Source organism: Temnothorax longispinosus, chromosome 7 (assembly GCF_030848805.1).
Source record: "Temnothorax longispinosus isolate EJ_2023e chromosome 7, Tlon_JGU_v1, whole genome shotgun sequence".
NCBI classification, from domain to species: domain Eukaryota; kingdom Metazoa; phylum Arthropoda; class Insecta; order Hymenoptera; family Formicidae; genus Temnothorax; species Temnothorax longispinosus.
Window position 1 is genome coordinate 11,873,870 of NC_092364.1, and position 115,169 is coordinate 11,989,038.

At 40.0% G+C, this 115,169-nt stretch overlaps 3 protein-coding genes, 1 long non-coding RNA gene and 3 pseudogenes across 4 annotated transcripts; 3 read left to right on the forward strand and 4 right to left on the reverse strand.

The window, feature by feature from the left end:
• The first annotated feature begins 30,582 nt into the window (after positions 1–30,582).
• On the forward strand, positions 30,583–33,768 carry LOC139816960 (uncharacterized). The gene has a single exon (XM_071784789.1). It carries the CDS (start codon positions 30,583–30,585, stop codon positions 33,766–33,768), a length of 3,186 nt encoding a protein of 1,061 aa, XP_071640890.1.
• Positions 33,769–34,840: 1,072 nt separating this feature from the next.
• On the reverse strand, positions 34,841–36,371 carry LOC139816961 (18S rRNA (guanine-N(7))-methyltransferase-like; annotated as a pseudogene).
• Positions 36,372–36,634: 263 nt separating this feature from the next.
• LOC139816962 (18S rRNA (guanine-N(7))-methyltransferase-like) lies at positions 36,635–40,885 on the reverse strand (annotated as a pseudogene).
• Positions 40,886–43,790: 2,905 nt separating this feature from the next.
• On the reverse strand, positions 43,791–46,589 carry LOC139816963 (uncharacterized). The gene is made up of 2 exons (XM_071784790.1): positions 45,544–46,589; positions 43,791–45,486 (listed from the first exon to the last, which is right to left on the reverse strand). Exons 1-2 carry the CDS (start codon positions 46,587–46,589, stop codon positions 43,791–43,793), a joined length of 2,742 nt encoding a protein of 913 aa, XP_071640891.1.
• A 9,065-nt stretch (positions 46,590–55,654) lies between these two features.
• On the forward strand, positions 55,655–77,938 carry LOC139816964 (ATP-dependent RNA helicase TDRD9-like; annotated as a pseudogene).
• A 4,159-nt stretch (positions 77,939–82,097) lies between these two features.
• On the forward strand, positions 82,098–106,872 carry LOC139816628 (uncharacterized). Its single transcript, XR_011733051.1, has 3 exons — positions 82,098–82,798; positions 83,000–83,041; positions 106,446–106,872. It is a non-coding gene; the product is annotated as an uncharacterized lncRNA (long non-coding RNA).
• Positions 98,703–100,181, reverse strand: LOC139816808 (uncharacterized). Its single transcript, XM_071784553.1, has 2 exons — positions 99,637–100,181; positions 98,703–99,365 (listed from the first exon to the last, which is right to left on the reverse strand). The coding sequence occupies exons 1-2, from the start codon at positions 100,069–100,071 to the stop codon at positions 98,703–98,705; spliced, it is 1,098 nt and encodes a 365-aa protein (XP_071640654.1). The 5' UTR covers positions 100,072–100,181.
• Positions 106,873–115,169: the final 8,297 nt, after the last annotated feature.

Genomic DNA, 115,169 nt, shown 5'->3' on the forward strand with positions numbered 1-115,169 from the left:
AAACCAAATGAATGACAAAATAAAATCAATATTTTATATAAGTTGTGACGTGACAAATGTCGCGTCTCGCGCCTCAGACGGGAGCTCGGCCGAGGGAGGCGTCAGGGATGGTGCTTCCGCCCGGGGCGGGCGGAGAGCGAGCGCCTTAGGTTAGGAATAAAATCTTTTAGCGAACTTACAGGTGGCGAGTGCGGAGCAGAGGGCCGGAAACACGGGAAATGTAACGGCGTATGCCGCACCGGGGGACTTGCGGGTGGACAGCCGGAAACTTCCGAGGACAGGCGGCCGGCGGGCGCGTCACGCTGGGGCCCACAGCCGGAGCAACAAGGGGCCTGTCAAGGCACGCGTAGCCCTCACGATCGCCCGGCAGCCGTACACGGAGGACCCGGAATGGGGGACGCCTCGACGAAGGTGTCCCCGCCGAGGAACGGGAACCAAAACCGGTATCCCGCCACCGGTCGACGAGCCTGGGCCCGGACAGCCTGGCCGTCGAGAAACCGGGCGATGAGTCGCGGCCTGGACAGCCGGTCTCATGAAGGCGAACCGAAACTACCGCCGGCGGACGAAGAGCGGCCGCGGAGGGCGCCCTCGGAAGGCGCGACGATCGCCTAGAGGGACCGGTGGCGTGCCAGGGCGCAGCACCTACTAGGGCTAGTAACATCGGCGCGCGGGTCCGCGCGGGCCCCGCGTGATCCCGCCAGGCCGGAGACCCGCCACTGTCGTGCGAGCCACCAACGGAGCACTATCCAGCCCTGTGAACCATCGACGAGCTGCCGGAACGAGCGTTCTTGTAAGGCCACTGCTCAGCCCTCGTCAAGTAAGACTGTCGCGATATCGAGATCCTCCCGGGGGTCGCGTCGTGCCGCGTGAAATGGTGATTCGCTGTAGTGTCGTGCGTTGAATGTCGCGGAGATCGAAGGAAATACCGCGGGAGGGATCGGACCGGGAGAAATAGTCGCCATTGCCCGTCTCGGGGGATTCGAGAGCATGGTCGCCGACAGTCAGCGTGCGGGTTAAGATTGTCGTGTTCGTTCGTCTTATTGTGCCGGACCGTAACGAGACGAGGGGAAGAGGCTGCACGGATTCGCGTCGGGAAATCCGTCCGCGTGGTGAGAGCCGCGGGTAGCGCCGGGAGCTCTCAACCGACATCGCGTGATTGCGACGTGGCGCGGGGCGCCTATGAGTTCGGCGTTTTCGGGACTCGCGTGATCGGGAGATCCGCGGTCATTCGGGACCGGCGGAATCGGGAGATTCGCGGTCGTTCGGGACTCGCGTAACCGGGAGGTTCGCGGTCATTTGGGGACTCGCGTGATCGGGCGATCCGCGGTCACTTCGGGGAGTTGCTCTCGCGCGTGCGAGAGCTTCACCATTATCGTTCCGGTTAGGTTGTGTTAAGTGTACGTAAGTTCGCGTTAATGGTAAGTACGCATTAATTGTAAGTGGATGTTCGTGCGTGTCGTCGGGGTTAACTTGTGAGGAAAGTCGAGCGTAGATTGAATCGCTTCGTGGCGTATAATTTGTCGCGGGTAATTGTAAACGAATTGTGTAGTTGTAAGAGAATAAATTCGAGCGTTTCGGCGCGAGTGAAGGCCCGGGTATTTTGCGTTCGATAGTCAGGGCCGAATTCGTGCGATTTATGCGAAAAATCTTCCGGGTGCGAAACGGATAGGAATTGCCGAGCAATTCGGCGACGGAATGAGTATCGCGCTCGTGGGGTGACACGGGACGCTACCTCGGATTCTACTAGTTCGCCGTGGAAAACGACTCCATCATTACTCCTGTTAACCGCTTGTTTAAATATATTTGTTTGCTATTGTTATTCGAGTGTTAATTGCGCTACGCCCTTTCTCCCTTTCCAGCCGCGATAAATCCAAGAAACTCACGCCTGAGAGAATTGCGATTTCGTATATCGTGGTGTGAGGAATCGCACCTGGCGCCCAACATATCAAGACTCAGTCGAGCCTCCATCTGGGTTTCGGAGGAAATTATCGCGATTCGGGAATGATCACAGACAACGTTAGACCTCATTAGTAAGGAAAAGCGACGGCGCGCTCCGGCCCGGCTGGCGAGACCGGACGGACATCGTCGTTGTCGTCACAAAATAAAGTTAATAATTTCTCGCAAATTAAATTCAGCGAATTGAAATGAAACAAACTTAACCATTTAATTGTGTAGATTAAATTGACAAAAGAACCCCTAAAACTAAAACATTTTATAAAACACACGCACGCGCACACACAGGTAAATAAATTTAGTTTTTAGTTGGCGCTAAAATTGTTACAATATTGTTTAAAGAATTATAAGTACATTCAAGATAAAAGTATCTTCATTTTACAATTTTATTAAATAACGCACGCAACAGATATGTTTTTAAATAAGAGATGTAAAAATAAATAAATTTTTGAAAAAATTATTTGTTGCGGTTAAATACACATAAATGTTCTTATTATAAAACTTTGCACACATGTAGGAGGGAGGGGGGTAAAAAGATGAATGGAAATAAAAATAATACTGCTTAGGTTTTTTCGAGATTTTTGGAGATACAAAGATTACGTCCACCACTGTTACTTAGGTTTACTTTACTGTTACTTTAGGTTACTTAGGTTGTTACTTAGGTTTTTTCGAGGTATACTTTGTTTTTTTTTTAGGTGAAGATACTACTGTTTAGGTTTTTTCGAGATTTTTCAAGATACAAAGATTACGCGTCTACCACTTGTTACTTAGATTTTTTTAAGGTATAATACTACCACTGTTTTTTTTCGAGGTAACAACATATACACTACTATGCGTGTACTTGGCGCCTTTCTTTACCTTTTTTTTTAAAAAAGGTAATTTTGTACAGATATCACGCCTTTTTGTAGTATTACGCATTGTATAAACAGTATGTACAGGGTGTTATTTCAAGGTATAATACTACCACTTTGTTTTTTTCGAGGTAACAACATAATACATATGTACTACTATGCGTGTACTTGGCGCATTTTTTTACCTTTTTTTGAAAAAGGTAATTTTGTACGGATATCACGCCTTTTTGTAGTGTTACGCATCTTAATCTTAACAGAAAAAAATTACACTTTATAAAGAAATGTGTCTGAAAAGTTGTAAATATATATATATATACACATTGCCGGACATTGCTTTTATGTAAAATATGCATGTATATTACGTTGCTTGTATAAATTATTTCTTACCAACTTTTTCCAAAAATAATATATAAATACCTTTAGCACCTGTAGGCCATCGTTTATTTTCTATAATTTTTCCATCATCAAATTCAATCCAAAATGTCCTTTCTCTACACATACTTGTATAATGACCATCTTCAATAGATGTACCCTGATGAAATATAGTATTCATTACTTTATACTGCTGTTTAGCTATCGATATCTTAGTTGTTGATATGCCAGTTAAATTAAATGTTTGTGGTATTTTCACTAATTTATTATCCTGTGACGAGAAAAAAATTAAATGAATGATAACTATTTCTTTCGTCAACGTTAATTCATTTCTAAATACTAGATTTTCTGCACAAAATTGGCATGTTTTTCCATATAACGGACCCCAATTTAAAAATGTATCCTTCAATAAATTATTAAGATTATAACTTTTCTTCTTCAAATTATTAATAGAAATTGGAACAACTATGTTATCAGTAATATTATCTTTTGTCGTATAACCACATGAGTTGCTAATGCACTTAGTAGTACGAGTAACTTGATGCCCGACCAAATTTCTTATGTAATTATATTTTGTGCAAATGGCAATAAGAATTTCAAGAGCGTCTCGTTTTGCTGGTTTTTCATCACCACGACTCGTAAAACGCTCTCCTAAATCTGTCCGTATCGCATCATCATTCAAATTAGGTAATCGTTTGTCATATTTATGCGCTAATATATTTAAATCATCTTTATCAACTTTAAGCAACACTTTCCTAATAATACTTGACTGCAAGAAACATTGTATTACTGAATTTGCGTAGCATGAAACTCCATCTTCATTTTGCAAAACAGGTATCGGCTCAACAGTACTTTTTCCAACTTGTTGATCTGACTCTTGACCGGCATTGATTATTTTCGACAATGTCCACGGAACATCTTTTACTTTTCAAAAACGTTTTTTCGAAATAGGAATCGTTTGTGCTTGCGGTAGAAATGTTCGTATTAGTCGATTATATTCGCTAATAGCTCTTTCACTTACTTTTACAGCTGAAGGATCAAAGTTAATTAAATGCAATCCATCCAAAGACGGTAGTCGGGATAACGCAACATATGACTGAGCACAACTAAATATAGAATTACCTATATCCATAACAGCGTTTTGCAAGGTTAATCCTTGACTTTTATGAATGGTTATGCCATAACTGAGAGTTATGGGAAATTGTTTTCTGATAACATATGCTTTCTCCATTACTTTAAACTTGACACTTACTCTTTCAATACAATACTCCAAACCAGACAGTAAAAGAAGTTTAATCTTTTCTACACAATCGGTAGATATATCCCGCACAACAGAAATAACTGTAGCAATTGTACCATTTACCAGGCCCAAAGTGACATCAATATTGCGTCTTATCATAACTTTCGCTCCAATTTTAATTGTAATTTGTTTCAAAAGCCCAGCTGTATTGGTATCATCGTCTTCATTATCCGTCAATCGCTTTTGTACCTTTCGTTTAATATAATTATCACAGTCAAGCGTATCTTGAGCAATTAATAATATTTCTTTCGAAGCAATACGACTTAGCATTGCAGTGTTAAGAACATCGCACAAATAACGAGTAGGCAGTAAACAAACAGTGTTAGGCGGCAAATTATCAAGATAATTACACAATTCGTATAATCTTTCATCGAAAGACTGACCTTTCAATAATATTCTTTTTTTCTCGAGAATCTCAGAATCAGAAGTTGTCAATAAACCAATACGAACTCTCGAGAGTAATTCACGATAAGCTGTATCTCCTTGCTGACGCATATTGATCGTCAATTCATCATATTGAAATTTTTGCCACAACCATTCCTCAGGAGTAGTCCCCACACTGCCAATATATTTATTAAATTCTGCTTTTGATAGTGGAACAAAGATAAAATTTTCACGTACAGGAGGATTGAAGCAGATCTCCAAATAAAAAAACATGCTTTCCACCAAAGAAATCGTCATCCATGGTATCAAATATTTGACATAGTCGTAAATGTATATACATGAAAGTTAAATTAGATATCATTGGATATTTCATCTATTATAATAAGACTAACATCTTTAAGATCTGCTCGTAAAACTTTCAAAACGTGATCAGATAATAGTGTATACTTAGGAAACTGATCACCATGTTCAACAGGTAACTGCCATTGCCTGTGATTTGTTAAAGCATCGATATTAAACGCCGCTATACCAGTAGGTGCTGTTACAGCAGTATCTTTGTGGAGATTTTGTTTTATCCAGCATTTAATTGTTTTAATTAAGAAACTTTTACCAGTACCTCCTTCTCCGCTAACGTATAATAGTAATTGTTTAAATTGTTCGTCATCCGGCGATATCTTTACGGCGTTGATGACTCTGTCAAATATTCTTCTTTGATCTGCGTTCAGATTTGAAATCATTTCAGATACATTGATTTCCTGATTTAATTTGTCACTAAGATCTTAAAATCTTGCATCACTTCACCAGCCTCAATATTTTGAACACCTATTGGATTATCGGGATCATCTTGAGACTCATGCTGTTTTTCCAAATTATCTAAATATTGTTCAACTAATTGCTTCGCAGTTTCAAATGCTTTTTGCACTTCCTCTAATTTTTCATGATATTGCAATGCTTCCGTAAGATATAACTTTTCCTTGTGAAATGCTTCTGTATATGTATCACATCCGTCTTTAAGATCTTCTATTTTCCGCCACGGTTTAAACATGAGCAGTAATGAAAAGAAATAATTTTCCGGCTGCGTATTGACATTATATTTATAGTGATTAATAAGACACTCACGCTGTCGCCGTTTTAGATAATAACCATTCTCCATCGTGTAGTATTCAATATTTTTACCTCGTGGTTTATTTTTCAAAATATCATACCACTGTACAAACTCATATAAAAACATAGATTCCAATTCTTTCGGTCTCCGTGGATAATGTTCATCTATTATAGATGGACAAAATATATTTGTAGAATCTCCGTCAAGAGCTTCAATTTCCTTATAAATTTTAACTTTTCTACGTCGTATCTGATTAACATCTAACCATTTTATAGTCGTTTTTGAATCAGTCCCCCATAAAGGAATACCACACATTCCATCACAAGCTTCAAGAGATCCACATTCCCTATTACTCGTGGCTCGCAAAGTAAAATTCCAAAGTTCTTGACGCAATGATTTCTTTGTCTTATTTTTACTATCAAGGACAGCATCAGATATTTCACATTTTCCTGGTTTATTTACGTACTTAGTAATATACCAAGTAAGCAACGTGGATGTTTCACTTACGTATTGTATATCGACATTTCCTTTAATACCGTAAGAAAAACAGGATGATAATCATTTATATTGATCTCATCATGTTTTCGAGGAACATGATAAAGCCTACTTCTATGTTTCAATCGTTTCCTACCTGCTATCGAACTTATGACATCTTTCAAAATCAACGTTTCCGTGACAGGACGAGGAAACCCGAAACGACACACACGAATCGTTTTGCGTCCTACTTTTTTAGAACGAAGACAATAATCGTTATGTTTGTGTCGTTGATGCGTATTGACTCGCCTGTATAACAATGGTGAAATATTTGGATCTGGCATTTCACAAGTTATGTGTTGCAAAATAAATTGAGAAATTTCTTCAACAGAAGATTTCCCGATAATTAGCGCACCTTTAATCCAAATTAATAAATAAAAATGTTGTATACCTCTACCTTGGTATTCTCGTCGCCAGAAATAATGCGCCACTTTTCCGATCGGATTATCTTTGGAACAAATAAAATCAAGGAACGCTTTGAATTTGTTATCAAGAAACCTTGACGTTGACACGGGATCCTTAGCAACGAGTACACTAATGGGCGTCGAATCGTCAGGCCATCCATTTACTTCACGAAGATATGCAGCTAAGTCAGGCATCAGCCATTCAGCAGGACTCCATGTTACGAACCATGTCGCAGGTCCGTATTCTTGCGTCATACATCTTAAATTACTCCTCGGTATACGCCAGTATTGTTCCGTATTTCTTATAGTGGCGAATATTGTACTCAAGTCAGATTCTAATACATCTGTCTGTAGTGCTTCTAAATATTCTGAAGCTAGTATAACGCTTAGTTGTACATAGTTTGCTATAAATACCACGATTTATTTGACGAAAAGTGTACAGATTATACAGAAAAAATACGAATTGTATATTTAATCTGAATTGTGGATGTTTGGACATCAAACAACATTTATCAAATTCATGGTCGTGAAGTTTAACCCGTCTAGCTTGGTGTCGTCCATCAATACCAAGAGGAAATAAATCTGGAAAACACAATAGATCTAAAGATCTCTCACGATTGTCCAAGGGCAAATCGGCTATTTTTAACATTTGATATAAGGCGGTATCAGTTTTACATAATTTTTTTTCATATAAAGGATAAATAGTATATTGCTCGTAATCGTAATAATCATTACTTTCGTCAAGAACCTGAGTTAACATTGCCTTACGCTCATTATTTAAAGTAGCGTCTACGTTGTTTTCTTGCGTTGGACTTTTTGGGCTCGATTCGCGTTCGTCATCCAAATTAGATTCAGTAGCATTTTCTGTCTCCTGTACTTCAAAATCTGGATCGATTAATAATGACGTTTGTAAAGAAAACTCCTTACAAGTATTTGGCAATACAATATGAGAATATAAAGGATTGTGTTCTTTTAACCACACTAAGGCGTCAAAAACCTTGTTAACGTCTACCATGTCTTCCCAAATCATTTTTGATTTTGTCGGAATACCTCTAACACGTACAAAGTACAGTTCGTGATTGATATTAATTGGATCAGTATCAGGACATATTTTGTTCAATGTTTCTTGTAAAGGTAACGGCAAATGAAACGTTCTACCTTTTACTTTTTGTACCATCTGTCTGTGAGGCAATTTCTTGTTACTAACAGGTTTCATTGTAACGACAGTTTGAAAAGCTTTAGCTCTTTGTATGAGAATTTTTTCAAACTGGTTAAGACATGATATTACTTCAGGTGGATCATGTACAATACGATCATTTAAAACGCAATACGCAGGCATTAATCCGTCACGGAATTTTTTTTCACAGTAATGACATATGTATTGCGGAGTAATATTATGTTTTTCTAAATGCGCCATTAAATCTCTCCAAATTGGAATATTTATTCGTGCTTTAAGCTTATTAAATTCAGAGACACTTCTTCTATATAAAAGTCTCTTACATGATGCACAAACATATCGAGGTGTGTCCATGGAGCGTTTAGTAAAAGCCTTAAATGCGTTTTTAAAGCGAGACATGATTTCATCTTCACTCAAAGTAGTACGATTCTGCTGATGTTTGTACATATATGCTTTTTGTTGTGCCGAAATTATAATTTCGTTTAACGTGTCTAAATCAACAAAAGTTAAAGCCTTCTCCAGATTTAACATTTTGTCGTATAAACTTGTCATTTGATAAATTAAACGTTTAATATATCTCACCATTGGAAAATGAGGTGATAATAATAAAACAGGAAGAAATAGAGCTTTGCAAAGAGTTGCATCAATGTAACAGGCATGTGTGTGACCCTTTCTATTAGAATTCTTTATCGTACATATATGAATATCTGTTAACAATTGTGGTATTTTCTTTAAAGTGCAAGCAAATATCGTTTTGAGAAATTTTTTATAACGATCGATTAGAATCTTCATCAACGGATCATCATAAATTTTACACAAAGCATTGCATAACTATGATTTTTTGACTCGTGCTTGTTGCAAAGGTAATATATTCGTAGTTTTACCTTTCTCGTTAATTACCAACAGTTGTGATGAAAAATGTTATGATATGTGTCGATAAAATAATTTTCGGATGAAGCTGTATGTCCCGATGTGCCACATAATGCACGTATTTTATCGTTATTTATAGAGCATTCAGCGGCAAGAGTCAAACACACGTCTGATTTCTTTTTAAGTGAAGCTAATATTTTAGAGATCTTGCTGACAAAACTGTCTCGAATACGCATACACCAACGTAAGATTCTTTCGGCTTCTAATCGTCTTTCAGTAGGATTTTTAATATTAAGTTTGTTTTCAATGTCTTCAATTGCCACAGGAATAAGAAATTGTATGTAATTTCGTGACCAAAACTTTGCATATTTTCTAGTAATATTTTTGGCAATATCGTGATTTTTGTTTGCAGGTACGTATTTAGAATTTTTTCTCTCATAATATCGCTTATTATAAAGCCACTTACAATCCAAATATTTTCTTTGTCTATCTCGTTTTTGCTGAGAATGTAGAAGATAATATTTTCTTTGTCTATTTCGTTTTTGCTGAGAATGTAGAAGATAATATTTTCTTTGTCTATCTCGTTTTTGCTGAGAATGTAGAAGATAATATTTTCTTTGTCTATTTCGTTTTTGCTGAGAATGTAGAAGATAATATTTTCTTTGTCTATCTCGTTTTTGCTGAGAATGTAGAAGATAATATTTTCTTTGTCTATCTTGTTCTTGCTGAGAATGTAGAAGATAATATTTTCTTTGTCTATCTCGTTTTTGCTGAGAATGTAGAAGATAATATTTTCTTTGTCTATCTCGTCCTTGTTGAGAATGTATAAGATATTTTCGCTTATTAAGGCGATTATTTGCTAAGTTGTCTTTATACTGACGTCGTCTTTGAGCACGATTGTCTTCTGAATTCTGATATCGACTCCGTTTTTTAGCACAATCATTTTCTAACGAATCTTGTTCCTCTCGACAACGTTTCTCAGCACGATTAATTTTAGTATTATTAACACAATTGTTTTCTGAATTCTGATATCGACGCCGTTTTTTAGCACGATCATTTTCTGACGAGTCCTGTTCCTCTCGACAACGTTTCTCAGCGCAATTATTTCCAGTATTACTAATGTTTTCACAGGAATCTTTCTGAGATAAATGTCTATTTCTACGTAGAGCAGTCGCTTTAGCTTCTCTATCTCTTATTACCGTTAATGGAAGCACTGTCTGAGCATCACTTTGTGGATCTTGAGGAAAATGTTCAATTGTATTCGATTCGAAAATCTTCAACAAATGTGAACGCATTACTCTATGATCATATCTAACTTCGTCAGGTTTAATATTAAACAATAATGAAATCGCAAAAGCTATAGCAAAAACTCCGCAATCATTACAGTTTGGTTGATATTGTACAGTAGGAAATTCGACAGGATTATTTTCAAAGTCGTACGTTGGAAATAATTCTCTCAAAAATATCTCGTGATGTTCGTGCAATTCTTGTTTATTTTGTGAATCATAGATATATATTTTTGTTGTATCGTAATAACTACATACCCAATGTCCATTTCTATCTCTAAGTTTTGGATCTCCACAATTGAACGGAACTGACGAACTGTGCAATATTTGTATATGTTTTCTATCTTCTGGTATACGTTGAATAAATTGAGGCAATTGGATTCGCCATGTTCCGACAGGTTCATAATCTGAACAACTTCGCAAAAGTGTATGGAAATGATCCATATGAGCGTCCGTAATCCATTTGCCTCGAATAATTATATTTTTTTCTTTACGTTTTAAAATTACTTTCTTTTTTAAATTCTGTTTGGATCGCTTTATAATAGCGCAATTGTTTAAATCCTGCTGCTCTGCACGAAATTCTGTAGCATAATTACTTTCAAAATTACTAATGTTTTCACAGGAATCTTTCTGAGATAAATGTCTATTTATACGTAGAGCAGTCGCTTTAGCTTCTCTATCTCTTATTACTGCTAATGGAAGCACTGTCTGAGCATCACTTTGTGGATCTTGAGGAAAATGTTCAATTGTATTCGATTCGAAAATCTTCAACAAATGTGAACGCATTACTCTATGATCATATCTAACTTCGTCAGGTTTAATATTAAACAATAATGAAATCGCAAAAACTATAGCAAAAACTCCGCAATCATTACAGTTTGATTAATATTGTACAGTAGAAAATTCGACAGGATTATTCTCAAAGTCGTACGTTGGAAATAATTCTCTCAAGAATATCTCGTGATGTTCGTGCAATTCTTGTTTATTTTGTGAATCATAGATATATATTTTTGTTGTATCGTAATAACTACATACCCAATGTCCGTTTCTATCTCTAAGTTTTGGATCTCCACAATTGAACGGAACTGACGAACTGTGCAATATTTGTATATGTTTTCTATCTTCTGATATACGTTGAATAAATTGAGGCAATTGGATTCGCCATGTTCCGACAGGTTCATAATCTGAACAACTTCGCAAAAGTGTATGGAAATGATCCATATGAGCGTCCGTAATCCATTTGCCTCGAATAATTATATTTTTTTCTTTACGTTTTAAAATTACTTTCTTTTTTAAATTCTGTTTGGATCGCTTTATAATAGCGCGATTGTTTAAATCCTGCTGCTCTGCACGAGATTTTGTAGCATAATTAGTTTCAGAATGTGTCTTTGCACTTTTAGCAATTGCTTCAGTTTCTGTCGCTTTTATTATCGCTAATGGAAGTACTCTTTGAGAAATAGCACATTGTGAATCTTGAGCACGATTATTTGGTAAATTCTGTTTGCATCGTTGCTGCTTTGTAGCGCGATTTTCTAAATTCTGTTTCTCTGCACGACGTTTTATAGCATAATTACTTTTAAAATGTCTTTTTATACGTACAGCAGTCGCTTTAGCCTCTCTAGCTCTTATCACTGCTAATGGAAGTACCTTTTGAGGATTAGCACATTGCAAATCCTGAGGAAAATGTTGAATAACATTATTTTCCAAAATTTGTATTAAATGTGAACGCATAAACTTATGTTCATACTTTACTTTGTCAGGTTTAATATTGAATAACAATGAAGTAGCAAAAGCTATAGCAAAAACACCACAATCGCTACTGTTCGGTTGACGTTGCACAGTAGGAAATTTGACGGGATGTTTTTTAAAGTCATGTGCTGGAAATAATTTTTCCAAGAATCGCTCATGATCTTTACACAATGTTTTATTATGTAAGGAATCATATACAAATATATTTTTTGTATCATAATAACAACACACCCAATGTGACGAACTACACAATATTTGAATGTGTTTTTTATCTTGTGATACAGGTTGAATCATATTAGGCAATTGTATTCCGACAGGTCTATAATCTGAACAACTTTGTAAAAGTCTATAGAAATGATCCAAATGTACGTCCGTAAGCCATTCGCTTTGGGTAATTATATCTTTGTCCGCAAACTTTAAAATAATTTAAAATATTTTGAGTCTTTAGAGACATTGTATAAAATAGGCGCACAACAGATTTCTTAAACCGCTAAGCAATTAATTTTTATAGGCGCAGAGCAGCCGATTTTCACAGAACAGCCGATGTTTGTAGGCGCAGAGCAGCCGATTTTTATGGGCGCAAAGCAGCCGATTTTTAAAGGCGCAAAGCAGCCGACTTTTAAAGGCGCAGAGCAGCCGATTTTTATGGGCGCAGGGGCAGCCAACTTTTAAAGGCGCAAAGCAGCCGATGTTAGTAGGCGCAGAGCAGCCGATTATTATAGGCGCAAAGCAGCCGACTTTTAAAGGCGCAAAGCAGCCGATGTTTGTAGGCGCAGAGCAGCCGATGTTTGTAGGCGCAGAGCAGCCGATTTTTATAGGCGCAAAGCAGCCGATTTTTATCAGCGCAAAGCACCCGACCTTTAAAGGCGCAAAGCAGCCGATGTTTGTAGGCGCAGAGCAGCCGATGTTTGTAGGCGCAGAGCAGCCGATGTTTGTAGGCGCAGAGCAGCCGATTTTTATAGGCGCAAAGCAGCCGATTTTTATCAGCGCAAAGCAGCCGACTTTTAAAGGCGCAAAGCAGCCGATGTTTGTAGGCGCAGAGCAGCCGATGTTTGTAGGCGCAGAGCAGCCGATTTTTATAGGCGCAAAGCAGCCGACTTTTAAGGGCGCAGAGCAGCCAACTTTTAAAAAAAGGGGAAAAAATAAAAAGGGGAAAAAAGAGGGGAGAGAGAGAGAGAGAGAGAGAAAGAGAGAGAAGAGAGAGAAAGAGACAGACACAAAGAGAGAGAGAGAGAGAGAGAGAGAGAGACTTACCTGTAGAAAATAAAAGGCAATCTAAAACAAATAGAAATAATATAACATTAAACTCCTTACATCATTTTTAAATAAAAATTTGATTGATAATGGAGACAAAAAGGTAGTTACATTAAAATTTTTTAATATTATTTTAATTTTAATACAAGAATAATAATTACAGAATAAAGTTACTTTAAAAACGTTTGATAACTATTTAAATCAATAAATATGTTATATCTTCAGTTAACCTTTCATTGATATTAATAACATATATTTCTTTTAATATGTATGTAATAAAAAGTTTGCTTTTTTAATTATACCAGATGTCAAATAATAAGCACACCATTTATCGTAAACAGGTAGAGCTGGTTAAATACACGAATCAATGTGTCTTATCTGCGCGATTTGATGAGAAGGAATAGTCCACCTTTTACATTGCTGCGCGCGCGATAAAATATATTCGGAGGAGCGCTTTATAATAAACAACTGCTATGCAGAAATGTAACTCATATATATCTCTCAATGCCTCACCATGCACCTAAGCAACGTAAACGTTAGGTTACTCCTTGTCGAATCATATGGACACAGTGTAATTCGCCTATCCTTATTAATAAATTTCTCATTAATATATTGTTAGCCGGGTATCGGCTAAGGGGATCGAGTTCCGGCTCGCGAGCGAGAAAGGAGTGAATCAACACGTCCGATTTCCAATTTATATCTTTATTGAATAAATGGGCTTGTTCTACACGAGTTGTCTCTTCTTGTTGAGTTCCCGCCTTGCGGTTTGTTTTCAGGAAATCGTAGGTGTTTCGACGCGACTGCTAGCTGTTCTTCGACCGACTGCCCGGCATGCCAATTCGGCGGTCTTTTATAGTCTTGCGACCGAGTCTTGTTGCTAACTCGGGACTTCCGAGTTATAGCGCGGAATTCTCGTTGCCGACGCCTCGCGATGGCCTTCGCGTCAGCGATTTCGGTCGCTCCGGAATCCGCGCTCCGGGTTCCGGTGTCGACTTGCATCGGATGATCGCTCGTCCGATGCAATCGTCAGGAGTTTCGGCGGAAGTCATATTCGACTTCTGTCGCTACCTATCGAATTACCTAATCGTTGCGCGCTCGCAACATCCCTCCCCCCGCGGAAAAAGAAAAACGTAGTTTTTCGTTTATTTATGTGCGTTTTTCTTTCCCTTGAGGGGTTACAATCTAAGTTTTTTATATTTCTTACGTTATTGTTGGTATTACAAAAAAAAATTTTTTAGTGGTCCCTTTTTCTCTTTATTACATAAATGGCTATGATTATGATGTTTATTATTATTACAATTATGGTCGTGGAGCCTATAGGGTATATAATATGTTTATTCGCAAATATGCTTGGTTGGTTATTTTCCACTTCTTTTTTTTTATCTCTTCTAGACTCATACTTAATTTTACTAATTCTGTCGGGTCTTTGATTATCTGTTCTAAATGTATTTCTTTATCAGAATCTACTTTATTGTTTATTGTTATGCTTTTTTCTACTGAGCCTGTTGCATTAAACTCTGGTAAATATATTTTTACGTTTTTATTATATACTCGGTTTTGCGTCTCTAAATACATATCCGGTGTGTTTAGTTTGCAACTGTCGCGTAATGTAATTTTTCCGGTTCTTTCTATTTTTACTTTATTTTCTGGTAAATCTTTACATTGAATTATTATATCGGTTGTTTTTGGAGTGGAAAATAACCATGTCTGCGATTCAGGCTCTGCAACCTGGGCTCGAGGAACTCGATCCCCTTAGCCGATACCCGGCTAACAATTTGGTCTTTTGTTATACCTTTCCAATCGTGTTGCAATCGGATTCGGTCTAAAGTGCGTGTGACTCCTTGGTGCCCTCCGATAGGCGAGTCGTGATACTCGTATAGTATCTGTTTCTTTTCCTCCTCCGAGTATTCTCGGGGCGCATCTTCTTCTTCTTGCTGTATCGTATGCACAGCTGACGCCTCTGTTATCGGGTTACGGCTCAATGCGTCGGCGTTTAGGTTGCTCTTCCCTGCCTTGTGTATGATTTCGTAATCATACTCCTCTAATTTAAGCCTCCATCTAATTAATCTTGAACCGGGGTCGGTAACATTGAATAACCAGATCAATGGTTTGTGATCGGTTATTATTTTAAATCTAACGCCATAAAGATAGGGGCGAAAATGCTTGACTGCCCACACGATGGCTAGCAGTTCTTTCTCCGTCGTATTATAATTCTGTTCCGCTTTGCATAATACGCGGCTGGCGTATGCTATCGGTCGGTCTTGGCCGACTACTCCCTGTGAGAGGATAGCTCCTATAGCGAAATTTGACGCGTCTGTCGTCACGATAAATTCCTTATTAAAGTCGGGATAATTTAACACCGGCGCGGTTGTTAATTTTTCCTTTAATAATTCAAACGCGTTTTGCTGCTCTATTGACCAAATAAATTTTTCCCCTTTCCTAGTGAGCTTGGTCAGTGGCTTGGCTAGTTTCGAAAAATTTTCGATGAATTTTCGGTAGTACCCGGCTAGGCCTATGAACGACTGAATGTCTTTCAGTTTTTTAGGAGTCGGAAACTCCTTGACAGCTATTAATTTCGACGGGTCCGGCGAGATTCCTTTTTCCGAAATCACGTGACCCAGGTACACGACTTCTTTACGTAGAAATGCACATTTGCTCGGTTTCAACTTTAAGTTGTATTTTCGAAGCCTGAGTAGCACGTCTATTATTCTTCTGATATGTTCCGTTAGCGTCGCCCCGTATATGACGATGTCGTCGATATACACGAAACATCTCAGCCCTAGCAGGCCGGCCAGCACCGCGTACATTAGCCGCTGAAATGCTGCCGGTGCGTTTTTCAGACCAAAAGGCATGCGATTAAATTCAAAGTGCCCATCCGGAGTGGAGAAGGCTGTTTTGCTTTTGTGGTCTTTATGCATGGGGATTTGGTGATACCCCGAAGCCAAATCTAAAACGGTAAAGTATTTCGCGTTACCTAATTGGTCTAAAATGTCGGTTATGTTCGGCATGGGGAAGGAATCTCCCATGGTGAGATCATTCATTTTCCGAAAATCAATAACCACGCGAAATTGCACTTTTCCGGATGCGTCCGGTTTTTTTAAGAACGACTATTATTGGTGCGTTCCAGTGACTCGTGCTCGGGCTGATTATGCCGTCTTCGAGCATCTTTTCTATTTGCTTCTTCACTTCGGCCTTATGCTTCTCGGGTAACCGATAAGGTTTCACATTCACGGGCGCGCTACCTGGCCGGATATTTATCTCGTGCTCTATTGCGGTAGTCGCGCTTAAATGGTCGCCGTCTATATAGAACACATCAAAGTAATCATCGCAAATTTGTTCTACGGCTGCTCGCTCTTCGGCGTTCAAGTGATCGAGCTGTACTTGCTCGCGTACTTTCTTTTGTCGTTCGGCGATGGTCTCGCGCTCGTCGCTCGAGCGTAACGAGAGAACGTCCGCGGTGTCGGGCGGCGGCAGGTCTTCTAAAGTTACATGTGGAGTGAGTATCTCCACGGGCTTGTCCGTCACATTCAATACGCTAATCGGACATTTAAATTCGACGGGCTGCACTAGGCAATGCCCGATAAAGACCCCTGGGGCGGGTTCGCCGCTCCGCACAATGCCGACACGATTATGATCGGTGACGGCTTCCACGATTGTTTCGCTATGTGGCGGAAGTTTTACCTTGCGAAAAGGTCGGAGCTTAAAGGAAGCTGAGCCGATTTTTAATCGCTTTTTCGAATTTGAAATATCTGCTTTGTGTTTTGAGAGGAAGTCGTTTCCTAAAATGCCTTCGTACTCAATGGGAAAATTGTCTTTCACCACGTACATCGTGTGGCGAATTTTTTTATCTCCGAGATCCACAGTGGCTTTTATCTTCCCTATCGTGTGAATCTGGTGTCCGGTTACGCCGACTAGCGCTAACCGTTCTTCCTTCACCATCGCTTTCGCTTTCAAATTTCCCACTTTTATTAACGTGAGTGTTGCGCCTGAATCTAATAACAGGTCTATTTCTCCTTTCTCTGCCTCCTGTACGGGCAGCGTCACTAAGTCTAGCGGGCCTTCCTCGTGCTTCTTGCTTATCTGTGCAACACGATATGTCTCGGCGGTGCGCGCCTTATTCCTTTTAGGCTTCTCATCCTCCTCGCTGCTGCTGCGAGAGGATGTTTCCTCGCTAGATTCTTGTGTCCTTGTCTTTCTGACAGTACTCACGGGCGTTTTCTTAACTGCTTCCGTTTTCGTTCGGCGCGGTCGCTCTGGTTTTGGTCGCCCGTTTAACGACCAGCATTCGTCGCGCTTATGCCCTGCCTTTTTACAATATGAACACTCTATCGTGTTAATGCCGCTAGGCTTCTCGGGTTTCGGCAACGCGTACCTGTTTGCTTGATGGCTCGTACGGCAATCTCGCGCGTAATGACCGTTCTTTCCGCACTTGTGACATTGTCCTACGGTATTTTCCCGCGCCTCGCGTATTCGCGGCGGGGTATTTATTTTTTGCCGTTGCCTGTGCGCTACGCGGGGAGGGGCCTCTAACCTTTTCCTCCGCGCTGGCGCCGGTTATCGCTTCTTGCAAGCTTTGGTATCGCTGTGCTCTTACTAATAGCTTTATATCATCGTGCAATCCGATTTGAAAATTATGCAGCGCTTGAGTTTTAATGTTTTCGAGGATGGCCTTCTGCTGTTCCTGCGTGTGGCCTTTACCCTCTTCCATTGCTTCATACAATTCGCGCGCTAATTTCTCGACGCGCCTACCAAATTCTTGTGCGCCTTCGCCGGGCTTTTGCGCTAGCGAATTAAATTCCAGCTGCAAGTGCGTCGTGCAGCGTTTTCCTAAATATTCGGTCTCGAGTTCGCGCTTTAATTGATCAAAATCGCGGATATCGCGCGTGTCGAAATCTGTCATAGCCTTTCCTTTAAATTTCGTACAAAGAATAGCTTCGAGTAGCATTGACTCGTTGGTCGGTTGTATATTTTTCATAGCATACGTGCTAGCGTTTATGAACTCTCGGACGCGTTCTCGCGAATCTCCATTGATCTCGGGTATCATTGCTCGCGCTTCTTTAAGGCTGAGGTACCCGGTAACTAGACCCGGTTGGTTCCGGACGTCGCTACGCGTTCGTCCGTATGTGATATCCAGCGGGCCCTGGCTGTGTACGCGACGGTCTCGCGTGTCGGAATCGTATGTGGCGGATTCCATCCGGCCTACGCGATTCTGCAATTCGCGAAAAGCGCGAAGGAGTTCGGCTGATCGGTCAAATTCCGTAGCCTCGATGCGGTCCATGCGTTCTTGCGTGTCGCGCATTAGATTAATTAAATCGGTAATTACAGCGTCCTGGGCTCTCAACTCGGATCGCGTCGGCTCTGGGGCCTGAGATCGCCTGGCGGGCGGTCCATTTTGCGCCGTTTCGGTGACGGCTTGTTCGGACACTCTAGATGGGTCCGGATTTTCCTCGCGGTTCTCTCGGCTTGGAGTCGCGTTTTCTCGTCTGACTCATTTTGAGAGCTTTAGGCGTATAGTCCTCCTCGTTAGGGTCAATTACGTCGGTGTCGTATGAGGTGAGGGAAAATTCTCCTCGTTGTGACACGTGGCTCGGCGTGACGTTGGAGACGTCTGTCAGTGAGTCAGTCGGAGTCGGTCGCTCTGTATTATTATCGCGGTGTTCGCGTTCGCCTGTTACGCTTACGTCTACTTCGTCGAACGGAAACTCGCGTTCTATGACAACGTTCGGAGATAGTACGGGCGTCTCTTCCTCGGCAAAACGCGAATCTAAATTTTGTCGGACTTGATCTAATCCGTCTTGCTCAGCGGGCCGGTCTAACCCTTCGCTTTCAGCGGGCCGGTTTACCCCTTCGCTTTCAGCGGGCCGGTTTAACCCTTCGCTTTCGGATCGCGTCGCACTCACCGGGTTAACTAGATTACGCGAAGCGCGGTGCGCGGACTCGCTATGGACGAACGACGTTTGTCGGACGGGCGTCTGTTGGTTCGGGTCGTCCGACATCTACTTAGCGCTCGCGGATATAATAATTTTCGCACTTACAATATCGCCGCGAATCGCATGTTGCTGCCTGTCTGCATCGCCTGGTCGTCGGGCCGCTTCGCTGCTTGGCTGCGTCCCTGTCGTCGCTGCGTCCCTGTTGCGCTGCTATGCTGCTTCGCTGTGTCCCTGCGTCGTCGCTCGGGCCGGTGATGCCGTGCGGTAGGTCGTGGCCGTCTCAGGTGTCACTTCTGCACTCGCGGCTGCTACCGTCTCTTAGCTCGCGTCTTATCTGACTTTTCCTTTCCGGGATGCGTTGCCTCCCTTATTAATTGAACTTGGTTTGTTTCAGACGTGAGATGGCGATGTGGGCTGGTCCTTCCTCGCAAGATGGCTGAAACGATCCCACCGCTGCCACCAAATTGTTAGCCGGGTATCGGCTAAGGGGATCGAGTTCCGCTCGCGAGCGAGAAAGGAGTGAATCAACACGTCCGATTTCCAATTTATATCTTTATTGAATAAATGGGCTTGTTCTACACGAGTTGTCTCTTCTTGTTGAGTTCCCGCCTTGCGGTTTGTTTTCAGGAAATCGTAGGTGTTTCGACGCGACTGCTAGCTGTTCTTCGACCGACTGCCCGGCATGCCAATTCGGCGGTCTTTTATAGTCTTGCGACCGAGTCTTGTTGCTAACTCGGGACTTCCGAGTTAGCGCGGAATTCTCGTTGCCGACGCCTCGCGATGGCCTTCGCGTCAGCGATTTCGGTCGCTGCGGAATCCGCGCTCCGGGTTCCGGTGTCGACTTGCATCGGATGATCGCTCGTCCGATGCAATCGTCAGGAGTTTCGGCGGAAGTCATATTCGACTTCTGTCGCTACCTATCGAATTACCTAATCGTTGCGCGCTCGCAACAATATGAAGATTTTTATGTTAATAATGTATGTATTCATATAATACAGTGTGTCATTTAAATCAATGCAGACAAATATCTTGAAAAACATGGAAGATTATAGATGTCGTTTTTAAGAAATTTTAAAAGCGACTAATTTTTTAAATAAAACTTGATTTTTTTCTTGAGATAAAAGTTGTACATCTTGTGAAGACGTTATCAAAACACTATAATAAAGCTCTCTTTCATTAAGAATTTCCTGATTTTGTCATTTTTAATTTTTGATATTTTAAATTTTGTGTGTGTGTGTGTGTGTCATAATATTTTTATATAAAATATAAATCTCATAAAGTATTCACTTTTCAAGAACTTTACTTTGATATTTTTATACGTAGAATCTACAAAATGCAATCAACCTCTAAAAATAATTTTTTTATTGATTCTTTTTATTATTCTACGTGTAAAAGTATTAAAATAAAGTCATTGAAAAGTGAATATTTTACGAGATATCTCATAATTATATTAAATGACAAAATTTAAAATAGGAAATTCCTAACGAAAGAGAGGTTCGTTATAGTATTTTGAAAACGTCTCCACGAGATGTACAACTTTAATCTCAAGGAAAAAATCAAGTTCTATTTAAGAAATTAGTCGTTTTTGAAATTTCTTGAAAACCACAATATCTATGACATGGCTCACATCGGAATCATGTGTCCTCCTTTAGACCATACAACTTTTGTCTGAAACATTTTTCCGTATCTACCATATAAAACCAATTTGCTATCTCTATTTTAACTGGTACTTTACTCTTGTACGTATGGGATATTCACGTTCGGGTCAGCCAAAGGGGATAAACACGAAAATCTCATTATGCATATTTCGGGAACCCATAAATTGAGGAACATTTTGAGACTAAAATCATTTGCTATCTCTATTTTAACTGGTACTTTACTCTTGTACGTATAGGGTGTTCACGTTTGGGTCGGCCAAAGGGGTTGAACATGAAAATCTTATTGTACATATTTTGAGAGCACATAAATTGAGGAACATTTTAAGACTAAAACCAATTCGCTATCTCTATTTTAACTGGTACTTTATTCTTGTATGTACGGAGTGCTCACGTTTGGGTCGGCCAAAGGGGATGAATACGAAATATTCATTGCGCATATTTTGGGAGCACATAAATTGCGGAACATTTTAAGACTAAAACTAATTTGCTATCTGTATTTTAACTGGTACTTTACTCTTGTACGTATGGGGTGTTCACGTTTGGGTTGGCCAAAGGGGTTGAACATGGAAATTTCATTGCGCATATTTTGGGAACACATAAATTAAGGAACATTTTAAGACTAAAATCAATTTGCTATCTGTATTTTAACTGGTACTTTACTCTTGTACGTATGGAATGTTCACGTTTGGGTCGACCAAAGGGGATAAACACGAAAATCTTATTATGCATATTTCGGGAGCACATAAATTGAGGAACATTTTAAGACTAAAACCAATTCGCTATCTCTATTTTAACTGATACTTTATTCTTATATCAGTAGTATACAGGATGAGGCAATAACTATTACCACCTTAAATATATTCTAATCTATAAGGCCCAGAGAAAAATTAATGTAACTGAAAAAATAACTAAAATTGTACGGTACGAAGGGGGCTATCTATAGCGACAATAATTTTTGTCCAGGTGGAGACGCTTCGGAGATATCAAGGTCATCTTAATTTTTTTAAATTGATTTGGTATATTTTTTTCCATAATATGATAAAAGAGCTGAAAACAAGTTCAGAACTCATGATACAAGATCATTGAACAAGATAAAGTAAAGAAAAACCGATTAAAAAATACATTTTTGTATTGAATAAAATTTATGTTTAAAGAAGATGTTTGAAATGATGGCCATTATTATACATGCAACACTGGATTCTTTCGATCACTGATTGGCTTGCTCTTGCTTTTAATAACGCCGGGAGTTATTGATCCACAGGCTGTAATAATCCGTTGTTGCATGTCTTGAAGTGTAGTTGGTTTTTCCTTGTAGACCATGTCCTTTAGGGTTCTCCATAAAAAGAAATCCAGTGGTGTTAAGTCTGGCGAACAAGCTGGCCACACTATACGACCCTATATCTAATCCAGTGATTGGTAAATTTTTCATTGAGTTTATTTTTCACAATCAAGACATGCAACAACGGATTATTACAGCCTATGCATCAATAACTCTTGACGTTATTAAAAGAGCAAGCTAATCAGTGATCGAAAGAATCCAGTGTTGCATCGATAATGATGGCCATCACTTCGAACATCTTTTTTAAATGTAAATTTCATTCAATACAAAAATGTATTTTTTAATCGTTTTTTCTTCATTTTAAATTATTGTTCAATGATCTTGTATCATGAGTTCTGAACTTGTTTTCAGCTCCTCTATCATATTACCAAATCAACCTAGACAAAAATTATTATCGCTATAGATAGCCTCCTTCGTACCGTACAATTTTGGTTACATTAATAATTTTTCTCTGGGCCTTATAAATTCAAATATATTTAAGGTGGTAATAGTTATTGCTTCACTCTGTATAGATCTTTATTTGCGTATATCTTTTATAAACTATTATAGACTAATTTTGAGGCATTTAAAATTATATGTAATTTTAATGAGTAGGAGTGCTAGCTTATGTTAGGTCAGCACTCCCACTTTCAATTGCGATTTCCCGCGAAACCGCTTGAACACAAAAATCGTGAAGCACATAATTAACACAAAGAGCACTTAATTTCTACATGTGTTATTTCAGTTGTTTGTGGAGGAGAGGTGTTAACTTAACAGACATAATAGCTTTCCATATCACCCATGAAGTACTATTGTTGACACGTTTTTTTTTTAAGTAGGCCTAATACACTGATGACTGAAATGACCCTTTAACTAATTGAACAGAAACAGAATTCAATAAATGAGTGATGAATCTTTACCGCGTCTTATGCGGCTTGCTAGGTGCAATATGCAGATCGATGTTTCCGCTTTCGCTTGTAAATCAACCTGAATTTTCTTCATTTTAATAATTACTTAATTCTACTTTTGTTCAATTAGTTAAATATTATTTCAGTTATCAATGGATTAGACCTACTGAAGATACATTTAAAAAAAAACATGTAAACAATAATATCTTATGGATGACATAGAAAGCTACTGTTTATAAATTAAACGCGCCTGAGCCTCAAGCGGGTTGTAGACTGCGCACAGGATGGCGAGGTAAAGGGAAAATGATTAATAAAACTGTTATAATAACATGTATTTTTCAAAATACATACCTCAAGACACGCAAACACACAGTTGCATTGAATGCCAAACACAACCTATAAAATATATAAATATTTATATATATATATATATATATATATATATAAAACTATACGCCAAAAGGGATAACAAATACCCTCTACTTACTTCTTTGCTTTATTATTATGTGTTTTATCGATCGATTCACTGCAGTCAATTAGATCGTGTCACTGACACATAAAGTCTAAACTGCAACCATAAAACTGAAGAAATCATGATAATCGCACAAACTATCACAGTCGGTAATCCCAGGTCGATAATCGCGTATCGATAACAATACGTGTTTGCAATTTTAATGATGTGATCCATGGTACGAAATGCATGCGCAATGCGGAATTGGCAGAACGTTCGAAAATTGGTTCGATCTTTTTTACGTTTATTCCGCCGATTTTCTTTATACAGCGGAATACGTGGAAACGCAATTTGTGCGTGCCAATAATATACATTATTTTGATAGATACAATAAACTAATCTACGAAAAGGGTTTTGTGATTGGCTAGCGTCAATTGCGCTTCCGCGAATTTTACTCCATGGAACATTAGAATAAATTAGAAAATACATTTCAGCAAAGCGGAATGTCTGCGATTGAACGGACTTTGTTCCAACAATTCTGCATTGCTCATACGTTCCGTACCATGAGATCACACCATAAGGCCGATTTATGAAGGCCGTAACTGTTGATTTAAGCCGTAATTAAACCCTAAAAAATTAATTAATCACAATCGATTATTCTTCTCACATTCGACTATCATTGGTCAATTTCTTAGGGTTTACGGCTTAAACCAACGGTTACGGCCTTTATAAATCTGCCTTTAAAAACAAAAAACGATCTATTAGCGCTACATGAGCGTGGGTCCGCTCGGCCTCGAATCGGCCATTACTGGTAGCGCGGTAGCCACCAATTCGACGCAGTTCGACGTCAGTACACGATCGCGAGAGTTTTTCGAGTGGTGGTGTGTGTGATACCGCAATCGTATCGCGTATCCGATTGTATTTTCGTTCAACGTGCGCGGACCAGTTCGTCCGTATTGTCCGCTGAAAAGCAGCAGGAGCTAATAAAAGAAAAGAAGAAGAAGAAGAGGATTTCCGATTGCGCGCGGTCGACGCTGCCAAGCTGATTCAGCGTCGCAAGCACAACCTCGACGTCGAGACCCAGTTGCTGCAACCACCAAGCGCCACGGCTAACGCTGCGAATTTGGAAAAGAAATTCGACCGACTTAGTATGAATGTTGTAAGTATACACATTTAATTTAATCTCAAAGTCTCGGGTACTCGCAACTCGTCGCGTCGCGCAAAAATATTCCGGGTACTCGCAACTTATCGCGTTGCGTAAATAAATAAAAAATAAATAAATATATAAACTTGAGCGGATAAAAATAAATAATAATAATATAATATTGGATTCTATAGGATGAAGAATCATCTTCCGACGTAGACGTCGAAATGGATAAGGATAAGGACGCGACTGAAATGACGCGACTAAAGAAAGAAAATGCAGAATTGCGGCGACAACTCGCCGCAATTCAGTCGCCATCACTGCCGATGCTACCCATAATACCGTCACAGCCGGGACATTCACAGCCAGGACCTTCACAGCCGGGACCTTCACAACCGGGACCTTCACAGCCGGGACCTTCACCACCAGCAACGCCAGCACCGGCACCACCAGCAACGCCAGCACCGGCACCACCAGCAACGCCAGCACCGGCACAACCAGCAACACCAGCACCAGGACAACCAGCAATGCCGGCACCGGCACCACCAGCGATTCCTCCACAAAGACGTAAGTACAAAACTAAATCTATTAAAATACAGTTATGGTTTGCTCACTCCAAGAGCGATTATTGACGTCACTTCGGCAAAGCTCGATTTGCCGATGTGACGTCAATAATCGCTCTCTGAGCGAACAAACCCGGCCCTGTCAAAAACGCTATTTTTTATAAAATAAATTTCTGTTTGTTACAGCAAGGCGATGGCAAAGAGCCGGAAGAAACCGCTACAACCCAAACAACCCAAGAGGAAGAGGAAGAGGAGGAAGGGGAAGAGGAGGAAGGGGTGGAGGAATGAAGATGTACACACAAAACGTGTATTTATAAATGCAGTAACAGAAATCTACGAGACGAACGTGCTATCTATATGTTATAAAATAGCTGCTGAAAACGCATGTTTTAATCTTTTCTATTGTAGCGTGATTTGCATTATGCTAAGACAAGCCTTTTTTATTACATTTTGTATTAATATAAATTTTGCGAGCATTTTTTTCCGGAAAAATCAGAATTAAAAGTCTGTACTTTAATTAATTCTTTAATTTTTTTTTATATTATATTATATTGAGACACGTATATACGTTAATACAGATTATGTGTATAATTTTATTTTAATTTACTTCTTATATTACGTCTTATATTACTTAATTTACTTCTTATATTACTTATATTACTTACTTTTTACTTATGTAATTATATAAAAAATAAATATATATAACTTACTTGTCTTGTTACAATTTCTCCTGCACCGCAATAAAGAAACGTATATGTAAATATAATAAGAACATTTAATGCCAAGCAACATGCTTATAGGACACTCGTGCCATTTATCTCTTGATCAGTAATCATCTGAATAATATATCTCGCTAATTAGTAAAACACAAATTGATATAAGTTGAACATATAATAGTTCATAAACTCACACAAGTTATATTGCATAAATATACATTTCAAACATAAAGAAACGAGTAAGAATTAAAATAACAATTTTAGCCGAATAAATATATTACAATTTCTCTCTACAACTAATTTTGCATGTGAATATCTTAATGGGGACAAAAAAAATGATTTGAAAATATTCTTTATCAATTCTTGTACAGACTGCGGAGAGAGTATTACAAGATACATATGGTGCAACAATAAAAGTAAAGTTTTATGTAAATGCACCTATCGGATTCTACAAATATGGTGCTAAAATATTTTATTTCTTAGCCAAACATATGGATGGAGATATCATCAACAATAACGTATAACGTAAAATACCAGTGGTTGGATCATGAAGAATTAGAAAAAGTATTACCTACTGGAGTACAAGAGAGTATTTTACAATTTATGTTTACGTAAAGAATAATAATAATAATATAAAATATTGAACTCATTCTTTGATCTCTTATTATTAATATTGTCTATTATTACCGTAATATTAACATTATAGTTAGAGAAATATCTTATATATATAAATGTAGATGTCCTGACTGACTCACTCATCAACGCCCAGCTCAAACCCCTGAACCTAGAGACTTGAAATTTGGAGGGTGTATTCCTTTTATGACGTAAGCATCCACTAAGAAAGGATTTTTAGAAATTCCACCCCTAAGGGGGTGAAAAAGGGTAAAATGTGTTTTTTTTCACTGACTGACTGACTGACTCATCAACGTCTAGCCCAAACCTCTGAACCGAATTTTCACCAAAAGTATATGAAATAGGGGTAGAATTTTCCGGGGAGTGCCACTATGTGTATAGTTTTTTGTTATCGATTTTCTGGAAACCGATTTTTTTAATTTTTCTTATTTTTTGAAAAATAATTGATCAAATCTCAACAAATTATAGATCAAATAGGGGTAGAATTTCCGAGGAGTATTATGAAGTGTATAATTTTTCGTTACCGATCTTTTGGAAGCCGGTATCGAAATTTTTTAAAATAATTTTTTCCAAAAATATATGAAATAGGGGTAGAATTTTCAGGGGAGTCTGGAAACCGGGGTGAAAAGGGTTAAAATGTGTTTTCATGGATTCGTTAATATCTTTTAGGCTTGATGAGATAATTTTTATCAAATATATTCGTAAAGAAAAAGATAAAAATTAAAGAAAAGAAAAGAAAACATACTAAATCGATCGATAATAATGCGTACGCGATTTGCGGTGACGTCATGCATGTTGAACATAGTACACTAATATTTTTTTAAATGTAAGATTTCAAACTTCACTATAAAATTGTCAAAACCGTTATAGTGCGAATGGTTTAACATTACGAGGTTATAGAATATATTCGTAAAGAAAAAGATAAAAATTAAAGAAAAGAAAAGAAATTGTTCCAAATAAGGGAAAGAGAGAGAGAGAGAGACAGAGAGAGAGAGAGAGAGAGAGAGAGAGAGAGAGAGAGAGAGAGAGAGAGAGAGGAAAATAAGGTATTTATAAAATAAAAAATATTATTTCAGTATGTTTAATTTATTTATATTTTATAAAATGCCTATATTATTGTTTTGTGAATATATTATTGTTTTTATGAATGTGTCAAACATTTTATATGTTGTTTCACAATTTTGCAGTTTGTAATTGATTAAAGAAGCGTGAGAAAGAGAGAGAAGAAGGGCGTATATTAAAAAAAAAAAATATCTCACATTTTTCGACATTACATCGTGTTCGCAGTTATTCAGAGAGAGAGAGAGAGAGAGAGAGAGAGAGAGAGAGAGAGAGAGAGAGAGAGAGAGAGAGAGAGAGAGAGACAGAGAGAGAAAGAGAGAGAGAGAAAATAAGGTATTTATAAAATAAAAAATATTATTTCAGTATGTTTAATTTATTTATATTTTATAAAATGCCTATATTATTGTTTTAGTATGTTTTAATTGCTTAATGTTTACATATTTTTTTTAAATCGGATTTATAAATTTATGTTTCTTTCGTATTGAAAGAGAGAGAGAGAGAGAGAGAGAGAGAGAGAGAGATAGGAATGTGACTAAGTAAGGATACAATCATGAATGTGTCAAACATTTATATGTTGTTTCACAATTTTGCAGTTTGTAATTGCTTAATGTTTACATATTTTTTTAAATCAGATTTATAAATTTATGTTTCTTTCGTATTGAAGAGAGAAAGAGAGAGAGAGAGAGAGAGAGAGAGAGAGAGAATAGGAATGTGACTAAGTAAGGATACAATCATGAATGTGTCAAACATTTTATATGTTGTTTCACAATTTTGCAGTTTGTAATTAAAAAAAAATATCTCACATTTTTCGACATTACATCGTGTTCGCAGTTATTCAGAGAGAGAGAGAGATAGAGAGAGAGAAAGTGTGTGTGTATATTACAAAGTATCTTTCACGTTTATTTCATGTTTGCAGTTATTCAGGTAATAGAATTGTTTTTGCTTTAGTTATATAGTTTCACAATACTGCTTATATTATCAATCTGAGCAGTTATTCAAGTAATAAGATCGTTTTTTGCTTGAATTGTACAGTTGGATCGTTTTTGCTTTAATTGTACAGTTTAATACTAATTATAAACTGTTATTTGATCTATTTAAAGCAGTAAAAACGCATTAAATACTGCTTATTTTATTATTTTTTATGGAAATTGGAAGAGGATGCAAAACGGCTTTAAGGATTTTTTTATTAAAATCTAATACAGTTTATTATTTTTTAAGTCGGTATGGCATATGAGTTTTTAAATGTTAATGGAGAGATGGTGCCTCACACTATTGTCCCGATCACAGGGGATGGAGCTTGCCTGTTCCGATCTCTCTCATATCTTATGTATTACAATCAGTTAATGGCTAGCGATGTGCGTGAACTAATCGTGAAACATGTGGTGGATAATTGGGAGGAATTTTCCATTATGTCTCACGACAGCAAGGGGGACAATTATACCAGCTCTGCTGAATATCTCGCTCACATGTCTCAACCATTTACTTATGGTGGTTTATGCGAGTTGGTGGCGGCTGGTGAATTATTTGGGTTTGTTTTCGAGGTTTACCGCAATGGTGAGCTCTATAAAAGTTTTGGTGTTGAAGGTCACCCTGTTAAGAGGCTGCGCTTTACGCAGGACCTTTCTAAAGGACATTTCGATGCATACGTGCCACGTAAAAATGAAGAATTGACCACTACACCACTCTTTTTCAGTATGATCATGCCTCAAATATTTCACAACCATCATCTCTTTTTGGTAGCAAAAAGGCTTCTGGCAAACGTCGTGCTAGATATACTAACGTTAAAAGGAAGAAGCAACTTCAAGATGCGGCAAGAAAATATGCGCATAATAACCCTGAGGTGAACAGAGCAGCGGTAACTAGGTACTCAAAAAATAAGCCGGAGGTGCATAGAGCAGCGGTGGCAAGATACCAAAAAAATAACCCTGAGGTGCACAGAGCGATAGAGTTTCGATATGAATTAAGCAATTCTGGAAAACGATTAGAAAGGCGAGCACTTCCGTGGAAGGTAAAAGCTTATTCAGGCATGGCATATGATCCTGATGTGGATTATGAGGCAGACAGCATTATAGCTCTGGGTACCATGAGCCAGAAGTGTAAGTACTGCAATGCCCTTAAGTGGAAGGAGGAGGCTCCTGGCATGTGTTGTAATGATGGAAAGGTGCAGCTTTCACCTTTTCAACCTCTGCCCGAGCCTCTCTACAGTTTGGTAATGGGTAGCCACTCTGAGCACGTCCACTTTATGAATCGTGTTCGGAAATATAATGGCTGCTTCAACATGACATCATTCGGAGCCAAGCAGGTTCAACAAGACGGCTTCATACCGACCTTTAAAGTTCAGGGGCAGGTATATCACTTGGTAGGAAGCCTGCTGCCAGCATCTGAGCAAGAAGCCCAATTTCTACAAATTTATTTCGTGGGTGAGGACGAAAGGGAAGTGCGCTTGAGATGCAACAATTTTCCAGATGTCAAACAGAAATTAGTTAAAGAATTGCAGAGGATGCTACATGAAGTCAATAGTTACATAAAAGACCTAAAAACTACTATAGAAAAAGTACCTACAATTTGCAAAAATTTCGAAGTTATTATTCATGCAGATAGGAAGCCCATTGATGCTCATGGAGGACGGTATAATGCACCAACAGCAAATGAGGTAGCTTTGGTGATTGTGGGACAGCAATTTGAGCAGCGAGATATTGTGTTGCACAGCCATGACAACACACTAAAGCGTATCAGCGAGATTCATCGAATCATACGACGCCTTGCAGTATCCGCTTTTGTTCTGCCGTGGCGAAGATGGGTACTCTATTGCCCTGTCTCAGCGCGATCCTCAGACCAAGTTGCCCCTAAAGAATACAGTATCCGCAGCGAGCTTTTACTCATACCGTATTATGGTCAGGGAAGGGGAAGTTAATCACTTGGTGTACTTCCGTTCACTTTTCAGTCAATTTTTGGTTGATATGTATGCTAAAATAGAGACTGAAAGGTTGAATTATATTAGGAATAACCAGGTGCAGTTGAGGGCAGATAGTTACATTCATTTGAGAGACGCCATGGGAAAGCAAGATGCTGACGTTGCTCAGATGGGTCAAATGGTGGTGCTTCCGTCATCATTCACTGGAGGACCACGCTATATGCATGAGCGAACTCAGGACGCTATGACATACGTCCGTTTTTATGGTCGTCCTGATCTGTTTATTACTTTTACTTGTAATCCAAAGTGGAAGGATATCACAGATGTACTGCTTCCTGGCCAAAAATCTCACGATCGACACGATATTATAGCTAGGGTATTTCATCTCAAGGTGAAGAAAATGATGGCTCTTTTAAAAAAGGGTGATTTGTTTGGAAAAGTGACGTGTTTCATGTACTCTGTGGAATGGCAAAAACGAGGTTTGCCTCATATTCACATCTTGCTGTGGCTAGAGCAGCGCATCTTTAATAATATGATCGACAAAGTCATATGTGCTGAAATACCTGATCCCGTGAAAGACTCTCTTCTTTATAATATTGTCAAGGCCAATATGATTCATGGGCCCTGCGGGGGCTTAAACCGTAATTCGCCATGTATGAAAGGAGGCAATTGCAGCAAGAGGTATCCCAGGCAACTTCTAAAGGACACTCAGACAGGAAACGATGGATATCCGCAGTATCGGAGAAGGTCTCAAGCTGATGGTGGATTTACCGTAAAAATCAATGAAATAGAGCTGGACAATCGTTGGGTGGTGCCCTATAATCCTGTTTTGTTACGTACTTTCAATGCTCATATTAATGTGGAATTATGTAATTCAGTTAAATCTATAAAGTATATTTGTAAGTACGTGAATAAGGGCAGTGATCAAGCGACTTTTGCCTTAGAGAATAAGAGGGATGAGGTAAAATTGTACGAGAGTGGACGGTATATTAGCAGCTCAGAGGCAGTTTGGAGAATCTTGGCGTTTCCTATTCATGAGAGGTATCCTGCTGTCTTTCATCTAGCTGTACACCTCGAGAATGGTCAGCGTGTATACTTTAATTCCAAAAACTTAGTTGAGAGGATTAGTAATCCACTTCAGACAACACTCTTGGCTTTCTTCGAGCTGTGCAAAACCGACGATTTTGCAAAAACTCTTTTGTACTGTGAGGTTCCTTTTTATTTTGTGTTTAAAAATAACAAGTTTGAGAGAAGAAAGCGGGGAATGAATGTCGATGGCTGGCCAGGAATAAAGAAGGACAATGTGCTGGGAAGAGTGTATACCATCCATCCAAATAACACAGAGTGTTATTATCTTCGCATGTTACTGTATGAGATTCGAGGTCCAACATCATTTTTAGAATTGAAAACTGTAAATGGTGTTGTCTGTTCAACATTCCAGTCTGCATGCAAGGCATTAGGTTTGCTGGAAGATGACAAACACTGGGACAATACATTGGAGGAAGCTGCTTTGTGTGATTCTTCCTTCAAGCTGCGGGAGCTTTTTACAGTGATGTTGGTATTCTGTCAACTTAATGAGCCTATGAGTCTTTGGGAAAAGTATAAAGACAGCTTTTCAGAAGATATTACACGACAAGTGGAAAGAGAGTTGCAAAGCAGTGCGCAGCAGATAATGGACGAGGTGTATAACAGATGTTTGGTGATGATTGAAGACGCAGTATTGGCTTTGGGAGGACAGGAGTTACAACAATATGGTCTGTCTCAGCCAAAAAGGTTAGGAGAAGTTTTGAGAAATCGGGATTATCTGAGAGAAACAAATTATGATGTAAACATCTTAGCACAAGTGGTGTCGAATAACGAGGGTTTACTAACAGATGAACAGTTCGCTGTCTATCGGCAGGTCCTTAGCAGTATTGAATTAAGTGCTGGTCAGGTCTTTTTTCTAGATGCTCCAGGTGGTACTGGAAAAACTTTTCTCATTAATTTACTTTTGGCAAAAGTAAGAAGTGATTGTGGCATTGCCTTGGCTGTTGCATCCTCTGGCATTGCTGCTACGCTGTTAGAGGGAGGCAAGACTGCTCACGCTGCTTTTAAGCTGCCCCTCAATCTAAACTATGTAGAAACACCCTTGTGCAATATTTCAAAACAAAGCAACATGGCCCAAGTGTTGCGGGACTGTAAGCTCATTGTTTGGGATGAGAGCACCATGGCACATAAAGGGGGTTTTGAAGCATTGAGTACAACCTTAAAAGATATTAGGGGTAACGATGGAGTGATGGGGGGAGTCACTGTGTTGCTGGCTGGAGACTTCCGACAGACTTTGCCTGTAGTGCAAAGGGGAACTCGAGCTGATGAGGTTAAAGCATGCATTAAGGCATCATATTTATGGTCTCTTATCTGTAAACTCTCTCTCAAAAAGAATATGAGGGTATATTTGAAAGGTGATGTCTCCGCGGGGCAATTCTCGAAAATTCTACTTGAAATAGGAGATGGAAAATATCCCGAGTCTGAGGGAAAGGTGATTATTCCAAAAGATTTAGGCTTAGTAGTGACAACCTTAGCTAACCTTATTGACAAAATATACCCTGATATTGTTGATATCAAAAAGAAATCTATGGACTGGTTGTGTGAGCGTGCAATTTTGACTCCTAAGAACGATAAAGCTGGTGTAATTAATGACATTCTACTTAAATCATTAGACGAGATAGAAATGGAGTACAGATCTGTAGACTCGGTGGTACAAACAGATGACGCTGTCAATTACCCCGTGGAGTTCCTAAATAGTTTGAACCCTCCTGGTTTACCCACTCACAAGCTTCGACTTAAAGTGGGGGCTCCAGTGATGTTGCTGCGAAACCTCAATCCACCAAAACTTTGTAATGGAACCAGGTTGCGAGTAAAGGCACTCTATAGGAATGTTATCGAGGCCACAGTGTTCACCGGCTGTGCTCGGGGAGATACAGTGTTTATACCACGCATACCACTCATACCATCAGAGTACCCTTTCGAGTTTAAAAGGCTGCAATTTCCTATCAAGGTTTGTTTTGCGATGACCATTAATAAGTCACAGGGACAGTCGTTGAAAGTAGCAGGGATTGATTTAAGTGAGGACTGTTTCTCACATGGGCAGTTTTACGTGGCCTGCTCAAGGGTAAGCTCACCTAGCAGTCTGGTGATTCTAGCACCTGAGGGGAAAACTACTAATGTGGTCTATAAAGAGGTCCTTAAGTAGGAAAAAAAGTTGTTAACAAAATTATATAAGAATAACAGATGTTAATCCCACATTGAATATATTGAAAAGATAAGTCAATGGTTTATTAAATGACCGGAAATAAGTTAGCGCAAGAAGTTGTTAATTATTTAAAATTAAAATTAACGAGTGCCAGACTAGAGTCAAGCTCAACAGGGTCTTCTTTCCCCGCTAATTTTTCCAAGCCCGTTCCCTTGGCAGTGGTTTCGATAGATAGTAGATAGGGACAGTGGGAATCTCATTAATCCATATATTTATAACTATATACTCTAAATATAATACATAAACAAAAATTATATAATTATTAATAGTCATGTTTACATAAATTTTAATTTTAAATAATTAACAACTTCTTGCGCTAGGCAAGAATCATATAATATGAGAAGTAGTATAATAGGGCTTAAGGCGAAGGTCTACTATAAAAAAACCTAACGCGCCAATAGGTGGAACCTCAAGGGTGGTGTGGAAGTCCACCATTTTAATATAATAATGTAAAACCAAACTGTTTGTCTGTCTGTCCGCAAAATATTAATGGACCGAATCTGAAAGAATTGTATATGAAATAAGGAGAGAATTTTCCGGGGATTGCTATAATGTGGTTAATTTATCGTTATCGATCTTTTTGGAAAACGGTAATTAATGGGTGAGTTTAGGGAGAGGAGAATAGATTTAGATGCCGCGCTTTAAATCAGATTTAAATTAAAAATTATTTATATATAAGATACATAGATATTTTTATATTTTTTGAATTATATCTTATATAATATATAATTAATATACAAAATAGATATATATCTATAAATAGATCTATATATAAATAATTTTTAATTGTAAGCTTAAATGTTTAATCCATGAACACAAAAAATATCACATTATACAAAAAATATCGTATACAAAGAAGTTTTATAAATTAAACAAATAAAAAATTGTATGAGAGCTAATAATATAGTGAGTCAGCGGGGGGATTAGCTTTGAGGCCCGCGCGAAGCGCGGGCCGAAAAGCTGATTGGCGGGGGAATAGCTTTGAGGCCCGCGCGAAGCGCGGGCCGAAAAGCTAGTTTAAAATAATTGCAAATACAAAATAATAGATATAACGGACGAGAGGATCAAACCTTCTTGAATTAGCGACGGTTTGTCTATCTTCGTTTTCTACGCCTAGTGCCTTTGGAAGCGGAGCAGCTCCTCCGGTCATTAAAACTAAGAACATTTTCTTTGCTTTTGCGCTATTCGGAAAATCGACAACCACACCGCCATAAAAGCCAGCTTTTGTGGCTTGTGCCGTGATTAATTCATCAACCTGTTCACCGTTCTTTGGAGATAGAATTGTAACACTGCTCTTGCGCTTCTTGACAGGCATGCATACAACGTTGAGAAGAAACGATATAAACGTTTTGTAGGATTGTGCGAAGTTTTGCTTGCATAGCACAACCACTGAAGCGCAGAAATACTGACAGCCCCATCAAACGTACCAGCTTTAAATGGCAATCCTTGACCTATATCTCCCAAAATTAAGTCACCATCTAATTCTCTTTCAACAGCTACGTCTAAAAATAATGTGTTAATATGATTATATATCTATATATATATATATATATATATATATATATGTAGGTCTAGAGGTATGTTCCGGGACTGTTTACGTTTTTTGAAATGTACAGTCCTGGAATATAACGCATATATATGTAATCAGATTCAAAAATTGTCCCGAAACGTGCCGTAGGACATGAATTTTTTCCAGGACAGTCCTGGAAACTGCCAAATGTCCTGGAATATACCGATGTAAAAAAATAAAAGTCCCGGAACATACTTCCGGACCTACATATATATATGCATATGTTACATATGCTGTAAAAAAATATTCTTAAAATATAACTGTATCGCACCATAATTAAAATACCAAGCATAGCTGAAGAGATGTCCACACCTATCTATACGTGTCCCTGATCTTCCAATACACTGCCACTGAGCCCTGACCCACAACCGATATCCAAAAGCAAGCAGCTCTGATCTTCAAGTAGCACAAGAAGTTCTATAGCACGTTCACACATCTGTACTTGGATTTCTGTTATACGAGAGCTGCAAAAACATGGATTTTATTATGAAGATATAGTAAATATCTAGGTAATTCGTATAAAAATTTCATATAGACATACCCATCTCTCTACAACTAATTTTGCATGTGAATATCTTAATGGGGACAAAAAAATGATTTGAAAATATTCTTTATCAATTCTTTTACAGACTGCGGAGAGAGTATTACAAGATACATGTGGTGCAACAATAAAAGTGAAGTTTTATGGAAATGCACCTATCGAATCCTACAAATACAAATATCCTAAGAAGCTTTGCGAGCAAGGAAGTTATGGTGCTAAAATATTTTATTTCTTAGCCAAACATATGGATGGAGATATCAACAATAACGTAAAATACCAGTGGTTGGATCATGAAGAATTAGAAAAAGTATTACCTACTGGAGTACAACAGAGTATTTCACAATTTATGTTTATATAAAATAAAATATAAAATATTGAACTCATTCTTTGATCTCTTATTAATATTGTCTATTATTACCGTAATATTAACATTATAAAGGACTCCTAATATCCTTTTTAAAGGAAAATATTCCGACGATTATTAAAATTTCATGTTTGATATTCTTTAACAAAAAAATTTTTTGTTACAAAAGAAAATATTTTATGCATATATTATTTTTAAGTAGTAGATTGATTTTGTAGAAACAGACAAAAATTAATTAGATCAATTTTATCAATTTTTTTATTTATAATATAAAAAAAAATTAATAAAATAGTGTTTTTTATATTATATATTAACGAAGTATATCTTACAATTAGAATCTCTCGGGTCTCTTTCGTCCAGTGTATTTGGAGTCATCTCTAACTTCTTTTCCTTGCCGGCGCCGCCTTTCTTTCTTCTCTAAAATCCAGTCCCTACTTTTCTTCAATGATTTACCCTTGACTTTCTCTATGTATTCCCTATGTACAAAAAAATTATCACAATTTTTGGAAGGTGAAATAGAGAAATATTTAAAATAATTGCAAATTACAAAATAATAGATATAACGGACAACGAGAGGATCAAACCTTCTTGAATTAGCGACGGTTTGTCTATCTTCGTTCTCTACGCCTAGTGCTTTTGGAAGCGGAGCAGCTCCGGTCATTAAAACCAAGACCATTTTCTTTGCTTTTGCGCTATTCGGAAAATCGACAACTATACCGCCATAAAAGCCAGCTTTTGTGACTTGTGCCGTGATTAATTCAACAACCTGTTCACCGTTCTCTGGATAGAATTGTAACACTGCTCTTGCGCTTCTTGACAGACATGCATACAACGTTGATAAGAAACGATATAAACGTTTTGTAGGATTGTGCAAAGTTTTGCTTGCATAGCACAACCACAAGCGCAGAAATACTGACAGCCCCATCAAACGTACCAGCTTTAAATGGCAATCATTGACCTATATCTCCCAAAATTAAGTCACTATCTAATTCTCTTTCATCAACAGCTACGTCTAAAAATAAAATAATGTATTAATATGATATTATGGCTACGGTCAACGTGACACTACAAATGCTTCGAAGCATTCCTCTTCTCTTTTCTTTCAATGAAGAAAGAAGGAGAAGAAGAACGCTCCAGAGCATTTGTATCACGTTGACCGTAGCCTATATATCAAGATATATATATATCTTTCAGCAACGTGCACAACTTCATTTGAGGTTATAATTGGGTACAACATTCATCGCACGATACTTTTATAATTGCAAATCGGAAACGTACCTCGAGTTCAGCTCTTCTGCGATCAACGAAGTCGGGATCGAACGTGTCAGTCGTCACTTTCTGCCAAGCGTAGAGAACCTTCTTTTCCGGCAGCGATGGTAACACGATGTAGGGATACGAAATCTCCAGATAAGCACGAAGCAATTCAATTCAGTATATCGCCGGCACGATTACGGTGTTACTGCCGTTTCGCGTACGCGCGTATGCGCGCGTTGTCGCACCTTACCTCGCGACGCGTAATAAAGAGTCACACGGTCGGTCTCGCTCCGCGCGTACTACCGTGTCTCTCGATCGATCGAGATAGGTTAACTGATCAGATGATGAACTGACTTACAGGACAGCGCTCTAAACGAACGCACTGTCTGCACTGCACTGCACTGCGATACTAACGCCGCTAGCCGCCAGTGTCGAAAAAGTGAAAGTAACGTTTCTGATTATGACGTCATCATATAAAACGTCGGCGTTAGAAGTAGAAGAAGAAGAAGTATCTTAAAAAAAAATTTTTCACATTTGGACTTTGCGTCGCAATATCTCCGCTCGTAGGGCACGGAGCGGAATATTATAAGAGAAACCCCCCCCTAATTGGACCCCAAGCTATCGATCAAGCCTACTTAGAACTTGATCCGTTCACTCGTTATCGAGATCTCAACATCTCGAGTACTCGCAACCCGTCGCGTCGCGTAAAAGAGTCACAGTCGGTCTCGCTCCGCGTGTACTTGGCGCGAGACACTACCGTGTCTCTTGATTTAGAAATTTTTTGTTGCTGCCAAAAAATGGTTCTAAAGGGTGAAATCATCCTTCATATGTAGAGCGGCTTTTTGTTTTTCTCGATATATTTCGGAAAGTATTCAAGATATCAAAAAATGTTTCAAATAAAAGTTTTATGGTAAAAACATCTTTATTCAACCACATTAATAAAATTTAAAAAAAAAAGTTTTTTTAATTTTTAATCAAAATTTTGTTTAAAAAATTATTTTTAAAAAATATTATTAATGTTGTCGAATAGAGGAGATTTTACTGTAAAACTTTTATAAGAAACATTTTTTGATATCTCAAATATTTTTCTAGATATATCGAGAAAAGCAAAAACCGCTCTACTATGAGCAGTGGTTTCACCCCTTAAAACCGTTTTTGGGCAGCTACAAAAAATATCTAAATTCTTCTTTTTACTCCCCCTACATATGTGGAAAGTTATATTAAAATCAGAATTTTCCACTTCGCGAGGTTTCCTTGTAAGTATTCTTCCCCCTTTCAATACGGCAAGGTCCGAAAAACTCCGAATAACGCTACTCCAATCTAATAGCGCTCTGGCCGACCGCGATGGCTGCTCAGTATCCGGCTAGAGGGTCGTAGTTCAATGACCAGGCAACTCTATGAGACGTTGACAGTGGTTAGGCGAAACATGAATAAAGAATCTGCGGAAAATAGGTATCAGAAATTGTATTTACACAACATGAAAGAATAGATTCCCAAAAGATCGGATAGAATCCGCGAGATATGGCGGACGCGCGGATAGCCGAGCTTCGAAATATGGCTCGAAAAAGGTAAATACGGGCTCGTAACATAGGCCCCGGGACACGCCGAAGACAAGATAGATCTTCTTCTTAAGACTACTCGCGAGAGCTGCCCCGCGCACACGGGCGTGGGCCCTTTGGCTGTTAACCGCGCGACAAGTTGCTAAATACACGAGCTCCAACGGTCATCCGCAACATCCCCCGCGAATCGGACGGATCTCAACGCAAAGAATTTCAATATGACTAGCCGAACGCATAGGCTCTTATTACTTTTCGCGAAAGATACACGCAAAGACTCTGAAGTTGGTCCGCAACCAATAAACGCAGAATCCTAAATACTATTCGCGATAGACACACCCGAAGACTCTACGTCTTAGCCGCAAAATGTAACAAAACTCTAAATGCGAGTCGCGAAAGGTAAACGCAAAACTCGAAATAGTATTCGCAAAATATAAAAGCATAACCCTAAATATTATTCGCAAAATAGAAACGCATATCTCTAAATATTATTCGAAAAATAGAAATGTTATCCGCAAAATAGAATATTATTCGCCCAAATAGAAGCGTAAACTCGAAATATTATCCGCAAAATAGAAACGCAAAACTCTAAATATTATTCGCAAAATAGAAATATTATCCGCAAAATAGAATATTATTTGCCCAAATAGAAACGCAAACTCGAAATATTATAACCGCAAAATAAAAACGCAAAACTCGAAATATTATAGCCGCAAAATAGAAACGCAAAACTCGAAATATTAGATGATTGCATAAGTTCGTGCCCGATTTTCATAGTTGGCATTAAGTTATTGCGTGGCTAAGTTCAGATGGTTTCGTTTGGTAATTGTTGCCTGCACTGAATAGGTGACAGTGTCTAGTTTCACTTTAGCGTCAGGCATTGTTCAGATAAGTCTATTTGTGCATAAGAGAAATTATTAAATATCGAGAATGAAAAGGTGCATTTGCGGCATGTAATGCTATACAAATTTCGAAAACGCGTGAGTGTTGGGACTGTACAAAAAAACATTCAGATCGTTTATTTGGACCGTGCTCCTGCTCTCCGGACAGTCAAAAAGTGGTTTGGCAGATTTCTGAGATTTCGAAATGGTGATTTTAAAATCTGCCAAACCACTTTTTGACTGTCCGGTCCTTGCCGAACTTATTAACAATCGGACGCGTAAAAGAGTTACCGTAATACGCAACAAGTATTTTTCCCTCAGATAGCACGCATTTAGACGACAGTTGAGTCGAGAAGAAAAGAACTCCCACAGCGTTTGTACGGGCAGCGACGGGCGGGATATGTCAGACTCGAATTTTACTCCCCGATAATTCCGAAGGATTCACGACAATAATCCCGAAGGATTCACGGCAATGACGCGTAGATCTCCATCGGATCATACGCGCCTCTCTCACAATTACGTCTCGGTACGCGACCCTCCGCCCTCGCTGCCACCTGTTACCTCGTCGGGATTGCTGGCCGCTCACGTTCCGCGAGTTCTCGGTCCCGTGGTCTCGACAGGGCTTGTAGGGCCGCCGCCCTCGCTCACAATCGGCCCTGGGTCCTCGCCGGACGCCCGCTCTCGCTCGCCGGACGCCCGCTCTCGCTCGCTATCGGCCCCACAGTGGCGATCCCTCTCGCGCTTTTGGTCCTCGGCGCCTAGTTCGGTGGTGCGTTTATGCCCCGTCGGGTGGCGCCAGTTTGCCGAAACTAGGGCCGTACGGCCGCTTTCTCCTGAAAACATCACTAAACGGCCAGCAATGCCCGCGCAAGATAAATCGGTCCACTCCATCGCGAAGATGGAGTCCGGGGCTCCGTACGAGCCACAGGCTCATGTGATGGGCCCACGGGGCCACGTCACAAGGTATATCTAATGCCTATACAACGTACGTATAAGTATATGAAATACTTATACATCGATGTTATTGACCGAGGTTGTTGTGTATCATGTCTGGAGGACAAATTAGGTAAAAGTTAAATATGCCACATATTATATTTTTATCGTTTATAATTTGTAACTAAAATGTCCATGAGAATTGTTTAAACAATGATTTAACTAATAATGTTCAGGAAATTTGTATAACGCTGTTTGGATCCGTACTCCGAACGGCGCGCCTGCGAGAGCGGCAACCCGTTCTGCGCTCTCAACACCGCCAAACCGGGCGTACGCGGCACCACGCCACTCGCACGCCTCGAGCGCAAGTAACACCTGTCGCCGCGGGGCGGCTGTCATTACTCGCATTTAAAGTTCGAACGGAAACGTTCATAAGGGCGAGCCTGCCTATAAGGAGAGAATTCTTTTTTCGCATCGACACTCCTGCGGGTGTTACATAGACCTGAGTAGAGACTCCAAGTAGACTAGAGGCACCAACCTGGAGCGAGCGGAATACGCTTTCCGTTCTTCGGAACGAAGTGCGATCGACCAGCACCTGCGGTCGAGCCAGGGAGAGTCCGTCCCTCCCACCCGCCGAACAGGACACGTTCAGTCCGTGGTGGTAGTAGCGAAGGGCCATTCTGCCCGAGGCTCCGGCAGAGGACGACGACGACCACGACCACGACCACGGAGGCGAGCCAAGAGGCCCTCCCCACCAAAACGACCAGAGACTGCAAGACCAGTGCCTCCACCAGATCCGCAGTGGCATTTAACGAGAATGAGCTGAGCCTAGCACCGGGCAATCCTCGGGCACAAAGGCCCTTACCACCGGGTGCCTGGAAGATCGTGGGCACCCAAACGGAAAAGAGGAAGAAGAAACACAGAAGCAGCGAACCGAAGACCAGCGAGCAGGCCCTGCCCTCCCCTGTGATCCCGGAGTTGCCCCTCGATCGGGCCCCCACAACTTCGGGAAAATTAGCAGACGATAACAACAACGATAAATTAATTGCATTTAAGCAAGCGGCAAGGAAGCTCTTGCTTTTGACTTTTAATGTACATATAGACGAAATAAACTTCAACTTTTACCAAAGTTTCGAGAGTCAGATTTACTCGCCTTAGACTTCGAATTCCCTGCTGTCTCGAAACAACGCAAATATCAGTAATCTCAAACAGCAGAGAAGAAACTTTGAAAAACATTTTAGTTTATCTTGAAGTAAAAAGTCATCAAAAAAGAAAAATATAAATAAAATACAATTACCTTCAGTGATTACAAGTGATTGCTGGTTACAGTTAAAAAAACGAGAAGAGGATAAAAAGCGATTATTGGTAAAGACAGTTAAAGACAGAAAAAGAAAACAGAATTAGCGATAAAACGAAAAGAAAATTTAAGAATAAAAACAGTGAGAAAAGAGAAAAAGGCAATAAAAAAAAAGAAAAAACAACAAGAGAAGAAAAAAAAAAGGATAAAATGATTGCTAAAAAATTACAAACTGCTAATAAAACAAGAGTCTTAAAAGTAAAAACTCTAATAGATGAATTATTTTAAACAATGTTAATTTTTTGATATTTTTATTTTACAATTTTATTTGAAATTTTATTTTATTTTTATTTTATTTTACAATTTTATTTAATATTTAATTTACAATTCTAATTTAAAAAAATTAAGTTACTATTGATGGCGTATGAACCTTTATAAAATACATAAATTTTTTAAATTCTCGATATTAGTTGATAGAAGTTATGTATGATATGTGTTTTGAATAGGCCTCGTGGCCTCCACGCAGTTGATCGAGCGGCTGCTTCCTCAGGATTGGGCATGGTCGAGAAAGAAAGGGATTCACTTCTCTGCGTTGAATATTTATTATAAAGTCACTCGGGCGGTACAATAAAAGCGCGGTCTATCGCTCAACTTAACGGCACGTGCGATTCGTACGACGATCACGATGATTCTCTGCGGTAGTGGTGGCGGCAGTGGTGGGAGACGCCGCTGCTGCGAGCACGGCCGTAACTAGGCGGAATACTACGAGAGCGCCCGCGAATAGCAGGCACGACAACGCGGGGTAATCGTGGATCGGTAAAGCAGGAGCGGACCCGGTTACACATCATACATCGCCGCCCCCCTTGAAAGGACGTACTTTCAAAACAAAAGAACAAAACGTGAAAAATAGTCTTTTACATCAGAATGGTTACATGACACTCCTTCGAATTGGAGTCGCATAGTACAAAAATTAGTATAACTAAGTTTGGAATCTAAGATGACTAGGTCAAACATAAAATAAAATAGCATTCGCACTTATGATTAAATAGACGTTTGTGATATAGGAGTGGCAACCAAAGGGCTTCGCAAAAATCTTAACGCTAATTATGACTGAACGCGAAGTTTGACGTCCACGCGAGACGAGTATACTTAAGTGTCTATGGGTAACACCGCGAGCTTAGAGAGAGGTCTTGTGAAGTCACCTTTCGCTGTTCGGACGGTGGCAACCCTCGTGACGCCGTCGGCTCCGGTGTGAACATTCTAAACTCGCCCCAACAGTCACTGCAAAGGAGCTAGGCCTTGCTGTTTTATGAGCACTAATTGCTCGGGCTTTAACTGTACGCCCTTCTATTTGGTTCGTTCTTGCAAAGAATTAAGGTACTCAGCGCTCTATCTACGCCAAAAATGTTGTCTTATTTGTTCTACTCTTTGCCAGCGCGTAAGCCGATTTTCGTTAATGTCTTGTAAGTCGTGGCAAGGGAAACTATTCAAGGTTGTACCGACAAGGAAATGACCGGGACTGAGATACGCGAAATCATTTGGATCGGCGCTCAGTTGCGTGAGTGGTCACGAGTTCAGGTTTGCTTCCACCTCGCAGTGTACCGTCTGCATTTCTTCGAATGTTAAATGCGCTTGGCCTATAATTCGAGCCATGTGATACTTGGCCGGCTTTACTGCGGCTTCCCATAGACCGCCGAAGTGCGGCGCGTTAGGCGGGATAAAGGACCAAGAAGTTTCCTGCTCGCGAACAAACTGGTTTATATCGTCTCGAACCTGACTATCGTTAATTAAGTCGTAGAACTCTTTGATCTGCTTATGCGCCCCTACAAACGTGGTCCCATTGTCGGAATATATGCAAGCGGGTTTGCCTCTTCGGAACATGAAACGCCGGAGTGCGCTAAGGAAGCTTTCCGATGTGAGATCGCTTACTAATTCGATATGTACGGCTTTCGTGGAGAAACACACAAAGATAGCGATGTACGCCTTGTGAAAGCGGGCATTATGTCGCTTGCCCTCCTTTACCATGATGGGTCCGGCATAGTCGACACCACAATGCGAGAATGGCCTTGAAACGGTAACGCGAGTAGAAGGTAACGAGCCCATTATGGCTTCTGACTGGCTCGGTTTAGCTCTGAAGCGTGTTACGCAGTTTCGGATAATTTTTCGCGCGGTTGAGCGCAGCGACAAAGGCCAGAATCTCTGCCTGACTGCGGCCATAATTGCCTGAGTCCCGGCATGCATGTTACGCACGTGTTCTCGTCTTATCGTACGTTTTGTAAGCTCGTGATCGCGAGGTAGTAATATGGGGTGGCACGCGTCGAATTTTAACTCAGAATTCTTTAATCTATCCCCCACCCGGATTAGCCCGGTTTCGTCTATGAAGGGAGACAGGGAAAGTATCTTGCTGGACGCGCTAACCGAGTTCCCTTTGGTCAACGCTCTGTACTCGTCGGGAAATGAGCTTCTTTGCACTGCTTTGCACACGACGCCCAACGCGTGCGACATCTCGTTGTGAGAAACGGATTCGGTGGCCGGAGTCGGCCGATGCGCCTTGTTGAACCTGAGACAATACGCTATGATGCGGCATATCTTGCCCAAGTTTGAATGCTTTTTGATTAATCCGTCGACGATCGAAGGACTGATGATGACGACGGCTGCCGCTGCTTCTCGTGTTTCGGGAAGATCATCTCCTAGGCGAGTGATGTCCTTACTTGGCCAGCGGTCTTCGTATTGCAGAAAGGTAGGTCCATGCCACCATAAACTTGCTTCCACGAGTTCGTGCGGATGTATTCCGCGTGATAGTATGTCGGCGGGATTGTCTGTGGACGGAACGTGCCTCCAATCTTCTATCTTGGTTAAACGTTGTATCTTACTAACTCGGTTGGCAACGAATACCTCCCACCTCCGGGAAAGCGAAGTTATCCAGTATAGTGTGATGGTAGCGTCAGACCAGAAAAACTTCTTGAATTGCGTTATGTCGATCGATGTGCTGACCTTGTCCATCAATTCGGCCAATAACGGTGCCGCTTGTAGCTCCAGCCTTGCCAGCGATATGGCCTTGAGCGGGGCCACGCGGGATTTCGAGCAAAGCAACTCGGTGCGGTAGCTGGTGCCGAGTTTTGTCCGAAGGTATATACAGGCTCCGTATGCCTTTTGGCTGACATCGCAGAATCCATGTATTTGTATTAGCTGGGGATCCGTGGCAAGCTTGACGCACCGCGGAACTCGTACTTGTTTCAAGACCGACAATTGTTCCTTCAGCCTTGACCAACGCGCGTGGATGTCTTGTGGCACTGACTCGTCCCAATGGCTGCCTTACTTCCACAGGTCTTGCAGGATGAGTTTCGCGACTACGATGACAGGTCCGAGACGACCGAGGGGGTCGAATAACCTGGCAACGCCGGATAATATTGTGCGTTTGGAGACAGTACTGTGGCTCTCCCGAGTATCGTGAGAAACTTGAAATGCGTCTCTGATGTGATCCCATTGCATTCCGAGAATGCGTGAGTTTGCATCGCTGCAAATTTCTACTGGCTCGTGGTTCTGATTCTTGACGTCCTTTAATAATTCCGGGCAATTGGATGCCCACTTGTTCAATTCGAACGCTCCTAATCGCAGTATTTCCACCACTTGATGGCGAACTATTTCTAGATCCTTCTTTGTGTCGGCCCCGGTCGCGACGTCGTCCACGTAGCAACCTTCCTTGAGGTGGATTGATCTCACCGGAAATCTCGATGCGTTTTTCTCGGCTAGATTGTTCAGGCATTCCGTGGCTAGATATGCGGCAGCTGCGGTGCCGTAGGTGAACACCAGGGATTCGTATGCCTTGACGTTGTGATTGGGCTTGCTCCGCCACAATATTCGTTGAAGATGTGTCTGCGATGGGTCAACCAGAATCTGCCGATACATCTTAATTATATCGGCCACGCAGACGTATAGAAAGAAGCGGAAGCGAATCAGGAGGGAAATCAACTCTGGCTGGACGACTGGTCCCACTCTGAGCGCGTCGTTTAGAGATACTCCAGTAGTAGTTTTGCAGGATGCATCGAATACCACACGTATTTTGAGTGACTGCCCAGCCATTTTAACCACACTGTGGTGAGGCAGGTAGACGGCCGGCGGGTCATCATCAGGTTGCTCGTCTACCAATTTCATGTGGCCGAGTGCGACGTACTCTTGCATAAAGCGCACGTAGTGCTCCTGTAGGTTGGGATCACGCTTGAAACGCCTCTCCATGGCTAGCAGTCGCTTCATCGCGATGTCCCTAGACTGTCCGATTTTAGCTAGATAGTAGATAGGGACAGAATATGTCGTTTGTTTAACGTGCGGCACCTGCTCGTAGAACCTCATCCACACGGCCCCCATGGGCGCGGGATTGGGATACGCCCAATCAGCGCGTACCGACCGAGGTCGATACTACCAGTGCGCCGCAGGATTGCAGGATCCCGCGGCAACCCACTGGTCGGGGCGAGCGACTATCCACGCTCTACCAGCTAAGCAGGCTGGCACCCGAGCTGTTGGGACGCAAGCTCACCCGTCGGACACCTAAGTTCGTGAACTCGGGTATCCTAGCCAGCATTTGGCTTAACCACTGCCACCACGATGGTCCTACCCGCGACTGGCGGGAGCAAGCTCCCTGGGCGACCGGCCCCCGTGGTACCAGTTTAGATCACTGGTCGGATCTTCGCAGCCGAAGCCACTCCCAGTTGGGTCTCCTGCAGACCCGGCCCTGGTAAGCCGCATTCACACATCTCACGCATTCCCATTCATTCTTCGCTGAAACACACATGCCGCAAACCTGCTCAGACTCTCGTATCTTTCCTTTTGCTCCAGTACCTCGCTCACATCCGCTCTACCATCCTCACTCATCCCGACTCCACATTCGTTCAAGCTCCTAATGTCCTCATACATTTCACACTCAACCATCACATGCTTCCAATCCTCGCACTCAGCACCACACGCACAACTTTCAGTCTCAGACAATCCCCTTTTATGCAAGAACTCATTCAAACTGCCGTGAACCGTCAAGATATAGCCGAGCCATAGGCTCGGCTCAAATCCCAGACAAACCTCGGCAAACCTCACATCCCGTATAAAGCCATGTGTCACTCGTCCCTTCGCACTGTTATCCCATTCATTCTGCCATCTTTCATACAACCTAGCATTCAACAGCTCCAAGCTCTTATCCAAATCTCTCGTTCTTACTTCCCCTTCACTCATAATACCTCTTTCACCCAATCTCCAGCCATTCTTAATTCTCACAGTCATACCTCTTTTCACGCACTCCAGGTCCCACGGTAGACCACCCATCAATACCTGCATGGCCTCCGTGGAGACCGTTCTACAGACATTCAAACAGGCGCTCATCGCCACTCTTTGGCATCTGTTGATCGCCACTCGCGCATATCTGTACTCCATGGCTTCATACCACACGCTCGCACCATACATAACTAACATAACACACGCAGCAAACAAACCCTTATAAATCACACGCCATGCTCTCTTTTGCAATCCCCATTCGCTCCTCATCACACGTCTCAAGTTTCCCACTACGCTCACACACTTCTGTCTCATACGCTCCAGGTGCGGCTTAAAACTCATTCGCTCACCCATCCACACACCCAGATATCTCACACACTTCACATACCTCACATGCTTCCCATTCACACTAACGCTCGGGTGTCTCGTTTCCGACATATTCCCTTTCAGGAGCATCATAACCGTCTTGCTCTCTGAAACTTTCACACCGACACTCGTACCCCATTCGCTCACTAAGTAGATAGGGACAGTGGGAATCTCGTTAATCCATTCATGCGCGTCACTAATTAGATGACGAGGCATTTGGCTACTCTTAAGAGAGTCATAGTTACGACCACACCGGGGAGTCTGGGGGGGCGGTTAGCCCCCCCAGAGTCCACCCCGTGGTCGGAGTGCGACTGAACGTTATCGTATGCCTCGCTGGAGTATTTGCTACTACCACCAAGATCTGCACCGACGGCGGCTCCAGGCAGGCTCGCGCCCAGACCCTTCTGCGCACACCGCCGCGACCCTCCTACTCGTCAGGGCTTCGTGGCGGCGCCGACGACGACAACGACGACGACGACGAAAGAGGAGCGCGAACTCCCCTCCGCGCGCGCGCGCGGCGGCGGCGGCCGCCCCACTTGCCGCTGACGGCAGAGTATAGGCTCGACGCTTCAGCGCCATCCATTTTCAGGGCTAGTTGCTTCGGCAGGTGAGTTGTTACACACTCCTTAGCGGATTCCGACTTCCATGGCCACCGTCCTGCTTCAGTACTTCTACTGCCAAGGCACCCCACTAACAGATAATGCGAGACATGAGCTTCATAGCGCTAACCCACACTAGGCCCTCTATGCCGCTCACTCGGCTATGCGAAACCTCTGCCCCTACGAGTCCGACACCATCTGGTAGGGCACCGGTAGCCTCCCGGCGGGGCTCCCTACCCCCGTAGTACTCGTGTCGAACGATCTTAGCTCACGTTTGACGAGTCGCCGTCGCTAGTGCCATGCCACCAGCTACCACGTAATCGCACGAGTCACCCCGTACTGTTAACGCGTCGCTCATCGGTTGCCCGGGGATCCGGGATTCGGCAGCAGTCGACGCGCCTTAGGAATATACGGTACGTGTTGCGCCATATACCCCGCTCGTATTGGGCACCTCCCACGCACGAGCACGCCGCGCTCGCCTCGCGAAATGCTACCCTGTTCAGTACTGCCGGCTGCATCCGTTACCCAGCTGATAGGACCTGGGATTGGGCAGCAGCCCAGCAGTTTTATGGGTAAAGGGCACAGGGTGCACCGTTTACCCGCGCTTGCTTGAATTTCTTCTGTTGACATTCAGAGCACTGGCCATCACGTGCTCCTTCACCGGAAGCTTCACAACGTATCTACCGGACTGATTTTGCGACGTGTTGTCCGCGAAGTGTTTCTTGCAGATGGCCTCCTCGACGGTGTAATTGGCTGTATTGTTGGAGATGTCCTCTTGTTGCCAAAAACGTGTTAATTCTTCGTGCAATTGTAGATTGGTTACTGCGGCATGGCAGGCTAGTATTTTCATATCTTGTTTCGACGGGTTACCTAACCCGCCTGCTAGGATCCATCCCAGACGCGTCTTTTGCAGCGTCGGATGCGCTTGGGATGATTTGACTTATCCCACGCACAACAGGTCCCAAAACAACTCTGCGCCAATCAGAGCGTCGATCTCGGATGACTCGTGAAAGCGAGGGTCGGCTAAAGGTAGATTGCGCGGGAGATTAAATTCGCCGCGATTGAGAGTGAACGACGGGAGCTTGTCCGTGACTTGATCCGTCACGATGCATTCAACGTCGAAGGAATACGAATTTATGCGCGATGACATTTTCAGACGAACAATCTGAGTTACTTTGTGCTAACGCCGTTTATCCCCGAGATTGAAACGTTTAATAAACGCGGCTTTAGACCGAGAGCAGATACGAAGCTTTTAGAGACAAAGTTAGCCTGAGAACCGCAATCCAGCAACACACGACAAAGTTTTCGCGCGCCCGCATCATTGTAGACGTACACGGCAGCCGTGGATAGCATGACGTACTTGCCGTCCGAAAGATGCGACGCGTGCGCCACTAGCGCAGTCGGCGTTGTCGCTGAGCTCGGCTTTGGATTGTTTTCCTGATCGCCATCGAGCTTCTCGGGAGTCGACGATTCATGCAATAGCGTGTTGTGTTTCGCCTTACAGACTTGACAATTGCCTGATGGGCACTTGTTCGCGATGTGAGTTGTAGAACGTAAACAATTATAGCAAACCTTTAATTTGCGAATTTCGGAATTTCTACGAGGAACAGGGAGAGCTAAAAAGTCCTTGCAACTATATATAGAATGCTCCCCGCTGCAGTAAGTGCACTTGAATTTTGCCGTCGCGACACACGCCGCTCGCTGCTTTCCGTTTGTTGAACGGGCGTTGCCGTTCTTCGTATGGATAGCATCTGACTTGCCGGTAGCTTCGAAGACTTGGCAACGATGAGTGATAAAACTAGCAAGCTGTTTGAAGGTCGGAAGTTCCTGCCCGGTCAAAGAATTTTGCCATTCTCGCAATGTTAAGGAGTCGAGTTTAGAGCTTACTACGTGCACGAGTAGACCGTCGTGGATCGGACGCCCTAATGCCTGCAAGGCATGTATGTGTTTTGACGCGCCGTCGGCAAATTGCCTTAATTCGCAAGCATTTTCCTTATTCATAGACGGCAGCTCCGTGATGGCTTTAATATGCGTGTGCACGATGACACGCTTGTTATTGTAACGCTCTCTCAAAAGATTCCACGCGATTTCGTAGTTGCGGTCTGACATCTCGAGGGTATTAATCACGTCGCTCGCCTCGCCGGAAACGGCCGCTCGCAAATATTGTAATCTCTGGACATTGTTTATTGACGCGTTTGAGTGTATGATTGAATTAAATACGTCGAAGAAAGGGAACCACTCGTCGTACTTGCCGGAGAATTTTGGAAGATCGAGCTTGGGCAGACGCACGTAGGTTGCAGCTTCCGGTGCTTCAGAAGCCATGGAAATTGCCGGCGACGGCGCCGCAGCATGGCGCGGTGCGGTACGATGTGAGCTTAGGATTTCCCGCATTTTACCGGTGAGATTAAAAAACGCCTCCTCGAATCCAGCCCGATCGTTAATTTCACCATCGTCTATGAATTCTAGTTGCGATTGTACCGAATTGTACTCTGACCAGCTATTCTCTAACCTTGCCCGACGCTCCTCAAGCTGCGCCGTTACCGACGGAGTGACGGCATCAATATTATCGACGTACGTTCTGATCCGCGTACAGAATTCCTTGATAATGGCGCGCTGCTTCCGTAACGCGGCCGGATCCAGTTCGGTAGCCATCTTGAAATTATGGCGCGAAAGATTTCTCGAGAATAATTCTATGAAACACGAGAATTAAAACCGACGCGAACGCTGGGTTGCCACTCTTACCTGATAACGCGAATGAGCACTAATCCTTTCGGCGATGCTCTGGCGTGGTCCTCCTGGCACCCTGGCGGATGTTGCTAGGCTGCGGACTCTCTCGATGCGTCGTGGTACTGTGGGGCGTGGCGAACGGACGACGTTCGGCTGCGAAGAATCCGGTTCTGTCTGGTAGAACGGGCGGGAATGTGCGGCGTCAGGCTGCGTTGGCGCCTCTCGTGCCGTTGCGTGCCCTTGCGTTGTGCCCTCGACAGGCGTGCTCGTGCTCGTCCTGAGAAGGACGCAAGCTGCGACTGGTATCTCGCTGGTGGGCCTTCTTGGCGAGCCCCCGTGGCGGGCTTCGTGCCTGCGATACTTCGACGGCGTGTTCGCGGTCTGGCGACAGGCTTGTCGTGCTTCTGGGCTGGGATCGTCGTGTCCACGCACCGAGGTCGGGATGTAGCTTGCGACCGGGTGCTTGATCACCACCTCAAAATGGCGGATGTCTTGGATATCTGGCTCAAAGGACCAATGTTTTGAATAGGCTTCGTGGCCTCCACGCAGTTGATCGAGCGGCTGCTTCCTCAGCATCGGGCGTGGTCGAGAAAGAAAGGGATTCACTTCTCTGCGTTGAATATTTATTATAAAGTCACTCGGGCGGTACAATAAAAGCGCGGTCTATCGCTTGACTTAACGGCACGTGCGATTCGTACGACGATCACGATGATTCTCTGCGGTAGTGGTGGCGGCAGTGGTGGGAGACGCCGCTGCTGCGAGCACGGCCGTAACTAGGCGGAATACTACGAGAGCGCCCGCGAATAGCAGGCACGACAACGCGGGGTAATCGTGGATCGGTAAAGCAGGAGCGGACCCGGTTACACATCATACATAATGCTATATGTTGTCACGTTTTTTTACACTCCCGGACCGCTCCGGGACGTGCGACGGATCAAAAGGAGGGGGAGGAAAGGATGTCAGGTCCCTCCGACTGTCCTCTCGTACCGCTCGACAATTATCCTCAAAAATATTGTGTTGGGCGCCAGACGCGGAATTCGCGTCTACTAAAGTACGCTAGACTCACCAAAATTTCTAACCGCGACACAAGACAGAATTAATACGGCGTACGAGAGGTCGGCCAGCTCGACCTAATAGCTATGGGCGGGGTCGATGAAGGGCAGCGCAATATTCGGCGGGGTGACACGTAAATTACGAACTCAAGCGGTTAACAAATGAATGGTAACATTTATTGTATAATAGCTTTCAGGTGAGCTAAATCAGCCAATAATAACAGAAAATAACTTTTGAACATTACTAAGTCATGGTAATTAAGCAAATTACCATGTACCAGTAAATAATTAAACTGACAAATAATAGAGAATCGGCAAAAGATACGGCCGTACGCGAAATCATCGGAGTAAACGCGAGATAATTGAGTCACTAAGGAGTAAAACCAAACATGAAATATCGCGAGGTAAAGATGCGTCACGCTCGGAGCGCGGAAACGCAACGTCCCGAACAGCGCAGGGATTCTGTCGCCAGATTATCTTAATATAACGCAGGTAATTAGGATCGAGCGCAACAAGGGTGCGCCGAGGCATTCGTCATGACACGGAATATTATAACTAACGCGAAATACGGGGTACCGCGAGTAATAAAGAGGACGCAATAAGGGAGTAACGCAAGTAATGTCTAAACGCAAGTAATATTTAAACGCAAGTATTATCCTAACGCGAGTAATAGCTTAACGTAAATTATCCGACGACGCGAGCAGTATTCTACCGCGATTAAGGGGAGAAAACTAAGTAGAAGCACGAAAATAAGCGATTTTTTGAACAATTTTTTTAGAGGTAATAAAATAATCGCATCAATTTCAACTTTTGGCATACTTTAATTATAGGTGTGAAGCACTGAAAAAAATTTTTTTACGAAAGAAAATGGCGGCGTTACAGGCTTCACAATTTGGCGTCTTTTGCGCGAGGTGTAAAAAAGCTGCCATCGTCACGTTTTTTGTAGCGGTCTGAAACAAAAAACCAAAAAATTTTTCGATTACTTATGAGTTTAGGCGAAGGATATACCTATAAGATTATAAAAAAGTGTAAAATTAAAAATTTGGTAAGCATTTAAGCAAAAAATTTCAAATTTGAATTGACCAATCACAATCGAATTTGAGGAGAATAATCGACTGTGATTGGTTAAATCTTACGACTCACAATTTTACGATTCGCATTGTAGACCTAGCCTAGAAGTATTTAAGATGATCTGTAAATAATAACAATTAATTAGGAACAATCCTTAGTGCGCAGTGTGCACTAGTGCAAGTGCCCGAATTCGCTATAAGTCACAAATCGAAAACGCTATTAAGGGGATGCTGGAGCCGTCTGTTTTACCGGCATTTTTTGTCGGCACGTAGCGTCGTATTAATTTGACAGAATTAAAAATCCTTCTCCAGAATTGCAGTACATACATTAATGATTCGGGGGAACTCCGATTTTATATAGAAAACGAGAAAAAATTACGGAAGTACAGATTTCCTTGTCCTACTTTTATCCCAATATGGCGTCTCGAGTTGCGGCGAGCTGTCAGCTCGTCACAAGATGTATTTCATATAAGAGATATACCATTGGTACGAACGCGAAAACAAGTTCCCCCGAATTGCACAACAAGAAAAACATCAATAAACCCTCTAAATCAAGATTTGGAAGCGTAATATAAAAGTATAATGTCGATGTGCATCGTGCGTATGTGTGGTACAATGTAGCGTGCTATCCTTGTCTATATCTTTGTCTATACAAGGACAGATATAGTCGGTGAGCACTTCTTTATCGACGCTGATCGAGTTCGGCTACGGCTCCAGCATCCCCTTAAGGTGGAAGCACATAAAATTGCAGGAGCCATAAGCAGAAGGTAGAAGCTATATGCGCATGCACTATGGTATCTGTAGAGCTCTATAGATACCATAGCGCATGCGCATATGGCTTCTGCCTTCTGCTTATGGCTCATGTATTTTTATGTGCTTCCACCTTTAGATTGGACAATTAAATGGTATTCGTGTTTACCGCCAGATGGCTTTGCATTCTTCGGTAAAAGATCCCTCTGCCGACTGGATTGAACAGTGCCCAACAGTGCCCTTTTCGAACATCGGGGAACACGTGAGGTGAGGAACTGACTACTAACTACTGAGAAATCATATCAGATCATATCTACTAAAGCAGAAGAAGAGGAAAATCAGTTTCACAGGTGTTTATTTTCTATAAACCAGACCTCTTTCTAATAGGACATGGACTGTGGCTGCGGCATCCACTTGACGCCTTGACACTACAAATGCTTCGAAGCATTTCTCTTCTCCTTCTTTCTGAAGGAAAAAGAAGAGAAGAACGCTTCAATGCATTTGTAGCTTGTAGCGTCAAATACTCAAGTGGATCGGACCGCAACCTGTATTGTAAACTTATTACATTTCGTATTCAATTGTTATGGCTCCTGGCCACAGGACGCGGAAACGCTTGCCGCGCGGTAAGAAGCGACGCGGTAGCCAATCAACGTGTCGCTTTTTCGTAAGAACCAAAAGTTTATTGGCTACTGCGTCGCTTCTTGCAGCGCGGCAAGCGTTTCCGCATCCTGGGGGCAGGAGCCATTACTTGGCCGGTTAGTGAGCACAAAGAAGCAGGATATATTACACGTGACGTTATATACGACGATAGCGTGACTCAATAGCAATTGCGACTTGCATAGGAAGAAGTTGTAATAGTAGTAACTAGTAAGTAGAATCTTATTAAATATGTAGCATTTAGCGAGCCTCAGTCAGACAATTGTGGCCTGTTCTTTTCAGCTCAACTTCTTCCCAGTGAGAAATGACCCATTGAATCGACGTTTAATCAACGTCAAAATCATGACGTCGATTTGATGGGTCTTTCTTGCTGAGCTTGCATGGTTCATTTCTTTATCTCTTTTTCTCTCCAACATGAAAAGAAAAAGATGAAAAATGAACTACGTAAAAATTAGGATGTCTTGTTTTGCGATAATATAGTTTCAAGTTTCAACTGAAAAAAACAGGCTTTGTAATTTACTTTTCATGTGCGTACGTTTTTTCGGTGACTTTCGGTAACCTATTTTTTAAGCATTTTTATAAATCTGAAAAAATTTACAAAATTTTTTGTCTACTTTGTGGTTGACAATTTTCTAATCATTTCGTTAACCATCATTTATTTGGTATTTTCTGACTGGTTTCAAGTTTTGTGGTTACAAATAGATATTTTATTTTGGCTCGAATGCCATAGATCCACGTATGCACACGGAGATTAAAATTATCGAGACTCAACGAGTTCATTTTTTGCACAACGAAACAAGACCACGAATTCAATTTAATATATTTTTGAACGATATTGTTTTAATTTTACACAAGTAATTTATTATATAAATTTACAAATATTTAATTTAATATTATTGTAAAATTTTTTATGCAATTTGCAGATTACGAAAGATTGAAATTGATTTTTAACCATGGATTCTTCAAGTTGGAGAGACGTTACATCTACACAGTCTGTTTGTGAAGAAACTTTTGTCAAGGATTACACAGAAGCAGAAGCTGAGGAATATTTAAAGGTACAAGCATTATATCATTTAATCATACAAATTTTTTTGCACATTTGAAAGATAAATATTATTCTGCAAATATGACGTGTCATCTATTATGTTCTACATTTCTTTCAGTTTATGGATAATAGAAAAAAAAAGAGAATGAAAAGGAGTCTTGCAAGTCAAATGTGGCGTTCCAAGAATTAGACGTTACGCAAGAACTCGATGGGGACGATCGGGCTAAAGTCTATGGAGAATGCAGTTTTGCTGATAGTCCACAATCTAATAATGATGATTATCTGTTTTGGCCATGAAGGATAAAATACTATCGATAATCGAGACAAATTCTGTAGTCATCATCCAAGGACCAACTGGTTGTGGAAAAAGTATTAGGATTCCACAATTTATTTTCGATGCTAATATCGAAAAGAGACTGAAATGCAATATTATAGGTATTTTTTAAATTAGTTTTACTATTACACGTAACGTAATAAAAATTATATAAAACTTATAATATTGTTACAGTTGTGCAACCAAGACGAATCGCCGCGATAAGCCTCGCCGAAAGAGTGTCTTAACAAAAATTGGCGTCTTGGTAACCTCGTGGGCTACAAAGTGGGTATGCAACAGGAAGTCTCATCTGCAACCCGTTTAACTTATTGCACCACCGAAATTCTCCTGCAAGATTTGATTCGCCATAAGCATTTGTTGGACTATACGCACATTATATTGGACGAAATTCATGAACGCGATCAAAATTTGGATTTTCTTTTACTTGTGGTTAAAAGATTATTACAAACAAATTCCAGACAAGTTAAAGTTATTCTCATGTCGGCAACAATCGACGTAACGAAATTCGCGAGGTACTTTCTACAAAAGTAGAAAATAATTTAATTCCAGTGCCAGTTATCAATATACCCGAAAAAGAAATTTTCAAATTCGTACGTATTATTTGGACGAGATACCAGATGTAGGAAATGTGAGTAGAGATTATGTGAAGAATATTTAGAGAGTACGTACTTGAAATTTTATGCTTTTCTGTATGTGTATTAATTTTATAGATACCACAAGTATATGCCATGGAACCGACAATTACGCAAAGAATGCGAGAGATTTGCTCGCTTATTATTAATACTCTAGATGAAATTGATAGAAATGATAACGAAGAAGACTCAACGCCGCCTCAAAGACATGCCGTTCTCGTATTTTTACCAGGAATTTATGAAATTGAGGAATTATATAATTACTTGTCGGTTTTCCATGAAAAATTATGGGACCTAACAATTTGCATTCATTGATTTCTGATGATGATGAACAGCATTGCATTTTCGAAAAACCACCGCAAGGTTACAGACGCATTATACTCTCTACAAATATTGCTGAAAGCAGTATTACGGTGCCTGATGTAAAATATGGTAAGTACAAAATTTTTTTAAATTACATATCATTATAATTTTCGAGAAAAATAAACGACAGTTTAATTACAGACATATTTAAAATATTTAAAAAATTTTACATAAATATTTCATAATAATAATTAATGATGAGTGAAAAAACAATGGTTAATTAAATACGTATAATTTATAGTGATAGACTTTTGTCTCGTAAAACTGCTGACATTAAATCCTGCAACTCATTATCAAAGTTTGGAACTTTGTTGGGCGAGTAAAACAAATTGTATTCAACGAGCTGGTCGCACGGGTCGCGTAATGGATGGCAGAGTATACAGATTAGTACCAAAAGCATTTTATAAGGCAAGTACTTAGTTTATATAAGAATAATATTATGTTATTATTGTGATGTATGTGGCCGCTTGCCACTTACGCTGGGGCGTCGCGTGCCCTTCGTAGAGGATATGCCGTAGCGTGAGAGGGATCGTCGAGTGATCTGAGAGACAGATGTATGTAATAAATAGGTCGTTTATTCTATGTCCTATAATACAGATGTAGGTGTGTCAGTGTGCTGAAGAAGGCCCTGAGAAGGGCCGTTGAGGCGGCCCTGAAAAGGGCCGTTTGGGTTCTTCTTGTGTGGTGGCCCTGAGAAGGGCCGGTTGGTTTCTTCTCCTCCTAGTCGCGGAGTCGCTCACGCCAGATGATGCTCGGCTGCGTCTTGGTTCTCCGGAAGGAGCTGAACTTCCGCCAAGCCGGCGGTGTCCCCGGTAGAGTGAGGGACTGCTCCGGTTCCTCAGTCTGTGTAGACTCCGATGATAGTGCCGGTGGCTCCTCGGTCTGCGTTCCTTGTGAGGAGGTGATCTCCCACTCCGGGTCGGTCTGTACCTCCTGAGTGTCGCGTGGAGGCTGGTGTTGTACGCCTCGGTGAACACGCGCAGGAGGGATGGTCTGCGTCTCCTGGTGTACCCGCTCGGAGGGTGACGGTGGCAGAGGCGACAGGAGTGGAGGCACCGTCCACGATAGTCGCGGAGACGTGTAGCGCCGAACTCTTACGTCCCACGTTGAGATGAGCGCACGTGGAGGACGAGTCAGTCGCACCGGCGAGAGCTGGAGCTGGACGAGCTTCCACGGTTGGCCTGGACGGTAGTCCAGGGGCCGCTGAGGTTGTGGCGGTAGCGGCAGGCGAAGTGGCGCAGCTCGTCTCGGTGGTGGCCGTAGCTTCGGCGGCGGCAAGGTGACGGCGAGATCGGTTACCAAAAGTACTTCTCCTGGTCCTGGCTATGAGCCAGAGAGCAGTCGAAAGCTGTCTAGGCCGTCGCCGTGTGGCCTTTTATTCTTCCCTGTCGGGAAATGAAACGCGAGAAAGTCTGCCACCTATCGGCGGCACTTTCGTATAGCTTCGCGGGCCGTAGTCTGGCCCACGCGCTCGGCGCGTGATCGGTGGGCGCGCGCGCGTGCCGCGCGTACCCTTTGATTGTGCGGTCGGAAGACCGCCACAATGTATAAAACAAAATTTTTATTTAGAATTTAAAATCACGTTTAACAGCATCCAATATTTAATAAGTAATATAAATTTAATGGATTATTATTATTTTATATTTTTGTAATTATATAATACTTTTTTTTCAAAGATCTACAAATAATGCGCGTACAATTTTTTTTTAGTCCGTAATATATAGTTTGTATATATTATTACACGCGCATAAATATCAATTGTAGATGTTTAAAAAAAAAAACTATCGTACAGTTATAAGAATATAAAATTATAATAATCCATTAGATTTATATTATTAATTATTTATTATATTTTTCCATGTAATATTTAATAATTTTATCTTCTCGTAAAATTTACAGAATATTTTACGAGAAAACAATAAGCCAGAAATGTTCCGTGCCCCACTCGCCAATGTCGTTCTCCGCGCAAAACTTTTTGACGTCGACGAGCCACATGTCCTTATTTTACATCTCCTCGATCCACCTACTTCCGATAATTTGGCAAATACCATCTTAAGTTTAAAAAGAGGTCGGAGCTTTGGTAGACGATGTCTGTTATCAACCGTTTAATGGAAGGTTAACCGATCTCGGCAAGATAATGGCACATCTTTCGTTCGACATTCGAATTACGAAATTAATCATGTTGGGCCGTGTTTATGGGGTTTTGCGAGACGCTATTATTCTGGGGGCCAGCATGGCCGTTAAAGATGTCTTTTCTATGGAGCAATGCCATTCTACCGTTTCCTCTTATACGAATCGAAAAAAATGGGCTGGCAATTCTGATAGCGACTGCATTGCCACTTTAAATGTTTACAAAACGTGGAAAGATGAAAAAGCTAAAAGTCGATTAAACACTCGTGAAGCTGAGAGACAATGGGGCCGGAAAAATGGAATTGAGATAAAAGCCTTGTGCATATTAGATACTGTGGTGGACGAGATTACCATGAAATTGACGAGATTGGGAACAGTGCTGCGATTTCGAGCCCCGGCACGCACGCGAATTTCCCCCTCCACTACGCACACAAATGACGCTCGGTCTATCGGTGTGTCGGCAGCGCTCGGCCGTTCCGAGCGAGAGGGAGAATATCACTCCCTCCTTGTCGCTCTCACACAGCTCGCGCGATCGACGAATGTTTTTACGCTGGAAATGCTTTCTCGGGGCCGGTATTCATAATTAGATCTTATTTCAAGACCGTTTTAAGTAATATCTTAAGATGCTAATACGGCTCTGTGATTGGTTAATGACATCTTAAGATTGTACTTAAGATGGTCTTAAATACAAGAACCGACTATGAATACCGGCCTTATCTCGGAAAAAAATTGTAGTAAAAAATTATATAAAAGTATATTTTCGTTAACAAATATATTTATAGAAATACTATATTTTTATATATTATTTATTTATATGTCCAATAACGTGATCGATATATATGTATACATATACATATACGTGTTCCAAAGGATATTGAACTAAATAAGAAAGTTATATACATATGTATTGTATAATTTATAACTTCTTTATTTGTTTCAATATCCTCAATTGTATACCATTCAAATAAATTCTAGTAAGGAATAATTTTCTCATATAAAAATTGTACTACAGTTAAACGCATTGTAATAGAAGGAGCCCACTATTGAGAAATTTAAGGAAGCATTTTAAAGCTCACAATTTAATAAGTAGGATAGGTAGTTACCTCTATTAAGCTGGACCTCCCACCAGCGCAAATCAAGTTCGCACTAGGTCAAAAATTTAGTGTTATTTAGGTGCTAATTAAGTGCCCTAGTCCGAATTTTGGTGCTCGAACTGTTTAGCAGGAAATCGCGTAAAAAATGGGGGGGGGTCCAGCTTGCCATTAAGCTGGACCCCCCCATATCAAAAAATGGTCCTATAGAGAAGACAAGTATACTATAATTTAGTGCTAATTAAGTGCTCTAAAATAACGATAAAATATTGACAGATGTATAATATTTATTTAAATATACCACTATATATTGAACACAGTACCGTCACGGTCGACACAAACACCTAAAAAATTTGCTGCATATTTGTTACTAATGATTATAGTATTAAAATTATATTATTAATTATAGTATTAATATTAAAATAATTCTCAGACATTGTACTTTAAAAGAATATCACGATTCGAATTTAGTGCTAGCTGCATAGTCTTGAAATTAATTAATTAATCGCGAAGCGCGCGCTCTATTGATTAATTAATTAATTTCAACACTATATGCAACTAGCACTAAATTCGAATCGTGATATTCTTTTAAAGTACAATGTCTGAGAATTATTTTAATATTAATACTATAATTAATAATATAATTTTAATACTATAATCATTAGTAACGAATATGCAGCAAATTTTTTAGGTGTTTGTGTCGACCGCGACGGTACTGTGTTCAATATATAGTGGTATATTTAAATAATATTATACATCTGTCAATATTTTATCGTTATTTTAGAGCACTTAATTAGCACTAAATTATAGTATACTTGTCTTCTCTATAGGACCATTTTTTGATATGGGGGGGTCCAGCAAATGGCAATGGCAATGACCCCCCCATTTTTTACGCGATTTCCTGCTAAACAGTTCGAGCACCAAAATTCGGACTAGGGCATTTAATTAGCACCTAAATGGCACTAAATTTTTGACCTAGTGCGAACTTGATTTGCGCTGGTGGGAGGTCCAGCTTAATAGAGGTAACTACCTATCCTACTTATTAAATTGTGAGCTTTAAAATGCTTCTTTAAATTTCTCAATAGTGGGCTCCTTCTATTACAATGCGTTTAACTGTAGTACAATTTTTATATGAGAAAATTATTCCTTATTAGAATTTATTTGAATGGTATACAATTGAGGATATTGAAACAAATAAAGAAGTTATAAATTATACAATACATATGTATATAACTTTCTTATTTAGTTTAATATCCTCTGGAACACGTATATGTATATGTATACATATATATCACGTTATTGGACATATAAATAAATAATATATAAAAATATAGTATTTCTATAAATATATTTGTTAACGAAAATATACTTTTATATAATTTTTTACTACAATTTTTTTCCGAGATACCGAGAAAGCATTTCCAGCGTAAAAACATTCGTCGATCGCGCGAGCTGTGTGAGAGCGACAAGGAGGGAGTGATATTCTCCCTCTCGCTCGGAACGGCCGAGCGCTGCCGACACACCGATAGACCGAGCGTCATTTGTGTGCGTAGTGGAGGGGGAAATTCGCGTGCGTGCCGGGGCTCGAAATCGCAGCACTGATTGGGAATTAAAGAAAGTACAGGAGTTAATAAAGTCATTTGGCAAGGTATATTGAATTATTCAACGTTCAAGTTTTTTAAAATTTTTCATTAAATATTAAATTATTTGATTATTACTTTTCTTATTTTCCAATTTTTTTTATTTATTTTTTTCATTTACTTGTAGATGCAGATCGCAATTTCGTTCTTCAAGTCATACTTGCTGGAGCTTTCTATCCCCATTATTTTGTCAACCGTTTGCAAAATGAAGAAACTTATAAAGAGGATATTCAAAGACTCTCAACAGTTTAGATCCCATGAAGACAGTTTATTTAAGAGGTTGGCCACTCGAACAACCGGGATATTTATATGCTAGGAAATTGCAAGAGATTTTTTCCAAACATCTGAAAATTTCAGAAAATCAAATAATAATATCTTTTAATGCATCCCGTATTTGCGTGCAATTTCACGAGAAAGAAACGGCCATTGACGACAGTCTTCAAAATATTGGAATCTGTTTATCAGGTGATTATATTAATATATTTGTTTTATATAAATAACATGAAACTACGATGTAAAATAAATTCATTACTTGGTGCATGTGTAAACACAAATAAATATAATTATGCAAAACTATGTATAATATAGACATTTGGATTACGTAAAACAAAAATAGTTTAGTATTATTCTAATATAAAACATTTGTTCATCAGGCCTGATGGGGAAATATAACTGACGCAGTGAGATATAATGCAACTAACAATTTATTCCAATGGGATTACAAAGAGAAGGATCGACTACTCGCGACGTTCCAACCGTATGTGTCTCGCGTGACAACTTATTCGAGACTGACTTCGACATACCACGATTCCGTGACAAGGTTACAGGCGTCAACAGCCCAAAGATACGCGTCGATACATATCGCGCTACCGGCTCGATAACATTTACTTCGCGTCTCTAACACCTCCCCTCGAAGTCATAAGTCGAGCCGCGTTATTCGTGTGATTCGATCATTCCGAGCCCGTCCTGGCAGGTGATATGCTTATATCCGGACAGTCCCTTTGTTAAAATGTCCGCGAGCATCTCATTCGTTGACATGTATTGCAGTTCGATTTCGCCAGACGCACAGTGATCTCTGACGAAATGATGGCGTAAATCGATGTGCTTGGTCCTAGAATGAGGCACGTCATCACTGCAAATCAAACGCTGTGCTCCTTGATTGTCATTGAACAACGCAATTCGATCACACGGTAATGGAATCGCGCTCATTACGCCCTTGAGGTAGATTGCTTCCTTCGTTGCTTCCGATATCGCCATGTACTCCGCCTCAACACTTGATAAAGCCACGGTGCGTTGTTTCCTAGCTTCCCAGCACACTGCCGCTCCTGCGAGTATGAACGCATACCCAGAATACGATCACCTGTCGACCATGTTGGCACCCCAGTCCGCGTCGACCACTCCATATAACGGTATGCCTGATTTTTTGTACATAATGCCAAGATTCATGGTACCCCTTAAATATTGGAGGATCCTCTTGGCTGCCACCCAATGCTCCGTCGAATAATTGGTATTAAATTGGCTCATGAAATTTACTGCATACGCGATATCAGGTCTGGTAGTCACTGCCAGATACATAAGTGCTCCAATGAGACGTTGATATGGGTACTGCCTCATTATTCTTCCGTTTACGTTCGTTGGTTTCATCAACTGCATGTTCGTGTCGATAGGAGTTTTCGCAGGCTTACAATCCTGCATGCCGAAGCGTTCCAGGATAGCTTCTGTGTATTTTTGTTGGCTCAAAATGACACTATAATTTTCCTCGCTCTGCCGGAATTTGATTCCAAGGCACTGATTTACGCGTCCGAGATCTTTCATTTCAAAGGATTCGGATAACGATTTTTTTACTTCATTAAGCCAGTTTGTATCGTTCGTAGCGATCAAGATATCGTCAACGTAGATTACAATCATCATAAACCGACCATTCTTCCTTGATGATGTAAAAATGCATTGGTCTTGGCTGGTTTGTTTCATGCCCAGCTGTTTTAGCTTCGATACGAGACGCCGGTACCATTGTCGCCCCGACTGCTTCAATCCGTAGAGGGCCTTCTTCAGTAGGCATACGTTATCCTGATTTTGTACCATCGCATCCAGCCAACGTTTCGCAGTTCGTATCACGTCGTTTTTGCGATTTATTTCTGTGCTCGAACCGACACGTTTTCCGGCTTTAATTTTTAACAGTACTTCTCGTAATTGTTCAGGTATCTCCATATATACTTCTTCTTCCAACTCGCCGTTGAGGTATGCCGTCACTACATCCATTTGGTGGATTTGTAATCCCAGCTCCGCTGATGTGGCTGCTAGAAGTCGAATGGATGATGATCTTGCCACCGGAGAATAAGTCTCGTGAAAGTCCTCCCCTGGTCGTTGTGAGCAGCCCTTCGCCACAAGGCGTACCTTCCTTTTTGTGATTGGCCCGATTTCTTTAGTTTGAAAAACAAATCTGCTTCCAATTACCTTTCGATTTCGTGGTCTGGGCACAATTTCCCAAGTGCCGTTTCGGATTTGTGCTAAATATTCGTCTTCTAATGCCACTCTCCAGTCCTCAGCACATCCACTTTCGTCCGCTTCCCGCCACGTCACCGGATCTTGTGTTGATAACATATTACACTCCAGAAATGCATCGTCGTCGCCTAGATTTTCCCCGGGTAGACCCTCGTCATTGGATGATTCGCTGTCCTCTTCATCGTCTCTTCATCGTTGTTCGCCGCCGGCTGGTATATTTTCCTCGGTCTTCCTACCGATCCGGAACGTAACAACCTTGGTCGTCCTCTTCTACGCTTCGGCGGTTGTAAACGCAGATAGGTATCACATTCTGTCCTTCGTTTACGCGCTCCAGGCACTTCCGGATGGTGTCTTTCTGTTTTGCTATCAATTCCGTCTTCCGTTGTCTCTCGGTCCCGTTCGTGTGTTCCCGGTTCCTCTCGGCCCTTTATTTCAATTTCAGTTTTGGTACTCAACATGTCTTCCTCCCCCTCTTCGAGGAACTCCTGGTACTCGCGATCAAACGCCGATTTCTCCAAAAATTGCACGTCGCGACTTACGATTACCTTCCGCAATTTTGGTATCCACACACGATACGCCTTTGATTCGTCTGAGTACCCTACAAAAATACCTTCTATTGATCTCGAATCAAATTTACCACGTTGAGTGTTTTTATCTAACGCGAACACTTTCGAACCAAATGTTTTAAAATATGTTACTGTGGGAGTCTTTTCTTTCCATAATTTGTAAGGTATTTGTCCGTTTAATGATTTAGTTATGCACCGATTTCTTATATAACATGCCGTGTTTACTGCCTCGGCCCAAAATGTCGGAGGAACACCTGCTTGGCGCATCATACATCTCGCCATTTCAACTAACGGTCTATTTTTTCTTTCCGCTACACCGTTCTGCTGAGGAGTATGCGGTGCCGATAACCGCCTCGTAATGCCGTTTTCGTTTAAAAATTGATCGAATTCCTTATTACAATACTCCTTACCGTTGTCTGATTGTAGCGCCTTAATCTTTCGGCCGGTTGATGTCTCTGCCGTTGCCTTGAACAATTTAAATACGCTTAACACGTCACTCTTGTTTTTGATAAAGTATATTTTGCACCACCGTGATTTATCGTCAATAAATGTTACAAAATATTTTGCACCGGAAAATGACGCACTTCGCATCGGGCCACACACATCGGAATGCACAATATCCAATAAATGCTTCGTTCGGTTTCCTTCACTTTGCGAAAATGGAAGACAAGTTTGTTTTTCGCGAACGCACACTTTACATTTCGACATTGTCTCGTTGCCTTTTAAATTTAATCCGTAAACTGCACCGCTTTTCGCCATATTTTTTAAATCGCGTTCATTTAAATGTCCGAGCCTCTGATGCCACGCATCTATCTCGCTCCTCGCGTGGCTTACTACCAGCACTGTGTTTCCGTCGTTCACCGGCTCACGTCCTTTTCGAGCGTAATATAAGTTTCCTATTCTATCCGCGCGAAAGATCACTCTACCGTCTTTGTCCATCACTGTCGCATATTTCTCACGGAAAATCACCTCATAGCCGCGATCCGTAATCTTCGATACCGACAACAGATTAGTACGTAAGTCTGATACGTATACACCTTTTCGAAATTTATGTTTGTTTCCACCTTGCCATTACTCATAGGCATTCTTACGTTTCCCGCACCGGTAATTCGCGTTGACTCATTATTTGCTAAGTTCAAGCTTTTGCTCTCGCTTTCGATTTTCTCAAATCTGTCTCTTTCAGCGCACATATGTGCTGTACAGCCACTGTCCAAACACCAATCCATGCCATTTTCACCTTCACAATTAAACATCACAATCTCGATTGTGTTTAACATCGCTACATCATCACTCACATGAGCCGTACCCGTCGACGTATTATCATCGTCCTCTACCTGTCGCGCACTCATTTGTGGATACAACGGTAACCTTGCCCTATAGTTCCTCGCAATATGGCCCATTCTATCACAACGAAAACATTTCGGTCCTTGTCTCGCACTTGTTTCGCCTTCGGTTTTGACATTCCTTGAGTCTCCGCGAGTATCTTGAGGCACGCGCGGATAACGTGACCTCTTCGCATACATAGCATTTTGCTCCGAATTTTCGTTTGCCCTTCGCGATTCGAATTCCTCTAGAATCTTCACTCTCAACGTTTCTGGATCTGGCAATTCATCTCGTGTCTCGATGGCACACCGAAAATTTTGAAAAGATTCTGGCAAACTGTACAACAATAAATTGCCAGTACCTCTTTGTTTATTACCAAATTAATCTCTTTCAATTTTTCCACCGCTTCAAAAAATTCCGTTAAATGTGTACGTGGATTGTCGCCTTCCTTCAGTCTTGATAGGATAATTCTCTTCAAGAGCGTCGCTTTTCGCGCTGGTCCTTTGGATTGGAACGTTGATTCAATTTTCAGCCAGATTTCTCTTGACGGCGTGCACCCACGAATTAAATTCAACTCCGAAGGACTAATTGACAATATGATGTCGGCCTCTGCTTTGGCGTCCTTATCAATCCATGCTCGAATTGCCTCGTCTCCGCTCGACGGTTTCACTATCGTTCCGCTCACGTAGCCTCAAACATCGTTTTTCACTAGTATCGCCTTCATCTGTAACTTCCACGTATCATAATTGTCCGCGTTTAGCGGCTCAATTCTTACGATTGACGACATTTCTCTGGTTTTTCACTCGCGGACTTTATATTGTTCATCTGCCTGGGCCCATAACCTGATGGGGAAATATAACTGACGCAGTGAGATATAATGCAACTAACAATTTATTCCAATGGGATTACAAAGAGAAGGATCGACTACGCGACGTTCCAACCGTATGTGTCTCGCGTGACAACTTATTCGAGACTGACTTCGACATACACGATTCCGTGACAAGGTTACAGGCGTCAACAGCCCAAAGATACGCGTCGATACATATCGCGCTACCGGCTCGATAACATTTACTTCGCGTCTCTAACAAGGCCATTATGATGAAACGTTGCAATATCCCGATTGAAATAAAGTTGCTGAATGCAGAAGAAGCAAATGAGAGGGCGAAACATTACAATGACCATAAATTCGAAAGGAATTTGTTCTTTCGTAGAAATGTTGGGATGATTGAGAGCAACGATTCTAAAACCAGACCAACATTGCCAGGACTCGATGTAACTTTGATACCTTTATTTATAGAAACTGTAAGTTTTTTTTACTTTATCGATTAGTAAAGAATAATTTTTATATAAAGTTAAAAGAAATTTTTTACATAGATCTTTCATTTTTGTCATTGAAAAAAAATTTATATAATATGTTGCGAGCGCGCAACGATTAGGTAATTCGATAGGTAGCGACAGAAGTCGAATATGACTTCCGCCGAAACTCCTGACGATTGCATCGGACGAGCGATCATCCGATGCAAGTCGACACCGGAACCCGGAGCGCGGATTCCGGAGCGACCGAAATCGCTGACGCGAAGGCCATCGCGAGGCGTCGGCAACGAGAATTCCGCGCTAACTCGGAAGCCCCGAGTTAGCAACAAGACTCGGTCGCAAGACTATAAAAGACCGCCGAATTGGCATGCCAGGCAGTCGGTCGAAGAACAGCTAGCAGTCGCGTCGAAACACCTACGATTTCCTGAAAACGAACCGCAAGGCGGGAACTCAACAAGAAGAGACAACTCGTGTAGAACAAGCCCATTTATTCAATAAAGATATAAATTGGAAATCGGACGTGTTGATTCACTCCTTTCTCGCTCGCAAGCGGAACTCGATCCCCTTAGCCGATACCCGGCTAACAATTTGGTGGCAGCGGTGGGATTACGTTTCAGCCATTTTGCGAGGAAGGACCAGCCCACATCGCCATCTCACGTCTGAAACAAACCAAGTTCAATTAATAAGGGAGGCAACGCATCCCGGAAAGGAAAAGTCAGATAAGACGCGAGCTAAGAGACGGTAGCAGCCGCGAGTGCAGAAGTGACACCTGAGACGGCCACGACCTACCGCACGGCATCACCGGCCCGAGCGACGACGCAGGGACACAGCGAAGCAGCATAGCAGCGCAACAGGGACGCAGCGACGACAGGGACGCAGCCAAGCAGCGAAGCGGCCCGACGACCAGGCGATGCAGACAGGCAGCAACATGCGATTCGCGGCGATATTGTAAGTGCGAAAATTATTATATCCGCGAGCGCTAAGTAGATGTCGGACGACCCGAACCAACAGACGCCCGTCCGACAAACGTCGTTCGTCCATAGCGAGTCCGCGCACCGCGCTTCGCGTAATCTAGTTAACCCGGTGAGTGCGACGCGATCCGAAAGCGAAGGGTTAAACCGGCCCGCTGAAAGCGAAGGGGTAAACCGGCCCGCTGAAAGCGAAGGGTTAGACCGGCCCGCTGAGCAAGACGGATTAGATCAAGTCCGACAAAATTTAGATTCGCGTTTTGCCGAGGAAGAGACGCCCGTACTATCTCCGAACGTTGTCATAGAACGCGAGTTTCCGTTCGACGAAGTAGACGTAAGCGTAACAGGCGAACGCGAACACCGCGATAATAATACAGAGCGACCGACTCCGACTGACTCACTGACAGACGTCTCCAACGTCACGCCGAGCCACGTGTCACAACGAGGAGAATTTTCCCTCACCTCATACGACACTGACGTATTTGACCCTAACGAGGAGGACTATACGCCTAAAGCTCTCAAAATGAGTCAGACGAGAAACGCGACTCCGAGCCGAGAGAACCGCGAGGAAAATCCGGACCCATCTAGAGTGTCCGAACAGGCCGCCACCGAAATGGCGCAAAATGGGCCGCCCGCCAGGCGACCTCAGGCCCCAGAGCCGACGCGATCCGAGTTGAGAGCCCAGGACGTTGTAATTACCGATTTAATTAATCTAATGCGCGACATGCAAGAACGCATGGACCGCATCGAGGCTACGGAATTTGACCGATCAGCCGAACTCCTTCGCGCTTTTCGCGAATTGCAGAACCGCGTAGGCCGGATGGAATCCGCCACATACGATTCCGACACGCGAGACCGTCGCGTACACAGCCAAGGCCCGCTGGATATCACATACGGACGAACGCGTAGCGACGTCCGGAACCAACCGGGTCTAGTCACCGGGTACCTCAGCCTTAAGGAAGCGCGAGCAATGATACCCGAGATCAATGGAGATTCGCGAGAACGCGTCCGAGAGTTCATAAACGCTAGCACGTATGCTATGAAAAACATACAGCCGACCAACGAGTCAATGCTACTCGAAGCTATTCTTTGTACGAAATTTAAAGGGAAGGTTATGACAGATTTCGACACGCGCGATATCCGCGATTTTGATCAATTAAAGCGCGAACTCGAGACAGAATATTTAGGAAAACGCTGCACGACGCACTTGCAGCTGGAATTTAATTCGTTAGCGCAAAAGCCCGGCGAAAGCGCACAAGACTTCGGTAGGCGCGTCGAGAAATTAGCCCGCGAGCTTTATGAAGCAATGGAAGAGGATAAAGGCCACACGCAGGAACAGCAGAAGGCCATCCTCGAAAACATTAAAACTCAAGCGCTGCATAATTTTCAAATCGGATTGCACGATGATATAAAGCTATTAGTAAGAGCACAGCGATACCAAAGCTTGCAAGAAGCGATAACCGGCGCCAGCGCGGAGGAAAAGGTTAGAGGCCCCTCCCCGCGTAGCGCACAGGCAACGGCAAAAAATAAATACCCCGCCGCGAATACGCGAGGCGCGGGAAATACCGTAGGACAATGTCACAAGTGCGGAAAGAACGGTCATTACGCGCGAGATTGCCGTACGAGCCATTAAGCAAACAGGTACGCGTTGCCGAAACCCGAGAAGCCTAGCGGCATTAACACGATAGAGTGTTCATATTGTAAAAAGGCAGGGCATAAGCGCGACGAATGCTGGTCGTTAAACGGGCGACCAAAACCCGAGTGACCGCGCCGAACGAAAACGGAAGCAGTTAAGAAAACGCCCGTGAGTACTGTCAGAAAGACAAGGACACAAGAATCTAGCGAGGAAACATCCTCTCGCAGCAGCAGCGAGGAGGATGAGAAGCCTAAAAGGAATAAGGCGCGCGCCGCCGAGACATATCGTGTTGCACAGATAAGCAAGAAGCACGAGGAAGGCCCGCTAGACTTAGTGACGCTGCCCGTACAGGAGGCAGAGAAAGGAGAAATGGACCTGTTATTAGATTCAGGCGCAACACTCACGTTAATAAAAGTGGGAAATTTGAAAGCGAAAGCGATGGTGAAGGAAGAACGGTTAGCGCTAGTCGGCGTAACCGGACACCAGATTCACACGATAGGGAAGATAAAAGCCACTGTGGATCTCGGAGATAAAAAAATTCGCCACACGATGTACGTGGTGAAAGACAATTTTCCCATTGAGTACGAAGGCATTTTAGGAAACGACTTCCTCTCAAAACACAAAGCAGATATTTCAAATTCGAAAAAGCGATTAAAAATCGGCTCAGCTTCCTTTAAGCTCCGACCTTTTCGCAAGGTAAAACTTCCGCCACATAGCGAAACAATCGTGGAAGCCGTCACCGATCATAATCGTGTCGGCATTGTGCGGAGCGGCGAACCCGCCCCAGGGGTCTTTATCGGGCATTGCCTAGTGCAGCCCGTCGAATTTAAATGTCCGATTAGCGTATTGAATGTGACGGACAAGCCCGTGGAGATACTCACTCCACATGTAACTTTAGAAGACCTGCCGCCGCCCGACACCGCGGACGTTCTCTCGTTACGCTCGAGCGACGAGCGCGAGACCATCGCCGAACGACAAAAGAAAGTACGCGAGCAAGTACAGCTCGATCACTTGAACGCCGAAGAGCGAGCAGCCGTAGAACAAATTTGCGATGATTACTTTGATGTGTTCTATATAGACGGCGACCATTTAAGCGCGACTACCGCAATAGAGCACGAGATAAATATCCGGCCAGGTAGCGCGCCCGTGAATGTGAAACCATATCGGTTACCCGAGAAGCATAAGGCCGAAGTGAAAAAGCAAATAGAAAAGATGCTCGAAGACGGCATAATCAGCCCGAGCACGAGTCACTGGAACGCACCGATAATAGTCGTTCTTAAAAAACCGGACGCATCCGGAAAAGTGCAATTTCGCGTGGTTATTGATTTTCGGAAAATGAATGATCTCACCATGGGAGATTCTTTCCCCATGCCGAACATAACCGACATATTAGACCAATTAGGTAACGCGAAATATTTTACCGTTTTAGATTTGGCCTCGGGGTATCACCAAATCCCCATGCATAAAGACCACAAAGGCAAAACAGCCTTCTCCACTCCGGATGGGCACTTTGAATTAAATCGCATGCCTTTTGGTCTGAAAAACGCACCGGCAGCATTTCAGCGGCTAATGTACGCGGTGCTGGCCGGCCTGCTAGGGCTGAGATGTTTCGTGTATATCGACGACATCGTCATATACGGGGCGACGCTAACGGAACATATCAGAAGAATAATAGCCGTGCTACTCAGGCTCCGAAAATACAATCTAAAGTTAAAACCGAGTAAATGCGCGTTCCTACGAAAGGAAGTCGTATATCTGGGTCACGTGATTTCGGAAAAAGGAATCTCACCGGACCCGTCGAAACTAATAGCTGTCAAGGGTTTCCGACTCCTAAAAAACTGAAAGACATTCAGTCGTTCATAGGCCTAGCCGGGTACTACCGAAAATTCATCGAAAATTTTTCGAAACTAGCCAAGCCACTGACCAAGCTCACTAGGAAAGGAGAAAAATTTATTTGGTCAATAGAGCAGCAAAACGCGTTTGAATTATTAAAGGAAAAATTAACAACCGCGCCGGTGTTAAATTATCCCGACTTCAATAAAGAATTTATAGTGACGACAGACGCGTCAGATTTCGCAATAGGAGCTATCCTCTCACAGGGAGTAGTCGGCCAAGACCGACCGATAGCGTACGCCAGCCGCGTATTAGGCAAAGCGGAACAGAATTATAATACGACGGAGAAAGAACTGCTAGCCATCGTGTGGGCAGTCAAGCATTTTCGCCCCTATCTTTATGGCGTTAGATTTAAATAATAACCGATCACAAACCATTGATCTGGTTATTCAATGTTACCGACCCCGGTTCAAGATTAATTAGATGGAGGCTTAAATTAGAGGAGTATGATTACGAAATCATACACAAGGCAGGCAAGAGTAACCTGAACGCCGACGCATTGAGTAGAAACCCGATAACAGAAGCGTCAGCTGTGCATGTGACACAGCAAGAAGAAGAAGATACACCTCGAGAATACTCGGAGGAGGAAAAGAAACAGATATTATATGAGTATCACGACTCGCCTATCGGAGGGCACCAAGGAGTCGTACGAACGTTAGACCGAATCCGACTACAACACGATTGGAAAGGTATAACGAGGGATGTCGAAAATTACATAGGCAGATGCGAACACTGCCAAAAAAACAAGCTAAGTAGAAAAACGAAGATGCCAATGGTAATCACAGACACGCCGGAACGACCGTTTGAAAAATGCGCCCTCGACATCGTCGGTCCGCTTACGGTCACAAATCAAGGAAACAAATATATTCTGACGTTTCAGGATAATTTAACGAAATTTAGTAAGGCGATACCGATCGAAAACCAAGAAGCCAGGACAATCGCCAAAGTATTCGTAACAAAAATCGTGTTAGAACACGGAATTCCAGAAAAGATTCTCACAGATCAGGGCACGAACTTTACAAGCGAAATATTCAAAAATACGTGCAAATTATTAAAAATTGAGAAGATTCAAACAACGGCGTACCACCCTGAGAGTAACGGCGCACTAGAGAGATCGCATCGCACTCTCGCCGAATACCTGAGACATTATATAAATCAAGACCAAACCGACTGGGACGAATGGCTCCCTTACGCGATGTTTACATATAATACGACGCCACACTCTACTACCGGGTTCACGCCATTTGAATTAGTTTACGGGCACCGACCTGACCTACCAACGGCCTTAACAAAACCGCCGAAATTGACATATTCATATGAAGATTATGCAAAAGAACTACGAGAACGGATCCGTGCAGCGAATCAAATCGCGAAAGAAAACACGAAAGATGAAAAAGCAAAATCAAAATTACAATACGATAAAAAAAGCAAAAAGGCAACCTTCAAAGTAGGCGATAAAGTACTACTTTATGACGAAACAATACGACGAGGCCGCTCAAAGAAGCTCGACTCGCAATGGGTAGGACCGTATGTAATTTTGGAAAAGCACAACGACGTAAATTACACAATCAAAATTAAACGGAAGACGCTACGTGTTCACGCGAACCGATTGAAAGCGTTAGTCGAAGAATAAAAAAGCACACGGGTAAAAGCAAAAAAAAAAAAAAAAAAAAGAGAGAGAAATTTAACAAGTACTCACCTAGTGGTTAAAATTCGTCGAAAACCACGGGTGACCTCCCGCGCTCTCGTGTTCACATTCACAAATACCCGCAGGGGGGACACTTCCTCCCGAATCGCCTCGATATATGAAGGAGGCGGAAGGGCGCGGGAAACCTGAGCCACCCGCATGTCCTGCTGAATCGCATCCTCATAGGGCGGAGGCGGCGAGTCAGGCGATTCAGGCTCTGCAACCTGGGCTCGAGGAGCTCGAGCTACTTCCAGCCAATACGTGCGTAGGCACGCATCGCACGTCGAAGGCGCGAAATATCTATCGCATCTAAAGCACCTCATTTTTTTTTTTTATTATATGCACTTCACAATTCAAACATTAAGTACCACTCGAAAGGCAGCAGTGGACTAACGCGAAACGCGCTACTTGAAAGAAACGACTCTCGCTGACGGATTAAGTCAGCAGAAAGTAAAAGATAAGTAGAATATCTCCAAGAACTTATTCACATTACAGGCTAAATATCATCCTACACCTCGCAAATGAAACAAAATCAGAGCAACTACCGTACGAGATGATAACGTTCACTGCCGAGCCCGGCATATATTACGAAAAAATCGAACAATTATTAGTATTAAACGCTATTTTGAATGACCTCACGACAGACATAAACGACATTACAGACTACCTGACTCACGCAAATCACAATATTTTATTAACGCGCGCACTCCCGATCGAAAAAATAATCATAGAACTAAGAGAAGCGACCGCACACATAGACAGGAGATTGAATTTTCCATTCAAAATACAAGCCGAAAACTGGAATTCTATCCAAAAGTACCTAAATGTAAACGCGTATTAGGATAACTCGAACATATACACTATTCTTTTGTGCCCATTGATAGCGTACCCAACATACGAAATTATAAGAATCACACCTGTACCAATACACAATGACCATAATGTTTTCACACTCCTAGAACCTTCTCACACCCTATTAGGAATAAATCGAGAAAATCAAAATTATATAATTCTAAAAGAAAGCGATTTAAATGAATGTACGCGAGATAATACCAAATTCACTTGCGCCCAAAATCTCCCTGTCTATTTTATAACTCCGAATGCGCCGACCGAAGTACAACTCTATGTAAAAACGTCTAGATATATGGAAAGCCGAAAACAGCGTCACATAATTTCAAATGTAACACTCGGGATTGCAGTATCCGAACCGCAGACATGGTTATTTTCCACTCCAAAAACAACCGATATAATAATTCAATGTAAAGATTTACCAGAAAATAAAGTAAAAATAGAAAGAACCGGAAAAATTACATTACGCGACAGTTGCAAACTAAACACACCGGATATGTATTTAGAGACGCAAAACCGAGTATATAATAAAAACGTAAAAATATATTTACCAGAGTTTAATGCAACAGGCTCAGTAGAAAAAAGCATAACAATAAACAATAAAGTAGATTCTGATAAAGAAATACATTTAGAACAGATAATCAAAGACCCGACAGAATTAGTAAAATTAAGTATGAGTCTAGAAGAGATAAAAAAAAAGAAGTGGAAAATAACCAACCAAGCATATTTGCGAATAAACATATTATATACCCTATAGGCTCCACGACCATAATTGTAATAATAATAAGCATCATAATCATAGCCATTTATGTAATAAAGAGAAAAAGGGACCACTAAAAAATTTTTTTTTTGTAATACCAACAATAACGTAAGAAATATAAAAAAAACTTAGATTGTAACCCCTCAAGGGAAAGAAAAACGCACATAAATAAACGAAAAACTACGTTTTTCTTTTTCCGCGGGGGGAGGGATGTTGCGAGCGCGCAACGATTAGGTAATTCGATAGGTAGCGACAGAAGTCGAATATGACTTCCGCCGAAACTCCTGACGATTGCATCGGACGAGCGATCATCCGATGCAAGTCGACACCGGAACCCGGAGCGCGGATTCCGGAGCGACCGAAATCGCTGACGCGAAGGCCATCGCGAGGCGTCGGCAACGAGAATTCCGCGCTAACTCGGAAGCCCCGAGTTAGCAACAAGACTCGGTCGCAAGACTATAAAAGACCGCCGAATTGGCATGCCAGGCAGTCGGTCGAAGAACAGCTAGCAGTCGCGTCGAAACACCTACGATTTCCTGAAAACGAACCGCAAGGCGGGAACTCAACAAGAAGAGACAACTCGTGTAGAACAAGCCCATTTATTCAATAAAGATATAAATTGGAAATCGGACGTGTTGATTCACTCCTTTCTCGCTCGCAAGCGGAACTCGATCCCCTTAGCCGATACCCGGCTAACAAATAATTAAAATAAATTGAATTATTGTCTGCATTGTATCTTACTGTCTGCTACAATAATTATTACTATAGATGCATTGCTCATCCAATTACTAGCATAATAAAATTTTTATCTATTCTCTATTAATTAAATATTTATTTCTTTGTAATTTTATATAGATCTACACACAAACACATATATTGATATACATATACACGTAATATTTTTAGATTGTTAGTCCTGGACATTTCTGGGCAACTCTTGACGACGATGCCACTCGTAACAATTTGCAAAAAATAGAAAAGTCTCAACAAATTTTCTGTGAAAAAATTTCTCTCAAATTCACAAATATCGAACGTAATCGCTGCCCCTATGAAAAGATTAAATTTTCGACTTTTCATCGTGCCATAATTAAAAATTTCATCTCAGAAGATGAAGAAGTGGTCGACATTTTCTTTATTGATCACGGTCGTTTTTTCTACAGCACGTATAAGCGATCTAAGAGAAATTAATAATTCTACAATCTTAAAGATTCCTCCTTTAGCATTTTCTTGCAATTTGGCTTTTGTGCGACCTTTAGATCAAAGTAATGTTCATCAATGGTCGAAAGAATCGATGGATTTTTTTAAAAAACAAATCGAAGATAACGAAAAGATATTTGGAGAAATTTATTCGGTTGTTGATAGCGTTATCAACTTGGAGTTGATTGTGGTTAATAAGGAAAGAGAGGGATTTAATGTTAATGAGGGTTTGATTGAAGAAGGATATGCTGTAAAGAGGGAAGAAACCTATTTTTCGAAGCATAATCATGAATTAAGGACAGGTTCAGATATGATTAACAAAATGTCAACAGAGGAGAAACAGTTTTACGAAGAGCAACAATATGACAAATATTGTTTGTTAAAAGTGCGTAGAGTAGTTGAACTTTGTATGAAGATTTATGGTAACCATTTGTTGAAAAATCAATTAATTTTATATTTTTATAGTATCCCGAACCACCTAGAGAAGAGGATTGCAACTCTAGCGCAAAACTCCAAAGTCCACATTCTCCCTTAGAAATGGAGTTGATCCAGTTGACGTTGGGTGAAAAATCAAGAAAGTCAATCAATCGAGACGTCTTTTGGTCGCTCAGAACGTCACTAAATCCTTTACAGATTGTCTAACGTTAAGAAGTACCACTTTTCTGCCAAATATTCCTGGACTTGCGGCATTGCTCGCGCTAATTTTTGCACCGTGTGTGGAATTCAGATGTAATTCTCGCCAAACTTATTATACGGGAGCTTTATGCGGTTTGGGCCCGATAGGTATTGGCGATAACCGGGCTATATTTCCCAATCACAATATGGAAATTTCATTTGACGTAGATATCACGATGGATGATGTGAAAGAGGTATATCATCTTTATAAATAATAAACTGATAATTTCGCAATACTTGTCGTGAAATGTATATTACATAAGATTGCTCATTTTCTGCTTCCCATCAATCTCCATTATTTTTATAGATGCGTTATATAATTATAATGTTTTTTTATTATTATTGCTTCATTTTTTACTCTTCTCAGCTTTATGAATAATAACATTGATCATTAATTTTTCTAGATAAATAAACTGCGTCACTGGATGAATACCGGGATGCAAAGCAATTCCACTGAAGAGAATATTATAATGTGTCAAAATCAAATCAAAGACATTTTGCTGAACGTGAGAGACAAACAAAGACAATTACGAGATCCAAAAAACAACGAAATCGATCCTCACAGCAATAAGTGGAATCACTATAACAGACTATATATTTTGCCGTCCGTTCAAAAATCCTTCGGGTGACTTCGGCTGCCGTCGTTGATTGTCGTACGATTTACCGCGCACCCCAGGCCGACCATCACCATCATTCGGGTGACTTCGGCTACCGTCGCTGGTCGTCGTACGATTTACCGCGCACCCCAGGCCGACCATCACCATCATTCGGGTGACTTCGGCTGCCGTCGCTAGTTGTCGTACGATTTACCGCGCACCCCAGGCCGACCATCACCATCATTCGGGTGACTTCGGCTGCCGTCACTAGTTGTCGTACGATTTACCGCGTACTGCGCGGCCGCGGGCCGACTATTTTCATGTCGGTACGCCGCGCCGGTGTCACGTCAATGTCAAAAACTTGAATACGTAATATTTGTATACACGTTTGGGAGTACGCGAGAGAGTAAACGCGTCGTGAACGCGATTGCATGGAGCTGGAAGCGTCGTAAAGGGAAAGACATTGGCCGCGTCAACTGAAATTCGCTACGATCGGAAAAACACCGCTCGGACGCCCTCGGCAATCTTCGTCAGTCGTCATCTCAGTCGGTCGCGCGCCAACTTGGCGTTTGATCGTGAGTAATACGCGTTCAGAAATATGTTGCATTCAAGAACAGAGTTGGACAAGTGTGTCGCGATGGTGTGAAACTTGGCAGAGTTAATGACAAAACAGAGCACGATGACGGAAATTCATTCGCGATTCGATGACTGCACAGATTAGAAACGTCGGGTTAGTCAAGTAGCTTGTGCTTAATGGCCAGTCTACAATGAGTCGTTAGTCGTTAGTCAGATGTCGGAAGAGAATCGAAAAAAGTCATAAACGTGTCATAAGGCGATCGAAAATCTATAATCGGCAATCATAAGCGATTAGCCAAGTGCCATCTCTTACGATCACCGATTACAGGTCTTCGATTGCTTACAATACACTTATAACTTTTTCTTTTGACATCTGACTAACGACTAACGACTCATTGTAGACTGGCCATAATAGGTTACTAATTATAAAATTATGTGCAATGAGTCGAGCAAATGATTACAATGATAATTATTTCTTTTTTTTGTTTGTAGGTCGGCATCGGTACGATGTCCGTCGTAATCCAGTGAATTGAATGTCAATTGTCGATTTCGGAAGTGAAAATAATCGTACAAAAGATTTATGCCGGAAACGCGATTATGTTTTCGTTATCGACATCACCATCGCGGTCACGTAGGTGCGCGCGCGCGCATGTATATTTATGTGATGCAGAAGGACTTGGACACGCGAATATTTGCTTGGAACGAGGATCGAGAACCCGAGGATGCATGCATGCCGCGACCGAGAGAGCAGTGAATCCCAATTCCTGGTGTCGTTGAACGCTGCGGATACCTATATCTGGTTACAGCTGCGAACGGTGAGTGCATAGATATTAAGTTTCTTTCTTTTCAACTGCATTTCCTGACTACACTTTTTGTGTTCTGTATTGCCAATGATTACGTGCTTTGAAAGAACCTGTGCATTTGCGTTGAAGAAATAGTTAAATTATAACCTCTACATTCCAATTTTTTATTTCCTTTGAAAATAAACATATTAATTTTACTTTTTTTTAATCCTTCCATAATCCAAATTAAATTATTTCAATTACAGATTGCACGTAACTCTATTTCTGTTGCAGTTTTGATATGATCTCTCTACAATATATTTATGAAGTACTAGCTTTTTTTATAAACCCCTTTACCGATCATCGCCCAAATCAATCATTTTTACATTTAGTTTCCCTTCCTCCACTCCTCTTCTTTCTTTTTCCCTTTTTCTTATCTCCTTCTTCTTCAGATTATTGGGAATGGAGAAAGTGATATTTTATCGCTATTCTTGGCAGCACACAAAGTCGCATTGTTCGTGGTATAATTCCTGCGAAACAATCGACATCATTGTCTTGGACATGTTCCTGTTTAGACAGTCTTTTACAGACTAGATTCGGATATTTTTGGAGGAAATCTTATTAGTTTTGTCACTGTTAAATAGTCATAATTTTCAAACAATTGTTTTGATTATTTTAATTTTGAACTTTTAGTGTAAAAAATTTCTTCCTCTAAAAGTTTATTTTAATTATTTTAGCTTTTGTATAGAAATAAGTCAAAACTGAATTTTTACGACTAGCATTGAAATCTATATATATTTGGTTGATATGGTCTAACCTGATATATCAAATTTAGAATCGCTTCTAGACAGGACAAAACTAATTAGGCAAATAGGTATATACTGTTGAAATTCAGTCTGGAATCTGGAGATTGAATGATTTAACACGTCGGTTGTCAGGTGGTCCTAATTTATGTGTACAGCTGGGGTGAAATTTCGAAACTTTAAGGGTAATCCTTAATTGATTCATAAATATGCGATATTAAATATGCAATATCTAAGTAATCTTTATGCGGCAGTTGAGGATTATCATATGAAATTGTTTAGGATTAATGATTAATATATTTGCGATTTAATTAGAGGAAGAATGGAAAAGCGAAGAGACAAATGCTGCTTTTATGAAAATGTTGACACGAAGCTTGGAAGAAAGATGAAACTCAATTAACTTTATTGAAGTAAACTTTAAAATATACAATAAGACTTTATTCTATATACATCCGTTTTCCAGTTGTAAATTTCTGTTTAATCTGTAATAACACAATCTCGTTAGGAAATGTCAAAATATATTATGAATATCCTAATCTTTGTCTTTATGTCTATTGTATGTCGAGCACTTGTCAGCGCGCGTCAGGGTACAAAAGAATCGATCGGTAATTAGTACAGGTATAGGTCGCGTATAGGTCATTGAAATGTTCAAACTGTTTTATTTGACACAAAGATGTAATATGTAACAATATTATTTATTGTGTTTTATGCTTAATGCGATTAAAAAATTGTAAAAAATTTTTAAAAGATTTTTTTCGAATTTTTTGTTAGATAAAACTTACATCTGAATTAACAGTAAAGAGAAAATGGGCGGCCACGTGTTCCGGAAGTATATTCCCGAGCAGTTTCTGGTTGTAGGCTTTCAAGTGTTCCATTTCCTCTTTCTCCTCGGTCGCTTGCAACTTCCACAGGAAATCCAATCTGTATTGGTACACAGTGTACGTCAATATTTTTCGCCTATATTTGCCATGAAAAATATCTCAAAAAACTCATGTTTTCCAGATATTCTATAAAGTATATTGACATCTGCGATTTTAGAATTTTTCCTTTAATGCGTACATGCAATTGGCAGATTTTCATAAATCTGCACATGATATACGTATCTTTTCAGTGACATATTTGTTTCAATTAGATTTCGAAAATTTAAATTTATTCACGAAATATCTAGTATATATAATTTTACTTGCGCCTCTATTATATACGCGGCTCTTGTCTCGACTATAAAATTATTCTGCGGGAATCAGTTCATGAGATCGTCGATTAGCAACATTGTTCACTACGAAATGAAGGCTCTCGTGGGAAATTCCACGAGGGCCTCAAAGGTTTATAACGTGCAAGTTCGGGATGTATCTACGAGCTGACGTTGCGTAAGTTTCGGGAGGGCGTAAATGTTAAAGTGTAAGCACGTTCGAATGTTCAACCTGTAGGTCGCCTCTGTGTGCTAGGAGTGTGCTACTAGGCAGGCCATGAAGAAAACCACTAAAACCATTCTCCGTTCGCCTTATTTCCACCGTTAAGATTTAACAGAGAAGTAAAGGAATTTCGAATTTAAATACTCCTTTGACTATACGGTCGCATTTCAACGATTAAAGTGAAAAATTTTGCTACTCTCAAAATCCGTGATTTAATAATGTTCAAGATCGAGAAACCGTAGAAACGTGACATTTTTGTTAATAAAAGATATATTCCACAATAAATTGATAAGAGAATATTTCGAAGGATCACTCTATGCATTCGACATTTGATATATTGAAGATAAACGCGTAACCGAATAAAACCAAAAAAGTATTTATTCGACGATGTAGTATTTTATATTATTTCTCATTATATTACAATTAAAAATCGTTCGATATTTGGACTCGTCACCGGTGAGCGAACAGAATAGACTAGAAGGGTAGTGGCGCGCGCCATCTTGTTTTTTTTTTTTATTCGCGCGGTCGTCTTACGTATTAGCGCTCACCTCGCGGCAGTCGCGGGACTCGCGGGTCGCGGGGGCTGCCGGGAGTCACACTTTGTGCTTTGTGCCGCTCGTGTGCGTTCTCAAGGTCGAGCGTTTTACTTCGGCAGTATCTCAGGCGTTACTGTTACAAGCGAGTGTCGATAGTGGTACGTCGGTGGCGGACGATCGTCGCAGAATTGTAATCAAGTGCGATCGCGATGAATCTCTCGACATTCGCGGCTGTCGTGTCGCGTTGCGTCGTTGCTCGTCACTTCGTTGGCGTTGGGCCGGTGCGCGGCGCGGCGCGGGCGTTTATGGAAGCAACTCGCGTCTGTAGTGTCGGTGACGCGCTTGTACGAGTGCATTAATTTCGCGTTATTCGCGCGTCCGGCGTCGACCATCGGATCGATCGGGGATTTCTCGAGTCCTCGCGTGCGTGGAAAACGGCTACTTTGAATTCGTCGCGGTCGCGAAGTCTCGGCAAGTGTCGACAGTCGGTGGCGTCGCGCGAATTGGCGGGAATTGCGATACATGTAAACGCGTCTCGCGTCGCTCGCACGTCGTCGCGTCGCGTCCGTCGGGGTGATCCGCATACAATAAACGTCCGGTGTGTGTCGCGCGGAATAACGTGTTCGTCAATCATCGCGTCGCGTCGCGTCGCGTCGTGTTGATTAGCGTAAAGCGGGGATCGTAATCAGCCGTGTGATATCTCGGTCGGTCGTGCGAGTGTGTGCCTGTGACGGTGCAGAGCAATCGGCGAGGTGGCGCATAATGGCGGCACATCGGCTGGCGGGTAAGCTCTTTTTGCTTCACCCACTCATGCGAGATGCTAATTGCTCATTTAGACGAATATACGTGTTTTCGTTAAAAATTCTTTCGAAACGCGTGTGTTTTGAGTCATAAAATATCAGATTCACGCCCACCTCCCGTTTTTTCTTTACTTTTGTTGAAATGCAACGTTTGTAATGTATATGTATTTTTTTTTTTTTTACAGCCGTGCGGTATTCGGGAAGGCAACGGCATAGCGCATCGACCGGTGAGTGAATATACAATATTAATGTTTTGATTATGTAGATATGCATTAGCTTCTCCGCGATTTGTTAATATTTATATTTGTGAAAACATCGTACACGATTACACGTTATCACGTTGATTATTTCGTCGTTTACGCGACGTCGTGTTATTCACGGCAAAAATTCCGTGTGTACGATATTTTTATAACCCACATTCGCAACGAAAGCCACGCGTGCGTGTGTGCATATATGTATGTGTGTGTGTGATGTGTCATATTTTGATATTATGTTCGCATTTATGTTTTGAAACTCCGTGTTCGCGCGTAGAAATTTGCTTTAAGCACTGTTGCTTTAATTTCACCTGTAAGTTATGTGCATACGTGTAAATTTCCAAGATTTTTTTCCCCTCTGTGATTTATTTCTCGTAACGGTGTTTGAAATGTCTTAGACGATTTATGCAAGTTGCTCGTTACGTCGAGTACTCGCGTCGCGAGTATACATATTTGTAACGGTACGTTACGTACCGTATACCAGATTTTCTTATAAACATCTGACAAGCATTATAATATATATGTATGTCTATATATTCCAGATTGGATTATAATCTATTATATGTTGATTTATTTACATAAAATATTGTATGTTTATAATATGCATATATTATATTATAAGCCATCAAAGATAAATTATAAAGTATCTTTAAATTGTACAGTCAAGTAAAATATTTATGACAAGTTTATATTTTATTAAATTTGATAGTAATTAACTAAATATAAATATTGAATCATCAAATAAATATTTCTATTATTTAATCATAGAATAAAGCAAACATAATTTGTAATTTTGCAAATATTTTTACGCGCATTAAAATACTTTAATAAAAATAAAAAAGACGGAAATAATTGATGCGATTTTAGCGCTGGAAGATTTCACAGCAAATGGAAAAAAAATTGGACGGAAAGCGAATAAATTAAAAGGGGGAATGTGTTGCGTCAACTGGTGAAAATTGAAGTCGACATTTTTCGACCGTCCATTCATTCTTTAATCAATGAATTCCCTATTGGATTTTGCTCCCTCAGAATTGTATTTGTGACCACAGCTCGTCAAGTTCAATTATCCGTTTATTAACAATAAGTGCTATAAATAATTTTCTTATATTACTCAAAAGCGAAAAATTTGATAAATTAAAAATCCTTTTACGATCAAAATGATCGACATTTAACATTTCGAGGAATATATTTATTTTAAGATATTTTTAAATAAAATTTTTAAATATATTCTATAGATTTATGGATTTCCACATTTTTTAAAACTCATTTTAATTTAATGTCGTAAAATGCGATCCACATATTCTTTTATTTGTCACGTTTACTGGTGGAAAAAATAAATTTACTAGAATTATTTAAATTACGTATATAATGCAATAAAAATTGATATATTAAACTCTTTTACGTAAAAATAAATATAATAATAAATAAATAGCATATTTGTAATGTTATTTACGTATTTATATAAAAGCTTATAATATTATTAATTTCTTAACGTTTAATTAGGTTAAGGCTTAAATTAAATGCTATAGAAGACACGCAATATATTATCGTGTGCTTTTCTTTTTGGAAAATTTTGGAAAGCTATTTCCTGTGGAATTAAAATAAAGATTATTCAATTTCTTTTTCCTGGAATTAAAATATTTCTTTTTTTGCTTCTAAAGTTACTTAATTATAATATATATAATACTTTTTAATTGCTGCTTCCCAAATTTGTTTTTCGAAGTAGTTACAATTGAAAGACATAATCTCACTTTTGATGCTTTCCCATTCAATTGTGCGTGTTAACCCTTTTATCCCCGCGAGTAGCTTGTATCGCCATATTGTACGGTTGTGATCCAGTTTCTAGATATATCGAGATATCCACTCCCACAATAATGCCGACATAATGGAAGGGCGCGGAAGACAAGGGAAGTCACGTAATTGTAATCATGCGACGCATGCATTATGATTCATTGCGATAAACCTGCGTGTGCTCGCCTCACCCAGTAACGCGTACTCGGGTATTAACACGTTTACATAATTGTAATCGATGGTCGCCCGATTTTTACAACATGCACGCCTGCTAAATGATCAGGTAAACAACATTATTCGACCAATCTAATTTTTTTTTTAAGTATACGTCCAATAAAATATTGCCAGATTATTCGATAAAAATTATCAGCATATTTTATAAAAGATATATCATAGATTTCGCAATACTGAATGAATTGTGTATACATATAGTAGAGGCAACAAAGACTTTTTTTAACAAGAGTAGTAAGTAAAATTGGACCGATATAAATCTTACAATTGTAATAATATTTCTATGTACTGTGTATATTTTTCCAACTCTGCAAATTGCGGCGATTATTTGTCAGTTTTGAGTTTTTTAATTATCGATTATTGATTTAAATAACTGATTATACTATTCCAACAAAAAACAAACTGTGTTTTAAGTCAACAAATAATTAGCGCGCTATTTACTAAATTGCAAAAAGAATTCAAAATTTACACAGAATTATTATTATTAGGCTGCCAAGCCCGACCAAAGATGGTATATTTTTTATTTAATTGTAACTCTTTTCTAAATTCTTATGTAAGTATTTATTATATATGTGTGTTTATGAAATTTATTTAGCTAAAACTGGACAATTAATATGTTGTATATATATTACGTATATATATATAATGTTTTTAATCTACTTATTTAATAAAGGAAAATAAGTGCTTTTGTATTACACGTAACCCTCGAAGTAACCATTTTCCAATATTTTAAAAAACAAATATAAAAAATATTTTATTAAGAAATTAATTATATTAATAATAATTATATGACAATATGAACTTAGAAGGTAAAAGTGTAGAAGAGTTTAAACTTTCTGACCATTTTTTTTTTCAAAAACGTTTTGCTTGCATTTTTTTACCGCGAATAATCGAATATAAAAATTCTGATTTCTACAAACGCCTATACATTGTTTGTGCTCCATAAACTCAGGGTAAAAGTGACGAGGGAAACGAAGAAAGAGAAAAAAGAGAAAAGAATGGAATAATATTTTCATTTCACTTTATTAAGCTTGAAACTAGAAACATCCTCCTTATCACCGTTTGTTACCGTCCTCCCACGGCATAATTATTCTTCGTTGCAGCCGCGTGCAACTTTTTTTCCCACCTCCCGAAAGTTTTTGCCGCTTCTTGGCTGTGGTTTTATAATCACCTGTTGTTTTAGGCGAATGGGATTTCCCTTATTCTCTCATTCTCTTTCGCTCTCCCTCCCTCCCTCTCTCTCTGCCTGCCTTTATCCGTCTCTGCCACTCTTTTTTCTTCCCTGCGCCATCTTTCGCGGAGGCACTTTCTCAGTTAACGACGGCGGGAAGAAAAATAAATAGTGCCACTCATTTTTAATGCCGGACATAAAGCGCTGTGCATCTTGAGAGCAAGCGTGCGCGCGAAATCCACACGCTAAATTGAATTTTAAAAAAACGTTTGGTTTAAAAACCGATTTGTAACTGAAATAGAAGAGCCAAGCCGTGCCTCGAAAAAATTTGAAAATACAAGTAGGTATGTACTGATGCAAGCGAACATATAGTTACAGACATTGTGTATCTACTATGGAGTTTGTGTTTTCTTAATGACGGTGGTTTCCGAAGTAAATTTAATAGACAAAAGTCGATTCTTTCCGCCCACGCTAATGATGGGATTAAGTATCTTACAAGTACATTCGAATTTGTTGACGTAGTTTCAGAAAATAAAAAGTAAAAGCAATAGAGAAAAGTACCTGATTATGAGATACCATATCTATTTTGTGTGATTGCCGAAAGTCTATGGGCAGAATTGAAAAATATAGTAGGTTATTTTGAAGCGAATTTAATAAGCTTTAAGATGCTGAAATGTAAAATTTAATTTAAATAGTAATTTTGCTGAAAATTAGAAAAATTTGAAAAATGAGCTTTCGGTAAAATCGCAAAAGTGTGCTCCTAATATGAGAGACCCCGGAAAATCGCTAATAAAGTGCAAAATACATTAGTATTATCTATTATTAAAACCTTTATTTAATGTTTCTGAAATACACATGTGATGCAGAAGCATATTTGCAACAATCGTAAACCCACTTATACTCAATGTTGTACCTAATCTTTCCCCTCCACCCTTCCCTCTCAAATCAAGGTCAGCACAGTCTTATAAATTCGTATAAACCTTCCTTTAACCTTAATATAGTATTTTCTCTTTCTTTATTACTATACAATAACTTTCATACTCCAGCAACCCCTGAGTATCTCATGTTACGAGCACCACGCCTTGCGGTTTCACAATCACTAAATCTAATTTCTACAATTGAGCAACTCAACATATTCCGTATTTTCTTATTAATACGATCTTACTCTATCACTGCATGCAGAACTTCGTGCCAAATATTTATTAATTATATAATAAACAAAGTTTAAAAACTCATATCCGTGGCACTTGACAACATCTAATTTCAGAATTTCTTTCTCTGCAACGACTACACGCACGATCAAACAATTAATTTTCCCTTAAATAAGTTTTACCTCAAGGGCAATAAGTTCATGGTGGAATCAACAGATGGGGCCTATTAGTTTAGCAGAAATCTTGCTGTCGCATATTAGGAGCCTTTCTCATAATAGAGGACTTTTTTCTACTTCAAATATACTTGAACCTAAAATGGATTCGTATCCTTTATGAATATCTCGAAATACGAAAATATTACTTCCAAATAGACTGGAAGTTGGATCAAATATGTTCAAACCTTTTATAAGTACCTTACTCAAAATTTAATGTGTGAAACATAATGTGTATATATGTACACACAAATATCTCTTTATTATAATTTCACATGGTAACTTATATATTTTAATAACAGTATATTTGAATATTATTTGTAAAAGATTCAATTCTTTACGATAGAACCTACTTATAGGATAGGTACATTCCAAATCTTGCAGGCATTCATTCTAAATTCGAAACTGACTAATCGAGATTCGACTACTTTGCAAGTACGATGTATGAAATATTATTTCTTATGAACATTACTCAAACTAAAAAAAAGTAAAACTTAATTATTGAATTTGACTCTGATTTTTATGTACATATTGAACTTAATCCCAAGCGCACACACAACTGGCATACTGCGCTGACACAAAACTACTGCGTAGTTTACATTTATTAATAACTAAAATCAATCTTTATCAGTTAGACAGTAATTCTTAATCTCTTGTAAAACACTATATTATAAAAATTTTAAACATTTTTTTAACTGTTTTAAATTTGCACATTTCTATAACGTATAAATTTGATCACTACCTATAGCAATTATACTGGCTGAATAATGTTTCCATCAAATCTTCTAGCGACACAAGATGCCGGAAATGCTCAAACTAACAGACTTCTCTCGACGCGGGTTTTCATCGTTACGTTCCTCGAGTTTAACAGCTCGCTCGCAATTGTTTGCTTGTCTCTTGTCGCAGCAGTAAGTCGCTGAGATTTTCTAAATGAGACACAGAGAGAAAGAGAGAGAGAGAGACGGAGAGGGGGGGAAGGAAGGAAGAATAAGATGGGAAAGAAAATACAATAAACTAGACGCGTGAGAGAGGGTGAGCAAAACGAGATACTGCAAAAACTGAGCACACAGATTTTTACGAGCTACTCGCGAAACGGAAGTCGATAAAAGAAGAGCAAACTGTTTCCTACTCCCGCCTGTACTGTAATTAATTATAAAACATTCGGTGAGAAGCGGGGACAAGCAGAGAGAGTTGGAGGAGGACGGTTAGGCAATACGAGCGGCTATAAAAAAATCTCTGTACGAGGCGCAGTCACCTCGTGGCCGCACTCGAGCGTGCATTCGCTTGCACGCAGTGCTGTGACAGCGGGATTTTTCCGATCGTCCTATATATGTAAATAATGGGAGAATTTATAGCAGCAATAGTTATAACTGGTATATAGCGGCGACGTTAATGCTCTTAAATATAAGCGGAACAATAACGTTAATGCGGTCGATTAAAACGACATTTCTCAGCCGTTTATGTGAATGATGTGATGCCCGAACGGGGAATGGCGGAACGTTAACAAACAAATGCATATATGTGTATTATAATATATGGATATTTTATTAATATTACCAAATCATAATCAAATATTAGAAATTTTAAAGAACAAAATTTCAAACAGAGAAAGAGAAGGGGAGAAAGAAAGAGAAAGATGAAAATTTAATTACGCGTGGAAATATTCATGCATTTACAATGTACGGTATACGGTCAAAGCAATCCATAAGAGATGCGAAATTTCGACAACCACGGAAGCTATTTCGAAAGAGCTCGGGTCACAATGCTGTCGTATTGCTTCACTCGGCGTCGAGATAGACGGGGATTTTTGCAATCGCAAACGCCAAATGAAAACCTTTGACAGCGGCCATTTCTGAAAGTGTTCCAGCATCTTTGAGAATTTCGCCCGTCGCCTAAAAAGAGATGAAAGGAATTCGTATTTCCCGTTACGGTATTGCGCGATACATCAAACGTAAAACAAATTTGTGCGCGCACGGGGGACGCATTGTGATATCATAAGGTATCATAAGCGACGCTCGTGACCCTCTTTACCGCCGGCACGGCGCAGCACTCTCTCGTTCGTTCATCTCACGGGATGTAATCCCGCGCTGGTAACGACATTTCCGGTATATACGTATAGTAACGCGAAAAGACATTTCCACGGTGGCGATTCAATTTTCAACATCGTGTACTGAGACAGTATAGATACGCTCGAAGGAGAAAATATTATTTGACATCCGATATATTGCTTTGTCATAAACGACGAAGAAACATCTTTCGGAGAGAACTCTAGAGAAGTAACTAAGCTCTTTTCTATAATAACTTAAATATCCAAACTTGTATACATGTAAAAACTGCCATTTATTTATAATTTATGATGCATTTATAATTTGTTTCTATAATTTTAGGATAACGTTAACTTAAAAAAAAAAAGATTCTATTTAACTTAGATTTCTTATTTTAAGATAATATTAATTCTATCTTTCATAATGAAATCACATAGTGTGATAAAACAAGAAATTTTATTATTTTTTATTTAATTCTGGAAAATAAAAAATTTACGGTCTGTTTTATGTGACATTTATCTTACCAAAAATATTTTTCATTAATTTCTTTATATTAAAAAATTTAATTGCAACAAGTTGTTACAGTAAGACAAATATAATCAAATGTTCAATAATAGCTTAAAAATGTATGGAGAGAAATTAATTAAACAAAGCGAATCGTAAGAGCAGGGTAGATATATCATGTCGCAAATTGGTGAAATCAAAAGGTTGCTTTACGCTCTTTTTTACGCGCAATGCACGGCTGATGATCACGTCGTTTGATTAATCAAAAAAACTCGATTCATCTCGGCACAGATTTATCGACGTATTAACGGCGATAGAATTTACGCTTTATATGCACATGCTTGGTAATTTACCGTGTTTGTGGTTGCGAAAAAATTCGCATAGCAAACAATCGATAAAATATGGTGGTCGTCATTGGTCGCCATCAAATCTCCATGCGTTTAAATGAACGGAATTGAGAATTGCGGAATTTGTACAAATTCGGACGTATTATAAAAGTTATTGGAAGCTCAAAGCTTTTTACGTTTCAACGGTCCTTGAATTTTCATATTTTTTAGCAACATAATTTTTTACAAAAAGTTGATTGATATTGAACAAACATTTTTCCTCTATTTTATTCTTTAATATCTGCGATTTAATTACAGACACATCTTATACAATGTAAACTAATGCAAATTAAGTTGACAGATTTTTAAAAACTTTCTCAATCGCTTTTAATTTCAAATTGATACATTGGTATTGAAATGTGTGTCTCTCGATGCAGTTTTCTATATTTGGGATTATATTCGCAAAAAATATATTTTTTCTGAAAAGATGTAATTTTTAATACATTTTTACTAATTTCATTATCGTTCCAACTAACTTCTCGACGTTATATACAATTTAAATTTCACCCAAAACGCAAATTATCCATCTAAAATAAAAGAAAAAAACTCATTCTGACGTCATAATTTATTTGTGCTGATTTATGACGAGTCGGTACAGGCGCCCGTTTTATTCACGACTTTTCGTTCTCATTCAAACTATCCGTGCGCGCTTAATGAAATATAATTTGTCGTCATCGGAGAGTTTCACGTCGGCTAGTTATAATTAAATAACGGAAACGCTTTATCGCGGGGATATTAAATCATTGCGCATACCTCTTTTTCCACATAAAGATACTTTTCTAAAAATTTAGACAATGACTGCAACATTATTATAATAACTCCGGTATTTAAGTACATCGCGCCAAGATTTATGTCGCAAAAAGGGATTTATATCACTCTAGTACGAGTGATATGCTGATAATAATTGTTAATAATTATTTAAAGGTAGCCAGTGGTCAGAACTGTACGGAACTATCGTCAGGGAGTTGAGACCTGTTGTTTAAAATCTCGAACGAGCCGAGAACTAGTCGCAGAAGCATAGCATATCACTCTAGTACGAGTGATATGCTGATAACAATTGTTAATAATTATTTAAAGGTTGCCAGTGGTCAGAACTGTACGGAACTATCGTCAGGGAGTTCAGAAATATTGTTTAAAATTTCGAACGAGCCGAGAACTAGTCGCAGAAGCATAGCATATCACTCTAGTACGAGTGATATGCTGATAATAATTGTTAATAATTATTTAAAGGTAGCCAGTGGTCAGAACTGTACGGAACTATCGTCAGGAAGTTTAGAACTGTTGTTTAAAATCTCAAACGAGCCGAGAACTAGTCGCAGAAGCATAGCATATCACTCTAGTACGAGTGATATGCTGATAACAATTGTTAATAATTATTTAAAGGTAGCCAGTGGTCAGAACTGTACGGAACTATCGTCAAGGAGTTTAGAACTGTTGTTTAAAATCTCGAACGAGCCGAGAACTAGTCGCAGAAGCATAGCATATCACTCTAGTACGAGTGATATGCTGATAACAATTGTTAATAATTATTTAAAAGTAGCCAGTGGTCAGAACTGTACGGAACTATCGTCAGGGAGTTTAGAACTGTTGTTTAAAATCTCGAACGAGCCGAGAACTAGTCGCAGAAGCATAGCATATCACTCTAGTACGAGTGATATGCTGATAACAATTGTTAATAATTATTTAAAGGTAGCCAGTGGTCAGAACTGTACGGAATTATCGTCAGGGAGTTTAGAACTGTTGTTTAAAATCTCGAACGAGCCAAGAAGCAGAACTAGTCGCAGAAGCATAGCATATCACTCTAGTACGAGTGATATGCTGATAATAATTGTTAATAATTATTTAGAGATAGTTAATGGTCAGAACTATGTTACAGAACTATAGAACTCGTCAAGAACTATAAAATTCATTCTAAAAAAATTATATGATATGCTAACTTCGCGGGAAGTTAGCATATCATTTCTCAACTTCCGTTTATTTATATTTAATGGCCAGAACTATTGTTAAAAATTATCAGGAACTATAGAACTCGGTTGTATGCAAAGAGAACTTACTTTTTTTTTATATGCTGACAATTGATATGCTAACTTCATACACATTGCTATAACGGTATCCTTGTTGAGAATTTGTTTTATCCAGCATTTAATTGTTTTAATTAAGAAACTTTTGCCAGTACCTCCTTCTCCACTAACGTATTTTAGTAATTGTTTATTATCCGGCGATGTTACGGTGTTGATCACATCGTCAAATACTTTTCTTTGATCTACGTTCAGATTTGAAATCATTTCAGATACATCGATTTCCTGAACTAATTTTTTACCAAAATCCTTAAAATCTTGCATCGCTTCACCAGCCTCAATATTTTGAACACCTATTGGATTATCGGGATCATCTTGAGACTCGTGCTGTTTTTCTAAATCATCTAAACGTTGCTGAACCAATTGCTTCGCAGTTTCAAATGCTTTTTGCAATTCCTTTAATTTTTCACGATAATACAATGCTTTCTCAAGATCTAACTTTTCCTTGTGAAATGATTCTGCATAAGTATCACATTCATTTTTAAGATCTTCCAGTTTCCGCCATGGTTTAAACATAAGCAGTAATAAAAAAAAATAATTTTCCGGCCGCGTATTGACATCATATTTATATAGTGATTAATAATATAGTTACGCTGTCGTCGTTTCAGATAATAACCATTATTCATCTTGTAGAATTCAATATTTTTACTTCGTGGTTTGATTTTCGTAATATCATATTGCTGAGCAAATTCATATAAACACAAGGATTCAAGTTCTTCCGGTCTCCGTGGATAATGATCATCTATTATAGATGGACAAAATATGTCTGTGGAATCTTCATCAAGAGCTTTAATTTCCTTACAGATTTTAACTTTTCTATGTCGTATCATATTAACATCTAACCATCTAATACTCGTATTTCGATCAGTCCCATATAAAGGATTACCTAGCAGTGTATCAGCAGCTTCAAAAGCTCCACATTCTCTATTACTAATGGCTCGAAAAGCAATCTTCCAAAGACGGCTCGCCAATGATTCGTTTTTCTTATTTTTACTATCAAAGATAATATCAAATATTTCACTTTTTCCTGGTTTATTTATATACTTAGTAATAACCGGGTAAGCAGCGATGCTTTTTCACCGATAAATTGTATATCCATATTTCCTTCCCATGCAGTAAGAATGATAGGATTATAATCATTTATACAGGTTTCAGTATCTGTTCGAGGAAGGTCATAAAGCCTACTTCTATTTTTTAATCGTTTCCTACCTGCTATCGAACTTATGACATCTCTCATAATCAACGTGTCTGTAACTGGACAAGGAAATCCGAAACGACAGACACGAGTCGTTTTACGTCCTGCTTTTTTAGAACAAAGACAATAATCGTTATGTTTGTGTAGTTGATACATATTGACTCGCCTGTATAACAATGGTGAAATATTTGGATCTGGCATTTTACAACTTATATGTTGCAAAATAAATTTAGAAACCTCCTCAACAGAAGATTTACCGATAATTGGCGCGTTTTTAATCCAAATTAATAAATAAAAATGTTGTATACCTCTACCTTGGTATTCTCGTCGCCAGAAGTAATGTTAATTACTTCTCCGATCGGGTGATCTTTGGAACAAATAAAATCAAGCAGCGGTTTGAATTTATTATCAAGAAACCTTGACGTCGACACGGGATCTTTAGCAACGAGTACGCTAATGGGCGTCGAATCGTTAGGCCATCCATTTACTTCACAAATATATGCACCTAAATCTTCCCACATCCATTCACCAGGACTAACTGTAAAGAACCATGCCGCAGGTCCGTATTCTTGCTTCATAGCAATTAAATCACTTCTTGGTCTACGCCAGTATTGTTCCGTATTTCTTAAAATGGAAAATATCGAACTCCAGTCAGATTCCATATCACCTTTCTGCAATGCTTCTAAATATTCTTTAGCCGTATAACGTTCTCGTGAATCTGTTGTATACAATTTATGATAAATACCACGACTTAATTGACGAATATTCGCATCATTTAACAAGAAAAATAAGAATTGTGGACTTAATCTAAATTGTGAATGTTTGGATGTCAAACAACATTTAATAAATTCATGGCTGTGAAGTTTAACCTGTCTAGTTTCGCGTTGTCCATTAATACCAAAAGGAAATAAATATGGAAAACACAATAAATCTAAAGATTTCTCACGATTGTCCAAGGGCAAATCTTGAACTTTTAACATCTGATATAAGGCAGTAGCATTTTGACATGATTTTTTTTCATACAAAGGATAAATAGTGTATTGCTCGTAATAACTATCTTGACTTTCGTCAAAAATCTGGGTTAACATCGCTTCACACTGATTATTTGAAGTAGCGTTTACGTTATTATTTTTTGTTTCTTCTATTGGAACTTTTGAACTCAATTCTTGTTCGTCATTTGATAAAATAGCGTCTACGTTATTTTTTTGTTTCTTTCATTGGAACTTTTGGACTCAATTCTTGTTCGTTATCCGAAACAGATTCACTATCATTTTCCGTCTCTTGTGCTTCAAATTCATTATTATCCAGTTTCTCTAAACATAATTTATCGTGAGTTTCTGAGAGTGTTATAATATTGTAAAAAGGATTGTTACGTTTGAGTCATGTTGTTCGAGAGCACGCGGTTGCGCGAGGTAAGAGGACGACCACAAAAGCAAGGAGAGAGACAGCAAGTACAGAAAACAATAAAGTATATAATGTTCCCAAAAATCAGATATGTACAAGTTATTTACAGTCCTTTTCAGGTGAAGAGCCGTGAGCGCGCACAGACTTGAGCACGGCAAAAGCGGCGAGCGGTTAAGCGAATGCGAAAATGCGGATGGCGAAGCGAAAAGCGGTTTAAGCGGTATAAAGCGGTGTACTGGCGGTGATCTACGAACGAGAATCGATCCCGCGCCGAGGCGGCGGTTATTTTATCACCTCCGAGGCGAAACTCCCTCCAGACAAATTTCTATGAATTTCGGGAGGGTGATTGGCCGTCGGAGCCCTACCTCATCACGCTGACGTCATTGTTTGCACATGACGATCCGCCGGATCGTTACTTATTTGCGCTCGCTTTTGTTTATAGCATGGACCTTTCTATTGTGTAGCTTGACTTTGTTTGTTCACTCGGTCAGCTGCGGCAATGTTTTGCTGGCGATTAGCGAACTTTCTGGAATATGAGCAAAAGAAAGATCCATGCTATACTGACGAATTTAATATTGAAGAGGCGATTTGCAATGCGGTTAAGACGACACGGTGGAAATTGAATCTCGTCGACCGCCCTCCCGGCATGCATACGTGTTGCGCGAGCAATTTAGAGTATCTTGCCTTATGCCTTGAATTGCTGAAATGACGCGATTATCCGTACCGAATTGCACGATCTCGAACACATGTTAAAGCCTTGTGTACCTTTTTACGATCTACGTATTTTTCCCAAACAATTTTGGATTTTGTCGGAACACCTCTAACACGTACGTAGTACATTTCATGATTTTTATTAATTGGATCAGTATCGGAACATAATTTGTTCCATGTCTCTTGTAAAGGTAATGGTAAATAAAACGTTTTACCTTTTACTTTTTGTACCATATTTCTATGAGGCAGTCTTTTGTTAATAACAGTTCCCATTTTAACAACAGTTTGAAAAGCCTTAGCTCTTTGTGTAAAAATTTTTTCAAACGTGTTAAGAAATGATATTTCTTCGGGTGTATCACGTAAAAATCGATTATTTAAAACGCAATACGCAGGCATTAATCCGTTATGGAATTTTCCTGCACAATAACGACATATGTATTGTGGGGTAATGTTATGTTTTTTAAATGCGCTATTAAATCTCTCCAAATTGGAATATCTAATTGCGTTTTAAGCTTATTAATTTCAGAGACACTTCTCTTATAACAAAGTCTCTCACATGATGCACAAACATATCGAGGTGTGTCCATGCAGCGTTTGGTAAAAGCCTTAAATGCGTTGCTATAGCGAGAAATGATATCGTCATCACTCAAAATAGTACAACTCTGCTGATGTTTGTACAGGGTGTATCAAGACGATACAGAGCGGTACGGCGGGTTGCCCATTCGAGCAGGCGCGCATGGTCGTTCACAATTGCGTTGACTTCGGTGCATCTCCTATAATCACTCGCATATCTTTTTTACAATAAAATGGACTTTGTAGCGCCCGAAGTTGCAATACAATTGTGACGGATTTCCGTAGCAGTAACGTTAAAACAGAAGTCGAGATGACAATACAGGTTATGAAATAAATTTTATTAAGAAAACGAAAGACATTTTCTCTCTTACGAAAAAAGCTCGTACCATAGTCCATCATAATCATTATATATTATAATTTTATTACTTAAATTATTTTTTGCACACAATGTTTATGCACAGGACAAAAGTCAGCAATTAGTATATGTGTGCAAATTTAAATTATAAGTCGGCGAATAAATTTCATTCGATGTAAGTTTAAATAATGGCAGAAATCACCATTAACAAATCTTACAATATTTATTTTGTTTAATTAATAAATAATTTATCATTAAATTGATAATCAATTTAATATATCAATAATAATGAGCATTATATAATTTTTTATATAAATGATGCTGCTGCATCTTAAAAATCTTAATCTTAATCTCATAAACAAGAGGTTTATTAGTATAAAATATGATACATTTTAAATATGATGCTAATAAATAGTTTATATAAGCAAATTATCATAATATTTAATGAATACTTTTTAGTAATAAATTCCTTGTAGATTTAAATGAGATTTAGTAGCATTATTTACATAAAGATGCTTATTAGCATCAGTATATTGAATTAATTATTAATGTTAATGATGAAATATTAATAATCTGAAATAAATGTTGTTAGACATAAGATCCGCTGATAATCGTTTTTATCGTTATAAATAACGATGGAAACGGTTATCAACGGATCTCGTGCACGGATCAAAAGGAGAAGGAGAGAAGGATGATAGGCCTCTCCGGCAGTTCTCTCGCACCCCCGACACTCCACTAACCGAATTTTATTGTTGGGCGCCAGACGCGTGAATTCGCGTCCGCGAAATCGCGAGAAACTAAAGAGAGAGACGCAAGGCGAAATAAGTCGGTGTGCGAGGAATCGGCTAGCTCGACCTAATAACAGAACGCGCCCTCAGAAAAGATTTCTAATAACGAGACAAAAAATATTCTTGACATGTTTAATCTTATCACAACCTGAAGTAGTATAAAAATAAAACAATATTGAGATTCAATCAATAATTCCTATTCTTTTCTCTCGAATAAAATAAGATTGACTTAATATCTTGAGTTATAATGTCGCGGAATAAAACGGCTTCCTATCAAATACGTTTTGTATGATCATAAGTATAAAATCATAAATCATAAAAATAAATCGAAAATCATACGTTTTGTATAAAAACGTAATAATAAAACGTTACAAAATAATAGCTGTTTTTGTTCATAAATACTTTTATTTCATTCTATCACAAAAAGGATCTTGAAAAAATAATATAATAGATTCCTAACAATTCTGATCGCCAAATTGTAAATTGGATTCTGTCGCCAAATTGTCTTAATCTAACGCAGATAGAGAACGTAACACGAGTGACATCCCAACGTAATAATGGTCGAACGCAATATCGCCAAGGGTATCCTGACGCGAAGAATAAGGCGCTGAGGCGCTTGGCATAACACGAAATACTAAAACTAACGCGGGGAAAGGTACGGAATTACCGCGAGTAATAACGGGACGCAATATTAGGTCAACGCAAGTAATATCCTAATGCAAATAATATCCTAACGCAAATAATATCCTAACTAGAATCAGTCGGTGTGAATAACGCGAATAACACCCCGACTCGAGAAATCAATCGGCACGATCAATATTCTAACGCGAATAATATGTCGGCACAAACGATATTCCGACACAAATATAATTCTAACGCAAAGGCTTGCACGCAGGTAACATCGGAGCGCAATCACACCAACGCGAATATAATATCTCGGCGCAACCAATATCGCGTGGATAATCTAGGTGTCAGAACGCGAATCACACCTGACGCAATTAAACAAACGTATTTACAATATGTATTATTATGTATTATTTTACAGGACATGTTCTACATGTCCACCATTGTTCTCCAAACACAATGCGACTCTCCGCATAAAATTTTGTCGCACTCTACTTAATGTGACGGGTGTAATATCGCGACTTGCTACCCGTATTCTTTCTATCAATTCGTTGCGATTCATGGGTAGTGTCTTATATACCTGATCGCGTATAAAACCCCATGCAAAAAAGTCCAGAGGCGTGAGATCAGGTGATCGCGGTGGCCACTCGTGCAGATCACTGTGAATGCCTATCCACTTGTTCGTAAATCGACGATTCAAAATCGTACGGGCGAGAACGGAAGTATGGGCCGGATGGCCGTCTTGTTGGAAGATGATGTTTGGGCGGATGTTTAATGGAACATCTTCCAACAAACCGGGTAGTGTTTCCTCCAGAAACTCGGAATATACTTCTGCAGTGACATTTACATTTTCAGGGAAAAAGTACGGTCCGATAATCGTATCGTCCACAATCCCCATCCAAACGTTGACGTGAAATCTTCCCTGGACGTGCGTTTCTTTTATGCAGTGGGGGTTCTCTACGGCGTAATGATGTTCATTATGGCGATTAATCATGCCATCACTGCGGAAAGTGCTCTCGTCTGTCCATAATATACTCCGCAGAAAGTAGTCATCCTCAATATCATCAATATCGTTAATCTGTATGATATAAAGGTACAATAATGTATCTGTATATTTTTTTTCATGTTTTTTATGCTTTTTTTGCAATTTGTTAAAAATTATTATTAATTTTTTGTTTATTACTTAGGTTGACATTTTATCGCGCAGACTTTAGAAGAAACGGTGATATGATTAGCCACGATATAAAAAACGCGTCAACGAGAAATATTCAATAAATAAAAGTTATTTGCCACGATTTCGTATAAAAGCTTAAAATATAGCTAATACATTATTAAACTATATAATTTACCTGTTCTGAGATCCAATCACAAAATCTTTCTCGACGGAGCAAATCTTGGGGGAGCAACATTTGAGTTGTGTGTCTCTTATAAGGATGCATTCTTAAATCTTTCTTAATAATCCTATGTGCCTTGTTATGGTCCATACCGAGATCATATCCGATACCTCTTGTGCTGGTGTGCGGATTTTCTGTAACTGCATCTCTCACTTGATTGATAATTTCTTCCGGGCGATGATGATGATTTAGCGCGCGTGTTGACGCGTGTAACGTGCCATGCTGGACAAGGCGAGTAAATAAGGTATGGAAATACCCGTGTGCTGGGTGCCGCTTTTCAGGAAAGCGCTCAGCGTACAAAATTGCGGCCTGCCTTTCATTTTTACGACATTCGCCGTAAATTAACAACATATTAGCCAATTCTTCGTTAGTATATCGAGGATGCTCCATCGTTCACCATTTGACGTTTTTAAAACAAACGAGTGCATTTTCCGTAGACGGACAAAAAACTATCTGGTCCGACGTTCTTTTCCTTGCATGCAACGCGAGGATTGAAAACGTGGTGAACGATGGAACGTCCTCGTTATACTAACGAAGAGTTGGCCAATATGTTATTAATTTATTTCCATACCTTATTAACTCGCCTTGTCCAGCATGGCACGTTACACGCGTCAACACGCGCACGAAATCACCATCATCGCCCGGAAGAAATTATCAATCAAGTGAGAGAAGCAGTTACAGAAGATTCGCACACCAGCACGAGAAGTATCGGATATGATCTCGGTATGGACCATAACAAGGCGCATAAAATTATTAAGAAAGATTTAAGAATGCATCCTTATAAGAGACACACAACTCAAATGTTGCTCCCCCAAGATTTGCTCCGTCGAGAAAGATTTTGTGATTGGGTCTCAGAACAGGTAAATTATATATTGCTTCCTCATAGAGGAAGCTTTGTTTTCGTAAATTCGTATATGAACTTTTGATTGTGTATAAAGTTGGTTCTAATCAACCAAATTTAAAAGAATCATATATAAAATTGGGGTAGAAAAAACAAAAAAAAAAGATTGTTTTTTGAGTTTTTTTTCAATTTTTTCTACCCCCCCCCCCCTATTCCATATATAATTCTTTAAGATTTGGTTGATTAGTTTTTTAGTTATATAAAAAACACAGTGTAGTGTTAAATGTCAATCCCCTTTTAAGAAAGTATGAAATCGATGTTTGAACTTTGCGAAGCTGACCGAGTGTCGAGCGTTTATTTTATAAATGACTGTATAAGTTACTGATTTTATTTAACAGTAGTACTTCATGGATGACAAAGAAATCTATTATGATTTTACAAACGTCGGTTAACTTTAAAAAAAAACTTTAGTTTACTCACTATTCATCTCTTTCTAAGGGGGACAGTTAGAACATCTCAAGTCTCAATAATTGAGACTTCAAAAAATGATGTTTTAAAATAATAAAAAAGTGTGCAAGTAGAAACTTGCACATTGTTTCCTCATAGTTTTTAAGTGTGCAAGTAGAAGCTTGCACATTACTTCCTCATAGTTTTTATTCCATATTATTTGTTAGTTTAATACTCTACTATTATTATCTGCGTGACTGCTATGATTTCGAAGTATTTGTGAGTTTAGTTTTCTACCAGTATTATCTTGCTCATCAACGACGCCTTCCGCGCGTTTACTAAATTAACGTAATTCTTCGCTTATTTCTGGCGTCCGCGTTACTGCCATTCTTATTGTTCAAAACTTGACGCCCGTGTTATCAGCTATCTATTTGCTTTTTCTGATTAATGAAAGCCGAAATGGCCGCATTGTTTTCCGAAAGTTATTTTACAATAAATGTTCCTTTTCATTTGTTAGTTGACTGAGTTAATGATTTGCGTGTCACCCCGCCGAACATCGCGTTGCCCTTAATCAACCCCGCCACCCTCAGAAAAGATTTCTAGATACAATGCTATTACTCTTAAATCTATCATAAAATAGGATCGAAATAGGGCCAATTATATTTAGTATTGAAACAACAATATTTTAATCTTAAATAGAAAATTTCTTAAGTTTAGAATAAAATATTCTTGATACTATCTCTCTAACTTTCTCAGAAAGATGCAGATAGAACTTTGTAACAATCCTATAATATTCTTGGTTCAATAATAGACGAATCTGAAAAAAAAATCTTATTCTATTCTTGCAAAAAGAGAATTTGTAGATTGTTAGGAATCTATTATATTATTTTTTCAAGATCCTTTTTGTGATAGAATGAAATAAAAGTATTTATGAACAAAAACAGCTATTATTTTGTAACGTTTTATTATTACGTTTTTATACAAAACGTATGATTTTCGATTATTTTTATGATTTATGATTTTATACTTATGATCATACAAAACGTATTTGATAGGAAGCCGTTTTATTCCGCGACATTATAACTCAAGATATTAAGTCAATCTTATTTTATTCGAGAGAAAAGAATAGGAATTATTGATTGAATCTCAATATTGTTTTATTTTTATACTACTTCAGGTTGTGATAAGATTAAACATGTCAAGAATATTTTTTGTCTCGTTATTAGAAATCTTTTCTGAGGGCGCGTTCTGTTATTAGGTCGAGCTAGCCGATTCCTCGCACACCGACTTATTTCGCCTTGCGTCTCTCTCTTTAGTTTCTCGCGATTTCGCGGACGCGAATTCACGCGTCTGGCGCCCAACAATAAAATTCGGTTAGTGGAGTGTCGGGGGTGCGAGAGAACTGCCGGAGAGGCCTATCATCCTTCTCTCCTTCTCCTTTTGATCCGTGCACGAGATCCGTTGATAACCGTTTCCATCGTTATTTATAACGATAAAAACGATTATCAGCGGATCTTATGTCTAACAACATTTATTTCAGATTATTAATATTTCATCATTAACATTAATAATTAATTCAATATACTGATGCTAATAAGCATCTTTATGTAAATAATGCTACTAAATCTCATTTAAATCTACAAGGAATTTATTACTAAAAAGTATTCATTAAATATTATGATAATTTGCTTATATAAACTATTTATTAGCATCATATTTAAAATGTATCATATTTTATACTAATAAACCTCTTGTTTATGAGATTAAGATTAAGATTTTTAAGATGCAGCAGCATCATTTTATAAAAAAATTATATAATGCTCATTATTATTGATATATTAAATTGATTATCAATTTAATGATAAATTATTTATTAATTAAACAAAATAAATATTGTAAGATTTGTTAATGGTGATTTCTGCCATTATTTAAACTTACATCGAATGAAATTTATTCGCCGACTTATAATTTAAATTTGCACACATATACTAATTGCTGACTTTTGTCCTGTGCATAAACATTGTGTGCAAAAAATAATTTAAGTAATAAAATTATAATATATAATGATTATGATGGACTATGGTACGAGCTTTTTTCGTAAGAGAGAAAATGTCTTTCGTTTTCTTAATAAAATTTATTTCATAACCTGTATTGTCATCTCGACTTCTGTTTTAACGTTACTGCTACGGAAATCCGTCACAATTGTATTGCAACTTCGGGCGCTACAAAGTCCATTTTATTGTAAAAAAGATATGCGAGTGATTATAGGAGATGCACCGAAGTCAACGCAATTGTGAACGACCATGCGCGCCTGCTCGAATGGGCAACCCGCCGTACCGCTCTGTATCGTCTTGATACACCCTGTACATATTTGCTTTTTTTTGTTCCAAAGTTATAATTTCATTTAATGTGTCTAAATCAACGGAAGTTAAAGCCTTCTGCAGATTTAACATTTTCCAATAGAAACTTGTTATTTGATAAATTAAACGTTTAATATGTCTCACCTTTGGAAAATGAGATGAATATATTTGAACACAAAGAAACATTGCTTTGCAAAGTTTCGTATCAATGTAACAAGCATGTGTGTGACCCTTTTTATTTGAATTTTTTATCGTACATGTATGAATCTTTTCTAACAATTGTGGTATTTTGTTTAAAGTACATGTACTTATCATTTAAAGGAATTTTTCATAACGATCGATTAAAAACGGATCATCAATTATACACAAGGTATTACATTCCCATGATTTTTTTGCTTGTGCCTGCTGCAAAGGTAATACATTCATAATTTGACCTTTTACGTTCATTACCAAAGGTTGTGACGAAGTAATGTTATGATATGTGTCGATAAAATAATTTTCAGACGAAGCCGTATGTCGCGATATGCCACGTAATGCACGTATTTTATCGTCAATTGTAGAGCATTCTTCGGCAAGAGTCAAACACGCTTCTGATTTATTTTTAAGTGATGCTAATATATAGACTAGACACCACAGACGCGCGCTTCGCGCGCGCTATTTAGCTTTAACATTATGCAATTACTTTTACACTATTAACTTCTTGATACACACAACTGTCAAAATATACGATGACAGCTGCAAATGAAGTAAGCGCAGCGAGAGAACCAATTGACATCGCGGAAAAGCGGCAACAAAAAACTTCGAGATATGCGAGTATCGACTTAACATGCCTTTTTTTAGAAAGGATCCTGCGGACAAAACTGTCTCGAATATGCATACACCAACGTACGATTCTTTCGGATTCTAATCGTCTTTCAATATGATTTCTAATATCAAGTTTCTTTTCAATATCTTCAATTGCCACAGGGCGAAATTTTATTATATAATTTTTGTGACCAAAACTTTGTATATTTTCTAGTAATATTTTTAGCAATATCGCGATTTTTGTTTGCAAGTACGCATTTAGACTTCTTTCTCTCATAGTATCGCTTATTATAAAGCCATTTACAATCAGAATATTTTTTTTGTCTATCTCGTTCTTGCTGAGAATGTAAAAGATAATATTTTCTTTTTCTATCTCGTTTTTGCTGAGAATGTATAAGATAATATTTTCTTTGTCTATCTCGTCCTTGACTCGGTTTTTTAGCACAATCATTTTCTGAATCTTGTTCCTCTCGACAACGTTTCTTAGCGCGATTAATTTTAGTATTATTAACACAATTGTTTGTTGAATTCTGATATCGACGCCGTTTTTTAGCACGATCATTTTCTGACGAGTCCTGTTCCTCTCGACAACGTTTCTCAGCGCAATTATTTCCAGTATTACTAATGTTTTCACAGGAATCTTTCTTATATAAATGTCTATTTATACGTAGAGCAGTCGCTTTAGCTTCTCTATCTCTTATTACTGCTAATAGAAGCACTGTCTGAGCATCACTTTGTGGATCTTGAGGAAAATGTTCAATTGTATTCGATTCGAAAATCTTCAACAAATGTGAACTTATTACTCTCTGATCATATCTAACTTCGTCAGGTTTAATATTAAACAATAATGAAATCGCAAAAGCTATAACAAAAACTCCGCAATCATTACAGTTTGGTTGATATTGTACAGTAGGAATTTCGACAGGATTATTCTCAAAGTCGTATGTTGGAAATAATTTTCTCAAGAATATTTCGTGATGTTCGTGCAATTCTTGTTTATTTTGTGAATCATAGATATATATTTTTGTTGTATCGTAATAACTACATACCCAATGTGCATTTCTATCTATAAGATTTAGATCTGCACAATTGAACGGAGCTGACGCACTGTGCAATATTTGTATATGTTTTCTATCTTCTGGTATACGTTGAATAAATTGAGGCAATTGGATTCCCCATGTTCCGACAGGTTTATAATCTGAACAACTTCGCAAAAGTGTATGGAAATGATCTATATGAGCGTCCATAATCCATTCGCCTCGAATTATATCTTTTTCTTTACTTTAAAATTACTTTCTTTTTTAAATTCTGTTTAGATTGCTTTATAATAGCGCGATTGTTTAAATCCTGCTGCTCTGCACGAGATTTTGTAGCATAATTAGTTTCAGAATGTGTTTTTGCACTTTTAGCAATTGCTTCAGTTTCTGTCACTTTTATTATCGCTAATGGAAGTACTCTTTGAGAAATAGCACATTGTGAATCTTGAGCACGATTATTTGGTAAATTCTGTTTGCATCGTTGCTGCTTTGTAGCGCGATTTTCTAAATCCTGTTTTTCTGCCCGACATTCTTTAGCGCAATTACTTTTAAAATGTCTTTTCATACGTTGAGCAGTCGCTTTAGCCTTTCTATCTCTTATCACTGCTAATGGAAGTACCTTTTGAGAATTAGCACTTTGCAAATCCTGAGGAAAATGTTCAATAACATTATTTTCCAAAATTTGTATTAAATGTGAACGCATAAACTTATGTTCATACTTTACTTTGTCAGGTTTAATATTGAATAACAACGAAGTAGCAAAAGCTATAGCAAAAACACCACAATCTTTACTGCTCAATTGATGTTGCACAGTAGGAAATTTGACGGGATGTTTTTTAAAGTCATGTGTTGGAAATAATTTTTCCAAGAATTGTTCATGATTTTTACACAATGTTTTATTACTTGAAGAATCATATATAAAAATTTTTTGTATCATAATAGCTACACATCCAATGTGACGAACTATACAATATTTGAATGTGTTTTTTATCTTGTGATACAAGTTGAATCATATCAGGCAATTGTATTCCCCATGTTCCGACAGGTCTATAATCTGAACAACTTTGTAAAAGTCTATGGAAATGATCCATATGTACGTTCGTAAGCCATTCGCCTCGGGTAATTATATCTTTGTCCGCAGGCTTTAAAATAATATTTTGAGTCTTTAGAGACATTGTATAAAATAGGCGCACAACAGATTTTTTAAAGCGCTAAAGCAATTTATTTGTATAGGCGCAGAGCAGCCGATTTTTACAGAACAACCAATGTTTGTAGGCGCAGAGCAGCCGATGTCAGTAGGCGCAGAGCAGCCAATTTTTATCAGCGCAAAGCAGCCGACTTTTAAAGGCGCAAAGCAGCCGAAGTTTAAAGCCGCAAAGCAGCCGATGTTTGTAGGCACAGAGCAGTTGATTTTTATCAGCGCAAAGCAGCTGACTTTTAAAGGCGCAAAGCCGCCAATTAAAAAAAGAAGAAAATTAAAAGGGGGAAAAAGAAAGGAGAGAAAAAAAAGAGAGAGAAAGAGAAAGAGAGAGAAGAGAGAGAGAGAGAGAGAGAGAGAGAGGGAGAGAAAGACTTACCTCTGTAGAAAATAAAAAGGCAATCTAAAACAAATAGAAATAGTGTAACCTTAATTAAACTCCTTACATCATTTTAAATAAAAATTTGGTTGATTTTAATACAAGTATAATAATAATAACCTTGAAATAGAAGTTGTACATCTCGTGAAGATGTTTTCAAAACACTATAATAAAGCTCGCTTTCGTTAAGAATTTCTTAATTTTGTCATAATATTTTTAATTCCTGATATTTTAAATTTTGTGTGTGTGTCATAATATTTTTATATAAAATACAAAATATCTCGTAAAATATTCACTTTTCAATAACTTTACTTTGATATTTTTATACGTAGAACAATAAAAGTAAGAAATTAGTCTTTTTTAATTTCTTGAAAACCACAACATCTACGACATGGTTCATATCAGAATCATGTGTCTTCCTTTAGAACATACAACTCTTGTCTGAAACATTTTTTTGTATCTTCTATACCGACACAAATGTGAGCACCCCATGCGTACAAAAGTAAAGTACCAGTTAAAATACAGATAGCGAATTGATTTTAGTCTTAAAATGTTCCTCAAATTCTGTGCTTTTAAAATATACAGAATAAGATTTTTGTGCTTATTCTCTTCGGCCGAAAAACCTTTCTAAAAGTGAGCACTACTATACTTACAAGTGTAAAGTGCTTACTAACATAACGATTCGTTTCCAGCGTATTGATTATCATAAGCTGAAAATGTTTCTCCACTTATTTTTGTACATTTATGTGCTCTTAAAATATTTTTGATTGGATTTTGACGAGATTATTGTAAACATATGATAGCTATTTTATAAAAATAGAGATTGTTATAAATGTAAATAGATAACACGGAAATTTCATTGTGCATATATTGAAAGTACATAAATTGAGGAACATTTTAAGACTAAAACCAATTTGTTATCTGTATTTTAACTGGTACTTTACTCTTGTACGTATGGGGTGTTCACATTTGGGTCGGTTTGAAGGGGATAAACACGAAAATTTCATTATGCATATTTCGGGAGCACATAAATTGAGGAACATTTTAAGACTAAAACCAATTCGCTATCTCTATTTTAACTTATACTTTATTACTATTACTATTACTTTATAACTATTACCACCTTAATATATTCTAATCTATAAAGCCCAGAGAAAAATTAATGTAACTAAAAAAATAGCTAAAATTGTACGGTACGAAGGGGGTTATCTATAGCGACAATAATTTTTGTCCAGGTGGAGACGCTTCGGAGATATCAAGGTCATCTTCATTTTTTTAAATTGATTCGGTACATTTTTTTCCATAATATGATAGAGGAGCTGAAAACAAGTTCAGAACTCATGAACACAAGATCATTGAACAAGATAAAGTAAAAAAAAAAACGATTAAAAAATACATTTTTGTATTGAATGAAATTTATGTTTAAAGAAGATGTTTGAAGTGATGGCCATTATTATACGTGCAACACTGGAATCTTTCGATCATTGATTGGCTTGCTCTTGCTTTTAATAACGTCGGGAGTTATTGATCTACAGGCTGTAATAATCCGTTGTTGCAAATCTTGAGTTGTAGTTGATTCTTCTTTGCAGACCATGTCCTTTAGAGTTCCCCATAAAAAGAAATCCAGTGGTGTCGAACAAGCTGGCTAACCCCTATATCCAATCCAGTGATTGGTAAATTTTTCATTGAGTTTATTTTTCACAATCAAGACATGCAACAACGGATTATTACAGCCTGTGCATCAATAACTCCCGACGTTATTAAAAGAGCAAGCCAATCAGTGATCGAAAGAATCCAGTGTTGCATCGATAATGATGGCCTTGATGGCCATAACTTCTAACATCTTCTTTAAACGTAAATTTCATTCAATCACTTTAAATCTTGTTCAATGATCTTGTGTGTCATGAGTTCTGAACTTGTTTTCAGCTCATCTATCATATTACCGAATCAATATCTCCGAAGCGCCTCCACCTAGACAAAAATTATTATCGCTATAGATAGCCTCCTTCGTACCGTACAATTTTGGTTACACTAATTTTTCTCTGGTCCTTATAGATTCAATATATTTAAGGTGGTAATAGTTATTGCCTCACTCTGTATAGATCTTTATTTGCGTATATCTTTTAATTTAACTATTATAAACTAATTTTGAGGCATTTGAAATTATATGTAATTTTAATGAGCCACTTTTAATTGCGATTTTCCGCGAAACCGCTTGAGCACAAAAATCGTGAAACACATAATTAACACAAAAAGCACTTAATTTCTATGTGTTATTCCAATTTTTTGTAGAGGGGGAGGGGTGTTAACTTAACAGACATAATAGCTTTCTATATCACCCATGAAGTACTATTGTTGTTGTTTTTTTTTAAGTAGGCTTAATCCACTGATGACTGAAACGACCCTTTAACTAATTGAACAGAAACAGAATTCAATAAATGAGTGACATCGGTGATGATCCTTTACCGTGTCTTATGCGACTTGCTACGTGCAATATGCAGATCGATGTTCCCGCTTTCGCTTGGATAAAATCTTTATTTCAATAATTACTTAATTCTACTTTTGTTCAATTAGTTAAATGATTATTTCAGTTATCAATGGATTAGACCTACTGAGGATATACTTAAAAAAACATGTCAACAATAATATCTTACGGATGATAGAAAACTATGAAGGGGAAATAGCGTTAGATCCAGCTGAAAATTGGACGAAAAACTTGCCGAGCTCTGATTCATAAAACTGTTATAATAACATGCATTTTTCAAAATACATACCTCAAGACACGCAAACACACAGTTGCATTGAATGCCAGACACAACCTATAAAATATGTAAATATTTAATATATATATATATATATATATATATATATATGTATATATAAAATGCACGCATCGATACATGAGGGGAGGGAAAAGGAGGGGGGAACGAGAACGGAGGAGCAAAAGAATTCGAGAAGGCGGGAGATGGAAAGAGAGAGAAAGAAAAAAAAATTAATCTAATATACTTTCATCGCGACTACGGTCGTCGTGTACGATTATACACGATACTCGAGAGGAAATACAAATATCGTCAACGTTATCAAACCTTATTGATTGTAGGTATATATCTTTCCGATTCTACGTCCGTATCGCGTCTCCCTTCAATGGCTGCAATTTCAGGTGAAACAAATTCCGTTGTCAATATTTTTCCATTTACCGTGGTGACTATTGGTTTTATTAATTCTAGATTTTTTACGACATTTATTAAATATATTAAATATTAAACTACGCGCAACGATACGCCTGTAGCGTAAAATAAATTAATTATCTACCAAATATTCTTGATGTTTCTTCCTCTCGCAAAATGACTGACGTTCTCCGACCGGTCTTTTCCATGACTTTAATATTGATGACGGATTTTTCCGACTGCTCAGCTCCAAAGATTACATCTAATAATCCTACTAGTGAAACGTCTAAAACAACGTAAATGTTTTTCACGCGCGCGAACGTCGTGCGATACGTCCGTCTTTTTCTTCCGCTGCCTTTCCCATCAAAAACCACACGAGTCGTGCGTGTCTTGAGTCGGTGTTCACTCTTCTCGTAGATCGTAGCTTGTACGTGTGCTTCTTTCCGTATCGGACTGACGTTTTTACATTCATCTCCACGAATGTTTGCGTACAACTGTTGTGCGTTTTTCACGTTACTCATTCCAAATTCCAACACGTTACAACGATTCCGAAGATTTGCCATTTTTAGATTCTACATACAGAGAGGAGAGAGAGAGAGGAGAGAGAGGAGAGAGAGAGAGAGAGAGAGAGAGAGAGAGAGAGGAGAGAGAGAGAGAGAGAGAGAAGAGAGAGAGAGAGAGAAAATTTATACAACGTTGCCATCATTTACATTTATAGTATCCACGTTTGTCGAATGTAACAAGCGAAAAATGTATCTACGGTTAACGTGCAGCGCGCGCGCGCACGTCTCGCGTTGATTCGTTCGAACGTTACATTGTTCGTCGTGGTGTTCTGACGCGTGCGCGAGGAAGACGTAGAGCGTTCGAAGAAAGGAAACGTCGCGCTTCAGGTTTCATTTGTTGAAAACGTAATACTCGACGATGTGTATACCATAGGTCGCGCGATATGTTGAAAAATGATATGTTCTAAAGTAAATATTTCATGCTCAGGGTGTTCGCGCGCGCTCCCGCTATCCTACGTTTTCCGTACGTAACGTTGACAATATAGACCGTTCGGGCCTCTCGACACGTTTGTTACGAGAGCGCGGACAATACTCTGTATTTTATACTTTAGAGAGAGCGGCGGCGAAAAGTTCCGAGCGACAGAATACGCTTTGCTTTCTATTAAATGTACGACGTACTGTCGGAGGAAGGGGGGGGCAAGCGTTACCCCATTGTCATCGTTGTTGTCACGTCAGTGACTTTTGATTCAAATATTTCATTGTATTTCTCCGTAATGTCGTCCATTTCTTTTATTATTACAATTCTTGATCGTTACTTTTCGACTTGCAAGATACGTATGTACCTTAAGCACGATCGACGTAACGTACCGAGTCTATCGTTCGTGTTACCGTTCTCTGAACCTAGTGCGGTTATGATATATCGTGTATCGCGTCGAACGTGTGCGCGCCCGTCGTTGATCGGTGATTTTTTTTTGGGGGGGGGGGGGGAGTATTTTATGACCGTCGCGATATAAAATGTAGAAATGTCATAAAAACGCATACACTTAGAGCGTGCCATTTTACTGCGCGCTCGGTTTGCTGTCTGAGAGATGTTTACACTTACTTGTAGATCCACGTGTGTCTGTAGTTTTTCTTTTTTTTTCAAAATTTTCTTCGTCCGATGTATGACGCGCGGTTTGTTTCTCGATCAGACGTATCTTTTCCAATTTTTCTTTTTCAAGTTGCAACCGCGTGTGTCGTAATTGCTGCCGCAACGCGGCACGTTCGCCCGCCTCGACTGTACAGTTGTTTAACACGCTTTTGTTTTTAGTTTTTATTTTTTCCATGTCTTCATCACAAAAAAAAAAATAAAAACCATGAAACACACGCGAGAATATGGAACGATCCGTCACATATATTTTACACGGTTAGTAGGAGTAGGAGTAATAATATTACCTTGTACGATAAAGTTGACGTCTCGTAGATACGTGGCGTCGTAATTTTTTTCCGTTGTCACGTTGTCTTCAAACTGAGAATACGTTATCTCCGTTATCGTGCGGCTCGTCGCCGGTCGATTCTTTTTTTGCGCGCGCAGCGTGATTTTTCTATAGCCACGTTTGAACACGACGTTTCATTATAAGCACTGGAGCGTGTCGTTGCTGTTGTTGTTCTTGTTTTCTTTGGAAAGTCCGCGTTCATTGAACGCAACGCACCGTCAAACACGTGTGAATTCCTCAACGACGCGTTGGCTTTCTTAAAAGTAAACACTTGACGTGTACATAAATCTTATAGCGCGTTTATCAACAACTAATCTTTCCTCTCGATAAGAATGTCATACCTGTACACAAGCTTGAGAAGTCGTAGTCGTTACAGAGTGGGTTTCTCCGTTTTGCCGGCGCGTAACGTTGTCGTTTCCATGCTGATCGCGGTACTGCGCCAGCGTGCCGTTTGGTGACGGTGGACTATTTTGTGAGCCGGCGATATGTCGCATCTGTTTGGCGTATGCGTTCGTCTCTTGCTGCGGATCGCTCGAGTTTCTGTTATCAAGCACCATTTCCGTGGGCTGAAGCGCGCGCGTGATCACCTTGTTCTTCGGGTTGGACATCCGTGGGCGACCGCGTCGACCTCTGATTACCGGAGAGTCTATTTTCTCGATATCTCCTTCGTCGACCGCGTTTGTCAATGATGACGACGAGGTCAACGTTGAAAGAACATCATTCCGTGCCGTTCTCGTTGTAGGGATTTTTTCCCGTGTCCCACGATCGTCCAACGTATTCGTATTATGATCGTCGCATTTCGCTCGTTTCGCAGGCAAAGGCGCGTTATCCATGATTGGGTTTCTTTGAGGGCTGATTTAAATGTCGTAAGATGAAATACTAAGAAGCACACCGACATACACCGACGGTCGAACGAGCAACGCGGCGGCGGAAGCTTTTGTCCCGTTAGAACGAGGTTAGGGGACCGTGCGCGCGCGAAGAGTCATGCCACGCAAGACTGATGTCACAGAACATATAAAACCGGTTTTATTTTTCAAACCAATTCCCCGGGGGCGAAGCCCCCAGGGTACAAAATACAAAATATAAGGCACGGCTTTAGGCCGCACGTCGGGCTTATTTAATTTCATGGGCGGGGGACAAGAGGCCCCCCCGCCAGTGGGCTATCGCAGGACGCACTGGGGGACTAATCCCAGATGCGGTCATAAATGAGTAAATATCACAGTTACATGGCCCCTGGGCCTATCACAGTAAGTGGACGTCAATTAAAACTGACCCAGGAGCCCACGTGCGGCATATCTCGCTGATAAAATAAAATGCGCTAACGCTTGTCTCGCGGACACTCATACTCGGGTAAAATACAATATAAGGTACGCGACATTCACTCACGGAACATATATGCCCACACAAATAAGTACGAAGTAAGTAAAATACAATTAGAAGTAGAGACAATACGAAGTAAAGAAAGACAATAGAAAAGTATAAATAAAAAGACAAGAGTAGAATGAAAATAATAAAAAAAAACGGAAATGACAAACAGTGTAAAATGTCGTGGGCAGGACAGCGAGCTATATACAATATTAATTGGGTGACCTGCGTGGCCACTCAATGTGTAAAATAATAATAAGTTACGCGACACTCATACTCGTATTACAGAAAATCACAAAAGACTGAAAAAGCGCCGCTCCTATTCGTTGGTGGGCCAACGCCGGCGAATTGCGCGGGGGGTGGAGTGGCCGGTATCCCGTCAGCGGGGGGACGCGAAGGAGCGGCGTACTGGCGCACGCCGGACACGTGCTCCACGTAAATGTCTCTGGACCAGCGAATGGTGTCCGAAACAATGAGACGGCGCATCATGGTTGCATACGCGCTGCCCACGCGCAGCAATCTCAGCACCCCCTCATTGCTCGGATCGCACGAGCCAAGGGCGCCAACGACGAAGGCCGTCACGACCACACGGTACCCCTTGCGCTGGAGCGCCTCAGCAAGGAGAGAATACTTGGCAAGTTTCCTCTCCCTTGCGTCCTCGAACGCCTGCCAACGGTTCTCAAAGGGCACCGTCACGTCGCAGATGACGACACTCTTGGAGGGCTCGTGCCTGATCACAAGATCAGGCCGTAACCCCTCAAGTTCCCCCTCGACGCCCTCGACCCGCTGGTTCACCCGTTTATCTCCTGGAAGCCGACAAGCCTTCCAGAGACGGTGCAGGACGGCGTCGTGCCTCAGCTGTATGGCGGCCGAGTGGACGCCGCAATGATTCAAAACATGGGGAAGGGTCTCGGCTGCCCCCCCCAACGCCGACACCTCTTGTCCGGCTCCCCCCAACGGCGTGCACCGTTAAGGGGGAGGACATCCAATTTGGCGCGGTGGATGAAGTGCCAGTCGGCGAAGCGGGTGAAGCTGCCATTACGGACGAAGTGATTGCTCGCCCTCGCCCGCAACGACACCTCGAACACCTTCCCCTGGTCAGGCTTGTTTAGTAGCCGGTCAGTATAATATTCTACTACAACTGAGCGCAAACGATGTACCACCTGGGAGCGAGCTCCTGGTGGCATTTTCACCGTCGCGCCTCTGGCACCCCGGCACACCACCATCATCTCCTCGGTAGCCGCACACCATTCCCACCGAAGCGACAATCTCTCGGACTGTCTCCGCGCGGCATTCCGAGCCCTCGACTACAGGGAGCGCTCACCGCCGTCTCGCATCCGGCCCTCGAGCGAACCCGAAAGGAAGGACGCGAGTTCCTCGTTAGTCGGAGGATGACCGATACGCCTCGCTACAACCCCCCGCAGCGACGCCCACGCGAGCCCCCTGACCGTCTCGCAGCCAGCCGTAAGCATACGGAAGGCGTGCGCGACGGACAGGACGTCCGCGAGGTCGGCGAGCGGAAGCAGTCCACAACCCCCCCGGCTGGGAGGGAGGTAAACTGGTTCCGCGCTTGCACGCTGCGGGAGATTGAGCCAGGCTTTAGCGGCCCTCCGGATCAATTTGTCCGCAGCTATCAAAGGACGCTTCTCCACTGCGGCCCCCCGAAGCAGAAAGTCCATCCGCGGCAACAGGTGCGTTGCAACGACTTCGACTCTCTGCCACGGGTAAGCAGGGATCGGTCTACCGCCGGAGACCTCCGAGCAGACCATCAATGGTCTGAAATGGTGTAGCGTCAACCGAGAATTTAGTCGGTACGCCAAGGTGACGATAAGGCTCGCCCTCTGCCAGATGATGAATAGGCTGTCCCTGGATTTCGAACGTTGTGGGCAGAACCCTGCTGCCCGCCCCCGCC

Bases quoted from the DNA above. Each gene is read 5' to 3' on its own strand.
- LOC139816963 (XM_071784790.1), bottom strand. From the start codon at position 46,589: ATGGGGGCCGTGTGGATGAGGTTCTACGAGCAGGTGCCGCACGTTAAA. The intron at 45,487-45,543 runs GTAAGGCAGCCA...GCGTTGGTCAAG, and splicing joins ATCCTGCAAGACCTGTGGAA to GCTGAAGGAACAATTGTCGG.
- LOC139816808 (XM_071784553.1), bottom strand. From the start codon at position 100,071: ATGGAGCATCCTCGATATACTAACGAAGAATTGGCTAATATGTTGTTA. The intron at 99,366-99,636 runs GTAAATTATATA...TATATCATACAG, and splicing joins GTGATTGGATCTCAGAACAG to ATTAACGATATTGATGATAT.
- LOC139816960 (XM_071784789.1), top strand. From the start codon at position 30,583: ATGTATGCTAAAATAGAGACTGAAAGGTTGAATTATATTAGGAATAAC.